General features: G+C 38.4%; 7 protein-coding genes across 8 annotated transcripts in view; 2 read left to right on the forward strand and 5 right to left on the reverse strand.

Moving 5' to 3' along the window:
• hsf4 (heat shock transcription factor 4) overlaps positions 1 to 12,086 on the forward strand; it is a 14,606-nt gene extending 2,520 nt beyond the window's left edge. The window contains exons 5-13 of the mRNA XM_077567758.1: positions 415 to 490; positions 2,231 to 2,298; positions 2,947 to 3,046; positions 3,698 to 3,816; positions 5,490 to 5,720; positions 5,789 to 5,909; positions 6,946 to 7,011; positions 7,143 to 7,240; positions 8,863 to 12,086. Coding sequence (XP_077423884.1) covers positions 415 to 490; positions 2,231 to 2,298; positions 2,947 to 3,046; positions 3,698 to 3,816; positions 5,490 to 5,720; positions 5,789 to 5,909; positions 6,946 to 7,011; positions 7,143 to 7,202 — 841 coding nt within the window. The 3' untranslated portion in view covers positions 7,203 to 7,240; positions 8,863 to 12,086. The remainder of the gene's footprint in view (positions 1 to 414; positions 491 to 2,230; positions 2,299 to 2,946; positions 3,047 to 3,697; positions 3,817 to 5,489; positions 5,721 to 5,788; positions 5,910 to 6,945; positions 7,012 to 7,142; positions 7,241 to 8,862) is intronic.
• Positions 12,087 to 14,925: 2,839 nt separating this feature from the next.
• Positions 14,926 to 114,427, forward strand: LOC144053391 (guanine nucleotide-binding protein G(o) subunit alpha). Of its 2 annotated transcripts, none has more exons than XM_077567793.1 (8): positions 14,926 to 15,583; positions 16,109 to 16,151; positions 33,768 to 33,909; positions 80,648 to 80,808; positions 95,593 to 95,721; positions 99,050 to 99,179; positions 105,012 to 105,165; positions 107,785 to 111,365. In XM_077567793.1, exons 1-8 carry the CDS (start codon positions 15,466 to 15,468, stop codon positions 107,970 to 107,972), a joined length of 1,065 nt encoding a protein of 354 aa, XP_077423919.1. In that variant the 5' UTR covers positions 14,926 to 15,465; the 3' UTR covers positions 107,973 to 111,365. The 2 variants fall into 2 exon arrangements, with proteins under 2 accessions (XP_077423919.1, XP_077423918.1); XM_077567792.1 differs by lacking the exons at positions 105,012 to 105,165; positions 107,785 to 111,365 and adding exons at positions 111,388 to 111,541; positions 113,602 to 114,427 and having other exon boundaries at positions 14,933 to 15,583.
• Positions 114,428 to 121,202: 6,775 nt separating this feature from the next.
• Positions 121,203 to 122,482, reverse strand: LOC144054203 (metalloproteinase inhibitor 2-like). The gene is made up of 5 exons (XM_077569403.1): positions 122,254 to 122,482; positions 121,997 to 122,079; positions 121,833 to 121,932; positions 121,547 to 121,671; positions 121,203 to 121,418 (listed from the first exon to the last, which is right to left on the reverse strand). Exons 1-5 carry the CDS (start codon positions 122,384 to 122,386, stop codon positions 121,254 to 121,256), a joined length of 606 nt encoding a protein of 201 aa, XP_077425529.1. The 5' UTR covers positions 122,387 to 122,482; the 3' UTR covers positions 121,203 to 121,253.
• A 1,802-nt stretch (positions 122,483 to 124,284) lies between these two features.
• LOC144054204 (metalloproteinase inhibitor 2-like) lies at positions 124,285 to 125,575 on the reverse strand. The gene is made up of 5 exons (XM_077569404.1): positions 125,344 to 125,575; positions 125,080 to 125,162; positions 124,916 to 125,015; positions 124,630 to 124,754; positions 124,285 to 124,501 (listed from the first exon to the last, which is right to left on the reverse strand). The coding sequence occupies exons 1-5, from the start codon at positions 125,474 to 125,476 to the stop codon at positions 124,337 to 124,339; spliced, it is 606 nt and encodes a 201-aa protein (XP_077425530.1). The 5' UTR covers positions 125,477 to 125,575; the 3' UTR covers positions 124,285 to 124,336.
• Positions 125,576 to 127,318: 1,743 nt separating this feature from the next.
• Positions 127,319 to 128,527, reverse strand: LOC144054202 (metalloproteinase inhibitor 2-like). The gene is made up of 5 exons (XM_077569402.1): positions 128,337 to 128,527; positions 128,069 to 128,151; positions 127,905 to 128,004; positions 127,631 to 127,755; positions 127,319 to 127,516 (listed from the first exon to the last, which is right to left on the reverse strand). The coding sequence occupies exons 1-5, from the start codon at positions 128,500 to 128,502 to the stop codon at positions 127,370 to 127,372; spliced, it is 621 nt and encodes a 206-aa protein (XP_077425528.1). The 5' UTR covers positions 128,503 to 128,527; the 3' UTR covers positions 127,319 to 127,369.
• Positions 128,528 to 130,755: 2,228 nt separating this feature from the next.
• On the reverse strand, positions 130,756 to 132,028 carry LOC144054299 (metalloproteinase inhibitor 2-like). Its single transcript, XM_077569581.1, has 5 exons — positions 131,785 to 132,028; positions 131,521 to 131,603; positions 131,357 to 131,456; positions 131,083 to 131,207; positions 130,756 to 130,954 (listed from the first exon to the last, which is right to left on the reverse strand). The coding sequence occupies exons 1-5, from the start codon at positions 131,915 to 131,917 to the stop codon at positions 130,790 to 130,792; spliced, it is 606 nt and encodes a 201-aa protein (XP_077425707.1). The 5' UTR covers positions 131,918 to 132,028; the 3' UTR covers positions 130,756 to 130,789.
• A 1,724-nt stretch (positions 132,029 to 133,752) lies between these two features.
• Positions 133,753 to 135,051, reverse strand: LOC144054298 (metalloproteinase inhibitor 2-like). The gene is made up of 5 exons (XM_077569580.1): positions 134,825 to 135,051; positions 134,565 to 134,647; positions 134,401 to 134,500; positions 134,133 to 134,257; positions 133,753 to 134,021 (listed from the first exon to the last, which is right to left on the reverse strand). The coding sequence occupies exons 1-5, from the start codon at positions 134,991 to 134,993 to the stop codon at positions 133,875 to 133,877; spliced, it is 624 nt and encodes a 207-aa protein (XP_077425706.1). The 5' UTR covers positions 134,994 to 135,051; the 3' UTR covers positions 133,753 to 133,874.
• Positions 135,052 to 144,179: the final 9,128 nt, after the last annotated feature.

Consider the following 144,179-nt stretch of genomic DNA (forward strand, 5'->3'; position numbering starts at 1 on the left):
CACCTGCTCACCTGACTGCCGCGCACACACGTGCATGCACGTGCATACAGTTGTATCTTCCCGTTGTCAGATCAAAATGTGTTGGAAGCCACAATGATTAACACGCTTGCTCTTCATATCAACCAATCATAAGCATGAATTATTGACAGCAACATTGCGGCCTGAATTCAAAATAACGCAACAGAATTACTGTAAATAGGCCCACAAAGTGATTCGTTCAAAATGCTGCGTTTGGATGAAGCTAAAAACAAATATGCTGTGTCAATTTGATGATTGGAGACATATGAAACAGATGGCACGGAAATATATCAAATCGTGATTGCAGAAAAACATTTTTGCTTGCATTAATTGAAAATAATACTAAATATATCTTCTTGTGCGTGTGATCACATCTTTTCTCTGTACTGTTTGTAGGCAGAATGAGGTTCTGTGGAGGGAGGTGGTCTCACTGAGACAGAACCACACACAGCAACAGAAGGTCATGAACAAGGTCAGTAAATGTTTATATGATGTGGAGAATTTTGCTCCTGCTCAAGGATACTTAAACATGGGTCACCAGCGGTGAGGATCGAACCCAAACTCTACCACTGAGCCATGCCGCTCTTGATTTTTTTTATTATCAATACGCATTTGACTAAATAATATATTTGATTGACTAGTGCGCCAGTGCTGTTTTGTTGTTTAACTTCTCCATAAGAATACAAAATTGCTTCATGATGTCTAAATCAACAATAATGACGCCCCAATGGTGATACTTGTTAAGTTTTTTCATTCTGCATCATTGAGATGTTATTTTATTTATTAGTCATGAACAGGAACATGCATTGAAAAATGTCAACACTAATACTAGTAATTGGTGAACTTTTACAGAAATATTACAAAGACGTATTGCAATTATTTGTAGCTCATTATTGTCACAATAAATACCTATGCAGAGGTGGGCAAGTACTGAGACCGGGTGTCTATGCTGATACCAGCTTTATTTTAAGGCATCTGTGCTTGCGATGGTAGTCAATATCAGCTATATTAGGGATGCACCAAAACAATATTTTTGGGACGGAACCGAAAATGAGAAATGCTTAGCCGAAAACTGAAACGGCGAAAAAAAAAATGCCATTTTTTAATTATCATTGCATTTATTATAATTAATTAAAATTATAATATTATTGTAAAATATTCAGGCCTATTTAGCACGGACATTTTACCAAAGCACAATATAAATCGAAATGCGTCCACACCACAGACATCAGAGACATGATGGCGAATGGTACATTAAACACCAAATGCGCGGTGAGCAACTGAGCATTTTTTGGTGGCGCAATTGCACTTTATAGTCAATGTACAGTACTTCGCACCGGCGGCCATGGATGGCATTTGTAGGCTATTTGGAGCGGGACACGGTGCGGCGCACTTAAAATCGCCACATTCACATATTCACCAACGTATACAAATTAATACATTTCTTCGCACCAGCCAATCGGCTTTGGGAAACGGACTACAAAGTCACACACGGCGTCCTGAACAGTTGATAGCAATAGTGCTAACATTAGCTAAAGTATTTAGCACGGCCACCAGAATGCAGGTGAAAAAGTGGAAGCGCTCGAGGGGCTCTCATCCCAAAAAAAGAAAGGCGCTGCAGGAGAAAGTGGCTCAACTTAAGTGCAATACTCGACATCGCTCTCTTTTTTGACAGTTTACCAAGCGACCCTCTCCTTCTCCGGTGTGCACAATGAAGCTGCCGGTAGCCCGGTACTCAGAAACGCCAGCGAGCAGCGAGGCAGACACTCACCCCGGTGCTTGGTGTTTAATTCAAACTTTTTTTCTTTTTTTTTGGATTGCGTCACCACAACATCCTCTTCCGGCCATATTCTTTCGGCTTTAATTGTATTTATTTATATTCGGAGGATCACTTATCACTATATATATATAGTACCTAGTACTAGTACTAGTACCTGGCGATTCGATTTGTATTACGATTCATATATATATAATGTAAATAATGAATATAATCTAATGTATTTTTTTCCACAGCTCCTTTCTCTCTGCCAATCCAACTATCATAGAGTAGTTAGTGTGATAACTAAATATGTATAGCCAGTACAGACCTTCTTAAGTAAATATATTTAACTTTAATACCCAATGGTTGTGTGTGTGTTTGTGTGTGAGAAAAAGATATTGAAAGCTTAGAGAGGGTTGCTGATTCATGCTGTGCCTTTTCTCTCTTTGCCAGCTAATTCAGTTTCTGTTCAGCCAGATGCAGTCCAACACACCCGGCACTGTAAGCTTGAAGAGAAAGCTGTGAGTATGCACACACACACACACACACACACACACACACACGTACCTATCAACAAAAGTCAGACAAACGGGGCCATAGCGGGGCATGAGGGAAGGGCTGGCTCAGCTGACAAACTGAACCATCAAGCTGTGTGAATGGCGACAAGTGCTGAATCAGTCTCTCTCACGCACGCACACACACGCACGCACACGCACTCACACAAATAGAAGGCAGAGCAGAGTGCATGACCCTATTACAGCCAATGTATGTAAAATGCTGGTTCAGCCTTGCAGTGGGAAAGGCCCGTTCCCACACAAAGGTGCCAAGAGAACAGACATTTCAGGGTCAGCATGCTACCTGGCAAAGTTGCAATGATGCCTCATGCTTTACAACTTAGTTGACAACATGATTCGGGGGATCATGGTTATATCCGATGAGTAAATACAATGTTTAACTAACCACAACTTCAGACTCAGTAGGGTTTAATTTATTAATTTATTTTTTATGTGCTTTATTTTTCACTTATTCTTAAGTCGCCTCTGACGTTATTGCAAATCTCATTACAGTCGATACAAGCAAATAAACAATTTCTTGTTTAAATTAAAGTTGACAACAAACTCAAACTGCTCTGAGTCAGATGTTTCATTAAATCCTTATCATCTCTTCAGGCCATTGATGTTGGATGACGGCTCGCTTAGCCCCTCTGCCTCCAAGTTCAGCCATAGTAACCCAATGGAGCCAATGCATGAGCCCTTCTACATCCAGTCGGTGAGAGAATATTCAAATCTTGCTCAATGCATTCCCTACAGTACATTCACTAATGTCTAATAGTCATGTACATAATTCAATTTGCTGCTATAAAGAGCAACCTTGATAGCAAGATGCTCTGCTACTTACACATACTAATGGTGATGCTAATAATAAAAAGGAATACACTTTTTATTAATATATGCTACATTTTTTTTTTTCGTATACAGTTATTAGTTTACAAAGTTCTTTAGCTATCCCTTAGAAGCTAACAAAGCCTGAACCTTCTGTCAAAGTTAAATCTTTAAAGCTTTAACTCTTGGATTAAAGCTTTTAAAGTGCATTTTTAAGGCTTGAACTCTAACTATGGCGTTAACTATGGCGTTAAAGCGAGTTAACGTTTTAAAGCTGTATTTTTTTTAAAGCTTTAACTCAGGAGCGTTTGCTGCTTCATGAACCACTTGTAATATTTTTTAAACCTCTAGATGGTGCTATTGGTTTAAAGATAAAGGCAACCTTATGTTGTGATTTGTGTTTTCTCTGAAATTTTCCTTACCTGGATGGGGGGTTTAGACCAGGTGATATCGGTGAACTGTGGGCTTGCAATGCAATGTGATTAATGAATGGTTCTATACTGTAAACAAACATGACCTGGTTGTTTTTCTGTCTCAGCCATCCAGTGATACTGCTTCGTGTTCTACCACTGGGCTGACAGGTGGGCCGATCATATCGGATGTAACAGACATGTCTCAAGCCAGCATGCCTCTGCAGATGCAACCTGATGAGACCAGGTGAGTGGAGTTGATATAAGTAGCATTACATTTGTTACACAGCATGACTCACACCTACTAGTCCATCTAGTAAAAGGTAATAAGGTGATGCACATTATTAGTAGACAAGGAGGCCGATAACCAATATTTAAAGCTGATATTTATTTGCAGTATAGTGGAAATATTTGTGTCGATTAAAAAAAAAAAATTGTTAAATGGCATTAAGCATGTTTGTTAAAACAACTTTTCAACATTTTGAAGGTTTTTCTTATCATTTTAAACATATAAGGAATAGACAGCTTTGTTTAAAAAATATAGAAAATTTTCAGGGAGCAAGTAAATAGCTCCTGCTTCACCAGCCATGAACCTTACTGCATGTCACTGGTATATTACATGGCCGCAAGTTTTACTTTGTCTCCCAGCACAGTGGAAGTCTGAGAGTGTGGGGAAAATACCAAATTATACGCCAGTATTCCAGGAAAAGTCGAGGGCGCAGCAAAAGTGCAATAACTAGCAGAAGTGCTCGAGTGTGTGCTCCATTATTCAAGGAGGAACAGGAGGCAAGAGACAAACTGGCACCTGCTGCCAGGCCACTGATGTGCATGTTTGTAGCCACAAAGCTACATAGAAACGGGCTCAATGAGGGCCTGGCATGCACATGCAGGGCCTGCGCTCATAGCTTGGCACTATACAGCATTTGCCAGAGAACACCAGAATTGGCAGATTGGCCATTGGAGCCCTGAAAGATCAACTTAATACTAAATTATGATTCATTACATTTGGAAGCGCCTTTCAAGACCCTCAAGGACGCTGTATTTAAAAGAAAATTTGACAGATTGAATAGTATTAGGACTAAAAAACTAATAACTAACTTCACACTGAGACAACATCCTTGAGAATGGAGACAGGTTTGCTGGTGGGTCAGTATATGATTCATCAAAATGTAGGAAGTATGACTTAAATACTAACTTTATTTATTTGTTGTCTGTTTATTGACTTACAGAATTTAAACATTAGTTTTTATTACCAGCACCTAAAGAAGGGATTTGCCAACCGGCGGCCCACCACACTCTTAATGGCTTCTTGATTAATTGGGGGGGTCAGAAAATGCTGACAAACATACCATATAGGATACCTGTAGGATATTGGGTAAATGTGAGGGGGGGGGGGGGGGGGATTCAGTAAAAACGGATTTAAAAAAATCTAAATATTTAAAAAAATATATGGAAAAATAATCGGCGCATTGATTGTAGTTTTAAGGTGTAATATTACCATTCACCACTTAATAGCAGACATTGCTTCGTTGCGCTTCCACCGGGTCTTACACTGCCACAGTGTGTGTTTATTTTGTTGTTTGCTTGAAATCCTTTATTGCTAGATTAGGAGGATAACATTTATATTTTATAAATGCATTGACAAACCTAATATGAAAAATCCAATATATTAAGAGTATGTATGTTGCACATATTTTGGCCTTAATCTAAAATGGTATTTTTTATCATACATCAGGTTAGGAAGTCTGTGGCCCCGAGTCACACTGATGAACAACTGTGGGCCCCTGACATAAAGGATCTGTTGTGATCATTTGTAATTGACTCTCATTCTCACAATCGTATAGCAAACATACAAAAGGCACGGACCTACACAGAGTTCTTTGTGAGTAATTTCCCCATATATATATTTTTTAATCATAGGGAAAAGTGCCTGATGCTGATCAAAGAAGAGCCTGTGAGTCCAGGAGTGAGAGCAGGAGTGAAAAGAGGCAGTGTTGGCGGAGGAGACGCCCTGGTATTGACCTCCTCCTGTGAGGTGTGCTCCTCAGAACCTCCCGTCCTTCCTGTTGCAATGGTGCAGTCTGTTTTGGAGGGGAGAGGCTCATCCGCCTCAGTGACAGAGAGGAGGATTAAGAGAGCTGCTATAGAGAGGTAAGAGCTCCCATCAAGTAGATGCTTATGCACGCACAACTTGTCACTGTGTGTATTTGTGTGTGCAGAGTGGAGTGTGCTTCTGATGCAGTGGAAAATATGGATATGAGCCTGGAGGAGTTGCAGCAGCTGATACTCAGGAGCCATCAACAGAGTAATATGGATCCAGGGACCAGTAATGTTATTGATGTAAGAACTCACACACACGAACCACAAACTTGTAGATGTCTACACAATTCTGAATTTCAAAAAATGAGGCAATGTTAAATTATTTCACAACTTTTTCTACTATTAACTCTTTGACTGCCAGACGTTTTCAGAAAAGGGATGCCGTGGGTGCCAGCCGATTTTAAGCATTTTGACTGATCTTTCAAGGTCCACAGAAAATTATGTGTTTGGACTATGGAAACACACATACTACCAAATGAAAGATTGGACTCTCATCTTTCATCAGAAAAAAAGTTTGTTTCTACCTTATTCCGTTTTTCAGTAATTAACAATAGAAAATGGTTAGTTTCACCTCTGTTTTTTAAAAAAAACGTATTTTAACGTCTTTGGCACTCCTCCATAGGATTTTACTAAACGTTATTTAACGTTTTTGGCAGTCAAAGAGTTAATATGACTTATAATTTGTAGAAGTCAATTATTTTTTCAAAACCATTTACAGAGAGGATGTAACAATAAACTACTGATGTACAAGTGCACACGCCAAACATATAACTGGGATGTGACTATGTTCATCACAAAACCAATTTTATTCAAATTTTAAATTGGAGTCTCAGTTACCTGCCATCATTTAAAGATCCTCAGATTCACGCCAAATACATTTCAGCTGTTATAGTAGGCTTTTATTTACATTTCATTTGCCTTATCACAGAAGTCCCAAGATTTTGTGTTAACGCTTACTGCTATTTGTGGTTGTTCATAATTTGCTGTATTTTGACTAAGGCACCTGAAAACGCTCCCGAAACATAATGCTGCCACCATGCTTGACAGTAGGCGTTTTACATCCCCGCTCCAAACGGTAACAAAAAAAAGTTATCAATTGACTTGGACAGGTTACAGGCCACAACAACGGCGGATTATTATTATTATTATTTTTTAATGATCTATTAGAACAACTGTAAAATAACTACTGTACTTACACTGTACAGTTTGGCCTCTCCCTATTCCTAATGCTGCAAACCAACTAGTTGCCATTGCTTTTGTCTCCATCATTTTGCAGCCCTTCAGTATAAACCTTCCTCTTACTGAATGGAGTTTCAATGAGATGGAGTCCAACCTCAAATCAGTAAGTCACTGAATGAAATATTGTGGTTCTTTATTTCTATAGAATAACTTTGGTCTATTTTAGTGTGTTCTCAAGTTAGCTTTTCAATGTCTGATTGAGCGTTAAAATTGCTTATTTATGTTACTTCACAGTATGTGTTCCAAAACCAAGAACCTGAGGCTTTTCCAGCATCGACTTGTGAGAAACAGTGATCAGTTTGTGCAGTAAGCGGCCCATTTTGAAATGGAAGGTAATAATTAGTGATGGACCAATGAACCTTCATGAAGCAATTGTTATATTTTTGACTCCTCTTGATGACACTCTTGGTTTAAAGATGCAGTGGAAACTTTTCCATTGCATTAGCCCAGGGGTGGCCAAGTTCGGTCCTCGAGAGCCACTATCCAGCCTGTTTTCCATTTTTCTCTTCACTAACACACCTGATTCATGACCAGGATCGTTATCAGGCTTCTGCAAAGCTTGCTGATGAGCTGATCATTAGATTCAACTGCGCTGAAGGAGGAAGACATGATAAACAGAATGGATAGTGGCTCTCGAGGACCAAACTTGGCCACCCCTGCACTAGCCCTTATCTTTAAATGAAGATCACCATCTAGAGGAGTAAAAACTTATTGCAAGTGCTTCATGAAGCTTCATTGTCCCGTTACTTGTAAATAATGCTGTTTACCGAGACATTTGTTCATATATATATATATATATATATATATATATATATATATATATATATATATATATATATATTAAATGTTAATATTATTTGGAATATAAAAAATAGTGAGGAAATTAAATCTGACACAAACAGATTAGATCGGGGTTGTCAAACTCATTTTAATCCAGGGGCCTTTATCGCCCAAATTTGATCTCAAGTGGGCCGGACCATTATGTCAGTGGCCTAAAAAGCTATACGTAACAACAGATCACTTTTATTTATTTATGTATTTATTTATTTATTTGCAAAATATTACATGTACATTCTGGACATATTCACATTTATTATTATTTTATTCCAATATGAAATTTCTTAACAGAAATGAGTGTATTCCATCAAATGAATAACAGCCAAATTTCAAAATGTAATTTAAATGGTCTTCAGTACATTCTCCTATGGACCAAATTAGCAACAAACGTTCATTTTAGTGAAAAACTGCAGTTTGTGTTCTGTCCTCACGGGCCATATCGTCCCCCCTGAAGAGCCGTTTCTGGCCCATAGGCCGCATGTTTGACACCCTTGGATTACATCCTTTTAAAATACTCTTAAAACAATTGTGTCTTCCCAATAAGTATTTATTTTTCACAGCATGCCATTATTATATCAGAATGCCCTTGAATATGGACATTCTGGACACATGCACTTAAATGTTTCAAAAACTGGCTATGAGTGCAGGCTCGATTTCGGTGCTAAATCTGTTGAACTTTTTCTTTTGGTTTGTTTTTATGAACTATTGACTTTAAAACAACAAATAAGCCAGAAATTGGACTTGAAAGTTTACAATTTATGAACGCAGCCATAAATGTACAAAAGCTAAATATCGCTTTGCTATGAATCATCACCAAAATTCACATGCACATCTCTACTCAACTTCAACCCCTGAAAATCAAAACAAATGCCACAGTGTTTTGGATTTGATGGGCACTATGCATTTTTCTCACCATACAGTCAGTGCTCTCATAAGTTTACATACCCCTTGGGTATGTATACTTTCAAGCACTACTTTATGTTAATCAGACAGCAACATTATGCTACAAAATCATCTTAATAACTCTAAGTATGTTTCCTCCTTTATGTGACAACTATTTCCAGTAAAATCTCTCACCTTGCTTTTCTGGCTCTAATAATTATATTTTTCTCTGTAGGCCACAGACACATCTCAGCCTGCATAAATTTGACCCTACGGGCTGGCCAGACTATTTCTTTTCTTTTCTTCATTTGCATAAGTATTCTTCTGAAATGCAGAAATGATCATATTTGTACCAATTATGTCTTTTTTCTTTCATGGATTGCTTCAAGTATATAAAGACTCTATTACCAGCTAGGTACACACAGTGTATGCTAGGCTTGAGCACTTTAGTCTTTCTGTGAGAGGGTTTTCCTACTTATGGAAGTGACATATTCCTCACAGAATCAACTTATTTACAAATGTACACAAGTAAACATTTTTATTTAAAACAAATAATATTGTGATGATCTGAGTGTGTGCAAAGAGGGTGTGAGAGCATCATTGTATTTTTTTCTGTATTTATTTTTTTCAAACAGGGTGTGAGGGTGTTATTGTATATTTTTCTGTTGGGTTTTTTGTCCGATTTTTTTTTAGACACAATCAAAAAAAAAAATTGTGTTAATCTTAATGAAAGGCAAGTTGTCATTGGTAAAAATTCTTCAGTGAACATATGGAATCAAGCCACTCTAAAATCCACTCAGAAACAATTTTAAGTATCAGTAGGACATACTGTAGGAAGTTTAATATCTAACCCATGTATACATGTGTAGGCTGACAGGTAGGTATTGTCTATTTACATGTTTGGTTTTGAGGACAATAACTTCTAAACTTTTCAATTTGACGACTGAACCAACAACACCACTGCATTTTTGCACAAACTACATACAGTTATGATGAAATATGTTTTGTTTGTGAATTACTGGCATTATACGCCTGCTTGTTTAAGGTAGACTTGGACCATCATGAGAACAAACAAACATACCAGACATTTCGACGTTGCCTTTCCCAGCTTCCAAATTTCCAACTGTGTTTTAATATAGGTTCAGTGAGGTGGTTTCTTGAGCATTTCATCTGTTAGGCTGTACATCTTGAGAAAAAAATCCCATTTACTCATATACTGGTAATGTCATTCAGTTTAAAACATCAACTCTCCATGGACTGGTATATCATAGTTTTACTTCTTGTGCTAGTATACTTTAGGCAGGGCTCCATCCAGATTAACTTTTATTATTAACACATTATTATTATTATTATAATATTTTTATTAGAGCTGTCAAACGATTCGATTTTTTATTCAGATTAATCACATCTTGGAATTTTGATTAATCGCGATTAATCGCTTAATAAAAAAGTATTTTTTAATCAACATTTTTATCTTGCCAAATTTGAAGAGCACCGTTTATGTGTTCATCCTTTTGACATTTAATGTTTCAACATTTTTTGTTCCACTGCACACGCTCATCCTCTTTTTCTAATCAGTTAATTACTTGCATAATTTAAAATGCAAAAAAAATGACCCCAATATTTTGACATGAACAAATATTATAAATGTGATACGTAAACATTTATGCTAACGTTGCTTTATTTAAATGCATGTATTTATGTTTATTGCTCAAACACAACCTGTGCTACCTTAAACGTAGCCATCCGCTGTCACGCTAAAGGATAATCTATGGTCAAAATTAATAGTGCGATTAATCTGCATTAATTCATGATTAATTCAACATTTTTTTGTGATTAATTAACCAGTTAACGCTTAAACTTTGACAGCACTAATTTTAATTTCCTTTTATTTATTTTTACTAGGAGCACAGTGTCCCCTAACTTGAAATATTATGCTTGCAAGTATAACGTTTAGCCCATATACTGTAAATCTGTGTGTTAATGCTCACATTTATCAGCATGAAACCTAAAATATTCATGAATAAAACAAAATAATAATTAAAAAAATAAATAAATAAAGATACAGGGGGGAAAAAAAGAAAACATTACTTGCACTGTTTAAAATTTTAGGGGCAAAATGTATGGAATCAGATTTGTGCCAAAAAGAATCAAGCAAAATTTGATTCCATAAAAATGCTGCTATTTAGAGGCAGACTATTTAGTCTGGAGCCCTGACTTGAGGGTGAGTTCTTAAAAATGATATGAATTGTGCAATACTGTACAGAATGCAATATGTGGATGACCATAGGAATGTAGGAAAGAGCAACTGTGAGTGGTGAAGTGGAACACACCAAAGTAAGATGCACAGCAGAAGGAAAATGACTTCCTGTACAAAACTCCTTAAGGCAGAAGCAACGTGACTGGGAGGAGGTTTTCAATTTGGCTTACTGTTATTGTGATTTTGGCTGATGCAACTTTTACTCTGATGTATTATATTATTATGCCTTTTATAATTGATCAGTGCATCATTTGTTTCCATCGGAACCTGATGGAAACACACTGAGGCTGCCAAATTATCAAAGAAAATAAGAAACTTACTTCTTCAGCTTTGAAAACTCATTTTTGAGGTAGACACTCCTTCCCTGTGCATGTTAGCTTTGGTGTATGACATGTGGAATTGCACTAAAAATACAGTTGTATATTTGAAAGTGTACAGTACATTTAAAACAGCATTTATTTTCCCGTTCCTCACAACAATATGAGTGTTTTTCAGGAGTGACTACACACATTCAGCTGCTGTTGTGTTCCTTATTTATCCTGTTTTCATTTTTAATCATTTGCACTGGAAATGAATGGATGTGTGTTTAGCTGCATGCTGCTAAATATTTGTAGCAAACCAAGTGAAAATATGACTGCTGTAAAAGAAAGAGCCTGGCATGCCCTAAAAGCATTGTTGCGCTACGAAAATTAACTCTTTGACTGCCAGACGTTTTCAGAAACGGGATGTCGCCAGTGCCAGCCAAGCATTTTGACTGATCTTTCAAGGTCCACAGAAAATTATGTGTTTGGACTATGGAAACACACATACTACCAAATGAAAGATTGGACTCTCATCTTTCATCAGAAAAAAAAAGTTTGTTTCTACCTTATTTCGTTTTTCAGTAATCAACAATAGAAAATGGTTAGTTTCACCTCTGTTTTGAAACAAACGTCTTTTAACGTCTTTGGCACTCCTCCCTAGGATTTTACTAAACGTTATTTAACGTTTTTGGCAGTCAACGAGTTAAATTGAATGTGTCATCTCTCATCATCGGCATTGTAGCATTTTTTAACTATTCACCAAAATATCTTATTACTACCATTAAACAGATATTAGTGTTTCAATGCTTTTAAAGTGTGCCACGATCAGCTGCAAATGTGAATCTGTAAATGGCTTTCATAAAAAGACTAAAGTGCAATGTTACACAGGGTCGAACAAACTGGATATGTATTTCACATGTAAACAAAATACAGTAATAATAAATGAAAGAAGAGGGATTTTTGAATGACGTTCATGGCATTGGTGTTTTTAATTCTAAATCTTCATTGCATGCGTACATAATTTATGATGCATGTATGATTGTATGAATTTGACCTTTGGAACAACCCTGTGTGGATTTTGTGTGTTCTTTCCTTGGAGCGTGAATAGGTTTTGGCCGGGTACTCCAGCCTGCTCCCACATTCCAAAAACATGCCAAAAAAATAGTGATAAACATACAAACTCTAGATTCCTCTTTGCTGTGAATGTGATTAATTCATGTGATTAATTTCCATATGCGTTCTGGGATTGGCTGGTATACATAGTGTATCTACAGCCAAGTACATCACACGGTGGGCGCTTTACACAAATTCACTTGCTTGGAAACAATCTTTTGAACTGTAAAGTACAGTGGTGGGATGCCACCAAAATCTTTACGCTGGTGGCTGCCTGCCACTGTTTTAGCGTCAAAAAGTTTCACGTTTTAGTTTAACATTGCTTGCTTAAGCCACAATAACATTGCACATTGTGGCCAAAAGTAGAATCCAAGTCAGTTGGTCAACAATTTTCCCTTTGGTCTGACATGTTTTGAATCCAACACGACTCAAGTCGTAACCAACACTTTAGGAGTGCCAGGTGTGAATTTAAAATGTGAAAATCCTCTGAATACATGAGACTAGGATCAAAAATTCCCAAATAGCCTATCAGTGGCAGTTACGCAAAGACTGTAAGGGAAGCTCAGCTTCTCCTCAAATGCCCCATGTATGTGCATTGTGAATACAGGCACCCCATGTAACACAAAACTGAAAGCGCTTCACAGGGAATTGTCGCACATTTTAAGCAGAACAACTCATTATTTTGCCGTGAAAACAGGGAACTTTTAATACCGTGACTTTGTGGCCCCCCCCTGGCTACCATATAGCCTCATCCCGACGAGCAGTACAAGCAATTTCTCTGCTACTACATGAAAAAAAGGAAGAAAAAACATGTTTTCATATTTTATTGCCCAAACTGCCAACTGTGGCACAAAAAAAAATAATAATTGTACACTCATGGAGAGTCATCAGCATAAACCACTTTGCCAGGAACATTTTGTTTGAAGTGGGCAGTCTATGATATTTTCTCAAAGCAACACAACAAGGGATAATTTCATTAAGGCAGAAATAGTTTTCTTTTTGTGGTAGTGCCAATAAGGATGTGACTGCTTCAGCAAAGCTGAAACTTCTGCATTTTTCATGAAAAATAAATATTTTTATAGACCTCCAAGGGATGTGAAGATACAAACCGGGTGGCCGTGAAATCAGTTATTGACGTCAACTAGTGTTAGGCTTTGATATTGTGACGTTTTTTTGTGTCTTGAAAGGGGTTTAATATAAATGCCATTGCTTGATTTGAGATATCTGAAGTTGTTAAACCTTTCACCCGCATACTATAGGTATGGCTTCAATAGCTATTTGAATGTTGTTTATTCAATTTGTTTGTATTTTTTAAAAGTCTCTATTAATTTGCATCTATTTCCCCAAATTCCTAGTTGCATCGGCATGTGATACACTAGGGGAGACCGGGGTAAATTGAACATAGGTGCAAGTACACTCAGCCCTTGCTCCCAAGAAACCACCAAAAATTGAGCATGTGATTCGAATGTTTTAGGGGAAGACTCTATTTTGTGGAACCTGTGAAGGTAACAGCCAAGTGGTAGACTTAAGACGTAGATGTCCCAAAAATGTTTTTCACTCATGAAATAATGTACCACAAAATAAAAAATAAAAATGCAATAAAATCTAATAATAATAATAATATCCAATTGACAACACAAAGTTAAAAATCACCTACAAAATATATATTTTTAAACAAATAACTACAATTATCATTACCAGGAAATGCACATGCTAATAATATAAATGTTACATAATCATACAATTATATATCTTATGTAAGCATTCACAAACAATTCCATTATAAGGTCGGCGGGGAAAAACAACAACAACTTTTTTTTAGAGCCACACAGTTCAGTCACACCATAAGAAAAGGTACTTTGTGTGGTTGGATGTAAGCAACAACATTATTACAAATATTTTTCAGTCTGCACCACACTTGCGTGAGTTTCTTAGTCTATACATCATATATATATATATCCTGTGTCACTCCTTTGGCACCAAATTCAAAATTAGAGAATATTTGCAAGAGAAACATTCAAGTATGATCATTAAATATTTAGTGTGTGTAGTGTATTCAATTGAATAGGTTATATATAGTGAAACGTTCTCATTTCTCATTAGGGAGAGCTTGCCTTTTCTTCTTGTCTGTCCATAGGACATTCTCCCAGGAACGTTAAGAGTAATATTTTCTGATAACGTGTAACAGGGTTGTGTTGGTTCGAGTGTGACACTCTCCAATGTGGCTGAAAACAAATTTAAAAATCTATGAAAAAAAAGTCTTCCTCTTGATAGCTAAACATGTTTTCAGAATAATGTTACGCGTATGTTCAATAGCACAACTTAAAAAAAACAGCTAGTTACAATATTATTATTATTATTATTATTATTATTCAGCTAGCCTAACACATTACTGAAGATTCGAACCCCAAACCCGTGAAGTGGATTTCACCATTCGTCCACAGCTGCTGCCCATCAATGTTACTCCATAAAGGCAAAATACCTGTACATTTTTTTTCTCCTCTTCCATCTCATTCCGCCTTCATTCATTACTCCGCCACTAAGCCGCGCCACTGAGAGAAGCCAAGAGAGCTTCCCCTTCCATACTTCTCGCACATCTCCTCACTCCTCCCTCCTCCCCCCACGCCCCCTTCTGACGTCAGCAACCTGCAAGTGAACGAATGAAGTAACGAAGCAGTGACTGACTGATCCCCTACGGGAGATACCGGGAGGCTGTCGCGTAAGTCTGTCACCAGAGGATCCGAACGGAGGAAGGTCGACGCGAACAATGCGAGCAACCCAGTAACGGAGACGAACAGAACAGAACTGGACGTGTTGTAGAAGTGAGAAAACAAACCCCCACCCTGAAAAAAAAAGGAAAAAAAAGGGGAAAAAAAGACAGACGGGCGGACAAACGGTTCCATTGCAGTCCACGTTTGAGAGTAGGTGCGGAGGCTACGAACTGTTCCGTGGACCAAAACGAGTGGAGCCGAGATTTAAATGTTCTAACAGTACCGCCGCCGCTTTCAGAGCGCCAAAGAGAGGGAGCTGCCAAGAGGAGAGAACGAAAGAGGGATCGCAAGAGAGGAAAACCGGGATTTGCAACCCTTTGCCAGCCTTTTGAATTACATTTGTTTCCGTGGGCGCCGTTACCGGTAACGCTATCAAGCTGTGTTCTTTAGCCATGGGATGTACTTTGAGCGCAGAGGAGAGGGCTGCTCTGGACCGGAGCAAAGCCATCGAGAAGAACCTCAAGGAAGATGGGGTCACCGCGGCCAAAGATGTCAAGCTGTTGCTGCTCGGTAAGAGAATCCCGGTTCGACCACCTGCCGGAGAACTACGACGTGGGTGTGTGGGTGGGCGTCATTTAAGGTTCAGGGAAGAGATCTTCCTTTTAATATACTGTAGCCCAGTTGCCAACTAAAAGAGAAATGATGGACTACATTTTTGAGTGCATCTGAACACACCCTAATTCGATATTACACCACACATCTATTAAACTTGGGCCTCCATCAGGTATGTGATGATGGGGGTACCAGCAGCGTCGGTTTAGATTGGAGATGGTTTCATTGATTAGCATCTTAATTATTCATGGCGGCCAGGTTCACGGTGATGAAAAGGATGTTTGGGAGGAATGGGTGCGTCCTTCTGCAATCTCCACCCAGCTAGTTCACTGAAGAGGATGATTCTCTCTCTTCTCTCTCGAGTTGGCTCTCACCACCCACACCCTCCCCCTTTTTCTCTCTCCATCTTGCGCTCTCACACATGCATGCACAAAGGTGGTCAAATCCACCCAGTTTACATTGTCTTTTCTTTCATCCCCGCAGGGGCTGGAGAGTCAGGGAAAAGCACCATCGTGAAACAGATGAAGTAAGTCTCAATTAAGCATGGTCTAATAAATCTACAGTGTACAAAATCACTGTGCCTTTCTTCTTCTGAAACATATCATGGACACCAACATGTATGGCAGACATTTAATTGTGATCGAACCTTATGAAATGTTGTTTAGCTTGCCTAGTTCTTGGCTCTACGTTACTGACGTTTAACATTAACCCCTAAATGTAAAGATAGACAGCAGGGCTGGGGAAAATGAAAATCATCGAACTCGACTACAAAAATTGGTCGACACAAAAATCTCTGCCTCAAAACTATAATTCATAATTTGAAAAACATATTTGCGACACCCGGAACCAGTGTTTGGCCACTTTCGTGTTTACCGCATGGACATTTGTTGCTGACGGATGGTTTGTTAGCAAGTTAGCAACACGTTAGCAATATACTCAAAATTGAAAACGAGGCCCAAGGTTTGGGTCGCTTTAAACTAAAAATGAACGACAAAGTTTTTTGTAATTATTGACAACTAGAGCTGGCGGAGTTTGGAGATAACAACTCGTGAACGCGTATGCGTGATGACAAGCCGGCTAGTCAGGCGACTCCTACTAGAAAAGGTAATAACAACTCAGCTTTGGTGCTTTTTAGATAAATAAATAAATAAATAATAATATAATATAGTAAAAAAAAAAAAAAAAACTTGCACTGAACAAGCTTTAAGCCTCATCACAGAACGTCTCATCAGTACTTTAAGGGAGTCAAGCGTCTCCCACTAAATTGTCGTAAATTATCAAGGTGTATGCTAAAGATTCTCCAGCTAACTTAGCTTAGCATAGCTTGCTCCAAAGCATTCGCTTATCAACACATTGCAAAGCGGCGATTGAGTGTGATTTGATTATTGTGGGAAATGTGAATAAAAAAATAAAAATAAATAACGAGTAGGTGAGTGGGACAGTTGAGGCTGGGATCTTTATTTATTCATTTATTTATTTTTTTACTTTAATAAGTCCTCACGTTCCTCCAATTGCCCACGTCACAAGCGCACCCGACTACATCAACCGCCACCCAGCCTATCGGATTGTGTTTACTAGCTAGTCACTCATCAATTTAGTGTTCTGAAAGGGATTTGCCTTGACTTGGTGAGCAGGGTGACCAATCAGGTGTTAGGACCTGCTCACCAAACTTTGATGGGTGAGTTTGACAGATAAAATAAATTCATGAAACGCCGCAACACAGTGACCATGAAATAATTAATTAAATAGAGAAATAATAATATATATATTAGGGGTGGGAATCTTTGAATGTCTCACGATTCGATTCGATTCCGATTTTTGGGTCTGTGATTCGATTTAGAATAGATTTTTGATTGAGAATGATTTTTGATTCAAAATGGATTTTATTGACAATGATTTTTGCTTCAATCTATAGATGTGCAAGGAATTGTAATGATCTACTCTAGTCTGACTCGCTAATGCTAATTAGCGCGCTTCTCGCGGCACTTTTATCACTCAAAAGAACGTCTCCACACTGCAAAAAAACTACTTTTATTGGAATAACTTGATCGTGACTTTTTCCTTCTACTCTCTAAAGTGGCTACAACTTAACAGTGTACTAGACCGCGTGGAACCACACTGCCCCTAAGTGGCCAAACTGGGTACAACAGGAACAGAGCTCAAAATAAAGGCACACACGGACAAAGGACAGTATAAATAATTTAAATAAAATAAATTTTGGGACATTTAAAATCGATTCTGAATCGTACTAAATGAGAATTTTTTTGGGCACACCCCTAATATATATATATATATATATATATATATATACTCACAAATAATCATAGGTAATAACACATTGATTTATTTAATTACATATTCAATTAATAAATATATTTTTTTATTAATTAATGACACATTTATTTAATTATTTAATGGAGTATTCATTTATTTAATTTTGGCACTTTTTGTCCTCCATACACGGCGGCAAGTCAATTTCTGCTTCTGGAATGTCAAGCACCGTCGCGTGTGCTTGCAGTACCGTGGTTTTAATAGGAATGAGGGGAGCCGCTTCGATTGGCTGGGAGTCGACTGCGCTCCATCCCACAATGGTGCAGAAGATTGCCTTATTTTATCTGCGTTAGTTAAGCAAAATACCAGAAGAAATAAAACCCACTCCATTTATGCACTTTGCGCTCGACTTGCGCTGGGCAAGAACATGGGTTGTAGGTGTAACGGTATTTCTTTGGAACATTATTTTCAATAATAGTATTGTGGTATTTACTATATATTTGCACTAATCCTCCAATATGTTGTGCCAACAGGATTTAACAGTTTTTTTCCCCCATGGTAAACTGCCCGCACTGCTTTATTATCAGTTTCCTCAGCCTGTAATGCAGTCGTGATGGCCCCCAAACCCCAGTGTCTTGTTTTGCATCACTTAACCGACAGTTCAGTGCACTTGAGCTGATAATAGGCTTTGGCTATGGCCATAGCCGCATACTGTATGACCACGTATCACATGAATACATGATTCAATGGCTCCAGATGAGCCTGTTCCTCAGCTGTCAATGGTCATTCTAGCAGTGCAGCACGTTCTGTACGCTGACTTCAACTCCCAGGAGGTTTATTGAACGCTTTGCAATACGGACTTTTCTTTTCAGCGCATTGATTCCAGTGGCCTCTAATAAATCACCGAAACAAACTGTCGTCTCAATTGATACGTTCCATTCATAGTGTCGTGTTGTCAATTTGCCGTCATTATGTATGCATGTTGGAATAGGATTTCTCAATTATTCTTGTGCAAGTGAAGGTGCCAGTTTTCTGTCAGCTGATTTGTTTTCATGTAAGGCCTGGGGGGGGGGACAGGATTCGGTCTTGCCCAGAGAAAATGTTTTAAAACTGAAATAATCGTGAATCTTGGAGCCACATTGTTCACGTTGGCTCAAAAAATGAGGCCTCATTCCTTACGATGGGCTTCTGACATAATGGCGAAGAATGTGGACAACACTATGATGCGTCAATCATATCACCCTTTCTCACATTTCCCTCTTCATAGAGTTTCAGTGATTTCTAGTATTGCCTTTGATTGAACATCTGGGGTGCATTTGAGTGGCCCTGCTATGTGGGTGTCTGCAAAAGTGTTTTTATTCAGAGGGTGATACAGGCCAGGAGATTATTTCATTGGATCTGGGTTGCGATTTTATGGTGTCTCTGTTGAGCGGCACCGTGTGTTGCAGCTGGGGAAAAGTGTGTGAGATCGCTGTGCAAAATCAACCCTCACTGATAGTTTTGATGTTGTTATTAGAATCATAGCAAATATTTTCAAGATTGAAACTTTTCTGCCAGCGCAGGTTGAATACATAGTGGCTCCTGGGCTAACACAATCAGTGTGTGAGTGGTGAATGACAAGCGCTTGTGACAAAGCAGTGATAACATCTCAGCGGAGGAGCACAGATGAAATAATATTGCTGATCATGTGATTCTGTTTAAAGAGGGAGACTTTACAAGTTAATGAACTAAAAGGCTATTGTGGCAACATGCTAATGACTGAATTATATGTTTGTGGATGCAACTGTTATCTGAATATGATATTTTGAAGATCTGGGCAAGCATCCTAAGAGACTTTGTGTTTGTGTGCGATGCTGGAGACACCATCTGTTTCAAGTCGCCTGCGTGTTCACATGAGTGTAAATGTCTCCTGACCACAACTGACCACTTCCATAGTGTTTACAATGTGTTAATGTAGTCAACTGGCACTAGCCAGACTGATAATTGTGGTTCACTCAAAGGAGGTCTCCACAATATCAATCTGGGACCGCTCCAATGTGATCTTCTCGGGAAAGGCGGTAAATTCAGTAGAATACTTCAAGTAGAGCTGTCAAAATTAATCGATTAATCAACAATTAATCAACTTAATCCTCAACTATTTTAATAACCGAGTAATCGTTTGGAGCCATTTTTAATTCAAAATGGTTCAAATCCTCTGATTTCAGCATATCAAGCAGTAATTGTTCACTGATTTCTGTAGTCCTTGATGAAAGAAGAATCTTCTGTGTTTAATCAAAATAAGACATTTGTAAACATCTGTTTCTAAAACAATGACCGAACCCACTAATCCACTTTTTTTTTTTTACCACTATATGAATACGGAGTACAAAATAAACACCAATCACTGTTTAATTAAACAGTAATCAGGGGGGAAATGCTTTTCTAATACACTTTAATGCAAAATTAAAATGAATCTTATTAATTGATTCAAAAAATATTTGATAGTGACAGCAGGCTGCTTGGGCAATGCCTAACTTGTGCACGTCTACCGAAACTTTTGTTTTGACCAATCACGGCAATGGTTGAAAATGTCGCCGTGGGTAGCGAAAAAAAAAAAGCACAAATATCTTTACCATTTAACGAAGCCCCTCTTGCTGTTCTTCATTCAACAAAAAAACTGACTAATCCTGCGAGAACAGAATTGCAGCGACCATGTTAGGTTTATTTGTTTACACCGGCTTTGGCGCTTGTTTTCGTCACAGCCGCATATCCCGCCCCAAAACACAATACCGCTTCGTGATTGGTCTGTACAAAAAGTCTACAGATTGGTGAAAATTCAGCTTGTAGCACAAGGTTAGTACAGTAGAGCAACTGTACGTCATAGTCTCTTAAAAGTGTACTTGATTGGATGAAAAAATATATGTGGTTGATCAACAAAAATTTCATCCAAACGCGTTTTGGTTGCACTGGTTGAATTTCTAATCGCTACTGCCACCTGTTGATGAAAAATTAAACTGCGCACACCCTTTTTCACGTACACAATGCGCAAATGACGTCAGACAGAGGGTGGGAAATTCAAACCAGAATCCAGTCTGAAAACTTTCATGATTACCCATTGTGAAAAACAAAGGTGTTAATCTACTAATAAGAAGATGTTTCAGTCATAAATTATCAAATAAAAAGGCTGTTGTAAAGATTTTTTTTTTTTGCCAAATTGGTTACAGAGAGCAGCTTTAAGCAAGCCCATAACAGCAGCAGCTGAAGAGTGTTTGTCCGATTAGATACCGGAAATCCTTGTGGTTAAAGTAAATAATTATCTGAGCACCTGAAGGGATAAGTCACTGAAGACATTCACTGGAAACTTTCATTACACCTTCAATTGAATTAAAATCACCTGTAGAAAGCTAAAACGTAAACGACCCTGAGTCCATTTTATTTGTGTCCTGTCCCTAACCATACCCCTTGGCCTGTTACTGTTGACGTTTTTTTGGCCAACTTCCCACTCACTCACCCAATCAGGATAAACAAGTACATGGTTCATGGATGTTCACATAACCATGCCTTCTTCAATCATTAACTGTACTATACTGCGATTATAGTAAAACAATTGAGTGCTTTGGAATGAGACGCGCAAGGGTAATTGAAGTTTAGAGTTGTTTTGCAGCTAACAGGTGGAATCAAATTCACAAATCATACACAAATAGGGGGGGGAGCCAGTGCTTTATCGCACTTACAGGACTCACTGTACCTGGAGATATTGTTTTGCTCTTCAAACTCAAGCACTACCAGACAACCATGTCAGCAAACCATCAAGACCATAAACATAAACAAAATCTTGATTGACTGGTTTGATCTGAATAATACGAAATAACCCGAGACAAACAGCTGAAAATCTCAAAGCAGTTTACTTCCCTATGTATCATTTTGACATTTTTTTTGTATAATTGTATTGTTTCATAGACATTTGGTCTGTTTTGATGTGTCATCCTTTTGCCAAAATTGTACAAAGGTTGTGGAAAGCTTCCGAACTGACTTTTGTCATAAACATTACCTCATTTACTGCCATTGACGGCTATAGACGTCAAAAATTCATTTGAACTATTGCTATTAGTTTCACATTTTTTTTCCACTTTTGTTAACAAGAGTATGAAAACCTAGGAAAAAAAATGGATTGTACTCTTAGAACAGATATAAAATTTGTGATTAATCGTGAGTTAACTATTGAAGTCATGCGATTAATTACAATTAAAAAAATGTAATCGTCTGACGCCCCTAATTCTTTTAATAACATTTTTTTCTTTTTTTTTTTAACTGGGGCATCAGGCGATTAAAATTTAATTGTAATTAATCACATGACTTCACTAATTAACTCAAGAGTAATCACAAATTTTATATCTGTTCTAAGAGTACAATCCATTTTTTTCCTAGGTTTTCATACTCTTGTTAACAAAAGTGGAAAAAAAATGTGAAACTAATAGAAATAGTTCAAATGAATTTTTTTTATGTCTATAGCTGTCAATGGCAGTGAATGAGTTAAAAAAAATTTTTTTAAATAACCCATTCATATATTATATTTGAAAAGGTTTGTGAATTGAAAATGAAATTTGACCAAAATGTTGAACAAAATCTTGGAACAAATTGTATTTTTATTGTTGTAGTTTTTGCTCATCACAAAGTTCTGTAGTTAAGTCGTCTTTATTTCAGTCTAGTTGTCTACGTCTCAGTCTAGTTGTCTAGTCGTCCTCCTCCCGGCAAAGTTTCTCCTTTAGTTCACAATTCCTGTCTCTCTGATGTGTCTCCTCGCCTTTGGGTCCACTGTCTCCTACGTGCACCATTTCATGACAGAACATTCTGTATTACCTTCATTAATATATTTTAATAATCAAAATTCGGACATTTGTGGCTCGATTCAGATTTGTTCAAGTCTGAATCGCGATGCATCTTAGTCGGACATTTTTCCCCACCCCGATTTCCAATCTACATGTGTATTTGTTCCTTACCGACAAGATTAGAGGTGATCGGCCAAAGGGAGAACAAACGGTCTCTTACGACTGCGATGCTTCCCACAGGATCCTCACAGTGTGAAGGCTGTGAAGTTGTGTGTGTGCGTGTGGTTTCTCTAAAACAGACGATAATTAGGTCTGGGCTTCAGAAGTGCCGAATAAAAGAGAGGTTGGGGGAAAGTTGGAGGAAAAAAATGGGGCTGTGTTTTGTGCTGAAAGGATGGAGGGGTGTAGAAGACAAGAGACTGAGAGGGGATAGATGAGGGAGGCTGGGAAAGAGTTTTAGTGCCCGCTGTAGGGTGAGAGGAGCAAGTTGGCGCAGAAAGGGTCCAGGTTCCAGGGACAAACAAACAGCTTGTATTTAGAGAGATGGAGTTGCAAGAGGGTTTGGAGAGATCACTTGGATCAGAAAAACAATGAAGAATTTTTCAGGCACCAAACTAAAGCAACTGGAGACAGAGATTTTTTTTCCCCTTTGGAAGAATTCAGAGTGTAAAACAAAAACAAAAGTATGACTAAAGTTGATGAAAAAAAAAAGAAAAAAAAATTAAAAGAAAGAACTAAATTATGGGTGAGCGTACCGGGGGGGGCTAGCAGCCTCTTAGGCAAGTACAATATCATGTATTCATTTATTAAGTCTGCATGGAGAAATAGCACATATAACCCTAAGTACATAGTTGTCAGCCCAGCTTGTAAGGCCGCGCCTTCTCTGGACTCTGCTCCCTCCTGATAATTTTTAGCCTCCTGGTCTGTGGAACAGCTCAACTCAAAGAAGACATGAGTGTGGTGGTGGTCGGAAATAGAGGAGAGGCAGGGGGTGGGTTTATGTTGGCACCAACTGTTGTGCATCTAACTGGTCATCTGAAGGAGTCTGTCAGCCAGATAGGCATCCTTCATTGGTTAAATATAGCCGTGGGCGTGCTCATCACCGGAATGATTTGATTGGCTGCCTGAGTGAGCTGTGAAATAGCAGCTTGTTATCTATGTGTGTGCGTGTTGTTTCATGTGTATATGTGTGTAAGACTTAATTGCTCATGTGTGTTTGCGTTTACATTTTTTGTTTTGTTTTAATCACGTCCTGTATTTACATTTTAATTTCATTCTATAGATGTTCTAATAATGAAATATGTGATCATTAGAAAATGGTTTGGGTTTTATTTTATGCATCTGTGGCTTCACTGGAGGATGAAGCGCTGATTTTTGTTTGTGGGCTCTTACTGTTCTCACTCTCTTTTCTTAAGTAATGGGACTCAAACCTAGCTCCGCCCCTAGTAGCCATGGTAATGAAAGCCGTACTCAACATTGGTCACAATTCACAGGTTGAGTAGTACCTCATTTACATCAGACAGAAGCCAAAAAATCACTTAAAAACTTTGCCTCATGCCCTTGTTATGTTCTTAAGTTTATGAATAAAATCTTATCTACAAGTTAAAAATATGATAAAGAAAAAAATTCCAACACTTCGGGGTACGCTCCAACCGCCTGTTTTAGCTAAAGATATTAACAATTTTTCTCCGACAACAACAAAAAAACTTTCAAAAATATATAAGTTACTTTCATATACTGATAAAATGTCTTTACCCATCTCGAAATGGGAGACAGACTTGTCTATAGCACCGGAATCTGACTTTTGGATTCAAGTTTGTGAAAACGCATTTAAAATGACAAAACACACAAATTTACAACTTATCCAATATAAAATTATTCACAGAACATACATTACTCAATATACGATGAAGAAAATGGGACTCTCAGACTCCGACATTTGTCTCCAATGTTTACAAAACACTACAGACACTTATGTTCATGTTTTATGGTTATGTACTCCGGTTATGTATTTCTGGACTAAAGTCTTAGAAAAACTTTCCGCTATTTTGGACTGTAGGATACCTTTATCTCCAAACTTGTGTTTGCTAGGTGACCTAACAACAACTGACTTACCACATAAACAATTTCAATCTACACTTGTAGCCCTTACTATCGCTAAAAAAAAAATTCTTGTTAACTGGAAAAATAAACAAACTCTGAATATCGACCAATGGTCTAATCTCCTCATAAATCACATTTTAATGGAAAAAATATCTGCCTCAAATAAAAACCAAATATCAAAATTTATAGAAACATGGTCTACGTATATAGAATTTTTTAACCTAATTCTGGTTACTTAATTCTGTCTGTTAGCGAGAGCCACTACATCGTGATAACTTACACTGATGTTTCTGCATTTGGCAATTTATTATTATATTATATTATTAGTATGGGATTTTTTTTAATGGGCTTTAGGTGAACTGATGAATACACACACGCACGCACGCACACGCACGCACGCACATGCTCACCCACATACAAAAAAAAAAAATATATATATATATATATATGTGTGTGTATATGTATATATATTTAAAAAAAAAAACTTTTTTTTTAATTTTTTTTTATTTTTATTTTTTTTTTAAAAAAGGAGAGCAATGAATATGTCAAATCGAATGAACAATACTGAAAAAAAAAAAGTTTATGAATAAAAGTAAAAAAAAAAGGGGTGGGGTGATCTAAACTGTCAAACCAAGTTAGGATGGTAGTTGTGTCTATTTGGGTTGTAGTTTATTTCTCTTGATACCCACATACATTTATTAAGGTGTTGCCATGCTGTCAAGATTTACAATGGTGAGCAGTGATACAATTTGTGTTATCAGTCAAAATTCCATCCAATTGAGTTCACATCTCTTTTTGATGAAAAACACATAATGAGATACATTTTCTTTACATTTTCTTTACATTTTCTTTACGGCTTTTCTGTCTGAAAGAGAACAGCGTAGCTTATCATTATTTTGTTTGTGTATTTTTTTTGCTGCCGCACCAGTTTTATATATTAAAAAAAAGAGAGAGATTGCATGTGTGTTTATGCCCCTGTTTGTATTTTTGTGCAACGGTTGATGTAGCCTTGTGATTGTGGTCTTTTTGAGCTACTGGCTTGGACACATTTGCCTGATGCAATATCAGTCACACTGTGAGACAATGCTGTCTTTTTATAGTGATGATGGTCAGCTGATAGAAGTGGCTGTGTGGTTTGTGCCTGGAAGAGAATTTGTCTGCATACTCGTTTCTGTGTTTGCATCTCTTGTTGCAGAGATAAAGTACGCTCACCAAACATATCTTATGTGACACTTTTGTTTTTGATAGTACCATATCTGAAATGAACAAAATATGTACAATTTAACCCCTTCAGACATGCATTTTTTTCTGCTGGGCATTTTAAAAAAATTATTTGGACTTTTTTCCCCACCCAAGAACAACATGGAATTTTTTTTTTGGGGGGGGGGGGGTTATAGTGGACGCCCAGGATAGTATGGCTGTAACGTGTTGTAAACACGGACATCATGCAAATCAACTAGCGATTGAGATTGGTTAGCTAGAAACCAAAAGTGTTGGCAACGGCTACGGTCACACTGAAGGCAAATGCAACCCAGATCGGATTATTTTTACCTACCTGCATCTGACTTTTTTTTTATGTTTTTAAACCTAATTCTGGTTACTTAATTCTGTTTGTTAGCGAGAGCCACTACATCGTGATAACTTACATTGATGTTTCTGCATTTGGCAATTTATTATTATATTATATTATTAGTATGGGATTTTTTTTAATGGGCTTTGCACGCACACACACACGCACATACACATACTCACCCACATACAAAAAAAAAAATATATATATATATATATATATGTGTGTATATGTATATATATGTATATATATTTAAAAAAATAATAATAATAAAAATAAAATTAAAAAAATTAAAAAAATTAAAAAAAGGACTGATGCCACAACAGTACTATTTGAATGCAACCAGTGTACTGCTGCAATCAAAATCCTGAATGTAAGAGTTTGATTTTGTGTGATAACCTAAAACAATCAAAATTAGCAGTGACGATCATTTAATGCTCAATCTTTCTTTTTTTCATTGTTTCAATGTTTAAATGCTATACTTGCTTTTATTACAACATTCATTATGCGTTTTGCTTTTTACACTATGATATACTGTATGACAGAGCTTTCTTCAGTTGCCATTATAAACTTTTATTATAAACCTTTAAAGTAAGTAACTCACTTTCACACAGGGGAGGACAAATGAATTGAATAATTACAGGTTGACCTTGCAATGGGACACCTGGGATAAAATATATGGCAGAATGTCTGCTTCCTTATAACTGCCTAACTGGATATTTCTTTTATAATTTTTTTTTTCTAATGACCCACTTTGCCTACAGTATAACATGTTTATATTAGTTTTTCTTTTCTTGTACAACATCATAGTACTCCCAAAACAAAATGCATTCACTACTTCAGCATATTTATGCTTGGCCAACATCAACCAACATCCCCCCAACACAAAATGGCTAACATTTGCGGGGGGTTGGGGGGACACACTTGGGTAGAGTATGTAGTACCTTATTAAGCATTCTAAAGTGTATTTTCACGTTTTTCACATTAGTATATGTTTATGGAGCTACAACTGGGGTCTGGCTTCCCTTGACAGTGAACAAGATAAGATGATAATATTGAAGACTTTTGGCAAATTGTTTTACTGTTATTACCTGCTACAATTCAACATTTCCCTAATTATGCAGTAAATACTGTAATGTGATATCAAAATTTAGGTACTTACGTGAGGTGGCAACATTTACTTGGCCTCAGCGCTATCCGGTGATTTATTCAAAACTCACCTCAATTTTATTTAAAGGAGGTACCTGTACAAGGGAATGATGAAAATTGCAATGCTTTGATTCAAGTAGACCATAATCACAGATGCAGATACATTTTTAGAATGTTTCACACAATTTTATCATGCAGAATTGGCACAAACATTTTAATTTGTAGGCAATACAATGTGTTTAACCCACAGTGCGGTTGTTTTCAACTGACAGTTAGTTAAACATTATGGCTGGCCATTCTCTGTAGCTGGTCCTGTAATATTTGCTAAGTTGTAAATCTATGCGTGCAAGTTAAAATATGTGCTTTTGTCATCGACAAGGAATTGGTGTAACTGTGCACAGAGGTGTCAAATCCAGGTCCACAGTTTTATTTTAGCCACGGGTGCTTCTACTGAACCGGTACCCTGGGAGTTTATTTACCTGCCGGTTGAGTAAAAGCACCTGTGCCAGAGTTTTTTCTTTCTGGACCTGACACCCCTTGCCCGTGCATTAAATTGAGGAAAATTCAGTAGTGTGGTGTGCAAGATTAGGAGTGAACAATTAAAGGGGACTTGAAAATCCTGACAGAAGCCCAGAATTCCCTCTCCTTAGCCACTTCTTCCAGCTCTTACAGTGGGATTGGGATAAATGGTTTCCCCTGGTGGAACATGCCGGAACACATCCCAATGGAGGCAACTGGGAGGCTTGCAAAATGCCCAAGCCACCGCATCTGGCAGCGGCTCAACCCTTCTTCTAATTGATAGCCCGAGCACTCTGTGTAGGAAGCTCATTTCAGTCGCTTGTTTCGCTATATTGTTCCTTCACTCACGACCCACAGCTCAAGGCTATAGGGTGAGGGTAGTAACCTAAATCAACCGCAAAATCAAGAATTTCACCTTTAGGATCAGCTCCTTCTTCAACATGACCAATTGGTACAGAGTCCGTAACACTGCAGACGTTGTGGCAATCCACCAGTCGATCTCATGTTCCATTCTTGAAAGAACGAGAACACCGTTTTTAATGGCTCAGTAAACATTTCAAGTGCGGGCCGGTTGCCCATCCCGGTTCTTGGGCTCGGTCATTAACATCAATCAAACAAAAAACTGAGCTTGCTATCTTGTGCCACGTGATGTTGCACTGTATTCTTGCACTGCTGCACAAACTTTAACCCCACAGTTTGGTAACTCAAAATGCCATTTGTCCAGGCCATGGTAAATAAAGGACCCCTGTATTGCTTTCTCAAAGACAGAATATTTTGTACAACTCTAGTACAGACGCTCCCCACCTTACGAACGAGTTACGTTCCGGACGATCGTTCGTAAGGTGAATTTGTTCGTAAGTTGCTTCAGTGCTATATTTTGTATTATAATTTATGTTTAAAGCCTATATAAGTATATTGAAGGTTTGTATAAGTATGTTTAAGGCTTGTACAAGTAACCTGCATTGGTTTGTACTGAAAAAAAATTAATAAAATGGAGAGAATACGTACAGTACAGTACTGTACTACGTATGTTAGAGAGAGAGAGCGAGAGACACACACAGTATGTACATGTACGTAATAAGATAAATAAAATGAAGTTTAACTTACTTTTGGAAGATGTACTCGATGCTTAAGGAGATGATGGAGGAGGAGGAAGAGGAGGATTTTATATCATGAGAGATTCTTCGTCGTCGCTGGAATCGGCTTCAAAAGTTATTTCCTGCTTCATGGGGACCGGCGTTTTCTTCCTCCTCCTCCTCGCCACGTTGCTCAGCCTCCAATGAGCTCTCACAGCGCCAATCGTCGGTATTAGCGGCGGAAAGAAGCACTACGCGCAATACAAAATCTAACTTACAGCATTTCTTTCCGAACATTTTTCGACATACTGTACGCGCAGAAATGTTCGTATGTACCGTTGTTCGCAACTCGAATGTTCGTAAGTAGGGGAGCGTCTGTACTGTGTGTCATTCTGTGGTCAAAATGCTGTGGCTGCTGAGTCTACGTGTCAATAGATGATTTGTGAATTTTACATCTTTAAGGTAACACCCTGCTTCAGATGCATAGAGTTGGCAATGCAAAGTTTTGTCCAACAGAGCTGGTACCCATCAACAAATTCTTTCACCAATTTGTGCCTCCTATACTGTGCTGTTCCAGAGAATCCATAACTCTTTGACTGCAAGACGTTTTCAGAAAAGGGATGCCGTGGGTGCCAGCCGATTTTAAGCATTTTGACTGATCTTTCAAGGTCCACAGAAAATTATGTGTTTGGACTATGGAAACACACATACTACCAAATGAAAGATTGGACTGTCATCTTTCATCAGAAAAAAAAGTTTGTTTCTACCTTATTCCGTTTTTGAGTAATCAACAATAGAAAATGGTTAGTTTCACCTCTGTTTTGAAAAAAACGTCTTTTAACGTCTTTGGCACTCTTCCATAGGATTTTACTAAACGTTATTTAACGTTTTTGGCAGTCAAAGAGTTAAGTACGGTACATCGACTTCTGTACAGACCATCAGCTATTGTCTCAACCACACTACTGCGGTCAGTGTCAAGCAAGTTAACATATCCATTCGATTAATATTCCGCGGGATACAATCAGTAGATGAACTATGGAATAAATACATATACAAATGCAAATTATTTGCCACACTTAGTGCACTATGTGAACCTAACCTGACTTATGCATTATGATGACTCATGACCTATGATGTATAGGCTTTTTCTACTATTGTCATTGTGAGGTCATGAAACATTCAGAGAATAGTCCTGCCTGCCTTTTTCTTATAAAAGCTGCACTTTTGTTAATCCTTACTGGGCATTTTCACAAACGGATGGAAAGTGCCACATTGCAAACCTACAACATTCTCAGCCCGCCCTCACTCAACATCCCTCGAAATATGCTGTTGGTGTTCAACGGAATTAAAATAGATACTGCACTTAGAGCACAGAGGTGTGTTTGTGAAAGTACAGTATGTGCCGTCAGGATGTTGCTGCTTGACCTTAATGTGCGATGCAAGTGAGTAATGCTAGATTACAAAGTGACTGAGGCATGCATTTCAAGTAACGCATTGTGTATTTGAGTCTATCAGGGCCGGGTGGCATATGAATGACACACTTATTTATAGCTTCTTTTGTAATAATTCTGTTCCACTCTGATCTATCTTATGCCCATGGACATTAATTCTCCATCATAGACACACAGACACATGCGAAATGTGTCAGTTAATACTGTCCAGAAGTGTTGACACGAGTTGGTCAGCATGCACTTTGTCACAAAGGGCTCTGTCGACAAAGACCGCAAATGGAGTGGATGTGCAACATAGTGATAAGGAGGCAACCTCAAAGAGTTGTGTGTAGTTGTATTAGGACAAACAGTGGTATCAAGTGACAATGCAGAGCAGAACCAAGATAAAGACCTAATTGCACAGTGCAGTGCCGTGCAGGCTTTGTGTGTGTGGTCTTGTTTTTGCTACATAGTGGGACCCACCCATCCATGTGGGGCCATTTTGCTGGGCCCCACAAGTTTAGACCTCTTTTTGAAGACGTGGTTTTAGAGTTTAGGTTTGAATTGGGTTATGGTTAAGGTTAGGGTAAGAAATAGGGGTAGGCAATCATTTTTGATGGTTGGGGTTAGGGGAAGCGGCAGGAAATTCATCATGTCAATGAGATGGCCCCACAAAGATAGTAAAACAAATGTGTGTGTGTGTGTGCGTGCGTACACCACAGGCACAAACGTGCGTGTTTGCACGTCTTCTTCATTGGTTTAGCAGCTTCATCTTCGGGTCAGCAGATGAGCATTCAGCAAACTCAGCTCACAAAATACACTTTTGTCTTCAAAATTCTTCTTATGTGCTTCAAATTGTGGCACAAAGAAGAAACGTCATACATTCCACAGTACGCCTTGCGGTTTGGGATCAGCGTTTTCTTACCAATTTTTTTTTTAAAGCAAACATTCTATCTGACATTTTGTAATCGATATTGATCATGTGTCTATCACGATATATATTGATATTAAATTACCGCCTAGCCCTTAAAACTATAATGTAGCAGGATTAAAAAAAAAGCCATTTAAAGTAGAAAGCAGCTGGTATACAAAATCAAAAAGTAAAGTTGGGGAATGGACTCACAACAACAGACAACAGGGCACATAACATTTTTCGATAATGATCAGAGACAGACTGAATGAAAAACAGGGAAGGGAATACAAACACACTGACCAGAAGAAAAGCTACGTTCACAATGCAGGGCATGATGCCCAATTCGGATTTTTTGTTAAATCCAATATTTGTATGGACTGGTCACATTACAAAAAAAAAAATGCGCTTTCAATATGAACGCAACGCGCCCGTAATGCGCAAAGAGCACACGTCGAGTGATGTGCACCCAAAACAAACGACGTCACGTTGCAGCGTTTACGGAAATAAATATGGCTCCGACTCGACGTTTTCCCTCCAAGCCAAGCCAAGCCAAGCCACCGAGGCAAGCGACCTTTATAAGTGCCATATGCTAATTTGGCTGTGCCAACGCGCGCTATTGATTGGTGGGCTGGTGGCCTCCTTTCGCGGACGTGTTAGGAGTTGGATTCATGTGTCTTGTCTTACAATCAGAGCAGAAACCCGTCTAACATTTAACTGAATTTCTACTGCCGCCACAAATGTCAGCTTTATGCTTCATGTTTCAAGTGTGATTAAAATAAAGACAAATAAAAAGTTAACACTGTTACTCAAAACAGCTTTGTATATTCACAAACGTGTCAGTCGTCTCCCTTCCAAGCTCTCTCTCTTGCCTTATTTTTGATTGTGCTTTTCCTGTATCAGTTGATTGACTAAATATGTACTGCCGTATTTCACAATAACAGCCATGCAAACAAAATTCAATACAAGAGCTTTATTACCGTAAAGAAAACATAATGTTGGAGGTGTGAAATGTAGTGTGATTGTATGAGAAATATGGATCGGTAATTTAAGTTGTCCTACTGAGCAAAATACTGCAAAAAGCAAATAATTGAGATCCACTATGAGGTCTCGATGCACCTGTTTACCCACAGCCCAAAGGATTACTTGCATAGTGTTGAGAGACACCCTGAGACTATCATCGTGTAATATCTTGGTTAAATTGCCCATATGTCAGCTTGTCTGTCCATCTGTCTGGCTCGGTGTGAAATTAAACTATGTTTCAGGTCACTGTGCAGATTATGCCAAGGCAAAGGGAAGATGTACGCACACACATTGACGCTCACACATGCAGCTCTTTGCTGACAGAAGGGCTTGGAGAGTGGGTAATGAGAAAAGGTCCTCATGCATGAAAACTCACATCAGCAGGCCAGATTCTCACGCACACACATTTGCACACGCGCGCACAGCATTTAGGCCATCCTAGAAATGGTGTGTGTTTTGCACTATGCCGGAGTCGAGGCAATGGATGCTAAAATTGCATTTAACTACTATATTATACTATTAAATTACTATACAACTGTCAGTCAATATCAATAAAATATTTTATGTTTAATTCTATCTTGTAACTGACTACTATTGACACCGCAAAATAGATTTAATAAATCGCCACTGCCGTACAGTGGTCGTATTGCTCAATACAATACAAAGTGGTTGTTGTTTTTTTTTTTTTTTCAGATTCACTTGACCCTGCCCAAAATAACTACTTTTGATAAAAGATGGCTGAATGTTTTGCAGTGTTGGCAATTGTGCCACACATAATGCGTGGCACCATTTTTGAAAGCCAATACAAAACATATTGTTTGGAAATGTGTCAATTGGTCCTCTCTGCCCAATTGTGAAAATGAAGGGAACACTGTGCACTGTATATAAATGTTTGCTGATTTGAAGTTGTCCAATTTGTCTCCTGCTCTCGCTCTCCGTGAAACTGTCAGCCTGGAAATCTGTTTTTTGACTTTGTCCTTGTCTTCCTGGAAGCAAAAGACTGCATGACATTTAAAACAACATACCAGACTGCTACTGCTGCTGCTGCCGCTGTGGTTAAATGTCATCTTCCTCCTAGCTGTTCTTTAATTAACACTCATGTTGCTTTAATTTATCCTTATTGATGATGATTATTGTATTCGTCTTCTTATGTGACCACCAGTGCACAACATTCATGTCTAAAATCCGATTGATACCGAATACATCTGTTTTCCTCCGATCAAATATGATGCATTAAGATTTACAGTATGTCCCCACTCACTAATTTGTTTGTTTGTGTTTAGGATCATCCACGAGGACGGTTTCTCTGGTGATGATGTAAAGCAGTACAAGCCTGTTGTTTACAGCAACACTATCCAGTCTTTGGCTGCCATTGTCCGTGCCATGGATACACTGGGCCTTGAGTATGGAGACAAAGAGAGGAAGGTGAGTCCTTGTGTGCTGTTTATAATTGCAAAATGCTTTTATCAGACATAAATGAGTGCAACATTTGACATCGAATGTTGTATGCATTGCCAAGCAACTGTTAGCTGAATGAAGGAAGCTAAATGGGGATTTTGATCAGCCTGGATCACCAAAGTCTACTGCAAGAGCTAAGGACATTGTTGGCAGAGTTACAGTTTTTAAAGTTGCCTAGAGCTTTTATTAGTTTAAACCATTAAGGCCGGGAGCGCATGAACGCGTTTCTGCTGTTAAAGCGCTCCAGGCTCTTCTGAGAGCGGATAAGTCATTTTGTTTTGATTTGACCAATTTTTGATCTCTTAGCCGATGAAATGCATCAGAATATACACGAGAGGGTGACGTGGGCTTCGTAGCATGTCCTGCAGTTTTATTTATGCATTTATGGCTTACGTGGATTCGCAAGAGTTATGAAATAAATGACGCGATAGACGACGGTGGCATTTGTTAAGAAATATGTTTGAAGACAATGAGGATGTTGAAAATTTAAACGGCTTTGTAACGGAATGGACGACGAATAATTACCACACTCATTATTACAACTATGCCCTCAAGTGTTGATGGTAATTGTTTGTTGTTGTTGTTTTTTTTATATTGAAGGTTTATAATAATAAACTTATGCCTCAAGTGTAAGCTCTGAAATGTTTTGGGAATTATGTTTCTATCTGCGTCAGAAGCTGAGATATTAATTATTTTTAATAGTGTTGAATTTCCAGGAAGACTTTAGGTTTTAGAGACATGTTTTGCCAGGCGCTTTAGGCCTTAATGGGTTAAGTTCATTAGTAGAAATAGAAAACAGCACAGTCAACACCACAGAGTGAAACTCGGAGATTGCTGACAAAAACATGGGCTGTTATGACCCAAGCTACCTGCTGTATCACAAATCACTAACTGCCATTAGCGTTTTTCTTGGAGAGACATGGATACAAATTTAGAATAATCAGACTCGTCCCTACCCACCCACTGTAATGCTTGTGTCCCCCACTTAAGGCACAGATCGCTAAAAACAAACTTAAATTTAAAAAAAAAAAAGTTTTTTATTTCATCATGGTAGCTATTTTCATGTCATAGAATACTAATGTTGTTGATCACGAAAACATTAGAATTATGGATGCATGGATGGATGGATGGGTGGATGGTGTGATTCCATGTGGCCATTCTTATCTGCAACAGCCTATCATGATTCATGACATTACTGAAAATAATGCGAGATGTGCAAGCCTATACGTGGCGAATATGTCAATGTTGACATGGCATTTTTCAAAGAGATGACATATCCATCAAATAGGCTACGTGCGTATTTGTAAATAACAAGAGCCAATGACACTGCAGTAGACTGTCACATGAGATTAATGTCATACAATACATGTAGACCTCTCTATTTATGACCAAGGCATCCTCTGAAAATATCAGAATAATCGCCCCAAAATTTTGGAGTGTTTTCCTAATTCAGTGACATAAGCTTCTGTAATGTGAGCACATCTATGAAGAGAAAAAATGCTTATTGTCCTTAAAATCGGAACTACTGGGGGCGATTCATTGTTCAGAGGTCGAAGTGAGCATAGGTAGAGATGGTACCATGAATTTGAGCGAGGCTAGATCACAGTTTTCATACAATCGATTCAAAAGCAATTTTTTTTTTCCCTTAGAGCTCAGTATTGTTCATTCGATTTGACATCATCATTGCTCTCCTTTTTTTTAAAAAAACAAATAAAATAAAAAAAATTAATAAATGTTTTTTTTTTAAATATATATACATATATATACATATACACATATATATATATATATATATATATATATATATATATATATATATATTTTTTTTTTATTTTTTTGTATGTGTGTGAGTATGTGTATGTGCGTGTGTGTGTGCGTGCGTGCGTGCGTGCGTGCAAACGTGTGTGTATTCATCAGTTCACCTAAAGCCCATTAAAAAAAATCCCATACTAATAATATAATATAATAAATTGCCAAATGCAGAAACATCAATGTAAGTTATCACGATGTAGTGGCTCTCGCTAACAGACAGAATTAAGTAACCAGAATTAGGTTAAAAAAATCTATATACGTAGACCATGTTTCTATAAATTTTGATATTTGGTTTTTATTTGAGGCAGATATTTTTTCCATTAAAATGTGATTTATGAGGAGGTTAGACCATTGGTCGCTATTCAGAGTTTGTTTATTTTTCCAGTTAGTTTAGACTTTAGTCCAGAAATACATAACCGGAGTACATAACCATAAAACATGAACATAAGTGTCTGTAGTGTTTTGTAAGCATTGGAGACAAATGTCGGAGTCTGAGAGTCCCATTTTCTTCATCATATATTGAGTAATGTATGTTCTGTGAATAACTTTATATTGGATAAGTTGTAAATTTGTGTGTTTTGTCATTTTAAATGCGTTTTCACAAACTTGAATCCAAAAGTCAGGTTCCGGTGCTATAGACAAGTCTGTCTCCCATTTCGAGATGGGTAAAGACATTTTATCAGTATATGAAAGTAACTTATATATTTGTGAAAGTTTTTTTGTTGTTGTCGGAGAAAGCTTGTTAATATCTTTAGCTAAAACTCAAAAGCAATTTTTAATCCAGTGGCTTGATGTTGCATCTCCAAGTGAATGAAGCATTGTCACAAATCGCTTCACTTTGTTACATGCTAATAGGCTGCGGCGTTGGCGTACTCTATGTATATATTGTACCATAAATGTCATCTGTGGTCATCCTTGGCAGTATTTGTCGCAAAGGGCACCATTCAAGACTTTTGATTGTGAGCGGCAGTGATGCGAGAATATAGTACAGTAGCGTCAAAAATATGGAGCAAAGTAAGTACAGTACTCTCTGTAGGGTATTAATAATAATAATAATAATAATAATAATAATAATAAAATCTGCTACTCGAAAAGCCTATAGATCATGAGAACATAATTTGTGGGCTGTTCCGTGCTGAATAACTGTACATCCTGTTATTTATGCATGAGAACATATTGTACCTTGAAATATGCCTATTTACAACAAGGAGCACAAATGTTCTACTAAGTGACTTTTTATTTGCTTTCTATTGAATTACATTCAATCACCTCCTCACATGCAGCAGCGTAGCAGACAGGAAGGGTACACTCCCACTGCAGTCACCACTCGCCACAGGCTCAAAGCTACCACATGATTCAAGGACTCTTGCAGATAGAGAGTCTTTATCTGTTACATGTTGATGCACTTGCGTTTTGCAATGTGACCGATAAACATGTGGCTTTACCATTTTGCCACCTAACCATTCATAATCTTTGTTTATCAGCAGGGGAAAGTGAAATATTTGTTGGATCATAATACCCTTTTATTGCCTGACACAGAAAAGGCAGATTCAATTATATGCCTCATAGATGAAAAGTGTACATGTGGTAAATGGAAAATGTCAGGGATAAACACACATTTGTTGCTAGACTATCTATTTAATGTACTAAAATGGACATGTTGCCCTTCAACATAGTTATGTAAACCTAAGTTTACACGAGCATTGCTCATATCTTAAAACTGATAAAAGCCACGCATCACATGATCAGAAATTGGGGCTGATCATGTAATTTTCAGATGATCGATATTGGGTGAAAATGACCAGATGTTTTTGTTTTGTTTTTCTTCTTAATCTTGTAAAGGTCGAAAGTGATGAGATTATCCAGATTATCAATGTTGTCAAAAGGAACAACAATATCTTAGATTTATATTACACAATGAAATGTTTCTTGTTTGTGTGGCGGAGTTATAAAGACAAAGTGCTTGTCGTTAGTTAAAGCTGCAACTTTTTAAGCCCGGTAGCACAGCACCTTTTTGTTGAAACAAAAAAGAAAACCGCACGTTACCATAGGATTATGTGCTGAGTCGAGTGGCCAAAAGGAAAAGGGAGCTAAGTGCTAACTGTATATCAGATGTGTTTATTAGCAATGTGTGCTAATCAAGCACACAGTAGAAGTATATTAGGGCCTTGACTCGCTCTGAAAATGCTGAATTGCTAATCGTGCCTAAATCAGCGAAAGAATTCCGGTTGATTTTGTAACTAATATGACGTAGTTCTGAGGAAAAAGTATGCATTTCCCAGAAAATACCGTAGATCAAATTTGACCTAAATAACAAAGTGTGAAGATTTACCGGCAACATAGCACTTTATCTACACCATATGGTTTCCAAAGTGTTTTACAAAGCCCGACATTCAATTATTTGAAAACGTATTCAGACGCATTGCTGCCGCTGCAAGAAAAGCCTGGCGGGCCACCGGGCTAATAAAGCGCTGAATTATGAAACAGTTACAATAAGATATCATTACTTTAAAGTAGCACTAAGGAACTTTTCAACCTTAATAAAATATTTTCATAACTCTTCTGATGAAACATGGACTTAAAACTAGTTGAATGGTACCTTTGCCATGGCCTGTGGGGGTCTGTATCATTTTTACTGGCACTAAGCAACTTTGAGGAGGATGGTAGGAACACTGCCACACAAAAAAATACAAATGTGCTGACTGCTTTATGGCATACGTTATTTCCCCCTTTACCCATTCGTTTCAAAGGCAGAAGTCAATTTGAAATTCAACACTCGCTAAAAAAACGACACAATGGACTTGTCCTCATGGGAAATGTGGTCTTCCTTCAGGCATAACATTATCATTTTTGTCCACATGGCGTCGCCATAATCAAAAGGGGTGGGAATCTTTGAATGTCTCATGATTTGATTCGATTCCGATTTGCGGGTGTGCGATTCAATTCAGAATCGATTTTCAATCAATAACGATTTTTGATTCAAAATGATTTGATTGACAATGATTTTTGCTTCAATTTATAGATGTTCAAGGAATCGTATTGATCTACTCCAGTTTGACTCGCTAATGCTAATTAGTGCGCTACTCGCGGCACTTTTATCAATCAAAAGAACGTCTCCACGCTGCAAAAAAACAACTTTTATTGGAGTAACTTGATCGTGACTTTTTCCATCTACTCCCTAATGTAGCTACAACTTAACAGTGTAACAGACCGCGTGGAAGCACACTGCCCCTAAGTGGCCAAATCGGGTACAACATGAACGGCACTCCCAATAAAAGCACACACAAATAAAAGGAAGACAGTATAAAATAATTGAAATAAAATCGATTTTGGGACATTTAAAATCGATTTTGAATCGTATTAAATGAGAATCACGATTCTAATGTGAATCATTTTTTTGGCACACCCCTAATACTCAACGTAAAGTGAAAGTTCTTTAGTGTTGCTTTAAATCCATGAAACCAAATTTTATATTTTTCAATCATCATAATTTTTATTTATTTTGGGGCCTTGGTTATTGAGTGACAGGTGTTCGTCTCTTTTAATCCTGAACCTGCCAATGCCAGCATGATTTATCTATTCTAGTGAATGCCAAAAACTAGTGTGAGGCCCCAGCCAAATGTCCATCATTCCAATTAAGTGAGTCCGGCCTCTAAAGCCGCTAAATCCTAGATCACACAATTTCAGTATATGATACACTACTTGAGGATTATGAGTGTAATCCACAGAAAAGCATCAGTTCCGTGGCCAAGGGAGCAATAGATGAAGGTTAATTGGAGTTGAAATGTCTACTAGCACTTAATGCTGGATAACAATCGCCTGATTTTAAGGTCACAACATTAAGTTCCTGAAAAAAATAGGACATTCAGTAGTTCATTCAGTAGTTTCATAATTCTGATTGTGGAAGTGTTTCAGTTACTGTGCAGAGTGAACTCTGAGAAACTTACAGTATGTGACCATATGCTGTTTCAATGTTGAGCAACACTTGTTGCGTATCAAGCACCTGACCATATCTGCCCATGTAGTGTCTGTTACAAAATGTGATTGGTTATTTTTTGCTTTCACACACATAATTTATCAGTCACTACACAGATCAATGGACGCAATAAGCTCTGTGACTCACACACACACACACACATGCACTCTGGTACGTCCCTGAGTCATTGTCCCTAACCTTTATGAAAGGCACTCTGTGCTTCTAATTGCAATCAGGTCATTGATACACAGCAATGGAGATTAAAATAACAGCTACTTATTGATTTTGACATAATACCTACCTGTGTGTGTTTGTGTGTGCATGCTTTTGTATAGTACAGTGTGTTGCATTTCCTGATAGAGGTGAAGGGTAGAACCTGGAGAAAGATAGGTCATCTTACCAATAGGTCGGTTTACTAAAAGTTTGCACCTTCAAAAGCTGGCACATGCAAACAAGTTCTATGCAAATAGATACATTTAGAATACATGATCTAATTGATCAAACCTGAGACAAATTGCAGTGGATGATGTTGTGTCTTTAAATAATGCATCTGAAAGGCAGGTGTGAACTGGCACAACCAGTAGTGCCAACGCAGTGAAAGCAAAATGAGAGGCTTCAGAGAGAATGTGAAAACTTTTTGAAATGCCAGAAACAACAATTATGGCGACGTGTGGCGTACGGCGACGCAGGGCCCATTTTAAGCTTCTGAATGATCTTATACCTGACATGGCACCAGTCACAAGAAGGAGTCATGCTACTGTGTATCACACATAACAAAATCCCTTTCAAGTCATTTCAGCGCTCTGTGAGCAACTGTTGATGGCCTCTCTCAATTTTTTTTTTTTACCGGTTGTGCTGTCCCAAGTTTTTTTTTTTTTTTTTTTTTCTGGAGCTGGTGCTGTCCCAAGTTTTAAAAGTTGTGTTACGCAAGATGGGCAGACACATTCAAATCCCACGCACTTTAGCAATAAATGGTCCTTTTGCACTGTGTAGCAAGCATCCTCTCACAATATGAAAGATTTGTCTATCACTTTTTTTTTTTAGAATTGATTAATCTATCGATTATTCAATCAATTAACCGACTAATCGATTTCACTTAATTTTTCATTAAAGTATATTACAAAAACATTTTTTCTCTGACTACTGTTTATTCACTAGTGATTGGTGTTTCGTGCTTTGTATTCGTATAGTGATTAAAAAAACTGATGTTTGCAAATGTCTTATTTTGATTAAACACACAAGATATTTTTTTTCATGAAGGACTACAGAAATCCATGATCAACTACTGTTGATTTGCTGAAATCAGAGGATTTGGACAATTTTAAATATAAAAAAAAAGAGGCTCAAAACGATTACTTGATTATTTTAATAGCTTCCATACACATACAACTTATCATCATTACCAGCTGTCTGGTACTGATCGGTGGCTAAAATGCAAATTAGACTTCAACATCAGATGACACTTTTCAAAATAAATACACTATTAGCCATGATTTCGAACAAGTCATTAGCTCAGTGGCTGGAGCAATTGCCAGCTCTACAACACAAATGACAATAACATCTGGGGATCGGGGACACAAGTTTCTCAAGTTTAGAAATAGGAATGCTGTCCCATTCTTCTCTAACACGCGTCTCTCGAACTGTTCAACTGTCTTGGGCTTTCTTTTGCTCCTTCCCCTTTATGATGCTGATCCTTTTCCTACGCAGCCACGATGTTGTAATTGGTGCTGCATGTGGTCTGGCATTATCGTGTTGAGAAATGTGAGATCTTCTCTGAAAGTGATGATGCCTGGATGGGAGCATATGTTGTTCTCCAATCTGAATATACCTTTCTGCATTGACGATGCCTTTCCAGATGTGGAAGCTGCCCATGCCACACGCACTCATGCAACCCTATACCATCACAGATGCAGGCTTATAAACTGAGCGCTGATAACAACTTGGGTTGTCCTTGTCTTCTTTAGTCAGTATGATATAGCGCCCCAGTTTTCCACAAAGAACTTCTGACCACAAAACAGGTTTTCACTTTTCTCCATTTTGAATAACCCCTGACCCAGAGAAAAACCTGCGCTTCTTGGTCTGCTTTAGAAATGGCTTCTTCTTTGTACTGTCGAGTTTCATCTGGCAACGGCGGCTGGCACGGTGGATTGTGTTCACCCACAATGTTTTCTGGAAGTATTGCTGAGCCCTTTCTGTGATTTCCCTTACAGTAAGCATTCCTGTTTGCGATGCAGTGCCGTTAAAGGGCCCGAAGATCATGGGCATCCACTATGATTTTTCACCCTTGACCCTTACACACAAAGATTGTTCCAGATTCTCTTAATCTTTGGATGATGTTATGCACTGTAGATGATGATTACTTCAACCTTTTTGCAATTTTTTCACTGGTATACACCTTTCTGATATTTTTCTATTTTTACTATTTTACTATCTTCGTTGGAGGAATTGGTGATTCTCTACCCATCTTTGCTTCTGAGAGACAATGCCACTCCGAGAAGCTCTTTTTATATTCCGATCAAGTTGCCAGCCTCTTATTGCTACCTGTCCCAACTTTTTTTTTTTAGATTTGTTGGCACCATGAAATTTACAATGAACATATTTTTTCCCTTAAAATGATACATTTTCTCAGTTTAAACTTTTGACCTGTTCTCTATGTTCTATTCTGAATAAAATATAAACATTTTGCACTTCCACATAATTGCATTAAGTTTTTATTCACAATTTGTATAATGTCCCAACTTTTTTAGAATTGGGTTTGTATATAAAATGTGTCTCTTTGCTGCGTCGTCGTGTTTGTTTACCACGTGTGTATTTCCAGTGTGTTGCATGCCAGACGCACAGACTTCTATACACACATATATGTGTGTATATAGACACACTGCGGCATTTTCGCTGTAGAGACAGAAAATATCGTGAAAATGCAGCAGAGAAACCAATGCATTCAAGTTATGCTCGTTTAGCGAGTGAGACAGCCGCACATAAAAATAGTTCTTGTACTCAAAAGACCAAAATTCCTTGTGAATAGAGTACAAACCTATTCCATGTTCAATAGACGTATTCCTATTTTTTTTTTCCCAGGAGAGCTCAGTATTGTTCATTCGATTTGACATCATCATTGCTCTCCTTTTTTAAAAAAAACAAATAAATTAAAAAAAATTAATAAAAGTTTTTTTTTATTATTATTATTTTTTTTAAATATATATACATATATATACATACACACACATATATATATATATATATATATTTTTTTTTTTTTTTTGTATGTGGGTGAGTATGTGTATGTGCGTGTGTGCGTGCGTGCATGCGTGCGAGTGTGTGTGTATTCATCAGTTCACCTAAAGCCCATTAAAAAAAATCCCATACTAATAATATAATATAATAATAAATTGCCAAATGCAGAAACATCAATGTAAGTTATCACGATGTAGTGGCTCTCGCTAACAGACAGAATTAAGTAACCAGAATTAGGTTAAAAAATTCTATATACGTAGACCATGTTTCTATAAATTTTGATATTTGGTTTTTATTTGAGGCAGATATTTTTTCCATTAAAATGTGATTTATGATTAGGTTAGACCATTGGTCGATATTCAGAGTTTGTTTATTTTTCCAGTTAACAAGAATTGTTTTTTTAGCGATAGTAAGGGCTACAAGTGTAGATTGAAATTGTTTATGTGGTAAGTCAGTTGTTGTTAGGTCACCTAGCAAACACAAGTTTGGAGATAAAGGTATCCTACAGTCCAAAATAGCGGAAAGTTTTTCTAAGACTTTAGTCCAGAAATACATAACCGGAGTACATAACCATAAAGCATGAACATAAGTGTCTGTAGTGTTTTGTAAGCATTGGAGACAAATGTCGGAGTCTGAGAGTCCCATTTTCTTCATCATATATTGAGTAATGTATGTTCTGTGAATAATTTTATATTGGATAAGTTGTAAATTTGTGTGTTTTGTCATTTTAAATGCGTTTTCACAAACTTGAATCCAAAAGTCAGGTTCCGGTGCTATAGACAAGTCTGTCTCCCATTTCGAGATGGGTAAAGACATTTTTATCAGTATATGAAAGTAACTTATATATTTTTGAAAGTTTTTTTGTTGTTGTCTGAGAAAGCTTGTTAATATCTTTAGCTAAAATCGATCAATAGATAGATCAATCAATAGACGTATTCCGACTGTGTTTGTTCGAACACGTAAAAAAGGGGAAAACCAGAGGTCTTATTCAGGTTTTTAAAATATGTTTACATGGCCTTATAAAACCCAATTATTGTTAATATTAGATTTTTGAAAAAATGTAATGTAAATGTAGTCATTGTAATCAATCATCGTCAAAAAGACTGTATTTGCTGCTGCTACAAACTCATAACCTTCCCGTAAAAACCTTTAAAGGGAAATGAGAAGATCACGAAAACCTAAACATCAAGGCTATAAGTCAAGCCACAGTGTTGGAGAAAATTAAAGAAGTGAAAGAACTTGACCCCTAACAACACTGCTTGACATTCAAGTTCTAGCAATGCAATATGAATATACTGCAGTACATGTATGTGAAGACTGTTCTAATTGTCTTGGTAAAACTAAAAATTAAGACACAAACTCCCTACTGATTAATTTATGCATTTAATGTAGATAATCCTCAATTATGGAGATACATTTTGAATTCAACGTGTTCTAACCTCTTCTGATTACACCCCAAATGTGGCCTTGGCTAGTTGCTGTGGCAACCCGATGTTTTGCCTTGCTCGCAACACATTCCGCAAGCCCGTGTCCAAGGGCAGTGTGACACACACACACACCTGACACCTCACACACGCAGACAATGATAGCACGCTTGAAATAGACTGTGTTGTCGCTGCAATGTAAAGTAATAATGCATAATTCTTGATTGCATCGCAACAGATTTATAATTCAATTCCAAATTTGACATGAGCAAATTATTAAAAAAAAAAAAACATTTCTATATATATATATATAGAATTTTTTAACCTAATTCTGGTTACTTAATTCTGTCTGTTAGCGAGAGAAAATTCCAACACTTCGGGGTACGCTCCAACCGCCTGTTTTAGCTAGAGATATTAACAAGCTTTCTCCGACAACAACAAAAAAAACTTTCAAAAATATATAAGTTACTTTCATATACTGATAAAATGTCTTTACCCATCTCGAAATGGGAGACAGACTTGTCTATAGCACTGGAACCTGACTTTTGGATTCAAGTTTGTGAAAACACATTTAAAATGACAAAACACACAAATTTACAACTTATCCAATATAAAATTATTCACAGAACATACATTACTCAATATATGATGAAGAAAATGGGACTCTCAGACTCCGACATTTGTCTCCAATGCTTACAAAACACTACAGACACTTATGTTCATGCTTTATGGTTATGTACTCCGGTTATGTATTTCTGCACTAAAGTCTTAGAAAAACTTTCCGCTATTTTGGACTGTAGGATACCTTTATCTCCAAACTTGTGTTTGCTAGGTGACCTAACAACAACTGACTTACCACATAAACAATTTCAATCTACACTTGTAGCCCTTACTATCGCTAAAAAAACAATTCTTGTTAACTGGAAAAATAAACAAACTCTGAATATCGACCAATGGTCTAACCTCCTCATAAATAACATTTTAATGGAAAAAATATCTGCCTCAAATAAAAACCAAATATCAAAATTTATAGAAACATGGTCTACGTATATAGAATTTTTTAACCTAATTCTGGTTACTTAATTCTGTCTGTTAGCGAGAGCCACTACATCGTGATAACTTACATTGATGTTTCTGCATTTGGCAATTTATTATTATATTATATTATTAGTATGGGATTTTTTTTAATGGGCTTTAGGTGAACTGATGAATACACACACGCTCGCACGCACGCACGCACGCACGCACACACACACGCACATACACATACTCACCCACATACAAAAAAAAAAAAAATATATATATATATATGTGTGTGTATATGTATATACATGTATATATATTTAAAAAAATATATTAATTTTTTTAAATTTATTTGTTTTTTTAAAAAAAGGAGAGCAATGATGATGTCAAATCGAATGAACAATACTGAGCTCTCCTGAAAAAAAAAAAAAAACATTTCAAGCACAACGCAAATACAATCTTAGCTCAACTGAATAAGCGAGGAAAAGGACGCAGCTGCACGTATATGCATGCATGCAGAAAATGACACCACAAAAACACTTTTGAGTCTCAATGGACTTGTGAAGGGAGGAATGGCAAGAAGAAGAAAGGGAGTTAGAATGGAAGCGCATGTAGAGATTGGAAAAAGAAAGGGAAAAAGAGGGAGAGCGCTGGTGAGCAGGTGGATTCTTACTTTCCTCATGGGGTAGTTTATGTGCGCCTTCATGTGTTACAGTTGCAAACTGAAAAACGCCCATGTGATCACCATTTTCCCTCTGCTCATTATAGAATGAAACAAACAGTGCATGGAAACACACCTGTCTTGTTTAAAATCTAGGTACCCAACACAGGTTTGCGTCACTGTTTTTGCATATAAAATTTGTAAAATAAAAAAAAACTATTGAACACTGAAAAAAGCAACCTATAGAATTGACCCAATAAATGTAGGGTAACAATTTGCAGCCACCTTAATTGGGTAAATATAAATTATACAGTGTGGTTAAATATCACATTAATTCTGTAATCATGAAATACTGGAATATTAGGTTTGTGCAAAAAAAAATCGATTCTCATAGGAATCCCGATTCTCATTTAGTACAATTCAGAATCGATTTTAAATGTCCCAAAATTGATTTTATTTAAATTATTTTATACTGTCTTGTGCGTGCCTTTATTGGGAGCGCTGTTCATGTTTTACCCGATTTGGCCACTTAGGGGCAGTGTGGTTCCACGCGGTCTGATACACTGTTAAGTTTAGAGAGTAGAAGGAAAAAGTCACAATCAAGTGTGGAGCCGTTTTTTTTTTTGAGTGATAAAAGTGCCGCGAGCAGCGCGCTAATTAGCATTAGCGAGTCAGACTGGAGTAGATCATTACAATTCCTTGCACATCTATAGAGTGAAGCAAAAATCATTGTCAATCAAATCATTTTGAATCAAAAATCGTTCTTTATTGAAAATAGATTCGGAAACAAATCGCAGACCCAAAAATCGGAATCGAATTGATTCGTGAGACATTCAAAGATTCCCACCCCTAGTATTTGATCATTCCTTTGCTGTCTAAAGTAAACAGGTAAATTTTAGATGAATTTTCTGGATTTCATGTTCTGGATATTTACCTCTATCCAAAATCGATTTCTTTCTTTTTTTAAGTGTGCAGTTGCACCATTTGGTGTGTTGCTTTGACATTGAAGAGTGGTTTGTTAAATTTTTACGTCATTCCATAGACTGGCCAATAGTTTCGAGATGAGGAGAATTTCCTTCACACAATAAAAGTGCATCCTCCTATCTCAATCTGTGAAATCTGCTCCATTTAGGGTTATGGGGTGGCGTGGCTTAGTGGTAGTGGTCGTCTCCCAACCCAGAGGTTGCGGGTTCGATCCCATGCCACTGTGACCACGTTGAAGTATCCTTGAGCAAGATACTGAACCCCCAGTTGCTCCTGATGCTGCGTCATCAGTAGGTGAATGAGTAGTCGTATGTAAAGCGCTTTGAGGGCCTTGTAAGGTGGAAAAGCGCTATGTAAATGAAGTACCATTTCTGCGTTGAACTACTTTCTGTGTGTTTATGGACTTGAGGTGAAGCAAAAAATAGGATATTGGTAGCAGAGATATACACGTTGATGCTTTATACACATATCGTGCAGACTGAATTTCAGACAGCAATTGCAGATCTCCAGTAATGACGGTAAGCGCAGAGAAATAGCAGGGTGGCGTCAGTTAGAAACATGATTCGTTGTGGTGAGCCCCTGATGGGAAGTTGAAGAAGATTTAGCATATACTGTAAATGGTAAATCATCATGGCTAGTGATGTGCTTAGTAATTTATTAAAAAGAAAAAATTGAATTACTTCTAGAAGCAGCCACTGATGTCATTTAATTTTTCGAAACAAATGGTTTTGTGTGCACAGTTAAAGGTGTGTTTTCCAATTGTGAGAAGTCATTTTTGTAATATTGTCACATAAACATCATTATTTATTATTGACAATAAAGGTAATTTGAGAAAATGTATTTCAGAAGCCTGGTAGCCCTTTGCATTAACCTGTAATCAACAAGTAGCTCTCAGTTTGAAAAAAGTTGGTGACCCCTGCTCTAAATATAAATGTAAGTTAGAAGGTGTTTTGTTTTGTTTTCGCTTGTAGAAGTTTATACACGCACGCTTACATTCGTATGTGGTCTGCAATTGGCTAGGGTTTGCCATGTCCAAACTCCGCTGGGTTAGGCTCCAGCTCGATATGACTCACTAAGTCATATCGAAAATGGACGGATGGATTTTTTAAATACGCCCAGCACATTCCAGCAGTACTGAGCTTTCTTTGATAGCCTCTGCCTCTCTCACCTCTTCTTATTTTCAGCTTCCTCCCTGTCACTTCCTCTTTCCTCCACACTGATCAAAGCATCAATCGCTTCATCACTTACTTCCTCTTCTCGTTGGTGCTTTATTCTTCATGCTTCTCATATTGTCTGACTTCACAGTCTGTACCTTCCTATTTATATACTGACTTTGATAAAAACAAAAAAATTCCGTAGACATTTTCAGCTATTTCTGCCTATGCTACAAATAGTTATTTTCATGATGATTTTCCATTACTGCCATTGACGGCTATAGACGTAAAAAAATTCATTTGAACTATTTCTACTCGTTTAACTTTATTTTCCACTTTTGCTAACAGGAGTATGAAAACCTGGAAAAAATACTGTACATTTAGAACAGATATTAAAAAAATATTAATCGTGAGTTAACTATTGAAGTCATACAATTACAATTAAAAATTTAAAAATTTTAATTTCTGACGCGATTTAAAAATAAAATAAAACTTGTTAACTGCAAAAATAAACAAACTCTGAATATTGACCAATGGTCTAACCTCCTCATCAATCACATTTTAATGGAAAAAATATCTGCCTCAAATGAAAACCAAATATCAAAATTTATAGAAACATGGTCTACGTATATAGAATTTTTTAACCTAATTCTGGTTACTTAATTCTGTCTGTTAGCGAGAGCCACTATATCGTGATAACTTACATTGATGTTTCTGCATTTGGCAATTTATTATTATATTATATTATTAGTATGGGATTTTTTTTAATGGGCTTTAAGTGAACTGATGAATACACACACGCACGCACGCACGCACACAATTTTTTTTTTATATATATATATATATATATATATATGTGTGTGTGTGTGTATACATATATATATATATATATATATATATATATATATATATATATATATATATATATATGTATATATATTTAAAAAATTAAAAATTAAAAATAAAAAGAAAAAAGAAAAAAAACTTATTTTTTAAAAAGGAGAGCAATGATGATGTCAAATCGAATGAACAATACTGAGCTCTAAGAAAAAAAAAATCTTATTTAAAAAAGAAAATAATAATAATAATAATAATAATAATAAATACAATAAAAGTTTATTAAAAATTAGGGGCGTCAGGCGATTAATTTTTTTTATCGTAATTAATTCCATGACTTCACTAGTTAACTCATGATTAATCGCAAATTTGATATCTGTTCTAAATGTACAATAAAAACAGTTCTAGGTTTTCATACTCTTGTTGACAAAAGTGGAAAAAAATGTTAAACTAATAGTAATAGTTAAAATGAATTTTTGACGCCTATAGCCGTCAATGGCAGTGAATGAGTTAATATGAAATATTTAAGCAGTTTTGGGTGTTGGGGGCATGCACAGCGAGACCAGGATAAATATAGTAAACCAAAGAAAGTCGGCTTCATGAATGTGAGTGAGAATGAGCTGTATCCTAGCAACAGAAAGAACTGTGATCCCACACCTGAGATTTTGCTTGCTGTGTTTGTTGGAGATAACATGGTTCAAGATTTAACAAAGATAACGTAATGTGTCTGAGTTGATGACAAATAATAATCGGAGAAGCGGTTTTCCATTCGAACTTAATACAGAATGCAGAAAACAAAAAATATACAGTGACACAATTCTACTGTAGGCTGCTTCTATGGTTGCATTCACAAATGTGCTCCTCTCTATGTGGAGCCGGATGTGTTTGTTCTTTTCTGCCTTTTGTTTGTGGATGTGGATATGAATACATTGGTGTGTTTCTGCCAAAGCGCCACCGCGGAGATAAACTGGCAGCAGAACACATTGGGACCGATTCCAGTATCCAGTGACCTGGTTAGGAGGATATACAGTTTAGAAAATGGGATGAATGCCTGACATTATGAATTCCCTTGAACACCTATACATGACATTTAGACACAGGTTAAGGGTTGTATGCCTACAGCATGGCCGCACAATGACTCATTGGTCTGCCTTGTTTCCTCACAGGAAGAAGGGAAAACCGTTTCAATCTCGGCTCAGGCCTAAGTTGCTTATTTTCTACCTGTGATAAGGTCATTAGTGAGTAGTGTTAGGATCAATTCTCACGTACTGTCCCATTTATAATTGCACTTTGATTGACTAGCGCCCTGGGTCTACTTTTTGCCCCAAGTCAGCTCCTGTGACCTTGTGCAAGATAAGCAGAATAGAAAACGATTTGAATTGATGACTGCAACCGAGACATGGCACTATCACATTGTTCTCTGGATTTCTTTAAGTCTTTTGTTCAGACTGGAATCCCGCAATAATTACTAGGCACATACAAAGCCCTGGAATTTGTAAAAGCCTTCTCAGCCATTGGAGGAAAATAGCGCCCAACGTCACACATCCCATGACTTTGCCCATAGCACTACCATGAACTTTTTGTAATCTGCTAAATCTTTTAGATTATGTTTGCAAACCTTTTCTAAATTCATGACACAATTGATTGATAATTTGTAATCAATGCCAATTAGTAACATGTACAATATTTGATGCTAAACGATCCCTCTCCCTTAAAAAAAAGAAAAGAAAAAGGGGAGACAGCTGTGTGTGGGTGTGTGTGCGTGAGTGAGCGTGTCAAAGTGCATAACATCAGAAAAGCTCTGAGCCTTTTGGGAACAAGCACACTGAAATCATGCATAACTTGCACTGCACAATTTAGCCTTAAACCTTTTGAAACTTCCCTCACAAACGCACACCCACACACACACACACAATCACAGTCTCGTTTACTTCCCTCACTGTGTTTACCAGACTGCCGCTGCCAGCGTCATATGACTGGCACATGGACCTGCAAAGCCACTGCGCTAAGAACAGGACCATGATGCCTTGCTCCTGTCGCCCCAAGGCCGGTGAACATGCTGGCGTGTCAAGCACCGCCTTCTAAGAAAAATACCATGCTTGCACATACAGTATTTGGTCAGGGATTCACAGGTTTGCTGGATAAAACTAAAACCCTTGTAAGCCTCATATCAACACAAGGCTTTAGTGTCAAGCAAAATCAACTAATAAAGAATAATAATAATAATAATAATAATCTAATTTGTTGAGGCAGAAAAATGTCTAATTTAGCAGTAAAGCTGGATGATAAATAAGACCTGCTGTGTACTATTGTATTAATCACGGGTATTATCCAACGCCATCTTTTTTTTTTTATATACCATATATTGTGTTCAGGGTCACAGGAAGCTGGACCCCATCCCAGCTAACTTTGGGTTCAAGGCTGACAACATACTGAACCCACGTTACCTACAGCATAGGCAGGCAAATGTACCACTGCACCAGAAGTGACCTCCAACTCTTGTAATTTCCATAATTAGTTTCAGTAAAATATTAATACCAGTAGATCCTACACATCTGTCATTTTAGTCTAACCTAAGTGTCATTATTTGTATAAGAGGAATGGAGGTTTATATGAATTTCCCGGATTAAAGGGGGGTTTCAAATTTAAAAAACAAAACAATTGTCATATTTGTTAAAGCAGTCATTTTAAGTAGTCTCCCCTTCTTGTGCCTTTTGTTTGATGTATAAGAAACCATCATGCTAAAGGAAAAACAACCGAGAGAGAGAGACAGAGAGAGAGAGATGCACCGAATATTCGGCCACTGAAAATTTTCGGCCGAAAATGGCAAAAATAGACATTTTCGGCATTCGGACGAAATAAAATTAAAGCCGAAAGAATATGGCCAAAATAGGTTTCGGTGACGCTAGCAAAAAAACGCTGCAAGCAAACGTCTGTTTGAATTAAACAGCGAATGTGGGGGTGAGTGTCCGTGACCACGTGAGTTTGCACCGGTCGGTCGCAGCAGCTCCCGGGGTCATTGCGCACACCGGAGGAGAGGGGCGTCGCTTGGTGTACAACATTTCAACATTTAAGTGGGTCGAATTGCTGTGTACTGCAGTACAGGTGAGCCACTCTTTCTCCTTCAGCCCCTTCCTTTTTTTTTTATAAGAGCCCCTCGTCCACTTCCACTTTTTCACCGACATCCCGGTGGCCGTGCTAAATACTTTAGCTAATGCTAGCATTATTGCTATCAACAGTTTTAAACACGGAAACCTGTACAGGACGCTGTGTGTGACGTTGCAGTCTGTTCCCGAAGCCGATTAACTGGTGCGAACAAGTTTATTTATTTTTAAACGTTGGTGAATGTGCGGATTCTAAGTGCACCGCACCTTGTCCCGCCGCACGCTCCCGTGCCCACCTGTGCAAACTACATTGGCTATAAAGTGCAATCGCACCGCCAGAAAATGCCCAGCCCTCGTTTTATGTTTAATGTAACATTAGCCAACATGTCTGCGGTGTGGGCACATTTCAATTTATATTGTGCTTGGTTAAAATGCCAGTGCTAAATAAATATTTTATAATAATATTATAGTTTTAAATAATTATAATAAATGCAATGACAGTAAAAATTGGCATACTTTTTTTTCGGCGTTTCGTTTTTGGGTTTTCGGCCAACCATTTTCATTTCGGTGCATCCCTAATATATATATATATATATATATATATATATATATATATATATATATATATCGCCCATGTTGTGACTGTCAGTGCGTGACAAGGTAATGAGGGGAGCCGCTTTAATTGGTCATGAAGTCAGCTGTGATCACTCCAACAACAGTGCATATTTCGTTCAGATCAACTGGTCTGTGCTTGTCTGCGAAATTACCAACATTGGGTCTAATTTGCCCTGCGCAGAGTTAGGCCGTGCATGATTTATGCTGGTCACGAAGACAGAGTCCTAAATAAAAAAAATTTGAGAGGCCCTGGTGTTAGCCCATGATGAGTGTGTGATAAATGATTGTCACCTTGTAAGTCATGCCTTTTGATTGGTTGTTTATCATTGGATGCGGTGGTTTCTTGTAAATCAAATCAGATGTAAAAGATGGGGCCAGAGACAGCTGATTTCTTTATAGCTCACATTTGAACAAATGTAGCAAAAAGTGTGCAAACTCCCTCTTAAAATGGCACCTAAAACACCAATGTGAATGCATGGATCAAGTAGTATTTTCTCCAGAGTTTGTGTGTAAGATACCTCGGGGATCAAGCACTCGGGTGCTGAGAGACTGAATGCAGGCTGTAATCTCTTGAGAAGAGACACATATGAAATCATTTCCCTCAGGTATAACTGATAAAATGATGGCGGCGGGAGACAGAGCTTAGGGACAAGCAGGGATACAATGGGTGATCGAGTCCTGAGGGTCCAGCATCTTGCTAATCCTCGCATACTTCTGTCTTGAGGAAGGGCTTCGACTTAATGTTTAATTCTTTTCTCCACTGTCGCAAGTAATTAACACAGGGTAAGAAAATAATATTTATATATATGTAGTGCATACTTCTATCGTAAGAGAAATACAGACGCTCCCCAACTTACGAACGAGTTACGTTCCGAGCGATCGTTCGTAAGGTGAATTTGTTCGTAAGTTGCTTCAGTGCTATATTTTGTATTATAATTTATGTTTAAAGAGAATACGTACAGTACTGTACTACGTATGTTAGAGAAAGAGAGCGAGAGACACACACAGTATGTACATGTACGTAATAAGATCAATAAAATGAAGTTTAACTTACTTTTGGAAGATGTACTCGATGCGTAAGGATTTGATAGAGGAGGAGGAAGAGGAGGATTTTATATCATGAGAGGTTCTTCGTCGTCGCTGGAATGGGCTTCAAAAGTTACTTCCTCCTCCGTAACTTCAATGTAGGAAGAAGTTGAGGGTCGCGGAGAAGAAGATGAGGGTTGATGAGTATCTTCCTTGGAGGATTTACTAGAAACTGGCCGAAAGAAGCGATCTAACTACGATTGCACAGTTTTCTTCTTTTTTTCATCATAAATGATGCGGTAGCACTGTATGGCATCATTCAATTGATTTGCAAGCTTTGTGCAACGTTCAATATTTGGGTCTTGCTGCTCGAAGAGTGCGATGGCTTTATCTATGAGCGACAGGCGTTTCTTCTTCTTTCTCCTCCTCGACACGTTGCTGAGCCTCCAATGCTGGGTGAGCTCTCACAGCGCCAAGCATCGGTATTAGCGGCAGAAAGAAGCACTACAGTACTCGGAAAAAGGTGCTCAATAAAAAATCGAACTTAGAGCATCTCTTTCCGAACATTTTTTGACATGCGCGCATGCGCGCAGACATGTTCGTATGTACCGTTGTTCGTAACTCGAATGTTCGTAAGTAGGGGAGCGTCTGTATGCCTTTTCTAGAACGGCACTCACTTGAGCACAGACCCTTGCCAACTTCCATCTATTCATCAATTTTCAAAAGCGCTTATGCTCACTTGGGTCATAGACTCGTGGGTGAGCTGGAGCTGATCCCAGCTGACTTTTGGTGAGAGGCGAGACACACCCCGGACCAGACACATCTGCTAAATTAACCATCCTAATCTGTATTCTCGATGTGGCTCGTACACAGAAGCAAATCAATTTGTCCTTCTGTCATAGCAACGCTTCACACCTGATTTCATTCACTTGTCATCTGGCAGCTCATGTATGCTAGTGTTGCAAATAATGTCATGCAAATCATAGATGTACTCATTCTGACCTTACCAGATTTGTGTTGTGTGTAGTTGCTGGTTCTAGCACAGGAAAATGTAGTCATTTAGTTAATTATACAGTTCTTAAAATAGGCACTAATGTAATTACAGCATAATTTGTGTGGCTGCTTGGCGGTTTCTGCTATGGCAGAAAATAATGCTTTGAACATTATTTATGGGCTGGCATGTGGATGTGACACACATAGAGTTGATGACAAAAGTCTTGGAACACACCTGTTAAGCCGTTAATTAATCAATTAGGGGTTGGGCTCAATGCCTTTGTTCCTAACGAATATTCATTCTGTAGCTAACCTATCATTTGTTGACTATTTTACAAAGTAACAGTTTGTGGGAGACCCTTTTCTGTTCCAGCATGTCTGTGTACCAGTACGCGCTGATTTAGTGTATAAGAACATGAAAGCCGTGACCTTCCAATGGTTTTCTTTCCTCCATATACTGAACAGTAAATACTGCTGAGGTTTATTCCCTCCTGTAAAAGTAAAAGTAGCGAGTGCTCAGCGTTAACCACATGCTCCGCAATGCTGTCATAGCTACCGACCTACCCGTCACAACTGGACACTAACTCAACTGTAAATATGAAGACGGAGAGTGGCTTTGTTGTTGCACTCACCAAGCATTAGCCCACTCCTGCTACCATTGCACGCACACCGTCTTTAAGCCTCAACCTCAATGCCAGTGCACAGTACATTGTTAACACACATAAATACAGTACAACAGACAACAGACTCAAAAGATCAAGTGAAAAGTGAGTCACCTGTACACAAAGGAAATTAAAGTGAGACTTTTGGATTACTACAGTAAAACAAGATGGTGGCACCTGGTCAGAAAAGTGCACAGATTTATTTTACATCTGTCTTGGTCTTTTCTGCTTCTGTTCCTTTTTCCATTTTTTTCTAGTGTTCTATTTTTCCTTCCTAGTGACGTACAAGTTTCCCTGTGCGCACAGTCACATGCTGTATTTAAAGAGCACAAAGGCAACGCATGGGTTTGCTCTGTGTATGTGTGTGCTGTGTTCCTGCCGTGGCCTGTAGATCTAAATTATGAAGGACACTTTAATCTATATTTGATGACGACCTCTTATTTAGACACCAGTCATTTGGCAGAGTACAGCGGTTGATGTGTATTTGCGTGTGTGTGTGTGTCTGTCCCTGTCTGTTTTGCTTGAATGTGTCTTTTAGCAAGTTTTAGGAACAGAAAGTTTGCATATATAACTTGAATTGAGACCTTGGATTTTTTTTTGGGGGTGAAGTCAGTATTGTGAAAAAATGTCTGTTTCAAATGAAGGTCTTCTTTGGGAGGACAAAAAAAATGCATTAATTAGATGAGATTAAAACTGACTGGTTAGCAGGACATAACTAGAAACCTGGCCGTCTCTTCTTTCATCAGGACAAAATCTTAAATCTTTTAATCAGTTTTCATTAAACAGCAATTAGCATTAAAATATAGCTAAGTTTCAGCAATATTCACATTCCTGGTAAAAACACTGACAAAAAGAGCTTTTTGCAACATGGCCCTGGCTGATCTCTTATACTCTCCTGCCACTTGCTGGCCGTTTTTTGTCTTCCATAACTACCATTACGTTAAGCCACCTCTTCATGTCAGAAGCTGCATCAAAGCCTTCCGGATTCTCTTACATAAAACAACAACAACATAAAAAACATGTTTACATGTTTTTGGGAGGGAAGGACAAAGTATTAAAAAAAACGTTTTTACACGTTTTTGAGTTTGAATGAGTTAAAAGGGAAGTCAACGTTAAACATTTCTTGACAATAATAACAACAATATGTGACATCACTAGTCTTAACATGAGATTCTGATTGATATCACATTTGTGGAATATGAGTTATGCAGCAAAGTCCAGCTGTATTTTGCCACTTGCTGTCGACTGAAGATGACATCACAGTTGCTCAGGGATCAGGCAACGACCAATCACAGCTCACCTGTTTTCTGAAGCTGAGCTGTGATTGGTTGGTACCTGAGACCTGAGCAACATTGATGTCATTTTCACTCAACAGCAATTGGCAAAATGGCTGCCTTCTGATATTGATAAAAACTGCTGGATTTTGCTGCTTAAAACTCATATACCACTAAGGCAATATCAACAAAAATAGCATATTTAAACTAGTGGGGCTGCATAAAACATTTTATTTGGAGGGTGGGGTGGGGGTTGTGGTTGACTTCCCCTTGAAAAGCACAGGTTTGTCTCTTAATTGATTCAGGATTGTACTGGCAGACGACAAACACAAATTTGACAACATTAGCGAAGACATTTTGACATTGTTTCCTGCATAACAAGAGAGGAGTGCAGTGCAAGGCAATCACAGACTGTATTGCAGTGCACATTGTCAGAGACCTGCCAGAGATATATAAATTTGTTGAAGACTTTTGACCTGAGGAGGTGCTGTGTGTGCTTCCAAGTCGCAAATATGAAATTGAGCCAAGAAATACCTCTCTATCCCTGCTATGGTACCGAAGAGGCTTTCCAGTGCAGGAGGTGTCATTATAACGTGTCACAGCCAAAATCCTGAAGCTTATTTTTCTAGCAAAAAATGTGTAAAACACAAGTAAACACCATACCTGTACAGTACTTGTGTGGTGTAGATAGGGGACACTAACGTGGTGGCCATGTGCATGTAATTTGAACGGATTCATTATTTCAGAAGTGTGTATCAAAACTGGTAGCCCTTTGCATGAATCATTATGCAAGAAATATCTCACTGTTTCCAAAAGGTTTGTGGTCAAGGATGTACCTGCAGTATAAGGCCATATCACTAAGCCTTGTTGTCAATATACAAAATGGCCACATTGCAAATAAACCTTTATATTATATGTTTGGCTTGTACACAGTGCAGTTTAAAGTGAAAGAAAAGCACAAGATGGCTGCAAACCAGAAATAATGCACAAAGTCTGATATCCATTTTTAACTGCAACTTCTCCAAAGGCAAAACATGTTCCAACAATTATAATTGTTAAAATCGAATTTGAATATTTGAAAACCTAACATTCTTATTAGTAAGAGCAGTGTATTGTCAGTAAAGGGGGGGCTTTAGGACCCAGATGCGGGAAGGCAGAGCAAGGAGGCAGAGGTGCAGTCCAAAAAGAGGTTTTAATTTCTAATCAAAAAAACTAACTTCAAAATACAAAATAAACTGAACTAACAAAACATGAAGCTAAACATGACAAAACAACTAAGGCGAGACTAACAACATGACATGGATCCTGATAAGGCAAAAAAAGGTCAGCGTGACGTGGCAAAAGACTTACAACAGTGGCAACAATGAACCGACACAGACAGGGGGGAGACAACCGACTAAATACACCAACACTAATGACATAACAAGACACACCTGGCTGAGGGCACTGATTGGATGACACATGAGGGTAATGGGGAAAGGTGGACACAATCAGGGATCAGGGTTGACACAGACACCACACAAGGAAGGGCAAGTGACCTGAAACGAGAGGAGTCAGACTTTTCACAATAAAACAGGAAATGACACGACAAGGGGAACACACAAGGAAAACAGAGGCTAAACATGACAGGGACTAAACAAGACTGAAAATAAACATGACATGTATATCGGACACAATTGATAATACTGGTGCCAGCCTTAGGTTGTACAAGTTTGGCTTTAGGAATGGAACTCATAAACTGAGGACCCCCCCCCCCCCCCCTTATCTGCAGTAAAATATTTCTTCCTAGATTGGCCTTGCCTTTTGTTTGTAAAATCACATTATTTTGACAGGCATACATCAGAACCGTTAATACTTATTATGTAACGATAATTATATTCATATTCCTACCATAGAGAGTCCCCACAAGGGCATATTAGGTAAGAGACAAAAAGAGCTTTGCGCTCTAGCTGCTCTATAAACAAACACAGCGCAGCTCAAGCTCTGAATACAGAAGGTCCTTGCTTGCATTATGCTTTTTATGCCAAGTCAAAGTCATTTGAGTAACAGTGCAGACTGAAAGAAAACTAGTGCAGTGCTATTGCAACTTTCAGCTGCATTTAAACAATCTTGACTTGATATTCGTCCAAGATCCAATTGACAATTGACAGTGACAGAATTTTCCAAGTTATTCATTCCATTGTTCTGAACTGATCCAGAGAGTTTACAGATCCCCGACTGCGACCCTATTTTTGTCAAAAACAACTAGTGTTGTGTTTGGTGATTTCTGTTACTTTGTGGTTTATTTCGGCAATTTCGGAGTTTCTCCCCTATCTCTTACACTCACGGACAATATCATTTACTTATAATCAATTTACATAATAATGAACATATAAATAAATAAACATATTTAAGAGGTAGGCTGGACAAAAATGGAATGACCATCAGCAGCTACTGCTACAGTACAATGTGTGTAGGACTAATAATGTTTTACACATTTGGAATGACATGCAGCAGCACAAACGTAGTACTGCAGTAATATTAAAATTTTGAGTGAGTTGATTTTTGTGCTGTCTATGAATGTTAATTTTTTCTTTGCACTGAAAAAACAAAGTTTATGTGGATATTGTGTCATTTACCGGTACTTCAAACCCTTTGTTGTTGGGTTAAAATATATATGATCAAAAATGAAATATATCAAGAGCACGTATTTTGCATGTATTTTGTCCATATCTAAAATAGCATTTTTGTCATACATCTGATTGAGAAGTGTGTGGTCCTATGAGGACCACCAGTAGCAATGAAATTGTGGCCCCCATCAGCATTTAAATTTCATCTCTGAACTAGAGTTTCTGAACACACAGTGACACACTGTGAAACGAAAGAAAAATAAGTCAACTCAGAAAACTTTTGTCATGAAAAACTAATGTCATCTTTAGAAACTTGTGACACCAACATGGTCCATGAACTAATCCTACAAAAGGATCATTTCGTAGTCTATACTGTATGTGTGTTTGTGTTTGTGGTGGTATTGTGGCATTTAAAAGCCAATCAATGCCCTGCTGACTACCGCTGCTAATTGAAGGTTAGCAGATAACCATCAGCATGACACTCTGTCTCTTTCATTCATTTTCCTGCCCTTCCCTCTTGCTGTCATTGATCTGTGTTGTATTTTAAGCAGCATCATATTACTACGCGCGTATTGTATAATATATATATATATTGCCCCCATAATTCCTGCAGAAATTCAATCAAATGCAAGATTTCATGCATACATCGATAATACATAACATTCATTGTGCAATATTTGCGTAATTTGTAAGTGATTGTGCAGCCAGCAGCGCAATACCTGCTGATAACGTGAGCGTGCGTGTGCTCGTGTGTGTGTGTGTGTTTGCGCGCGGCTTTATATCACATCATGGGGACCGTTTCCTTTGTTTTTACTATCATTGTGGAAGGACAAGGACACGTGGTCCCCCACAATGACATGAGTCCAAACCTCTTTTTGAGTGTAAAAACTTGGTTTTAGAAGTTTAGGTTTGAATTGGGTTATGGTTGAGGTTAGGGTAAGGAATGGGGGTAGGCAATCATTTTTGATGGTTGGGTTTAGTGGAAGGGACTAGGAAATGCATTATGTCAATAAGATGTCCCCACTAGACATGTAAACCCAACACGCACGCGTGTGTGTGTGTGCCAAGCGCAAATGTTTCAGTTACTGTCACGGCTTGAGAAGGGAGGACCCAGATGCAGAGAGGAAAGCGAGCCACGGCCGGGATGCGGATAACTTAGATTTGATGTAGTAATAAATGAAAACACAAAATCACACACACAGGCGGTCAAAAGTAAACACAAACTCACGCGCACAGGCGGATAGCAAACAAACTCAAAACCACGCACACAGGCGGACAAAAGCAAACACACGCGCACAGGCGGATCACAAACAAACTCAAAAGCACGCACAGTGGCGGCAAAAAGGTAAGTCATGGAGATCAGCAGCTGGTTCTCGGATAAGCGTTTACCAGTCGGGTCAAGTGAGTAGTGTCACGGAGGAATATCCCGACACTCCTTGCTGTTTCTCTCAGGCGTTTAACCTGGCCTGATGAGCTAACGGGCTGCAGGTGAGTGTGGCGGGCTCCGCCCACCAGCTGTCTCCCCAGCAACTGCAACGGAAACAGCACAGCTGATACTAATTATGACAGTTACATGGAATCAATGCATTGCAATGTCGGTCTTTCTCAGCATGGGCATGTGTGTGTTTCCTGATTTGTATCTTCTTCTTTTCCTTTCGGCTTTTCCCTCCATGGGTCGCCCACAGCCTCCATCTAACCCCGTCCTCTGCATCCTCTGCTCTCACACCAACTACCTTCATGTCCTCTTTAACTACATCCATAAACCTCCTCTCTGGTCTTGTCCTGATTTGTATGGAAAGGAAAACATGAAGCATGCTTGGTGCTTCAGCCTGCTGTTGCTACGGCAACAGGGACACCTGGAAAGAAGGATGCAAGGGGAGGGACATGTGCTGGAGGGGAAATGAAGGGCAGATATTGGAAATATAAAATAGGAGAGCAAAGGAATATCAATGACGAAGAAACACGATGAGCGGACTGGTGCTCACTTTGGATAAGGTTTGTGTGTCAAATTTTGGATATGAACATATGTTCCCCTCTTTCTACACTTGATTGTCCCTCTGCTTCATTTGTCTTCAATTATTAACTTGATAAAAAGCTGCATCTCTCTGTTCATAAATAATTTAGGCGCAAATGGGTTGTCCCCTGTGAGGGCTGTGGGTGGTTTAGGTAGAAGGCGTATATTCCCGCACGGAAAGAATGCATCCATCTTCCTGTCCAGTTCTGTGCTGCCTTTTACATTGATGAGCTCACTTGACCTATATCTGTCCATTTTATAGTAGTGCTATTCAGGTTCTTTTATTATATCAGCCTAAACCGTTTGATGTTATTTGTACTTTCTGTCCTTTTGTATGAATGAATGATCATATGAAGACACGTTGACATTCGTTCTGAATCAGTTTTATTCAGTGGTGTCTTTATATGAGACATTGTCATTTGGGGCGCTCACTGCTAAAGGCTACATTCGAAGAAAGTAGTACAATGTTCACTCTTGTTGTTGCTGTGTTTTTTTACGCTAAAGCAGTGCTTCGCAGTTATATTTCGTTACCCTTACCAGGAGGAAAATGTTTCACACACCCCAACTCTCGCCACAATTATAGATAGTACCACTTGTTTATAAAACTGCTGACCTCTGCAGAGGAGGTAATACTCCTTGCATATGAGATTGCCACTGCCACCTACTGTAGTGGATGTGCAATTACGCTTTGTTGTTTGCAAAAAAAAAAAAAAAAAACTTTTCCCATGGGATCACATGTGCTCCTCCCTGGCATTGCACCAATTTGAAACTTACTAGTTTATGTGAGAGAGAAAAAGACATGTAAAAATCAGATGACATATTGAGCAAATAGATCAGAATTGGCCTGCAGTATGTACATGGACTTCGACAAGTTTTGCAAAGTGAGGAAAATGATTTTTTTTTTTTTAAGTACAGTGTTATAATTTCTTTCACGTTTCAGTTCCTGGCATTGCTTTCCTCATTTTCGGTTTCCGGTTTCAGCCAAGAATTTTCATGTCGGTGCATCCCTACTTAATATGCAGGTGTTGTCCCAACCTCCTTGCGATTGTCTGGCAACCAGTCAAGGATGTACTCTGCTCCTGGCCCCAAGTCAGTTGGGATAAGCTCCAGCTCGCCTGCGACCCTAATGAGGATAAGTGCTATAGAAAATGGCTGGATGGAAAGTTTCAACCTTTCTAGTGACATGAGTGTAGCTTTAAAGCTCCCAATTTGCAGGATGATGTTGTTTGATTGGTGGTAATTCATCCTCAAATCTCTTTATCCAGGTGTGGCAAAGTGCTACTTCTATTGATCAGGTGGTGGAGAAAGGCTGTTGTGTGTGTGTGTGTGTGTGTGAGCCGGCAATGACATGATACGGGCCCCAACATGGCTGGACTTTTAATGGCGAACTTGTTTTTTTCCCTCCCCAAGCTCATCTTTTTCCTGCTTTCTGCCCTCTCATGCTTCTAACCTTTGGGTGCAATACCCCCTTTTGTTTTTGCATCGAAGGCTAGCTCAACAACCAGCAGTATTTTTGACGCAAGTCAGTGAAGCGCAGTTTATGTTTATAGTGCCATTCATGCAGAAGTCAAATCAAATGTGCTTTGCAGAGGCAAGGAAAGTATGATTAAAAATAAAATTCAAATTCAAAAGATGAAGCTCAAGATAAGCCCGAACATGAAAGCAGCATATATGTAAAGAGAAACTCCAAAATGGCAAAACACAAAAAAAGCACAAAAATAAGCAAGACAGTGAAACAATATTTTTCATTTATGAAGAAGTAGCAGTGAACAATAGTTGTTCAGGTCAGATTTAAATCATTGGAGCAGATCTCAGGTTTTCAGGAAGTTTGTTCCACAGTTGTAGAAAAACAGAATGCTGCTTCACTTTTTTTTTCCAGTTCTGGTTCTATAAGCGCTCAATAACTGCGCCTGATGATCCGAAGCCTAACAGGGAACTTAAAAGAACATATTTAGGTCCAAGACCATTCTGAGCTTTGCAAACTCACAGTAAGATTTTAAAATGTATTCTTTGACAAACAGGAAACCAGTGTAAATAATTTACGACCAGTGTGATGTGGCTCAATTCTCTGGTACGGTGATACCAGTAAGAAGTCTTTAGAATTCTTCAGTCCAGTTTTTTTTTCTGGACAGCAAATCTTTAAAACTAGAGATGATCTTCTGGTGGTAAGAAGCAAACTTACATCTCACTCACATCTTTTAGGGGGCCTTTAAAGTGCAGGTCAATAATCACACCAAGATTTGATTCTTGACAAAGGTCCAAGGCAATGACTTCTGTCTTTTCTGTATTTAGCTGGAAAAAATGTTGGCTCACTCACTCATTGATGTGACGAATACACTCGCTAGATCTGTGTTTAGATCTGCTTGTGCATAATAAATGTGATTTTTATTTGTTCTATGACTTAAGCTTTTAAACATGCTTACATTTGGATGGTGTACCTTACAGATATTATAAACAATAGCACAATACAATACGAACCAATAAAAATCTAAAATTGACCCATTTACAAGGATAATATCATTTAGTTTTGATTGAGTATTGATTTGACAATATGTGATTTAGTTTGCAGTGGTGTACAATAGGGCTGGGTTTAAAAAATCGATATATCCCAGTGTTTTTGTCAATTTATTTAAATAGTGCTGTGGTTGTAATCGATTTCAATTATTATTTATTGTTTTTATCAGGTCATGTTCAATAAAACATACATGATTAATGTAACTGCATTGGATTAAATTTTGTATGATATCATTATTCGTATTTTTCAATTTCAACTTCTTTATTATTTTATTATTTTAAATCATTTTCAAATTATTTTATTTGTTATATTTATATTTTGTTGATTATTATTTTCATATTTTTTCAATTTCGAATTTTTCAATTTGAAAATTTTTCAACTTTGATTTCAATTATTTGTTTTGATCAGGTCATGTTCAATAAAACATACATGATTAATGTAACTGCATTGGATTAAATTTTGTATGATATCATTATTCGTATTTTTCAATTTCAACTTCTTTATTATTTTATTATTTTATTATTTTAAATCATTTTCAAATTATTTTATTTGTTATATTTATATTTTGTTGATTATTATTTTCATATTTTTTCAATTTCGAATTTTTCAATTTGAATTTTTTTCAACTTTGATTTCAATTATTTGTTTTGATCAGGTCATGTTCAATAAAAAAATACATGATTCATGTAACTGCATTGGATTCAATTTTAAATGTAAATATTCATATTTTTTTCATACTAATGCAACAAGTAAGAGCAAGAAGTTTCTACTATTTACAGAATTGGTACTTCAGAGAATGTCTTCCATCTAAAATTAAAATCAGTACTGAATGAAATCCTTAACTAAATAAAAAATCAATGTGAATCATGAATCGAATGGAATCGGGGCCTTCTGAATCGAATGGAATTGATTATGGAAATCTGAATCGATACCCAGCCCTACAACTCTAATGCAAGATCGTTATTCTGATATTCTGTTGATCGGTGATGACAATATTAGAAGATTCTGAATGAGTTGTGGGCTTAAATATTAAATATATTAACACAATTCACCTCAAGTACATTGACTATTTTTTATTGGATTGTGTTTTTTTCCTTTGCAAAAAAATTATTGAACCGTATTTTAATGGTCCTAATCAAGCCATTTGTATGTGAAAGAATTAACTAATTATTTAATCAGTGGTAACTTAGGGGTCAAATAAAATTCCTGGCTGATTAAGTAATATACAATTGTGCACATTTACAGTTCAAGCAGGGTACAGACATACCGATAAACGGGTGTGGAGGGTCATTTTGTTTCCTCTCCGATCTTCTCTGACAGTTTAGGGCAGACAATAGTTGGTCTGATTTGTGGGCGGAGACTTCTTATTATTGAAGGACTGTGTGTGTGGTGGACTGTGCAGGCCATCTCAAGTACACCTCACTCTATAATAGCAGCAAGCACACACTTTGAATTTAACAATTCCAATCTGCGTAAGTTACGCCATATTTAGTGTTACAATTTCATATTTTTATATTTCAACGCCTGTCTCTCTCTCTCTCTCTCTCGCACAAGCAGTTCCCACTCACAATGTTTATTACATTCAATGTGCTAAAGTACAGTATAGGCAATAAACACTAAAGTACCAGGCATTTTTTCTCAAGAGGGTGACACACACTGCAGGAAACGCTGGAGGCTACAGAGCAAGATTTAATGACTGTATACTCTGTTGTGTTCTTTGTGAGCCCAGCGCTATACGGCGAATCTTGTATGAGTCCTGTCATGCATACGATAATATGCCTCAGTGCTCCCAGCCCCTTGTGGGTGTAGGTGTGTGCGCTCTTCTCCCTGCCCATAGCTGCTCCACTTTGCAAGCTGACAGTTCTCAGGGAGGGAAGAGCGCAGCAGTTTGAACAGACTGAGGCTGAGTGGCTCAGAGACAAAGGAAAGAGCGTGCGCGTGCGCTTGTGTGTGTTGCGAAAGCATCGAGTCAGCCAGGCTGTGAGAGTGTATCTGCTGCTTTCTAGGCTCACTGTAAAGACCCTGCCCAAGGCTACGCAAAAAACAGAAACATTCTCACACACATGGAGACACACACACACACACAATACGTTTTTGTCATGGTGGAGTGAATTTTGGAGCCAGAACCAGCACTTTTGACACATACACCCGCATCTCCACACCATCTATTACTTCCATTGGCTTTTGAAAAATTTCAGAATGAGGCTGTCCAAGTTTACCTATTTACCTAAAAATACACGTTTTATTATATTACTCTATGCCAATAATTCCCAACCTGGGTGTTGTGGAACACTGGTATGCCATCAGACATCATCAGAAATGATCAAATTTCAATTAATTTGCCAGATTTTTTTTTAACAATCTATGCTAGTGCATTACACAGTCAGGCAGAACAAACAAATGCTCTCCAGTTTGTTGGCAGAAGGTCCAATGAAACTTCATATTGATAGATATTATAACATTTTTAATTCTTCATTTCATATATTAACCATTGTTACACATTACTAACATTTTAATTCTTTATATTAACCTTGTCGAAATGTTTTGTGTCCTGTGCAGAGCAGATGGTGTTGATTTCGGTATAATCTGACCTTAAGCTGGGACATACTATTTAGTCAAAAAAGTTCCTTCTCAGCGCTTTGTGCGAAAACACATTTGGTCCTTGAGAACAGAATCTGTTTCTAACACGCACTCCTGACTCTGTTTTCGCCATCGCTCATGGAAAAGTACCCAGAGAGTATGTTTTGTCTACAAATGAAAGCGAGGCGGTCGGTTTTAACTATAAGAAGCCATTTTACACGCGGAAGAGACACATTCCGACGCTCTGAATCCCACCTGTTTAAGTGATGAATTAGAGGCTGTTAAATGTCCAGAGATCTCTGTTGAATTAAAAAATCATTTTTGCAAAGGTGTTTTTTCTTACATTAACTCTGTCTTCAAATTTTGGAACACGCAAAGAGGACAAATAATTTTATTCCTCTTTCAATATCCACATGTTCCCATTCATACAACAGAATAAGTCATGTTAGTATATCAGTTTTGTGTTCAATTAAACAGCACCAGATTTCACACTGAAATTGAGACCAACTCGTCATTATGTCATTATTTACATTCACACATTTGTGATATTATTGTTATGTAAATTTTAAAAAATGAGTGCCATGACTCAATAAAGGTTAGGAAAACACAGCTAAATCATATATATATTTCCCATTTTTAATAAATGTACTTGTAAAATGATGATGTATTTTTTCCTGTCTGTAACAGAGCGGTTGTTTGCTCTGAGTTAACAAAAAATGCTACGTAAAAACTGAAAACAATAAATTCAAAGTGCCTGTTACGATACTATGTTCACTTCGTGAAAATGGATGAAACAGAGATTTCAGTATGAGACCCAGCGTAAACAACCTGCTAGTACGTCAAGCTACCCAGCTAACATCAATAACAATGATCAAGATTAACCGTGTATTTTTACGAGGAGTTGCGTCATAAAGAACTCAGTGATGAATGGCCGATTATTATGTTATCCTGATAATATACAATATTAAACAATCATAAGTATAACTTTGATGTCCATTTTTGTGGATGATCTTGCCTCTAGCGCTAAAGTGAAATTGACAGTAGAGCTAAAAGCTAGCTTTATCGTACGGTAGCTCGTTAGCTTTAGCCGAGCCCCCATTTTAGTATTTACCTTGGAGCAAATGTGTAGGAATGCTCGTTTATTTTGGAGCTCCACTTTGTGGATTCCTCAGGTCCGATGTACACAATCTATGGGCACATCGCTTCACTATTTTGCTTGTTGGAGTTCCATAGCTTGTTGGAACTTTGTTTGGTCTTGTTTTATTGAAGCTGACAAAAGTTTGGTGGATTGATTTTACAATGGGTTTCAATAGAGCGGAGAGGAGTTTGACGGACCTTGGGGCGTTTGGGGGCGTGGTTTGCGAATGAGTAAATTCTGTAAGGAAGATGAGCTAATGTAAGATTTTTTTAAGCAAATTATGCAAATAAGCAGTCCAATGTTTCCTCATCATGAAAGTATGCTGAAATCTGCTATCAGCTCAGCAGCCATATGAACTACATGGTTACGTAATGCTTTATTTGAGGAATAAAAGATCAGGACTTACTTTAGTTTTTACTGGTGGTGTATTTGTGACACTGTGAAAATGAGGATTTTCTAAGGAGAGAGTGATTTGTAAGTTTATGTATCCTTAGATTCACTTTTCCATAAAAATCTTTCACCGGTCTCCATGTTGCCATAGCAACCAAGCTCAACAGCCGCTTTCATGGAAGACTTATGTCATTTCTTTGGCCATGATTATTTGTATAATTAATTAATCAGAACCCTTAACTAATTCCCTGTCTTGACTTTCATAATGTCATTCTTGATTCCCCCTCTCTCCTCTTTTTTTTTTTTTTTAAATGCTGCTACCTATCTCTCCATCACCTCCCCCAGTCTTTCTGTATGGATCAGCAAACTCAGGGTTTGTATTACATCAGCATAATGCTACAGCTGTTGCATGAATGCATGACCCGAACCATGTGTGAGTAAGTTACTAGAAACTGCTTTTTGTAAAACTGTGATTTATTACCTGTCAAAGGCTAAAAATACAATATTACCATTCAGACATAAAATAGAAGGACACAACCCTTAGCTGTGTATTTGATTGGGGTTTGAGCCAGGCCTGCAAAATATCCAGAATTAATGTGTATAACATTATTTTCAACTCAACAGCTCTTTAAAAAAAAAAAGTGTGCAACTGATCAGACAGTGGGGTATTCCAATTATTCACCATCCTTTAAAATTATCTCTCTTGTGTTTAGGTTCCAAGCTTTAGCCCATAAAGTGTATATTTTGGTAAAAGCAAATTAGGATATGGTTCACCCTACAGTGATATCCACAGAAGAAGAGGCAGTGCTACCTGGTTTCACGCTTCTGAGCCGCCCCAACCACCCCTTTGATCCCAATGTGGCCACAGATGTAATCCATGCCATCTGTTAAGGATTTTTCCTCAAGACATCACCCAAATCGATCCTACCTTGAGTTTCCCTGAGGATGATGCTAGTTTTCAAGCCACATTATATAACCAATGGACTTTAGCAATCGCTTCAGTCAAGAATTAGGCCTGTTTCATTTCTACTCTTTAATACCTGTTCTTGCTCCTTGTTTAACTAGGGTTACAATTTCCTGTTTAAAGTTTGACTTCAAATGGAAAAACTTTGTGTCAAAGTGTTAGCCTTAACATTCAACAATGATTTCAATTGAATGTTGCAGAATGACAGTCAATTCAGCCATACAGAGAGTCTTTATATACAAATAATACAAAGTAACAACAGAGAGCAGGGCTGGATTCATATGGCCTTCGAAGAAAACACTTAATGGAGAAATCTTGACTGAGAAATCTCAATTGAGAGAGCTGTGCCGGATGCATGCGAGGAATCACGAGCACATGGAAGAACAGATTGCATGGAAGAGCGGGTATAGGAAACCTCGCCCTGCTGAGAGGAACCTTGACGTATTGACAAAAGTGTCAGTCATTAACTACCGCTAGAGCAAGGGCACAATTCTGTGTCGTTACATAATAAAGGCCCATATGAGAAAAGAGTCAAATACCAAAAGCAAAAACAAATACCAGACCATAGCAACTGCATAGCAACTGACAACATCATCATCATCATCACAAGGGAACAAATACAAGACCATAAAACACATATGACCCAACCAAAAACAGTCATAACAAATTCAAGGCATAATGTAGACACAACATTTGTTTGTGTGGTCCTTCAAACAGAACTCACAGCTGCTGCGGCTTCACACATTCAGATAATTATTACAAAGTTGTGTCGGGAGAACTTTAGATTGATGACCTCGACCCAATCGACCAGTTTTGGAATGAACCATCAAACCTCACAAATGTTCTTCTGTTGTAATTGCTGATCATTTTTACATCCTCAAGATGTCATGTCCAGGTTTAGAGTACTGCTAGGTTTTCTTTTTTCAATACCATGTTGGTGGCAGTGAGTGGACGTGTCTCTTATGTATTATACTGTATAATTATCTTGCTAAATTTTGAACACAGCAGTCAATGTTGAGAACTGCCTGTTTACAGAATTACAGGATTGTCTTTATGCTTGACCAAATCAAGATTTGGAAGTCCATGCAGCCATGTTGGCTGAGCTGTGCTATGTTTGGTTTGAACTTAACAACCTCTGCGCTTTTCCAAATTCAACAAAGCAACATCCTTCCGATGTTTCATGTGGGTTTACATATTTTTAGCCGCGTGTGTGTGTTAGTGTGTGTGTAGATTGTGCTAAGAAAGGCAGGGTGATAGCTCACTGCTGCTAAGTTTAGATAGCATATGAGAAGGAAGAGGTTTAGAGACTGCAAGAAAACGAGGAAGCTGTGTGCACAAAGAAAAACTGCTAAGAAAGAAATGAAGGAGAAAACTTAATTATGACAAAATATTACTCTAAAAGATTCTTTTTTTCTATGCTGCTCATTTCTATGTGAGACATCTTAAGCCTCATCTAGCTGGCGTGGTGATAGGCTAAGTTCACCCTGGACTGGGAGCCATTCAACCACAGGACAGACATATAGAGACAGACAACCATTCTCACACACACCTTCATAATTAGATCCTTCTATGACCCTAAGACTGGACTGTGCGAGAAAGCTGGGGTACCAAGAGAGGACCCACACACAGACAGAGAACAAGACAATTCTCATGATTCCACAATCTACAGTGTGCATCTGAGGTTTTTCTATAGAGACTGTTGATATGAGGAGGCTCAAGACACACCTTTTTAATTTGGCTTTTAGTGATCTCTTTTATTACAATGTATTCATCGTACTGTCGTTTAGTTTTCAGCTCCTTTTATCGTATTAGCTTTGCTCTAAGCCTATTTTTTTTTTTGTTGTCTTTTTACTTTTATCTCTTTTTACTCTTTTGTCTTAGTTCTTAGCTCCAGTGATTCCTCACGGAGGAGCATCCGCACTGGGAGCGGTGTCTGGCCTTCCCAATTATGGGAGAGGGCTGTCCTGGATCCTCCTTCCTTCCAATAAGTTTTGATTGACCAAAAGTCAAAGTCCTAAGATACATTTGGTGGTTGGTCTTTACAAAGGTCTCTAATGAGAAGTTATGCCTCTAAATGATGCAAATGTTTTCATTTTGACTTCCATCAGCAAAAGCACCTCTGTGGCAAATGTCTTTAAATAGAAAGGAGGGGCATTTTATCTCTTCATCACAATTAACAATGAATTTGATTTATTAACACAAGGGCTAATACTTCTTGCATATCATTGTTTACAATTGACAATTTGAAAGAAAAGTGTTTTTTTAATAAAATGAGTATAACAAGAATGTCTTTGTTGGTTGTATGTAAACTTGCGACCACAACTATAAGCTAAAGGCATCCTGGTAGACCCCCAATATCCCCTTTTTACAGAGTTTCGGTAATTGCAATCAGGAAGGAGGTTGGCCTTTTCTAAGAAGGCAAAGTCCAATAGATACTTGAGATTATTTGTACCATCGGCTGTTAAATTGTTAAATAAATGATGAGTTTCATTCCTCCTTGCATCATGATGACAACTATGACTTGTTTTATTGTTTCTTTTCTGTGTTTGATTGTGAGGCACCGTTGCACACCAAATTGCTCTTTGGGGACAATAAAGATCTATCCATCCATCCATCCATCCATCTATCTATCTAGCTATCCATCCATCCATCCATCTATCTATCTATCTATCTATCTATCTATCTATCTATCTAGCTATCCATCCATCTATCTATCCATCCATCTAAATAAATAGTTAGTGTTGTCTTTTTATGTAGTCTTTGTTCTTTTCTAAACTTGGTTCCCAGAAATGTCAGCATCTTGATTTAATCTACTTAAGTTTGCATCAACTGTGCCCTGTCTTACATCCCAATGTAATGTTTTTTTTTCTAGTTAGAGATCAGAAATTTCTGACTCTGCATATTTCTGCAACGTGGCATTAATTAATTTTTCCATACTAAAACACAATCGCACTCTCCCAGTCTGCAAGTAGGCCAGAGGTTTGTGAATCTGAAGACACATCCACATAACATTATTTTCAGCATCCACCCACTCTTTTCCCTGTCCACGGAATGATGAGAGACTATGTACTTTTCGACTTCCTACCAAAATTATAATTAGAGTGGTGTAATGACGATCGCTACCCAGCGCTTATCTATTGTTGCTACAGTTTAGAAGATGACTAGCAGGTGTGTAATGAGTACATCTGCAGTAAGGCTTTATTTAGATAATGTAACTTTGAACTATGGATGTTTAATAGTAGATACTATGGGTGTGCCAAAAAAAATCAATTCTCATAAGAATCGCGATTCTCATTTAGTATGATTCAGAATTTATTTTAAATGTCCCTAAATCGATTTTATTTCAATTATTTTATACTGTCTTGCCCTTGTTTGTGTGTGCCTTTATTGGGAGCACTGTTCATGTTGTACACGATTTGGCCACTTAGGGGCAGTGTGGTTCCGCTCGTTCTGAGACACGGTTAAGTTGTAGCCACATAGAAAGAAAAAGTCATGATCAAGTTATTCCAATAAAAGTTTTTTCTTTTTTTTGTGTAGTATAGTATGTTAAGATGCTTCTCTTTATACATTCCTGAAGCGTTTTGTATGAATAGTCGTTCTTTTGAGTGATAAAAGTGCCACGAGTAGCGCGCTAATTAGCATTAGCGAGTCAGACTGGAGTAAATCATGACAATTCTTTGCATATCTATAAATTGAAACAGAAATCATTGTCAATCAAATAATTTTTAATCTAAAATTGTTCGCAATTAATCGCAGACTCAGAAATTGGAATCGAATCGAGAGACAGTCAAAGATTCCCAGCCCTAGTAGATACCACTTTTTCCTAGACCGATACAAGTACCAGTTGAGATACCAGTACGAGTGCTCAACTCTTGATAGTCGCCATAATGATACCAAGTATATACGTGTACTTTTGATACAAAGCCCCCCGCCCCCCCCAAAAAAGACAGATCATTTTAAAGAAAGACATATGTCTTAAAATAGCATTTTTTCCTGAAAATAGCATAACAATTAATGGCAGTTTTCTATTCTTGTAATTTCTCTTTTCTAGCTTCTAATCGTAAAATGGCCACAAATGTGTGGCCACTATTGGCCACTGTCGCGAGTACCTACACCTTGAAATAAAGCCTGGTATCGGCCCAATACCTGGTATTGATACTTGCCCATCAATACTATATGAAGTGCTGAAAATTGATTCGGTATTACATGGACCATATACATCAGTTTAGTTTAGTTATATCGTTTAATATGTTGTTTTTTGTTATTATTTTTTTCATTATCTACACTTTAGATGAGGGCAATGAAATAGATTTTTTTTCGGCATACTCTTGAAGTTAATATATTTTAACAATCCACTAATATAATACCACAGACTGAGTATGCTTCACATCCACTGGTTCATTCCTCCGTGAAAGGGTGTGGTTGCAGGACACCCTGCGAGTGTGCTAACGGAAGCCCCAATGGCGCAAAGCCTAGACCACACACACATGTTGGTTTGACACATATGTGTCAATGCATCTGCTGGGCAGACCATAGGAGGTCTGAGCAACAATTAAATATTTAACAATATCCAGCATTCAGCAGTTTGTTCCATAGAAGGGCAGGTGTGTGTTTGTGCGTCTGTATTGGTACACAAATACAAATAATTCAGAACCCTGCAGAAATCAGCATGCCTTTTGAAACATTGTTTCTATATCATGTGATTAGGATGGACATCTAGGTGAAAGGATGGGAAAGATCATCATGGTGAAGGAGAAGAAGAGTGCGGCAGAATAGATGGAAAGGGCACAAGAGAGAGCTAAACACACACAAGATTGCATTCTTGGGAGATGAGCATGTCACCATGGCAACTGCATCTGAGAGTCACATGATGTGGAGGAGTGAGAGAGTGAGGGATAAGGATAGTTGAGAGAGTGAAAAAGAGAGGTGGAGTGAGAGGGTGGGGCGTGCCAGCAGACAGCAGAGGAACAGGAGGCTAATTAGAAAGAACAAATTCATGTGTGTGGATTTGCCTGTTTTGCTGCCTATATGATAACATATATGGCATGGAAGGAACAAGTAAAGGTGAGATGACAAAAAGACAGAAAGTTCAATTGTAAAGAGAGATGAAAGATGATTGAAAGAGAAAACGCTGGTCCAAAAATAGAAAAAAGGGAGGGGAGAACCAGACTGTTTTTTTTTATTTGTTTTTTTATGGCAAGCTCAGTATTGTTCATTCGATTTGACATGTCATCATTGCTCTCCTTTTTTATTAAAAAAAAAATTATATATATATATATATTTTTTTTTTATTTTTTTTTTTTTGTATGTGGGTGAGTATGTGTATGTGCGTGTGTGTGTGCGTGCGTGCGTGCGAGCGTGTGTGTGTGTATTCATCAGTTCACCTAAATAAAAAACCTAATAATATAATATAATAATAAATTGCCAAATGCAGAAACATCAAAGTAAGTTATCACGATGTAGTGGCTCTCGCTAACAGACAGAATTAAGTAACCAGAATTAGGTTAAAAAAATTCTATATACGTAGACCATGTTTCTATAAATTTTGATATTTGTTTTTTATTTGAGGCAGATATTTTTTCCATTAAAATGTGATTTATGAGGAGTTTAGACCATTGGTCGATATTCAGAGTTTGTTTATTTTTCCAGTTAACAAGAATTGTTTTTTTTGCGATAGTAAGGGCTACAAGTGTAGATTGAAATTGTTTATGTGGTAAGTCAGTTGTTGTTAGGTCGCCTAGCAAACACAAGTTTGGAGATAAAGGTATCCTACAGTCCAAAATAGCGGAAAGTTTTTCTAAGACTTTAGTCCAGAAATACATAACCGGCGTACATAACCATAAAGCATGAACATAAGTGTCTGTAGTGTTTTGTAAACATTGGAGACAAATGTCGGAGTCTGAGAGTCCCATTTTCTTCATCATATATTGAGTAACGTATGTTCTGTGAATAATTTTATATTGGATAAGGAGAACCAGACTGTTGATGGAGGTCACCTGTCAGATTTGTTTCTCATAGGTATCTGCTTGCTTTTACTGTTACATTGCATACACGTGCTCCATGGAGAAGTGCTCATGATGCAAACAAAATCAACTGCAATCACAAAAAATAAAGTCGATTAGAGTATTGTGATCTGAGCGGGAGGTTTGTCTGCAATACTTAAATGTGTATGTCATGAGACATTTTATAAAAACGAAGCGCTGCAATTATCCTGTGAAATTTCTTCTAAGTTCACTGACCCGCTATTGTTTTCTCAGTGTCCCATCCCCTGAGGGAGCGGTGAGCAGCAATGATTGCGCTTGGGAATCACATGGTGATCTAACCCCCCAATTCCAACCCTTTATACTGAGTGTCAAGCAGGGAGGCAATGGGTCCCATTTTTATAGTCTTTGTTATGACCCGGGTTCAACCCCGGGAACCCACAACCTCCCAGTCTCAGGGCGGACACTCTACCACAAGGCCACTGAGCTGGTTATGTGATACTGTATGTTGGTGGAACATAAGCCTGTGAACTGTTTAACCATGACAAACTTTACTCTCAGTCTGTTTGGACTGAAATGAACCCAAACAGTAAAATACAGTGTACCATGAAATTCCATTGTGATTCAAGCAGGATAACATTTGCCAGACAGGGACTGCTTTGCGATGGAAGAACTACTCAAGACTGAGGATCATGCTTAAGTTTTACTTTCTTGTGTTTTTCAATGAAAGGAATGATTCGATTATTTTTGGCTCAATACATAACACAGAAATGGAAACACTAACATCCTTACGAACAAATCCATTAATAACCAAAAAAGGAAAAGATTTTTTATTTTTTTATTTTTTTATTTTTTTTTACAGGAGAGCTCAGTATTGTTCATTCGATCTGACATCATCATTGCTCTCCTTTTTTATTTTTTATTTTTTTTAAAAATCCAACAAATCAATTAAAAAAAAAATTAATAAATGTTTTGTTTGTTTTTTTTTAAAAAGGAAAAGATTTAAGCACCAGGATTATTTTTTGCCTACTATATAATACATAGTCCCATGAATCACATAGAATTACTACGGAGCAAAAATAAATGTTTTTCATTTTATCAATGGCACCATGAGCATTAAGTATTTTACATTTTAAATGTTTCTTAAACCCCAATAGAGAAATAAACAGCTTCAACGCATCATGAAATTCATTTCAAATTTTCCATCCAAAACTGAAAAACAAATCTTTATTTTATGTTGGTCCTCACTTTTACTTGTTTCAAACTTTACTTTACTTGTTTACTTCTTTCCTTCTCTTAATTGAAAGAAATCCTGAAAACAAACAGGTAGTTCACTACAAGAAAAAAGCATTTCCAGTGTCTTGATTGCAATACACAATATCCGCACATTTTTAAATTCAAGATCCTATAAATAGTTAATTACTGGATCCTCTGCGACCAACCTTATTAGTTATCCTAATCACTTTTTTTCTGTAATTTAATTGGGTCTATACAAGCCAACGCATGTGTTACATTATCCTCCTAAACTCTTTTTCAAAGTCATGAGTGATACAATATATACATAGGGTACATATCGTTGGCCTCGGTGGAATCTTCATAGCTTCAAAATCATCACTTTTCACGAGAACCCAAAAATTGGATTTTTCTTCATACATTAACGTTAGCTTGGTTATTAACATGTAAAAAATAGCACCCGCGCGTGTGGACTGACCAATCGGATAGATATGAAAAAATGTGACATTTATCAAATTGTGACATAGCGATTTTGGCCCCGACGCCAGCGATTATAGCTCACTAAAACTGTGTGTATTAGATGCAAATGGCTCTGCTCATGATTACGCACCACAGCTTTCTTTCACAGAATGAGAAATAAGCAGTTTCAAGAGCGTTTATAGATTTGTGCTCAAGATTTTATACACTTTAAATTGGTAAATTTTGCATTTAAAAAAAAAAAAAACTGACACACGTACTACTATGGGAAAAAATGGGCTCATCTTCCACCTCTGACGTAAGCAGGCTCCCATACTAAATGTGGGCGTTCCCAAATCTGCCTAAAATAATCAGAAAACAAGCCTAGAAATAATGCTGAGTCTGTTTTGGAGAGATTGTACATTTTATTTTTTCCCCCGGCATCATTTTTAAGTCCAGAACTATACACAGGGATGTGATTTTTCCGCTAATTCGCGGAATTCCGCTTTTTTTTTTATCTCCCCCCAAAAAAAAAAAAAATCGATTTTTTTTTTTTTTTTTTTTTTTTTTTTAGTAGTAGTAGTAGTTCATTGTGTATGCACATGACTCCGACAGATAACATCTTCTGTTATAACAAAGACATTTGTGGTATGCTCTAATATGAGTTACTTTTCATTTGGTCATGATACAATTATTTGTTCATGAAATTTGAACTCTTCAACATTATTTATGTGTTAACTTAGTAATCACATTAGTTAGATATGATGATATTCTCAGTGATAGTTTTTAAAAGCAAAGGCAGTCCAATGTTTTTGAATGTGACTGATTTTGAGTTGACTAAAACTGCCATTTTATATGGGATAGTTCAATATACATTGAAAATTTATGCTGTTGTTTTGTCTATTTCTTTGTCATGTGAGTGCATTGAAAGTACTTAAAAACACGGAAAACCCATGAGCTAACTGGACCTAGCTGGGTGCCAGCGGCCCCCAGACCCCCGGCTAAATTTTCAGATAATTTCACTTTGGTCAAATCACATCCCTGTATACAATAAGTATCAATGTCCTGACCTTTAGAGAGGACCTTTAATGATGGTGTTTGTGCTATGTCATATACATGTATAAGTGTGAGATGATAAAGGAAATGAATACAAAACACAGCACAAAGCCCATCACCACCGCATGCACACAATGCACTCACATTCACACTACTGACCCTGTTCAATATGATTTGTTTATACAGCGCCCTTTGTCTGCTCAGTGCTTCTAAGTGTGTCTGTGGCCTTCTGCCCAGCACTTTAAAGTGTACAAATAGAAAACAGACTGTTTGTTCACATTGCACTGAACCTCATTCGCACACATCCAGATGCACACACACACTTCCCATATCAGGAGCTGTGTGGCTGTGAAAAGAGTGTTGGGAGCATCAATCACCAGGAGGAAGCTGAAGCTCAGCTTTAACCCACACAGTAGAAAAGAAAAAAAAAACGTTTATATCAAATCAAATCCATTCCAGTGGGATGGATTCAGTTGCCGAGTAGAAGCAGCCAGGAGCTTTACAGTAAATTGAAGGAGTTGTTCACGGTGCCTCAGCAGCTGAAAGAGGAGACTGTAAATTTGGTTAAAGCCTGGGAAATTGACATTACAAGTGCTCCTTTTTGTGCTTTCATTCAGTCACATTAGTAACACTTGAAGAATAAACTGCCTTCCAAAAGAATGGGATTGTGAATTTGGTCTGAAAATTATTCTGGTCTGTGAGTCTTTCCTTAATTCTCTCAAGTACTTTGTACAGTATTTCACATTCATATTCACCTAAACTAAGTAAAATGATATAATTATTTAAGTATGCATGGTTTTGGTGACATTGTGTATTTTGTTCTGCCATGAGATTTTTGTAATTTGACTTAATAAAGGTTGGAAAAAACTACATTGAACAATGCAAATTTGCCACTAGCAAGAATTGGAAGGGCAGGTTGGAATTTGCCCCGCCAAAAAGTACATTCTACAAATTTGCTGAAAAACTATGGACTGACGCACTCACCTTTAGTAAGGTGATGGGAAGAATCAAGTTTTGGTGACATTGTGTATTTTGTTCTGCCATGAGATTTTTGTAATTTGACTTAATAAAGGTTGGGAAAAACTACACTGAACAATGCAAATTTGCCACTAGCAAGAATTGGAAGGGCAGGTTGGAATTTGCCCCGCCAAAAAGTACATTCTACAAATTTGCTGAAAAACTATGGACTGACGCACTCACCTTTAGTAAGGTGATGGGAAGAATCAAGTTTTGGTGACATTGTGTATTTTGTTCTGCCATGAGATTTTTGTAATTTGACTTAATAAAGGTTGGGAAAAACTACATTGAACAATGCAAATTTGCCACTAGCAAGAATTGGAAGGGCAGGTTGGAATGTGCCCCGCCAAAAAGTACATTCTACAAATTTGCTGAAAAACTACTCACCTTTAGTAAGGTGATGGGAAGAATCAAGTTTGTGCAAAAAAAATAAATAAATAAACAAAACAAAATAGAAGCCCATCTGTGAAACTTAGTTGAGCGAATATTATGACTTGAGCTTGCGTGGCTTCTTCTGGAAGTGGCTCATAACACACGGCAGCAAAATGAATTCAAAACTCTACAGAAATATTTTGTCTGCCAGTATAAAGAAGATGCCACAAAACGGATCATAGAGCCTTTATCATGCAGAAACATAATGAACGGAAAATACTATCCAAACAACAAAGGAGTTCTTAGTGCCAACAGCATATCAGTCCCCCAACAAGCTACAACATGTTTTCAATATCCACTTATAATGATGAGTACTGTGCAGTGTTTGTCCTGAAAGCAGATCTCCTAATTTTATTATTAGTGGACCAGAATGGGCACATCCCATAATGTGTTGCCACAAGCTTGGATACTTTTTACTGAGTTGTGCATGTAGAGTGCTTAACCAAGACATCCTAAACTGACCAAAAAAGGATGCTTATTATGCAAATGAGTCTTGTTTTGCATCGACATTCATTGGCTTGGCTTCTTCATCACAGTGGTGTACTGGATGCAGTTTGCTGTAGCAGCGATAGCAGAGATATGTTCATGAGGGAGTGAAGATTAATGAATAAGGGATGACTATGTGACAAGGGGTTGTGACTTAGACACTGGGATTTTTCTTTTTAGGAAATATGAGACTGAGGTAAAAAAAAAAATGTATATAGGGATAATTGGAACATAACAGGCTCTTCAGCAGTAATGGCAAGGCTCATCCAATATGTATCTTTTCAGTATTTTAGTAACCTTTGTCTCAAATCAAGGGCATATTTCAACTTTAGGAATTAAAGAGGACACAAAGGGAAAGGAATAATGAGCTGGCTTGTCCATTTTTTACCGTGACCACGTCAAAGGTTGGCAGCAATTTGAAAAAGTCTTTGGTAAACCTGCTGTAATTATGTAGACACAATTGATGGAATTCCATTGTGGCCTGTACATTATGAAACCAGAAAAGCGTTGGTGGTATACATAGCATAGTCTATGGCACACAACACAACACAACACTGAATATTGTATTAAAAAAAAAAAAAAACAGGAATAACTTTAAGTTTTATTACACTTTAACAAGCCAATGTTTTTGTTTTTTTGTTTGAAACCTTGTACAAAACGAATTAGCATAAAAGCATTAAAATCTTTGTCTTGGCTCATTGTTGGTGTTTATATTAAATCCTCCATCTTCTCATTGGCATTAGATGAGACTTATACTGGAGAAGCAGATACCAAATCCTGTACAGCGACACAGCAGCAGCAACCTTTGGCAATTTACACCACAGTGGAGGCCGCATACTCGTGGTTTAGCAGCTGCAGATTCAGATATTTGCTGATTTTTTTTCTCAATTGATTATTATTATTTTTAGTCTTTTCATGCGAAATGATTATTAGCAGTTTAGTTTTAGACTGATTATGACGTTTTGACAAAATTGATGTTAATTAATGTTGGGCTACTTTGATGTTTGTGATACTTTTACATGACTTAATTTCCCCCTCCTTTGTCTCCGATTTAGGCGGATGCCAAGATGGTGTGTGACGTAGTTAGTCGTATGGAGGACACAGAGCCGTACTCCAGTGAGCTGCTTTCCTCCATGATGCGTCTCTGGTCCGACTCGGGGATACAGGAATGTTTCAGCCGTGCTCGGGAGTACCAACTCAACGATTCAGCGCAGTAGTACGTACACGTGTGTGTGTGTTTTCCCTCATTTATACTCTTTTTCATAACTACCATCTATCAGTATTTGTCATTATCAAATGTCAGCATCGCTTCATTCTCCCTGCCACATAATGAGTTTGTTGGGTTTGTGGTCTGTACATCAAACAAAGGATGGGCATTCAACTAAACGTCCTTGAGCAATTTTGGGCAAAAAAACTAAAATTAAAAAATAACCCCTTTTTTTTTCACAAAAAAAGTACTTCTTTTTCTGTTTTCCCCGTCCCTACTTTTAATAGAAAGCATTAAGTACAAATGACTGTAAAATCCCAAAACAAGTTTTAGTTTTAGTTTTTTTATTTTTATTTTCTGGAGAGCTCAGTATTGATCATTCGGTAATTTTACCGATTTGACTGGTCATCATCATTGCTGTCCTTTTTTTTATATATATATTTTTTTTTTGTATTTTTTTTTTTTTTTGTATGTGGGTGAATATGTGTATGTGCGTGCGTGCGTGCGTGCATTCATTAGTTCACCTAAAACCTATAAAAAAAAATAAAAAATCCCATACCGTTTCCCTAAACCGAACACTTCAGCCAGTCGTGAGGCCGTCAGGAAACCCGAGAAAGGACCAAAGAAAAAAAAGGAAAGTGAAATCCAGCACCGACCAGACACCACCCACCAGGCCACCAACCAGAGTCCTTCACCAACCCCAGAGACATCTAAATTTCAATAAATCAGGGAGACCTCAAAAGACCAAAGGAGAGACTGAGGAAAGGAAGGAAGGACAGACGAAGTTTTAGTTTTATCAAAAACATAATAAAATTAGCCCTATTGTCCTCGTGTAAAACTTAAAACTGTTGTTCAACTTTCTTTTAAAAGATAAACAGTTTGGCGTGTTTCCCTGAATACAGACGCTCCCCACCTTACGAACGAGTTACGTTCCGGACGATCGTTCGTAAGGTGAATTTGTTCGTAAGTTGCTTCAGTGCTATATTTTGTATTATAATTTATGTTTAAAGCCTATATAAGTATATTGAAGGTTTATATAAGTATGTTTAAGGCTTGTACAAACAAGTAACCTGCATTGGTTTGTACTGAAAAAAACTTTTAATAAAATGGAGAGAATACGTACAGTACTGTACTGTACTACGTATGTTAGAGAGAGAGAGCGAGAGACACACATACAGTATGTACATGTACGTAATAAGATAAATAAAATGAAGTTTAACTTACTTTTGGAAGATGTACTCGATGCTTAACTCTTTGACTGCCAGACGTTTTCAGAAAAGGGATGCCGTGGGTGCCAGCCGATTTTAAGCATTTTGACTGATCTTTCAAGGTCCATAGAAAATTATGTGTTTGGACTATGGAAACACACATACTACCAAATGAAAGATTGGACTCTCATCTTTCATCAGAAAAAAAAAAGTTTGTTTCTACCTTATTCCGTTTTTCAGTAATCAACAATAGAAAATGGTTAGTTTCACCTCTGTTTTGGAACAAACGTCTTTTAACGTCTTTGGCACTCCTCCATAGGATTTTACTAAACGTTATTTAACGTTTTTGGCAGTCAAAGAGTTAAGGAGATGATGGAGGAGGAGGAAGAGGAGGATTTTATATCATGAGAGATTCTTCGTCGTCGCTGGAATCGGCTTCAAAAGTTATTTCCTGCTTCATGGGGACCTGCGTTTCTTCCTCCTCCTCCTCGCCACGTTGCTCAGCCTCCAATGAGCTCTCACAGCGCCAATCGTCGGTATTAGCGGCGGAAAGAAGCACTACGCGCAATACAAAATCTAACTTACAGCATTTCTTTCCGAACATTTTTTCGAGATACTGTACGCGCAGACATGTTCGTATGTACCGTTGTTCGTAACTCGAATGTTCGTAAGTAGGGGAGCGTCTGTATATGGCAAGAACAAACATTTTGGCAGTGGTGCCGTATCATAAGTCTGTGTTTTTTCTGTGTATGCATTTTTGGGCAGGGAAGAGACATACCCTGCTGCATTTAACAACTTTTCCTTCCACAGTGAAAAACTGTCTCAGATGGAGCGCTTATCTTCAGGATAGAGAGGTATTTCTTGGCCAGGTTAGGGATCCTTGAAAAGCTGAATTCATGGCTCTTCCGCCACTGGAGTGGAACAGTGTCAGGGTCCGCCTCTGGCAGTAGCAGATAAGTTGCTAGTCCAGTTTGTCTCTGACTGGCCATGACTCTTCTTGAAGAAGAAGAAAGGTTTTTCTTCCTCTTGGGATCTGGCTGAGACTCTGTCTCTTCGCTGTGGTAAGATTTTGTCAGTGGGGAAAGACAGTAATTCACTGAGTCTTCTTTTGACCTTGTCTGGGTCAATGTAGGTTGTTTGGAACCTTGTGTCCATCAGAGAGCTCATTTCCAAGATTTCATCATTTACTGGGTCACTGTATTTTCTATCAAGGCTTCCCAGTATTTAATTTTGTCATTTCATTTTCTGAACTGCTTTTCCTGAGTAGTATTTTCATTTTTATTGCTTTATTAAGTCCAATTCTATGGCAAAAACCACAAGGAACATAAAGGCTTGTCTTGGTTTTGCCAACCACATCTGAATGATTTTCAAGACTTTTGGGAGATTATTCTGTGGACTGATCAGACAGAAGTTGAACTATTTGGAATGTCTGAGTCTGTTACAACTGCAGTTAATGTAAAAACTGCATGTCAGGAAAAAAACAACAACAGTCAAACATGGGGGTGGTAGTGTGATGGTCTAGGGCTGGTTTGCTACTACAGGAGCTGGATGACATGTTTTTTGTGATTGATGGAACCCTGATTTCTGCTCTTATACCAGAAAAGACTGAGAAAGAATGTTTGACCACAAGCTGAAGCTCATCTGCGTCACAACAATGATCGAAAACACAGCAGCAAACACATCTGATTCTGAGCAAGCCAATTTTCACTTTTTCATACTGGGCCATGTAGGTTTTGTTTTTCTCTCTTAATACTAAAATCCTTCTTTTAAAAAAACTTCATTTTGTGTTTACTTGGGTTGTCTTTGACTAATATTTAAAATTGTTTAATGATAGGAAATGCTTAAGTGTGTCAGTAAGGTGGGGGCTTTAGGACCCAGATGCGGGAAGGCAGGGCAAGGAGGCAGAGGTGCAGTCCAAAAAGACGTTTTAATATCTAATCAAAAAAAACCTAACTTCAAAATACAAAATAAACTGAACTAACAAAACATGAAGCTAAACATGACAAAACAACTAAGGCGAGACTAACAACATGACATGGATCCTGATCAGGCGAAGTGGTCAGCGTGACGTGGCGAAAGACTTACGACAGTTGCAACAGCAAAAATGAACCGACACAGACAGGGGGGAGACAACCGACTAAATACACCAACATTAATGACATGACAAGACACACCTGGCTGAGGGCACTGATTGGATGACACATGAGGGTAATGGGGAAAGGTGGACACAATCAGGGTTGACACAGACACCACACAAGGAAGGGCAAGTGACCTGAAACGAGAGGAGTCAGACTTTTCACAATAAAACAGGAAATGACATGACAAGGGGAACACACAAGGAAAACAGAGGCTAAACATGACATGGACTAAACAAGACTGAAAATAAACATGACAAAGTGCGAGAAATGTTGAGGAGTAAAGAAGATCCACATGTGGGAAGCAAGGCAGGAGTGCTGTCCAAAATAATTTTCCAGTAATATTTTTAATTATTTTTTTAAATGCCCCAAAAGGGGGGGGGGGGGGGGGGGGGAATAGAAAAAACAAAACTGATTCAAAGTAGCTAACAAAAAAACACACTAAACACCATGATATGGGGATGTGGCACCTGACAGGAACAACAAACAATGAACTGACAAGGACTAAATGAAAACAAGGAACTAAATACTGTACAACCAAACTGACGAGACAACGAGGAACACCTGGACAATAGTGACAGGCAGGTGAAGTCTTTTGAACCCTTGAAGCGTTCCATCCAACTGGTTCACAAAAAGGTTCAGGCTGGTGAGGTTTATGTGCACAACCCCTCAAAGACTTTGTCATTAGAACTGTGCAATAGCTTGTTTTTCAATCTAACTTTGTCCACATGAAAATAACTGGAATCCAACAAAACACAAAAACGTAACCAACAAGACGGAACACAAACCACTAGAAAACAAGACATAAAAACAAACAAAAACGAAATGTATTCGTAACAGTACAAATATCCAAAGTACAGATCATGACAGTAAACATAACAAAATGCAAATATTTTTTTCACCACTGTGACGACTGACTCCTTTCGTGGGAGCAAACTTTTCGTTCTCTGTAGCAGCAGCCATGTTGTGCTTGTCTATGATATGTGGATCTGTGACGGAAACACGTGGGAGGGCGGAAGCTACAGAAGCTCCGGGAGGTGAAACATGTACCACAGCAACATGAAAAAAAAACTCACATTAATGGTTAAAAAGTCAATAAAAGGCCTAGATAAAACATTTTTCATCTGCACTATTGATTTTTGAATACAATTTCTAGTACAAATCAAAAGTGCAGTACACACTCAAACACACACCACTAATTATTTCTAATTTTCTGAATGTGATCATACACAGGCTATTACCGCACACAGTCAATTACCATTACCAGTAGCGGGGCTGATTTATGCTGAGTGGCTGTGCGTGGGTGGAGATGGAGACAGCAGGAGAAAAGGCAGCAAACCAAGCGGGGGAGGGGGAACCTTTTACGTTAAGTGCCATGTTTGCGCATGTTGTCCTTGTTCAACTGTACGCCATAGATCCTGTGAAATGACATGCAGTGACGTGGGGGAAAAAAATGGATTGAGCATGAGGGAGGCACTATTTCTTCGACCGTGCCATGAGCACAGCACAGTAAATGGAAGATTCCAATCATAATGTGACTGATGAAGCATAATGAGAACTTGTTGTTTAAATTGGATTACTGACAGTTTTGACTGTCTCAATTAGATGTTGACTCATAAGAATAATGTCGTTTGATAACTTTGGCTAATTCTGATTGTAGTCTAACCAAAGAACCATCCATCCACACCCTGAACTGGTTGCCAGCCAATCGCAGCCAAAGAACCATAAGTAATAAAATAAACTTGTTTTGTTATTCTGGTATTTCTTACTGGGGGCAACATGGCAGACTAGTGTCCGTCCGTCCGTCCGTCTTCTTCCGCTTATCCGGGGTCGGGTCGCGGGGGCAGCAGCTTTAGCAGGGAAGCCCAGACTTCCCTCTCCCCAGCCACTTCAGCCAGCTCATCCGACGGGACCCCAAGGCGTTCCCAGGACAGCCGAGAGACATAGTCTCTCCAGCGTGTCCTGGGTCGTCCCCGGGGCCTCCTGCCGGTAGGACATGCCCGGAACACCTCCCCAGGGAGGCGTCCAGGAGGCATCCGAACCAGATGCCTGAGCCACCTCAACTGGTTCCTCTCAACGTGGACAGACTAGTGGTTAACAGGTAAAATATTTTTGGGCAACACACATTTTTCACCAGACAAAAACTTGACTAGTCTTGACTAAAACACTCATAAATAACCAATAACTGGGACTAAATCCGTATGCATTTCCGTCGACTAATGAAGACGAGACGAAAATGTATTCCACTTAATAAAAACGGGGCTAAACTCTATGGACAGACAGGATGTGGATTCTTGGTGAAAGGTTAAAAAATTATAGTTATAACGTAACATTAATCCAACAGCTATAACGTTCCAACAATAATGTTAATCCGGCCGCTAACTAATGCTGGATAACCACTGATCTGGCTATCTTGCTCCTCCCATCTCGCGAGTATAAACTGTACGGTATACGTACAAATTAGACATATACAGCTTGTAGGCAGTTTGTATGGGGGCGGGGTGGAATTTTTGTGGCGGGGTAACAAGTAAAATAATAATAAGAATAAAATAACAAGTGGCCAGTATGTGCTGCTTTGAAGACACCTTTTTTCTTTTATCACTCTTTTCCTTAGACCCCAATATTATGAAAATACGTTTATTTACATTCAACAGTGTAACAATTTGACAAAACAATTTGGCAAACTATTTACAAATGTGTGCAACCGTGGTACTATTTACAATTGTGTGGATGTTTCAAATACAGTTTTTCTTTTTGTAACACTCCCCTGCGTGTAAGTCGACGCAGCAGGATTTGCACAACAGATTAGTTTCACTGCGATGGCTCCTTCTCGTCCAGACGATACACTTTCTTGCCGGTCTTTTTTTCCGGGGAATAGCAAGTATATACTGCAGTGTGTGTTTGGCCATGTTGCCATCAAGTCTACTCTCAGGATCATGATACGGTGACGTTGCGGTGACGTTACGTCTGGCTTCCTCATTGTCCTTCAGTTCCTATACCGGGTGGTTGATCCATCTTATCCGCTCCATTCATGGTGGCATCGTAGTCCATAACCAGTGTCTTCTCCGTGATCAGACTGTACCCACTCCTCCAATGAATATGCATTGGACTCGGGGCACTCTTAGTCGTCTGATTGAACGTCCGCCTGAGCGTGCTCGGTTGTGCTCCGCGTTTTCCGGCGTTAGCATCGCTAGCCGGTGAGGCTTTATGACGTGATCAAAGCCGCCGCGTCAACGCTTCCAACTTCGGCGTCAACCTCGGAGTCACCATCATCATCATCGTCGTCATCAATGTGCTCTTTAGCATTGGTCGATGCTTTTCGTCTTTGAAAAAAATGCTCAAGCGTGAGCTGCTTGCAACCGGTCGCCATTATGGCTTCCTCAGCCATTGTCCCCTCAACACTCTAGCTCCGCCTCACGTCTTCTACTGACGCCTACCCAATCTTGTCCAAAGAGAGTCATCGCTGCCATCTAGGGGCCAAAAATAGGCATTATACTAACTAGATCTGCTTGATACTTTCAGCACAGATGGCCAAGGCCCACCCCCACCCCAAAATAAACTTGGTGAACGTCTTTTAACGTCTTTGGCGCTCCTCCGTAGGTTTTTACTAAACGTCATTTAACGTTTTTGGCAGTAAAAGAGTTAAAGAAAATAGTGGTTTTTTAATGTTTGTATTTTATTTTTCAATACAATCTTTTACAATGCCAATACTTGTTTCAATGTCAATACAGCTTTTCCACAATTACATTTTTTTTTTGTGGCTCCATACAATATTAGATTTGCCAGAGGCATCTTTTGTTGAATTACAGTTATAATTATTTAATTTAAAAAAAAAAAGTTTTCCTCCTGTAAACTGAAATCCTCTTGTTTATGTTTAACAAATTAAAACATCATAAATCATGCTGTTTCTTCTAAGTACTGTCTCAAATGTTCTCCAATTTCGATACTGTAAATCTATAGAATCGTATGCCAAGAAAGGTTTCTTGGGAGGAGCAATATGGCGGCCTTGCGGCTTCAATTGTCTTGGCTTATCGGCTATCCAGTCATACATTCAGATAGGTGTGGCTAACTTACTGGAGCCATAGCCACTTATTGATATACTGTAATTGTGTGTGTGAAGTTGTTTTTCATCAAAAAGATGAGAGAACATTTTATGTGAAATAGTTTTAGATCCGAAATGCTGCTGACCAAAAAAAATGTAGAGGGGAAATAATTGTCCTGACTAAAACTAGATTAAAATGGCAGTTTTCTGTTGACTAAAACTGGACAAAAAAAATTCTGTTTCACATATGCTTAAAGTTATGAAGCTGTGGTTAAATACATGAATGGATGAGTGGTTGTGTGTTGTTATACAAAACTTTGAAACATTATTCTAATTGTTATGATTTATTTATATTCATTTATTTATAAGTGCTTGAGCTTAACCACAAAGTTAATGCCTCATGTCCCAGTGACCCCTTCATTTAACGTTAGCTCATGTGGAAAATGACAAGTCGACAACGATGTAAAAATTGACTAAACAGTTTTAACTGGAGTCAGTGACGGTGTAGTGGTTTACTTGTCTGGGTTCAATTCCCACTCGTTCGCGGTGTGAGGGGGAATGTGCCCTGTAATTGACTAGGGACCAATCCAAGCCAGGGTGTAGTTTCCTTTGCCCAAAGTCAGGGAAATAGCCTCCAACCCCCCGTGAACATAAACAGGAGGAGCAGTATGGAAAATGATGTATGGACACTTTCAAGGTGCTGAGAAATGCCAACAAGAGTTCTGGTGAGCTCCACTTCCTGCCGCGGGAAGCTTTCACCCTGCAGCAGATTCTCTCCATTCGAGATGTAGTGCAATCAATCCTCAAACTGCATCCTTCCCACTTTGACGTTTGTCCCATCCTTAGACGCTCATGGCGGCCCTCTAGTGGCCACAGGGGGTTTAGCAGCCGCTTGTGTGCCAAATCATTGACATTTGAAGCTGACGTGAAGCCTCACAGCAACATCATGTGCAGTATATTCTACTTGCACAGACAGGCTACTTTGCGTACGGGCCACCTCAATAAAGGATCAGACCAAACTCATCTCCGGAAAGAGTCACTGGTTAAAATCAATGAATAAGAATCGGGAAATAAAACAAAGCAAGTGTGAGGGCCACATAAAATAGAATAAATGACATGGATAGGGCAGATCCCATAAGAAGAGACGCAAGAGATTTGAAGAAGTGAAAACAAATTCTAAAAATAGACTAAAAAAATCCTGTGCCTGATGAAGTCAAGACGAATAATGCTTACATGTGAACGCCACTTAGTTCCATATGGCCAGTGATCAATTGAAGCAACATTTGCACTCGTGTGAGCGTGTCTGCGACACACACACATGCACAACATCCGTGTGTGCTAAATGTCACATTAAAGATTGATGGCAGCTTCCTGTTGTGTTCTGGCCTGTGGAGTCTCTGTTTGTGTGTGACTCATATCTAACCCCAGATAGGTTAACTTTTGCCGTCATATGCTGAATCCTTGATGCTTGAAACAATGCAGTAACAGTAATTAAAGATTTCGAGGAATATTAAGGTTCTGTTTTAAAGAGGAAGCCAACTCCCCAAAAATATTGTTGACAATAATATGTTCAATGCAACCCCACTAGTCTAAATATGGTATTCTGGTTAACATTGCGTTAGTAGAATATGAATTAAGCAGCAAAATCCACACTTTTTATCAATTGACAATTCCAAAATGATGTCACAAGTCAAAATGGCGGTTTTGTGCTGCGTTTGAAGGCAGATTTCCCAGTTCTAAATCGTTTGAGGCAAATGTAAACAATAAAGATAGCTGATTCCAATAAATTGTTTGTTGTTCTGGTTAATGCAGTCATTTCAAATCACGTTGTGTCACGTGAACATATAACGTGTCCAAATGGGAAAAATCCGATTTCCCAGTTTCCTCGAATGCAGCATGTTCCCTGCTCATTGAAAAGCATTGGACTTTGGATCGTTGTCATTTGATTTGTGAGGATTATTTTGATTTGAAATTGTGATAAAGTGTTGTTTGACTACTGTAAAAACATGCCTGGTTTGGATGATAGTCACAGGCAAAAGCAATACAATCCGCCGTCGAAAATGAAACGTTGCATTGTGGAAATAGCAGAAATGCCCGCATGTTCGGAATTGTCAACATCAGAAGGCGGACATTTTTCCACTTACTGTCGACTGAAGATGACATCAGTGTTGCTCAGGTCTCAAGTAACAACCAATCACAGCTCAGCTTCAGAAAACAGTTGTGATTGGTCGCCTTAGCCCTGAGCAACTCTGATGTCATCTTCAATCGACAGCAAGTGGCAAAATGGCCGCCACCTGAGATGGATAAAAATGGCTGTATTTTGATGCATAACTCATATTATACAAATGTAATATTAATCAGAATGTCATGTTTAGACTAGTGAGGTTACATATAACATATTATTGTCAATAAATGTTTAAGGTTGACTTCCTATCTAGGGGCATGCATATTGCATATCGTCGCTGCTATGTGAAAAACACTTTTTTTTTCCCCTTTTTTAACATTTTAACATTTTTGGGACGTCTGCATTCAGTTTCATCCCCAAAACATGAAAATGTAAAAAATGACAAAAATGGACGTAAGTGCTTTTCACATAGCAGTGACAGTATGTGTAATGTATGTTATGTACGAAAGCAGAAAGTTCTATTTTATGAGTACTGCCTGAAGCCTCCTCAACCCCTTTATCTAAATGGTTGCATGTTGACCTATTTACCACAATGCACATATGCTTATGTGTGAGTATGTCATTATTTCCCTTTATAGTGTTGATGGATTCAGATAGGGATGTACATTGTACAGCATCGACCATAGGATCGCTTGTTCGTGAAGTATCTTATTTAACTCACAGTCACTCTTTTACGTTTGAATGAAACTAATTTAATTGATTATACTCATTATTTATGCCGTCAAAACATTTTGATAACAGTCTCCGTCCTGCGTATCTCCTCATCCACCCAGTGTTCAGTTATCACATTCATTGTTGTTACATTGGGTCACAACCTTGTGCATATAATCTGCCACATCCAGAAGATTCTCGGCGCGGTTAAGGTTTCGATCAATGTGTGTAAATAATTTCTCATTCTTCCTGAACCACTCTTCCACAAAACAAACCCAATGAAACCTCCCAGCTGTCTCAATCTTCGGAGAAGAGAATGTGATGTATGGAAATGTTCTTGCTGCATTTGTAGATTGAATGATGATACAGTACAATATATACTACAAAACGGCTATAGTTGTTGATCATAGTTCTGAACACAATTTTAGCTGATTCAGCAGTTTGTTTTGTTGTTTTCTTTGATTAATGCAAATCAATAAGTTGCCAGTTCTAATGATTTTTATTTTTATTCCACTACGATGGAATACCACTGCTGAAATGATTTTTTGATAAATGAGAAGCTGCTCACTGCTTTTGTTAGGTTCAATTACTGGCCCATACACATCTTATTAAAACACATTAACACTTATTTCACCGCAACAATCTGCATTAAATAAAGCATTTTCGAGTAAAGCATTGTTGGTAAGCCTCACTTTTCATCAACAAGATTATACAGTAAGAAGTTATTTTAAAATCAAGCGTGAAGTATTGTGCTGCTCATTACCTTTAAAAGCCATCAGTTCCTCACTGCTGCTCTTGCGGGCTATGTATGGAGCCACAACACTGACAGTGAGATTTGGTATTGGAAAAAAATTGTCATTGTGGAAAAAGCTGCATTGACATTGAAACAAGTATTGGCGTTGTAAAAGGTTATATTAACTCATTCACTGCCATTGACGGCTATAGACGTCATAAATTCATTTTAACTATTTCTATTAGCTTAACATTTTTTTCCCACTTTTGCTAACAAGAGTATGAAAAACAATATTTTTTTGGGGTAATTTTTTTTAGAGCAGATTTTTAAAAATTGTGATTAATTGTGAGTTAACTAGTGAAGTCATGCGATTAATTATGATTAAAATAATTTAATTGCCTGACGCCCCTAATTTAAAAAAAAAAAAATCTTTTTAAAGAAATTCAATAAAATAATTAAAAAAAAAATTACATTTTTAATCTTTTTTTTTTTTTAAAGAAAAGATTATCAAAAATTAGGGGGGTCAGGCGATTACAATTTTTAATCGTAATTAATCGCATGACTTCACTAGTTACCTCATGATTAATCACAAATTTGATATCTGTTCTAATACAATAAAAACATTCTAGGTTTTCATACTCTTGTTAACAAAAGTGGGAAAAATGTTAAACTAATAGAAATAGTAATTTTTGACCTCTATAGCCGTCAATGGCAGTGAATGAGTTAAAAAGTAAAATACAGACATAAAAAATCCACTATTTTCTTTAAGCATATTTTATATATTTTGATATATTATGATGTCTTTTTCAATGCCAATCTACAGATTATTATTATTTTTATACTTTTTTTTGAGTGTCACAGGTTTTCAGCTTCAACTCTCTGGTCTTCAGTTTCAGTTCTCTTTTGTTCAATTTCAACTAATTAGCAGTATTTTAACGTGGAGGGGGAAGGGGCGGGGTTGGGGGCGGGGCTTTGAGCACGAGAACGCACTTTCAGCTTTTCAGGAGAGGAGAGAGGAGAGCACGTCGGCTAAAGGCAATACCGAATTCACTGCGGCAAATAGTCTGAGGCTCATGGATACAAGTTCACCAGGAACTAAACTGCCTGTAAGTCTGTGTTTTCTACATATAACCTTGTGGCGTTTAAACCACCATGTTTGAAATTACTTTATGCATCATGTCATGCTAATTTAGCAAATGTGCTAAGTGGTTACTACAGAAACATTAACACTTGGGAATTCCTGGTGAACTTGTATCCAAAACACTGCCAATAAGTTAAAACTGAAAAAAAAAACAGAAGTGAAACTGAAAACCAGAGTTGAAACTGAAAACCTGTGGCACTCGAAAAAAAAGAGTGTAAAAAAAAAATCTGCAGATTGGCATTGAAAGTGACGTCATAATACAAAAAAATATGCTTAAAGAAAAGTGTTGTTTTTTATGTCTGTATTTTATTTTTCAATACAACCTTTTACAATGCCAATACTTGTTTCAATGTCAATGCAGCTTTTTCCACAATGACATTGTTTGTTTCAATACCAAATCTTACTGTCAGTGTTGTGGCTCCATAACTATGTAATTCATTTTTGCTGATAATGACTCATCATGTTTATTAGATATGTGCATGTCAATTCTACAAGGGGATCGATCTACAAGATTGCCCATGACTGACATTTAGTGGAAAAAAACAACCACAAGGTGTTCTAATTAATTTGTTAATTTGGATTTCATCTAAAACATCTGGATCGTTATCTATGTATTGTATTTTCATACACAAAAAAAAATCCACTCATGCAAATAAATGTGTTGCATGGTGTACAGCATCTGGTGAATTAAATGTAGAAGGCTCTGATTCAAGTGCTGATGTGTCGCTGATCAAACTGACAGTGTTGATAAGAGAAAGGCGTGACTGCCATATCAAAATTAATGATCTGATGAGATTAAAATGGATTCAGGTTTATTTAATCTTTTTCTTTCCTAATGAGGTTCTTTTTGCTGCAAATTTTGGAATCACTTAGAAAGGGATTATTTCATCACTAGCACCTCATTAAAGATCATAAATACATTAATCTAGGTATTTTTCTATGTATTTTGGTAATAATGTGAAATACTATTTCATTGCACATTGTTATTATAATTTGTGGAATCACACCTGTCACCAGAGGCCCGAGCACATTGACACCAAAGAACGTAGCCGTCATTGTAATGTGGAATGGTAGAGATTAGAGTGCTGAAAGTGTATACCAAACTATACACCTTAAAACTTGCAGGCATTATTTAAAAAGTGTTAAGCCTACACACACGTACTGTATGCATCATTCCCACTTCACAGAAAACCCTTTCATCTGGCTGGCTGTTGATTGAAATTACACTGCCATAAGTGACACATTCAGAGGACATGTCACACTACCCTCCCACGCCGAAGGTCATACATCCAAGCCTGCTTGAGGACTGCAGCAACTTGCTACACAAATAATGTTGGCTAACATGCAAACGCAACTAAGTAAGTGTTGAATGAGCTGTTCTGGCCAGCATAACAAAATGGTGCAGAGCAGGATGGAGATATAGAATTGATGTCTGAAAAAAGCCATGGCTTTGTGTTTGTAATTATTTTTATCTTCAAACACGACAAACAAGCAGCAAAGTTGAAAAGTGCCAGGTAGTATTTTTACTGTTACACCAGATAGTTGTTTTTATGTGATGTTACCAAACATTGTATTGTCCTTCATCTGTTCAGCTATTTATTCTTTTTAGGAGAAAACTAAAACAGTGCACTGTTAATTAGTAGTATGAGTCGGAGTGGATTCAAAATAAGCATCCCATCTCAAAGGAATATTTTATTTATGGCTTTCTCCCATATTATCTTGTATTGTTATGCTTCAATGTGCGTGTCTGTGTACAGTCGCACGGATCACCATTTGTATCTTTTATATTTTACCTTGATCTTGTTCTTCCATTCATAGGGAGTTAAGTCTGCATCCATCTCAAAAGGTGCTGAAGCCAAACCACCGTTTATAAATAAATTGACAGACTTATTACACACGATGGATGCAGATGGCAAAATTTCCTTGTCGTCGCCGCAGCTCTTCCATCTTCCCGCTTAACTATCTGTCAACTCAGACCAATGAAAATGTAAATGTTTCTGAATCGTAAACAGCAGAGACGACGACTTCACCGGTCTGCAATGACAAAAGAATGGAATGGATTTTATGACTACCGACAGTATTATATCATATTGTATATCTAAATTTGTGTACAGAAGGTGTGGCTGAATCACTTTATCATCTGCTCTCACTTCAACCTTGAGTCATCAAACCACCAAGTAGTTTATTTTTCATTGTTTGTATGGCAGAGGTTTGTGCTCTACCGCTTTAGATGAGTTACTAACTACTTTACAGCAGTTGAATAATTGTTGCCGACTAAAACATTAACTACTGCAGTAGTTATCCAATGATTATTCAGTGGATTGGTCTTACACATTGGCTTGATTATTTCTTGTTTTTGTTTTGCACATGGGAGAATTCTTATATCTTAAATATTCTTTAGTATAAAATTACATTGAGGGTCACTTAAAGATACTGTAATTTAAGGGTACCATTAACAGTAGCAGTCATTCAGTAGTCTGATTTCATTCATTTCTTGTCATGTAATATTTTTTATATTTTTTGGTCCCTGAATTTTAGAATTCTTATTCAAGAAATATTGCTTTGCTGAATATTTCAGTTCGTTTTGTCAAACCAATTTCCATACTTGTGTGATAAAGTTTATAAATAATGAGTTGCTTGTTTGACATTCTTATTTTAAAACACCCTAAAGCAGATAAATGTCTTCTTTAATGCGCAGCTACCTAGACAGCCTTGATCGGATCGGTGCCACCGACTACCAGCCGACAGAGCAGGACATTCTGAGGACCCGGGTGAAGACTACGGGCATTGTGGAGACACATTTCACCTTCAAAAACCTGCACTTCAGGTACGAGTACATTCAATTGAAAAGTGACTCAGTGCGCACACAAAAACAGTGACGATATGGCTTATTCCCTACGACCCTGCTAGTTACTTTATTGAAACGCCTTTATTGCAGTTGTAGTCTGTAAAAAATGAGCATATTATCCGATGTTGTGATTGCTCATCGTTTGAAAGAGATGTGAGGGAATTACAGCACGGAGCTGTGCGAATGAAGACAGATTGGGTTTGCTTATTATTTGCATGTGTGCATATTCTCTAGGTGTATACAGACATACACTCACATTGCACAGTCTAATAAGATCCACACAAAGTCCTTGTGTGTCTAACCTAATTGGGTAATAATTCTGGTTCCGTCTGGAGCTCTAAAATGGTGGTAAAAGTGCCAAACTTCTTACATGAGAGAGATTTGATCTTTTACAAACACAAATGCACAATTAGAACACAAAAATTGAATATTTAGGCAATAAAATCAACCCTGAGCGCGTTCTTTTGAGATACAGACGCTCCCCAACTTACGAACGAGTTACGTTCCGAGCGATCTGTTCGTAAGGTGAATTTGTTCGTAAGTTGCTTCAGTGCTATATTTTGTATTATAATTTATGTTTAAAGAGAATACGTACAGTACTGTACTACGTATGTTAGAGAGAGAGAGCGAGAGACACACACAGTATGTACATGTACGTAATAAGATAAATAAAATGAAGTTTAACTTACTTTTGGAAGATGTACTCGATGCTTAAGGATTTGATGGAGGAGGAGGAGGATTTTATATCATGAGAGGTTCTTCGTCGTCGCTGGAATGGGCTTCAAAAGTTACTTCCTCCTCCGTAACTTCAATGTAGGAAGAAGATGAGGGTTGATGAGTATCTTCCTTGGAGGATTTACTAGAAACTGGCCGAAAGAAGCGATCTAACGACGATTGCACAGTTTTCTTCTTTTTTCATCATAAATGATGCGGTAGCACTGTATGGCATCATTCAATTAATTTGCAACCTTTGTGCAACGTTCAATATTTGGGTCTTGCTGCTCGAAGAGTGCGATGGCTTTATCTATGAGCGACAGGCGTTTCTTCTTCTTCCTCCTCCTCGACACGTTGCTGAGCCTCCAATGCCGGGTGAACTCTCACAGCGCCAAGCGTCAGTATTAGCGGCGGAAAGAAGCACTACAGTACTCGGAAAAAGGTGCGCAATAAAAAATCTAACTTACAGAATCTCTTTCCGAACATTTTTTGACATGCGCGCAGACATGTTCGTATGTACCGTTGTTCGTAACTCGAATGTTCGTAAGTAGGGGAGCGTCTGTACTTGTTTCAGCTCAGTTGCTCCTACTGGCTACTGTGGCTCTGTAACCCAACAGCCTTCCTATCATTCTATCCGTGTAATACACAACCTGGTTGAATTCACCAGGGATTCATTCCCTCTCTTGGAGTACACTTGCAAATGTGCATAAAGCACAAAAATAGATGGGAGTAATCCTTCCCAAATTAGACTTCGGGTAACGTACTACCATTACCGTCTCAAGATTCGCAAGTGAGGACAGGAATGTGAAATATCTTAAGTGGAACTTGAGTGTTACAATCGATGCTAAATGGTTCAAGAAGAGGTGTTGGAGTGGTCTGAGGGAGAGAATAGCCTCAACTCTCAATCAGGCATTCACTATACATGATCAGACTTACTTCCCTCGTTATACTGCACATTAAAGTGGGCAGTATATTGCTTGCCTTTGTGAACACGGAATACAATATTAACAATACCAGCCTAAAGATTGCTGTTATAGGGTTTTTTCAAATAGAAAACATGTCTCAGTTAATTGGATGTGTTGTAAACGCCTTGCTGAAAATAGATGTCTCCTTTTTTCCCCTCGCAGGAAAAAAAATTACCAATACGTACCAAGTAGCACACACACAGTTAGGGCAATTGCTTCAAAATGTGACTTTTATTCTTCAGCAGCAAATGCCTGCTACTTTTTTGGGAAGCAAAATTTTGGTCAATTGCAACATCTTGCTTAATGTATGTGCTTCTATCATATATGAAAGCCATGACACTTGGAGAGAAAATCAATGGTTCAGCTTCCAATTGCACTGCATTATTGATAGGAACCAAGTATAAAGGGGCACAAATAAAAACTGTCAATCTGAAGTATTCATACATTCCATTCTCTTTGTGAAATGGAAGTGACAAAACAATCGACAGGATCCAGGAGCATGTTGTGTAGTCAATTTCAGGGCACAAACGAGCATTCACTCTCAAATTCACAATTTAGAGACTTCAATCAACCTAACACAGAAACTGGAGTACATGGAGAGAGAAAAATGCAAGCAAGGTCAGATCATGCAAACTCCAGGCAGTAAAGACAGAACTGAGATTCAAAACCAGGCAATCAGAAGGGCAGACTTACTAAGAAGTAAATGATGGGAAAATTAAGCTTTATGAAGCACTTGATATATATATTTTACTCCTCTAGATGGTACTCTTGGTTTAAAGATACAGGCAAGTGCAATGGGAATTGATTACATTTCCACTGCATCTTTAAACCAAGAAGAAAATAAATAAATATCGCAAGTGGTTCATGACGCTTCATTTTCCCCCAGTAATGGACAAATGAAGCTTCATGAAGCACCTGTGATGGGCATCTAGTGGAGTTAAAAAATATCACAAGTGGTTCATGACAATTCTGTTTCCTGGGAAAATGAAGTGTCATGAATCACTTCATGGTGCTTCATTTCCCCCCAGTGATGGATAAATGAAGCTTCATGAAATGCTTGTGATATTTTTTTGAGGAACATCTAGAGTTAAAAAATATCACAAGTGGTTCATGATGCTTCCATTCCCCCCAGTAATGGACAAATGAAGCTTCATGAAACACCTGTGATGTTTTCTGAGGAACTTCAAATGGAGTAAAAAAATATCACAAGTGGTTCATGACACTTCGGTTTCCCGGGAAAATGAAGTGTCATGAATCACTTCATGGTGCTTCATTTTCCCCCAGTGATGGATAAATGAAGCTTCATGAAGCGCTTGTGATATTTTCTGAAAAACATATATAGGAGTAAAAAATATCGCACGTGGTTCTTGAAGCATCATTTTCCCACTACTAAGAACTATTACACCATGCTGCCTCAATTAAATATAATAACATATAATAAACTTATCTTAGATTGAACAAGCTTGGTACTCTCTGCGGTTAATGAAATAAACACCCATTTTCAATGTTTGATTGAATACGGTATATTTAGTAGAGCTGTCAGTACAATGCAAAGTGACAATTAACTGAACCCGATGATGTTTTTAAGGCTTGTCTGTAAATGTGGAAATTTGCTTTCTATGCATCAGGCTGTTTGATGTCGGAGGCCAGAGGTCAGAAAGGAAGAAGTGGATCCATTGTTTTGAGGACGTCACTGCCATCATTTTCTGCGTCGCGCTCAGTGGATACGACCAGGTTTTGCACGAGGACGAGACCACGGTAAAGACACGTTTGTTTCTCTCACTGTTTGCTGTGAATTAGGCAACGTGGTCCAGGTGACGACCCAGTTACATTATTTCCTCACGTTGCTCACTACAGATACACGGTGTGTGCCATGACATTGTAAGCTCAAAAACACATTGACACCTATAACATACTGTATGTTTAGAAATGAGTCAGACCACAAATATGTGGCGGGGGGGGGGGGGGGGGGGGGGTGGGGCAGATATGAATCCAACAGATGAGATCCATCCTATCAATGAGTGCACTCATTGAAATGTGTCTATCAATGGCATATACGCAGCACCTACCCAAACAAAACACAAATTGCAGTACAAGCTCAGTGGTTACACAGACCATTAACCAGGGAAAACAATGGCCGACAGTGACCAATAGACTGATGCCTTTTATCTGCCATTATTGTTATGTGTCTTATAGCCCCATAGGGGAAGACCATATAGGTCAAATTAACTGGGATGCAATATTATGTTTGATACCACTTCTTTTTTTCCTGACCAAAAATATTCGCTCTTGAATCGAAAATAAAGGGTCCTATTTTCGTTCCCAGCTCAAGTCTAGCACAAAGTGCAGTCCAACGGTATACATGAGTGGAGTTTTCTTTCTTTTGTTATTTTGCTAGACTTTGCACTGGTAGTAAAATCGGGCGTAAGAGGTGGTTGTGCCATCGTGTGCTGTTGTGGGATGGAACGTAGCATTTTCGCTGCCAATCGAAGTAGCATCCCCCATTTGCATCAAAAATAACGGGCGGTTGGGATGCAGTACGACATGCTTGACATCGCGGGAACAGAAATAGACCCGTTGGGATCCGTGCATGTGACATTGGCATGTAAACCGCAAGATCTCCCCTTGAGGATGTTGTAGTCTGCCACGCATGCAACATAGGAAAGTGGAATGTCCTGTGATTGACAGGTGACCAGTCCAGGGTGCACTCAGTTTATCGCCCAAAGTCGGATGCAAGAATCTGGCCTTAAGACTTGCATTATAAATCCTTCATTAATCACGAAACGGGAACTCAGGTTGCCCGAGTTTATATAAAACAAGCAAACAAGGTACATGTTTAATGTCAATGGTGAATTTGTTTGACGTTTTTAGTAACAAAATCACAAGGACGTTTTATACTGTCCTATTTCTTATGTTGTGTATTTGTCATTATGTAGATCTTGCTCCTAAAACATGCCATGCATTTTAATGAAATGGATGTTTTCAGACAACACTGACTGCGGTGACATTCAAATTACCTTGAATAGTTTGTTGTACCAAACACTGACTTGAAAACTGTGCTCAAACTCTGAGGCCCAAAAAGATTTAGATCACATTGTCAGCATACTGATATTGTTTTGTTAATGTTCATCTACATGAGGAGAATATGCAGCTAAAATATCTTACAACGGGGTTTCACTCACCGTTGGAACATCTGTCTGAAGTGTTTCCGTGTTTGTGTGGCTTTTCTGCAGCAAATTGTGTAGGCTACTATACAGTATATACACTAGTCACAAAAACGTTGCGATAGTCGGCTTACAGGTGAACTCAGCTCCTTGTTAGAGAACAGCAAGTTGTGCAAAAAGTACCCAGGACAAGCGGTCTAAATAATTGATTCATTGACATAAAACTGTAACTGTATTTTAATACAGGGATGTGATTTTTCCGCTAATTCGCGGAATTCCGCTTTTTTTTATCTCCCCCCCAAAAAAAAAAAATCCGATTTTTTTTTTTTTTTTTTTTTAGTAGTTCATTGTGTATGCACATGACTCCGACAGATAACATCTTCTGCTATAACAAAGACATTTGTGGTATGCTCTAATATGAGTTACTTTTCATTTGGTCATGATACAATTATTTGTTCATGAAATTTGAACTCTTCAACATTATTTATGTGTTAACTTAGTAATCACATTAGTTAGATATGATGATATTCTCAGTGATAGTTTTTAAAAGCAAAGGCAGTCCAATGTTTTTGAATGTGACTGATTTTGAGTTGACTAAACCTGCCATTTTATATGGGATAGTTCAATATACATTGAAAATTTATGCTGTTGTTTTGTCTATTTCTTTGTCATGTGAGTGCATTGAAAGTACTTAAAAACACGGAAAACCCATGAGCTCCGGGGGGCTCCGCCCCCCTTGTCCCCCCACCAGGGCACTGCCCTGGACCTAGCGGCCCCCAGACCCCCGGCTAAATTTTCAGATAATTTCACTTTGGGCAAATCACATCCCTGTTAATATCGCCATTGGAAAACATTCCTTTCTGTTTTCAAGACATGACATTATGCTGTAGTATGTAACTATTCACTTACTGCTTGGTACAAAAGAAGGTAGAGTTGTACACTATATAGTGTGCTGAGGAAGCTGATGTCATGTGACCTAAAACAAAGAAGCTTATTTGAATATGATGCATACTGGTTGATATTTATAGGCCTATCCTCTGAGAATTAGTGCTCAGTATCTGCTCTATTTACGCAGATGTCTCCATGCCTCTTTGTGAGTTGGGAGCGCCGCATAGTCTCAGCTTGTATGACGTCGCGTCACGCTATTTTTAACACAACTGTGATCATGTTCGATAGAAGACAACGTGTCAGTGATCTGCCACAGTCTCCCCAAATGTCACTAGCCTCCTCCAACATAGGAGTAGGCGCTTACTTCTCGTTTCCAATTGTCCAGTCAAGAAAAACAACCACACGGGGACCCGTTTGTTTAAATTCCCAGCAAAGTCACTTCAGCGGCTCCGTCTGCAGTGCAGCAGCTACAACACTTTAATTAAGCCCGTGGTTACCCGTGAGACTGACATATGGCACGGCTTGCTTTAATGAGACAGTGTGCTGATCAAAGAACGTAATTATTAAAGAACAAACATTAGTGTGAACTTATAATTACAGCATGAGGAAAAGAACTGGGATGTTCTGCTTCACTCACTCGATTTACCAGACACATCCATTACATGCATTGTATTTTAGGAGTTAAAAAAAAAAAAAGAAGGAATAAAGCTATTCCACAGGGGGATAAGCAAAACATCTCCCCACTAGTGGGGGAGTCAAAAAGATATCTCAGGTGTAGAGAACAGCATATTTTACTTTTACTTTGTTTCTTTAAGTGCATACACAATAAGATTTCGGATGGTCCCAGAAACATGTTTCTCTTCTCCTTTGAATGAAACATAACATATGAAAGGGAAGATGACTGTTTCACTTCCCCATAGTGCAAAAGTTGTGCTGCTTTATTTATACCTCTCCTCTTAAAATGGGGTCATTGTGCCTATTGGGTTTTTGTTTAGGCTCCCCCCCCCTTTTTTGGTGGGGGGGGGGGGGTAAATGGGTGCACCTATCTACACTCGAGGCTAATACAATAGAATGGCAGTTTAGGGAATGCAATCTTTCTATCCAGCAGTTTATCACATGACTTCATTAGTTAACTCATGTTTAATCGCAAATTTTATATCTGTTCTAAATGAACAATAAAATATTGTTTTCTAAGTTTTCATACACTTGTTACCATAAAAGTGGAAAAAAAATGTTAAACTAATCCAAATATGGCTGCATCTTTTAGTCATTGATACAGTAATTTCATAATAATTCATAAAATTGAGTTAAAATTAAAAAGATGTACTGTACTGTAAAAATTTGTGTGACATTGATTTGTGTTGAGTTCATTTTTCTGCCACTAGATGGCATGATTGCATTTGTTAGACGTTGGTAGCAGCTCAGTGCATTTTTCTTTTCATATTAAGAGCTAGCTAATCTTTAACATGAAGTAACTTGTGAAATTCTGCACATCACTGCAAAATTTTGACATGGACGCGCCAGTACAAGCTACAGTACAAGGGGCGGTCATTAATCACAAAAAAAATTTAAAAAATTAGTGGCATTAAAGGAACTTTAACTTTCGCTGATTTTTTACAGCGTGCTTTTTTTATCGCGTGCTTTTTGGTTTGTTTGCACGTGCCGTCCGTCGCCGCCGTCAGACGGCTCAGCGCCGTGTTGTTCATATTACACCGGCTGTGGATCGACTGCCGACCAACTTTCCGTACTGAGACCGCCAAACCCGGCAATGCGCTCCCGAGCGCCGGTCAAAAAGTGGTGTATAAAGTGTGTGGTCAGGTGTAGAACATATATAATAAATGAAAAAATATATAGAATGAACGAAAAAACATTTAGAATAAACAAAATATATATATATACTGTATTGTATATTAAGTAAAAAATCTATATATACTTTTAATGGAAAAAATGACTAATTGAAAAAAGATCATATGAAAAAGCATTCATAATAAACTAAAAATCATACCAAAATGGAAAAAAAATAAAAACGAAAAATCTATTTAATTAACGGAAAATAAAAAATATTTAATTTAACGCGAATTTCCATTACCACGGGTAGTTTTTGGAACGTAACACCCACGAGAAACGAGGGAACACTGTATGGCTCTCACCCCTGTGAGAGCCAAGAGCCGAATGGACGCAGTCTTGTCACTTGGAGTGAGTGACCCCAAACCACTTGATCTTTAGATGTGAAGCATTTTTTTACCCAGCAACTCCACAAAATAGCTCGTATGGGTTACAGTGAAAGTGTCGATGTGTTCGCTTGCGGTAGAGAGGCGTCACAGCGCATCCGAGAAGTTAACAAAATAAAAGCATTCAACGTTGTGAAAAGGAGTCACTAAAACACGATTTAGCAGTAATAAATACAATTTTATTGCATATATTTGTGGGGACTGGCGTCAAGTTGTATTTTAGAGCTTTGAAAATGTGCATAATTTATGTGTATATATATATATATATATATATATATATATATATACACAATTCTGCGATTGGCTGGCAACCAGTTCAGGGTGTAACCCGCCGAAGGCTCCAATCCCCGACAACCCCCCCCCCCCCCCCCCCCCCCGACCCTTGTGAGGAAAAGCAGTTAAGAAAATGGATGGATGGATATATACAATTACCATTTATATAATTTTGTCACATATAAATTTTGTTCATGCAAAAAGTCATATACGCGCCCACAAACGGACACATTCACATTTTCTTCTCTCTATTCCCTTTTTACCGTTGAAGACAACTTCCTCACCTTGACAAGCTGCCACACACGTTCACAGGCACTCTCGCGGTCCTGCAATGTGCCAGCCGCTTTGAGGCAAATTGGTTTCCTGCCTCTTTTCAGTATTAGAAATATATGCGATGTATGTGTGTGAGTGTGTATAAGGGTGTGCTCCGGGGAAGTGTGTCCCTTGCGTTTTCGCTTCCTGCTTTAAGCTCCACCTCGCAGCATCTTCGGTATCTTCCACTTCACCTGTCACTCTCACCCTGGGCTGTCCTGTCTAAGCACTCAGCAGTCAGATGTTCCACAGATGCTCCACCCACCAACAGGTAGGAGAGCTTTGGAAAAGCGGATAAGCTTAGCATGACTTCTTTGTGTTTGTGTGTGTGTGTGTGTTGGTCTCTAATTCACAACTGTGCAATGTCATTATTATGGCATTTATTGAACTACTTAATCAAACATTGGTTGTTGTCGTTAAACTCTTTTTCAATGTTTTCATGTGCTGTCATAACAGAAAATAGTGCAGTGCACTGTGCCATAAGTGGTAATCTATAAAATAAAAAAGATGAATCAAATAATTTAAAAAAGAAAGAAAATACTAACAATGCATGGCTTTATATAATGACATCATTTGCTTTGCATTAATTTCCTGTTAGTTTATTTTTTCAATCTGCATGCACTTAATGTCATTTGCTGGATGACTGTTTGATGTTTTAAGTCTGACTACATGAGTTTGCATAAAAAAAGACATTTACAAAGTGTTAAACGTCTCCTCTGCAGAATCGCATGCACGAGTCTCTGAAGATGTTTGATTCCATCAGTAACAGCAAGTGGTTTGAAGAGACCTCCATCATCCTCTTCCTCAACAAAAAGGACATTTTTGAGCACAAGATCGGCAAGTCGCCACTGTCCATCTGCTTCCCTGAATACAGCGGTACGTCCACATATCACAGCCAAACGATCATGTTTTAACGTGTCCTTCATATTGTTAGATTGATTAGATAGGTGACTTGAGCTGTGACCTGTCTCAGCTTGGCGTCTTCCTGTCTATCTGCACTCAGGCGCACTTATTCAGCTGAAACCAGTTCAGACCATCAGGTCACACATTTTCACATGAGCTCGGCTGAGCCGTCCCCCCTGTGGGTTGGCGGCCAAGACAGTATAAGAGTAGGGACCATTTTGAATAGATTAGCCCTTCTTCCGCATATTAAAATAAAAATGCTCCACACAGATGTGTACTCAATCTTTCCGGCATCCAGTAAATAGTTCAACTAAGAATATGCAGTCTTCTGATCGTATTGCAAGCATTAATGATAAAACAACCAGGTAGGGGTTCATTCGGATCCTTACAACATTTTAAACTTGTAGTCTGTCCCCACTTTAAATGAGGGGCTTGAATTACAATTGTTAATAAGTGTTATTAGTTCTTAAATCTATTCAATTAAAATTACGAGCGTGTCATTAAGACAGTTCATTTGAGTTTTATTTTGACTATAATTACATAAACATAAAACACCACAATAACAGAACCATCAAAACAGGAAGCAGTTTACTTCCCATCCCAACTATTTTGCCCTGCTTAAAGGTCACTGTCCAGACCCATTACAATTACACAGTATTTAAACATCCTTTTCTCAAAAGCATTTATTACCATTAAATAATAAATAAAAGATTGAAAGGTGGACATATACAAGGACAAAGAAAACAATAACAGAATAAACTACAATTGTATTCTCAATGCCTTACACCAAAAACTGACCATTACTGTAACCGCATTAATTAACCCCAACACTGGCTGTGACTGCAGAATGTTAATAGATGACTGTGATGAATAGACAGCAGCTGACTGGCTCATATTGAAGCGATGCAACGGGAGAGCCGACAAAGGGAAAACAAGAGAATGTGAGAAAGATAGCGAGCATGTGTTTAATTGGGAAAACGTCAGAAACAATTAGAGAAAGCAAGATTGTGGGAACGCAGTGACGAGAGCGAGCCGAACAGCATGACTGTGCGAAAAAGAAAATTAAAATTCCAATCATTCCCCCCTCTTCCTTTCTTCCACTTTTGGCATGGAAGGACCCCGTGCATGCTCTGGTGGTGTTGCAACTGAAGCAGACAGACCAGCACGCCACGGTGTTGCCAATGACTGAGACAGATTTGTTAGTGACACTTGGCCCACATATGACTCGACTCGCCACCATCCGACTCACTCAATTTAAGTGCCAAACCAGTCAGTGTTTTTGCACTGGTTTGGCTCTTACATTTTCGTTGTGCATGTTACAATCACAATAAAGATAATTTCTTTCTTACAATCACAATAAAGATAATTTCTTTCTTTCTTTGTATCTATCTATCTATCTATCTATCTATCTATCTATCTATCTATCTATCTATCTATCTATCAGCATTTGAACAAGTGAAAAGCTGCAAATCCATTTCTTGCATTAGTGAGGGTGTCACAATTGATTATATGGGGAACCAAAAATGCCCAAATAAAAATAAATAAATAAATGGAAATAAAAACGGATGTAAAAAATATAATTCAAAATTTAAATACAAAAAAATAAATATAAATGGAAATAAAAAACAATAAAAAAAATAAAAAACGAGATTCAAAAAATAGAAATAAATACATAAATATCTATATAAATGTCAATCAATAAATAAAAACGCTCTACTGTCATATTTACTTATTTTATGCTGCAGCTACAAATCCGTCATGAAATGTTATTCAAATGACGGGGCGATCGCCTATTGGTTGATCGATATGTCAGACTCTGCCCATTCCACAGCAAGGGAGAATTCACACACACACAAAAGAAACAATGGACCTTGTTGTTTACAGGAACTTATGTGAAGTTGTCGAACAACTCAAGTCGCCAAGTTGTGGTGACAGGGAACAAGATAGTCGTCCATTGCTGGAACTCTCCATGCAAGCCGGCGAGACTTCCTTGTACGCCGACCCGCTCACTCTAGAGAGTTTGCAAAGGCGCAGTCCAACCCAAGACACGCTTAGGACCGCCCCCTCATTTGAATAACATATCATGACAGATTTCATGCTGACAGCATGTGCAACATGAAATAAATAAATATGAGAGCAGAGCCTTTTTATTTATTGATTATTTAAAACTATTTATATATTGATTTTTGTATTTATTTACACATTTATTTTTATTTTATTTTTTTAATGTCGTTTTTTATTTTTCTATTCATTTTTAACATTTATTTATTTATTTATGTACATCTATATTTTTTTGTTTTTATTTCCATTTATATTTATTTTTTGTATTTCATTTTTGAATCCAATTTTTATATCCGTTTTTATGTTCACATTTAGTTATTTTAAATTTTGGTCCTCCATACGATTAAGGATGTGAACCACGGACCATGCAGTCGATTTGTGAAATTGATCAATACCTCTGAGATCTCGGTCACAGTCAGCCAAGACCGTGGTGCCAAAAATAACACCTTTTATTTGGTGCTGGAATCATAGAAGCATATTAGTCGAATGTAATGTCATGATGTCATGTCTATGTCGTCTCTGTGTTCATAGGGCCAAACACCTACGAGGAAGGAATTTCCTTTATTACATCTCAGTTCAACAGCAAGAACAAGTCACCAACTAAGGAGGTTTACTCCCATGCGACCTGCGCGACAGACACCAACAACATGCAGTTTGTCTTTAACGCTGCCACCGATGTCATCATCACCGATAGCCTCCGACGCTCTGGCCTAGCCTGACGATGTCGTGGCCTCGAGGTCACCTCATGTCAAGGTGGCCCTAAGGTCAAACCAAATATTTAAGGTTGCCTGTGACGTCATCATCAAAGAGCCTCATGATGTTGTCAAACGGCTCGATATAGTTCCAAATTGAGTCCTAATCGATTAGAGGAACTTGTTAGCTGCATGATTCAGTGATTTATTGAGTGTTTGACTTAATCTTGTAGTCTTTTTCATGCCAATGCTATGAATGGATAATCAACAGTACATTGCAATAATAACCCAGGCTGAGGCCTACATAATTCAGCATTTATTTCGCAGCAATTAATTTTTTGGTAGCATCACTATTTCATATGTATTTTGTTTGCACTGGATAAAAAGTATCCTTATCGTTGCTCATTTTACTTATGGGAGCCATCATCTTCTTGCATGGGCCTTCATCAAACCAGTTAGCACAAAAGCCTGAGACGTAGCGTGCTGACTCAACTCAAAAAAATGTATTGCTTACGTTGTTAACTGGGACTCCATTTTCCAACCTGCTACTGCTGCTTTGTTCTCAACGTAATGAAAAACGTACATGACATTCAATTCAAGAGATCTGTGTACATGTATTCTAGACTTCGACTATAGTTTATTATTTTTAATCCCCCTTTCTCTTTAGTATGAAAATGGGATGTTTACAAAATGGCCCATCTGCTTAGATCCAAATTCCTATTTTAAGAACCAGGTAGATGACGTCTCACGCTTCCGTATATGGCGTGTCCTAATTAGAGACACTGAGCTGCCCCAGGCTGTTGATCAACCTGCTTTGTGCATGTGTTTGTGGTCTGAGTTTTGTGTGTGTGTGTTTTTGCATGGGTGTGTGTGTGTGTGTGTGTGTGTGTGTATGTGCTTGTGATTGCAAAGGACTTGAAATGGATGCGTGAGAGACACTATGAGATGGTGCAGCGGTGGAGCCAATATGAGTGGATTCAATAGCCAGGAGGCGCTCGTCCACCCTTGCCACACACACACACACACACACACACACTGGCTGTCAAAGCCATAAACACAATTATGTGGTTTCCAAATGTTACAACAATGTTCCTGATATTAAAACAAAATTAAAACAAAATTTAAAAAAATCAAGATATGAAATACTTAATTTCATGCACAATGCAAAAGTCAGATTATTGCTGTGTTGCATTTAAAATGTGAGCAGGAATTGCAATTGTGTGCATGCGTCTCCTCATTTTGAATGTGCAGCTGTTGTTATTGTGCAGTCAGGTGTTGGTTCTGTGATTCATTTTTTTTTATGAGCTGCTCATCTCCTATTTTTCCCTTTTAGGTTTTAAATGCCTTTTTATCGCTATAGATGAGTCAGTAAAATTTTTATTTTTCCATTGGAGTAAAGCCACTGCTTTTACTTTGTTTTGCAATTTACCATATGTTTGTCTGAAGCGTGAGCAACACAATCGTGTTTTTTTCCGGACGTATCCTTCTGTGACATAATAAACACATGATACAATTATAATAATTCAATTAGAGACATTTTAAGGGTAATTGCCGCACATCTTTGCTTTAAAGTCACAGTGCAGTTTATATTTTCTAAAGACCGTTATTGTGTTATGTATCGACATGTTTGAACAGAATGTGAGACAAATTCACAAGAAGTTACGAGTGGGGTTTTATTGGCATATTCAAATGTTAATCACAGTCCGTTTTGCAAATTCCCCCATAGAAAACAATCATTAGAATGTATCCGTTCCAAGGTTAAGCTATCCGAAACCTCATTAAGTATAGAGGCAATGTTTTAAGTAATACTTTTAAATCATAACTGTCATTTAACACCATTCAAGATGAAGCGCACCTGAAAATGGGCAATTGAAAATGATAGGTAAATGAAGCTATAATTAACCACTAGATGGAGCTGTTGAAAAAAGGCTAGCACAATGGAAAGTGATACAAATTTCCACTGCATCGTTAAAGGTGCGTTGTGCCGTTTAAAAAGGTCATATTTAAGCTTTTTCTACATCATGCATGCTCCACCAAATGCCCAGATGAGTACGAAGAGCCCTGACTGTTTCACTCCGACTGCACCTATCAGCTTTTATCTTCCCTTTATAGTTATACACTCTACAATTTATTTGGGGAGGGGAGAGGCGGAGTTTTTCTCACCACATTTGAAGTCATGTCTTCATTTGTCAACTGTGGCTGTCGCTTTAAGATTGTGCACGTACTCGTACGCGCACCATGAACGAGCCTGACACAGATGTCGCAGTTACGCTTTGGACCACAGGTGGCAGTTGCGAGTAAAAAAGTGACACACTGCAAACTGCCAAGATCCTTTAAACTAAGAGCGCCATCTAGTGGAGTAGTGGTTCATGAAGCTTCATTTTCCCATCACTAATAGAGCAATTTCCAGAGATCTTTTAATCATATGATAAAACCCACTTCAAACAATGTCCCCATTACAAATAATTCAAAAAGCTATTGTAAAAAAAATTGTAATATCATAAATTACATATATAATAACATATAATATATATAATATAATAACAAAAAGTGTGTTAAAAGTTTTTTTGTTAGATTTACGTATGTCACTGCTGCCTTACAGTAAAAGTATTTTTGATGTGTGGATCTTTGCAGTGTTGAGTTTGCATGTTTGCCCAGTGCTTGTTTTTGATAATAAAGTTTCTTCACAAAGTCCAAAATGCAGGTACAGTATGTAAGTTTTCATCCATTTGAATGTTGTCATTGTCACTTTGTTCCAAGTGTCAGTCCTAAAAATTGGCTGGTGATCAGTTCAGGGTCTCTTGACTAACAACAGGACAAGTGGTATAAAGAAGATGGATGGATGGATGGAGGACTACGTTTGTTTTTTTGTTTTGATTCTTTGCTTTTTGCATGGGTTCGTGCTTCTTTGTCTTCTTTGCTTCACAATTGTTCAAATTAGCCCTTCAGGACGAAGTGCACTTCAGCGGGGTGAGTATTTACTAGTAGTCATCGTTGCTCTCATAAAACTGTTCTGCTCTCTCCTATCTCCTTGTAGCAAAATTGGATATATGAGAGCTTTGCTTTATGAAGAAGTGTAATTAAAACAGAAAGAAGTACTGTAGTCAAGATACGTAGATACTTGACGACTACTGCTAACACTGCATCCCCATCACTTGTGATGTAATTGTTGATATTGTATTGGAAATATCTTGAAATGATAATAAAGCACAACTTGAGTAACTTGATCTGCGTGAATATAATTTTTGGCTCAAAAACCTGACAAATGTAGGAAGAATGACTTCAGTGCACCCTCGTGTAAAACTAACAATGCAGCTCTTTTGTTTTTTCCAACCAAAAGGACGACCAATACTTGTCTTACATTTTCCAACCATTTTTGTATGCATATCGTTTTAATGTGGAAAGCACAAAATTCTCATCCGTTCCCCGTCTCCTTCCACAGAATCGCATGCACGAGTCTCTGATGCTGTTTGACTCAATCTGCAACAACAAATTCTTCATCGACACCTCCATCATCCTCTTCCTCAACAAGAAAGATTTGTTTGCAGAGAAGATCAAAAAGTCAGCGCTCAGCATTTGTTTCCCCGAGTACACAGGTAAGGCTCATTTACGCCGAATGCATGGAGGATTGATAACAGCAAAACAGTTTGGTATCAACCAACCTTAACGTCCACAAAATCTAATTAAGATAACATAATTATCCATCTGATCATACGAAAAGCACAGGTAATTTGCATTTGTGTTAGTCGGTTCACAGCGTTAGAACATTTTGGGGAATACGTTCTGAGCAAACAAACCTTGGTTCAATTAAGAAAAATAATTTGAAACGAAAAACAGAAAAAAAATGTTTCAAAAGAGGAATTGTACGTAACAGACAGTAAAAAAAAGTGAGTCACTCTCACGGGTTCGAAGAAGGTCAAGAAACGCACTCGACTCATATGGTTGGTGATGATCATTAGCTGCAAGTAATCGCGTTCATCTGTACTGCAGGGAATTTGGTGTGCTCGGTAGTCGACTTGTGACTGTTGTGATGGTACGTCGTGTGATTTCCTTATTATTGTAATCCCTTCATACTAGCTACTGTATGTCGAGCGAAAAAAGGGTGATCGGACAAATATGTGCAATAAAAAGTCACATATGGTGTTCCACAGGGTTCAATTCTGGGGCCTCTGCTGTTTTCATTGTATCTGCTGCCCCTGGGTTCCACGTTAAGACAGCAGCGGTGGTTGTTAGTTTTGAAGTGTTCTATTAAGATAGAGTTGAGTTGTGATAGGACTGAATAAACTACAGTAAAGGACAACATAGGTTGAATGAAAGCAATAATTACTTTTAAAAAAAAAATAAAGAAGTCCTGCAAAACATATTGATGTGTTCCTCACCTGGCCACTGTACAGTAAGAAAGAAAGAAAAAAAGCTTAAGGATCAACAAGCACTCGTCATCCCCAGCCCGTCTTTTGGGTTGGGGTACAGATTCTCATCTACAAATTCTGCAAATTCTGTAGTGCTAAATTGAGTTAAAAATCTAGTGTTAATTATTTTTGGAGTTATTGGGTGTTGATTTGGGTGTTATTTGAACACTCACAGTGAAGAAAAAGCTCTATCAGTGGTATCATTTCAGCGAGTCAAACTAATTGACTCCAGGCTGACTTACCTTTTGCACCAGGGCTCTTTTCTCTTGCAAGGCAGCTACGTTTTTTCCCCTGGATTTTAAGGACAACTCTAGATCTGGATTGTTCGATTTTATAAATTAAGGATGAAATTATACACTTCTTGAATTATTTTGTTCATGAGTTCATGTAGAAAAAGCGTGTGAGACGTAAAACAAAAAGTGTCCGGATTTTCATGAGTAGTGTAATTCATGTTCATTATTTTTCTGTAAAACTAAAAACGAAGTGGATATTTTTCCGTACCGGCAATTCGTATTTACTATGAATCGTGCGGGAATTAGGCCTACAAGAAAGAATTTTGCAGAACCAAACATGAATTACTATCTCGTGGCGTACTTGATAGTGTTGTTGCCCCCCCCCCAAGTACTAGGTTCAAGTCCCACTTTCTACATTTGGGTTGAAAAATAAAAACTCGTCAAGAAGCTAAAAACACACTAAAACTGTGAGAAACGAACACAAAAAGGAATGAAAATAACACTTTGTGGTTGAAAGTGACAACAAAACTGTGGGAAATGACCGCCAAAAAATGAAAGGAAATAATAACTGATAATGTGAAAAAGTAACACTGATAGGTGAAAGTAGATAACACCTTAAAGTGTAAAAAGTGCACTTTAATGTGTCAAATAATAACACCATAGGAGTTAAATGTTTACACTTTTGGAAGTGTAAATTTAACTCGGAACTGGTGAGAACTATATTAACTCAGGGAAAGTGTTCAATTTAACACTATAGGAGTTAAATTCACACTTCCGATTTTACTGTGTCACACCTTCTGTCTCTGATCGGTTGATTTTTCTTGGGTGCGATAGGGATTTTTTTTTTTTTTGTACAGATCATTCTACTAATGTAATTTCGAGTTTATACTGACAGTTTTCCAAATATAAGTGATTTTGGGGGGAAATTGTAAACTCCCTCTTTCATGTGACAACCAAAACGAGACGGATTTTTATGCTCACCACGTCTTACCTTCCCCCGCCTTTCCTATCCAGGACCAAACACCTACGAGGATGCAGCAGCTTACATCCAAGCACAGTTTGAGAGCAAGAACCGCTCCCCAAATAAGGAAATCTACTGTCACATGACCTGCGCCACAGATACAGGGAACATCCAGGTGGTGTTTGATGCCGTGACCGATATCATCATCGCCAATAACCTCCGAGGGTGTGGCTTGTACTAGGCCAGCCCCCGTGTAACAGCCCCCCCCCCCCCCGCTCCTTCCTTTCCCCTACCTGTCCTCAACCAACGCGTCCTCCTCCTCAAGCCTCTAACTCTGACACTGCTGTGGAAGTGATGATGGTAACGATGCTGATTATTTCAAATTAAAAAAAAGAAGAAGAAAAATGCAAGGTACATATTAATGAAGATAATTGAAAAAAATAATAGGCATACATATATGAATATATATATATATATATATTATATATAATGTTTTTAGTTCTGTCCCTTGCTCTGGCTTTTTCCCCCGATGTTCTCTGGCCTGCTGCCAAACAAACAAATGTGTTTTTGAAGGAAACACAAAACTCTGCAGCCTTGAAACCTTCTCGAACAAAGTTGATGAAAGTCTCTGTTCTAATCGAATTTTCTTTTCCCGCGGTGTCTTTTGTTGCTAACAAAATATCTTCTTCTTTTTTTTTTTACCTTGGATATGGATTGTCTTTTATTTTTGTCGATTATGTCTATATTTATTACATCAGCCTGTACACAGATTTGTATTCACATTTTGTCTCACCTGACACATTTGTTGTATATTATTTTATTTCTTGCAACAGTAGTGTTTATGTAGGAACGATTTTGGAATAAATATGTGAAAATGTCTATCACTTAAATAATATTAAACAGGTCAGCCAATCAAAACCTTTTGAAAAACACTCAAGACCTGCTGAAACTGTCAAACACACATTCATTTGCCTTTTGTTTACATTAGCAGAGACACTTTGGAGACATTTAGTTGTACATTTTCTTTCCAAATTGTATGACTTTACTGTTCCACATGGACTCCTGGCATGGGCAGGAAGTGTTTCCCACGCTGACTTTAGCCTGGCAGCCAATGGGAAGCAGTGGCAGGTGACACATGCAGGTACTGTACTGTAGATAGCGATGCCTTTAGAAGCGAATACACGTTAGAACTACCTTTCTCACTATTATAACCTCTACTAATATTCTCGGTGTAAAGGAAGTTCAGTCCTGGTTTGAAAATGATGGTTGCTTCATTTATTAATTTATTTATTGATGATCACATCCTATCCCAGACATGCTGTACTCTAGCTCTTTTTCTCTACATTTACAGTATACACCGTCATGCCTTTACGTCTTTCACTTCAATCCATGCATGGCACCCCTGGCATACGGCTATTATTGGAGGTGGGCCTCGGGGGGGGGGTGAGGTTGTTATAAGGGGACAAAAGCACTCTCTCCCTCCTTGCTCCTGTTAATGCCCCCGACATGTATAGCATGATGTAACTCCAGCCTTTGTATAAAGTGACCAGTTACTCTTAAAACTGGAAGAAAAAGATCCACATAGATATTGTTCATATTTTTAAAAAAAAAAAGTCATTAAAAATGGAAAAACAAATAAAAGTAGTTTGGAGAAAAAAAATGATTTAAAAAGGAAACAAATGGCGTGATGAGTGCAGTAATTTATAGAGGGATAGCTGTGAGTATTCTCATTTCATTGTCAAGGCAACTGGGCTGTTGTGGTTGACTTAGAAGCCACCTTGCAGGGGGACAGATAAGTAGTGTCGTTGTTTTTTACACACCAACACTCAGGCTAATAATTGTCACGTCTGAAACCAATCATTTCGATGCATCTTCTGTGAACACGAGGTCGCGCACATTATGACGTCACAAATATACGACATTACCATAGGAGAGGGGAGGGGTTGAGGAGTTGGGCACAACTTGAGCCACAAACACAACAGATGGACCAACGCGGCCATTATTATCGGCGGATTTCTTTATTATCTGATTTATCTGTTTGTAGTGATGGCAAAATAAAGCTTCATGAAGCACTTGTGATTTTTTTTAAGTCCCCTAGATGGTGCTCTTGGTTTAAATATAAAGCCTTGTGCAATGGAAATGTATTAAATTTCCACTGCATCTTCCAACCAAGAGCACCATCTAGGGGACTTAAAAAAAAATCACAAGTGCTTCATGAAGCTTCATTTTGCCATCACTATCTGTTTGACGTCAAATTGGCCGATAATTGCCGATAATTATCGGCTACCGATATTATCGTTCATCCCTAGTATGAACCAATGACGAAACTTGTTGAGAGACAAAATGGCTTTTAAGACAACCAGAACAGTCCAATTGCGAGTGATGGGGAAAATAAAGCACTTGCTTTTTTTTTCTTGCTTTTTTTTTTGTAATTAGATGGTGCTCTTGGTTTAAAGAGACAGGCGAGTGCAATGGAAATTGATTACACTTCACAGGCATGTTTAAACCCAAGAGTTTCAACTAGAGGAGTCAAAAAATATCACAGGTGTTTCATGAAGCTTCATTTGTCCATCACTACCAGTTGCGATCGATTCAATGCCTTGCGCTCTTGGATGCAACCAACTACTGTTTAATCAAGGTTTTGAAAGTTGAACGGTTATGAAGAAAGCTCCTGGAAAGACACAATCGTAGTTTTTGGAACTATTGCATTAACATTAATGTCAAACTATTTAAAAAATAAAATAAAAAAAAAGAAGTAGGATTTTTAAAAATCACCCTGTGTCAAGAATAGAACCGCAGAAATGAACATGGGTATTACATAATGGTCATGATGATCCTGTAATATTCTACAATATTTCCTGTGCTTTGTAGCTACAAAACTTTTTTTCTCTATATATATATCCCTTTTGTAAACTAAAAGATGTTTTGCATTTGGTTCCAGCTAGACAGCAAAGCTGATTTGGAGCCGCAGTGTTCTCAAAAAGACAAATGTGTTGTAACGCTTTGAACTGTGCCCCATCTCCCCGCTCTCTTGTTACTGTTTTGCCTGTTGCCCTGCGTTAGAACGCGTGTCCTCACTTTAGCCTGACTCAGAACGATTCAATTATATTACAACCATATCTATTTTTTATTATTTCAGAAAAAGGATCCGTTTTTTTTTTTGTGGGGGGGGGGGAGCACATTTCTTGCTGCGACCGCTTGCATGCTCTGTAAAAACATCGGGTTTTCCCTCCTCTGTTAACAATTCGTTTGACACACACCTTTCAGGTCTACAATGAAAAGCACAGTTCTCTCTCTCACACACACGCACACACTTACACACACACACAATGCGTAAATATCAAAATTTCTTACTTAGCCATGTCTTTGTTAGCCTTCATCAATCTATCTATGTTGCCCTCTCTTTCTTGTCCCATTGATTTACAGTTTGGAAAAGAGAGAGCAAATGTGTATAATGACATAATACACCTGTTTTTTTGGCATTCTTTTCTTGATGCTTTCATTTGTCTTTTTATACTATCTGTTCTCAAATCAGTGAATGCTTTTTTTTTCTGTGCAGCTTTTTTCTCTATCTCCCTCCTCTTTAGTGAATGGTTGTTATTTCATGTGGGATGTCTGTGATGGAAAAACCAATCGAATGTAGTGTTTACATTAAAAGCCACTGTTTTCATGACTACAAAAAATACTCAATGATTGGTCTTTTATGTACAAAACACCCTAAAACGCTTTCCTATTGTCATCTCACAGTACACTTTGCGCAAACGTTTTGGGACAGCTGGCCATGAAGAAGCTAAAATTGGAAAAAAAAATATTGATTTCCAAGATGAACTTTTTTTTCTTTTCTTTTTTTGCAAATTCAAACATCTTAAACATACCCCAAAGATCAAGAATTATACTACACATTTATATTATTTATATACATCCTACTTCCTGACTTAATTAGGCTGTTGATGAAGGCAGCCATGTCTCATGCAGGTGAACAGTTGGACACCCCTACCTCATGTACAGAGATGGGAAGTAACAAAGTACAAATACTTTGTTGCTCTACTTGAGTAGTTATTTTTCAGTACTTGTACTACAAGTAACTTGTATCCGTTACTCAAGTTTTAGTGTAAGGATTTTTTTACTTTTTTTTTTTTGTATTTATAATTTAGGCTACTTTTTACTTGTATCCGTTACTCAAGTTTTCGTATGACAATTTTTTAAAGTAATTAAATGGGAAACAAAACATGATTTTGAAAATTAACTTAATCAAAGGTATGTGGGGGAAAAAATCTAAGTTTTTAAACTGTATTTAAAAGCATTTACACTCAGGGCTGACTTCACTTCTGTTGGCATCTTATTCCATTTGTGTGCAGCATAACAGCTAAAAGCAGCTTCACCATGTTTATTTCAAACTCTGGGTTCCAGGAGTTGGACACATTTTAATTAAGTAGAGAATGTCAGTACTTTTCCCATCTCTGTCCATGTACTGTTGGGCCAAAGGCATGAATGGATTTCATCACCATGAAGACCAGGCAAGCAAGTAGCTTCTTCTCGTGGAAATAGAAATGGACTGCTTTGAATTAAGCCTTAATTATAGTATATGTCCATATTTGTGTGGACATGGACATTAGGGGCTGTATTTTCGTAGGAGTGGGCGTGACAATGCAGCAGAGGGTGTGTCATTGGAGATACGCCAGCTCAGACCATGTCTAAGTGTTTGCGCAGGGTACACAGCTGGTCTAATGCGTTTTTGGTCAATATGATCTGTGCGCGTGACCAGTGCACCAAATTTAAAGGGAAATCAGAGGAACCATTGGATGCAATTGGCCATGATTGAGGTCAGCATGATTGAGATCAGCTGTGACCACTCCCACAGTGGCGTGGGCCTCCTCTCAGGTCCGCCAGCCTGCGTTCATCTGTGAAATTACCAACACTGGGTCCACCCCGCCTCGTGGCAGACTTTCGCTATGCGCGTCGCAGGATTTGTGCCAGTCACAAAAATAGAACTGCACATCAGGCTTAGGACCATATTCACACTTTTTCCTATGTTTTTGAATGAGAAGGTGTGAACTTTGACAGGTACTCCTTGTATAGCTGTAATATGTATTGTAATGTTGTAAACCAGTAGCACCACCATTTGTGAACCGAAACCTTTGATAATAGCAATTAACATTGGCTTCATGTCTGAAACAAGATTGAGGATCCTGTCACATCATATTAATGAAAAACTGCTGCTCATTAATTGCATTTTAATGAATGCTTGCTGTTTTCCAGAGGGCGTCCTACAGCAGGCAGCCGAAGCCTGCTGCAATGACAGTGGGAGGATCATTTATCTTTCCTGTGATTTTTGGCCTGACATGATGTCTGAACCAAAAGCTTGTTTTCTCCAGTGTGCTGCAGATCGTATAGCTCACAGAGGAGAAAGAAGCCTGAGCCTGACAAACAGAATAGTCGATGATGTGAAGCAATAGGAGGCAGAGTCGTGTCGGACGTGTCTGGCAGAATTCCCTCATATGTGAAGACAGTGCTGGTGTAACACTTGCAAGGGAAAAAGCCAGTTCACTGGGTTCACAATGCTTACAGAGAGAATGTGAGTGATAGAGAAAAAAATAAGAGGCAGGCGGTGGGAAGAACAAGAGTTCTCAGTGGCATGCAGTATTCTTCCTAATTACTTGGGAAATGTGATCCTGTTGTCAGTGTTCATTTTTAACCACAGTATTTTTGCTGAAAATCACCACACGTACATACTACACTATTATCTATAATAGCGTGATTCATAACACAATTAAATAACATTGACAGCCCAGCACTGTCATTCAAAATAATTTCCACCACATTTGGGTAGGCCAGTTATAGTTTGTTTTTGAGCAAGCCAAAATAAAACATCTTATTTATCCAAGAAGCCAAACGCATTATAACAAAAAGTGATGGCAGGAAGAAAAAAACTCAAACAAATAGGCTTTACATTTTCTGCTCAAAAAAGGAGTGAAAAGAAGTAAATTTATTTATATTTATTTATTATTTACATACATGCCAAACTACTGTCACTTCCAAACTCAAAGGTAACATTACACCTATACAAGCCATATGTAGATCGCAATTTCTCATAGGAGTAAGAAAACCAATTTATATTACGGTACCACATAAATGAACAAAACTGTTTAATGCCCTCTTTTTTTTTTATCTTAATGTGTGGGGTCTGCCAAATATTTAAAAAAAAAATCCTCTTTTACCAAGCTTAAGATTGCTGGTATGACTGTCTCACAGCAAGATAGTAAAACGAATCTTATGATACAAGATTGTCAGGGGTTTGACGTCCTTGATCGGGAAGGGGAAACTAGTGACAAAAACAGCCCGAGTGTCTTTGTGTGTACTAGCACTTAAATTACACTATTAGAAATAAATATATTACCAACAACTGTAATGGAATTAGTGATGGGTCAAATGACACGGAAGCGCCGGCGTGTATATCGCGCACGCAGAGGGGAAACCCCGTGTCGGCGCGCGTATCCCTTTAAGAAAAATCACGTGACCGATGCAGTTCCTGTATCGCTTGGCTGCAAAGCGCCAAATTGTGTTTATAAACAAGCAAATGTGTGAAGTCGTTTGTGGGTTTTGTTGTATGGAGAGAATACTTTGGTTTGAGCTTTGCGTTGTGGTTTGTGTTTCGTTGGTTTTTGATATGGCATCATCTACTGAGAACATGGATCAACCGAGAAAGTGTTATACATTATTAACATGATTGAAATCTTTTATAGATGTGTAGAGTAGGTGAAATAGTGTTGAACTCAGGATAATTTGACCTTAACCTTGTTTTTGTCTAAAAATTCCTTCTCAGTGTTTTGCGCACACACATTCTGTTCGTGAGAACACACACATACCCTGAGAGCACCATCACTCACGGCCACTCTAAATCCAGTTCAATTTGTTTGTGAGATATTGTTTTGGGAAAAAAGTACCCTGAGAGTATATTTTGTCTAAAAAGATGAACACAGCTGCGGACTGTGTACGAAAATATTATGTAACATATTGTGTGAGAACCAATCTGTTTTACTTATTCATGATGGGAGGAGAAATAGGTGTTCTCTTACTGATTTGGATTCTTTAAAAGCTATATTCCGCAAAAGAGGGACACACGCGCACCCTGGAATTCCACCTTTTACATGATGTTCAGTGTTGTGTGACCGGAGACTTTCTGTAATAAATCATCCTTGCAAGGAGTTTTTCCTCATAGGATCCGTTGCAGTACTGGCAAACTCAAAGACTGAATTACCCAAATCTTTACAAACTTGCGATGAAATGTTTATGTACTCTGTCATCGTCGGTACCGTGAGAAAGGGTTTTCTCCAAAGCCGGAGAAATTGTCTCAAAGAGACGAAATCACCTCGGGCCAAACATGCTAAAGAAGCTGATGTTTCTTAATAAAAAATGTGTAAATTAACCACGTCTGTATTGAAGTTGCCTGCAATGCTTTTTTAAATCCAGCAGATGTCGCTATTAAGTGATACACTAACACTGTGTCAACACAGTTTAGGGATAGTGCCACACACCCCATGAGGCCTCACTTTTTTTTAAGTTAATTGCAATTTACCATTTTGATAATGTAGACACATTAAATAGCTCACAACAGCACTGTAGATGATTGTGCAAAAAATAACCCAACAACGCATTATTTTAATCAACATTTATTTTCAGATAGCCTTTATACCCAGATAGATCATCACTCCCAGAGCCAGGCAGCCCCCTTGTTCCAGGTACAACATCCCGTGTCAGTCTTGATGCAAGTGAAGCGTCGGGCTTGGTACCTATTGCCCAACATGTGGTCTGTCCACAAGCACTCCGTCGGGCTGGTCATGCAGCACGGGTAGGAAAAGCAGGATTTGATCTGTGGGTGAATAAGGACAGGAATTTCAGCATCATGTTCAATCACAACATTAGAAGATTGGGATGCCGTTAAAGCGTGGACACGTGATTGAGAAGGCATCGAGAATAAAAATATTTAAAGTCACTTGCCGTGCAATCGCAGCCCTTTTTGTAGAACCAGTGTAAAAGGTTCTTTTGCGTGGCGCCCAACGCATCCCACGGCTGATAGAAGTCACACGCGGAGATATGAAGCATGCCATCGGACTGCAGTCGGCCTGTAATGACAGGACATAAAAATAGAGGCTTTGTTAAATGTTTTGTCAATAATGGATCATAATACCGTAAAGCCCCAAAACTACCATAGAATGTGTCTAGTAATCACTAAAAGGCTTACATTTACATTAATATGGGAGAAAATAGTTGCAGCTTTTTATACCCATGAGTAGATATTCCGTGCCCTTGGTCAAACTAGCGCCACATGCTACATAGCTGGTTCGTGTGTAGATGGCCGTAAATAACTTGGAACCCTTGAAGTTCTGAAGGAAGAGCACTTGGTGAGAAGTTGTCCAATCGACATATCAAATTTAATTACCATTTTACCTTTGTCTGTTCGATGTCATACTTGGTGAGTCCTTTGTCTACATGTGTGCCAGGCATCACGCCAATAACCTTCGCCTTGATGACTAGAAAGACAAATTTTAAAAAAGATACATTAAACATTATGCATTTGAGGGGACCCTGGAACCAAATAAGTCGCCAGACTGTGAAACTTTCATAAACATACAAAATAAACACCAACCCAAATAACCTGCATATCAGTCAAACCATTTAAAAATATATGGCAAAAAGTGGCTTACCAACAACATCTTTTTGGCAAAACGCCTGTTGCGGATGCACGGGTAAACAGGTGCAGCCGGCTTGTGCTACTTGCTCCTGGAGCCCCCACAAGCACAGCAACACAAGGGGTAGAACAAGGTTCTTCCAGCTCATCGTTGATAGTTCAAGGAAACCAAGTCCAAAACAAAACAGCAAATTTGGCCAGTGTAAAAGAAGAGCTCAGTTCCAGCTGGTTCACTCTGCTTGAGTCAAAGTTCACGAGTGCCTTTTAATGGCTGCCGATCTGCCCTCAAGTGACATCACCTGCATACCCTAATGATTGTTTTCACCTGTTTTTCACCATTAAGCACAATTAAGCACACCTGAGTGCTTCTGCATGAGTGTGTGTGGTGGTTGGCCAATAGAGGGCGATAGGGAGCCACATCACCACTCACCAAGACATGAGAACAATTCACGAGTTTATAAAAAAGAAAAATCACGGCAAAGTCTTCTTTTTTTTTTACATTTCTTTCTAAATACGAAAAATGTGTCAAGGTGCATATTGAAAACATGTTCAAAGACTAAGAAACACTTTAGTCCTGAATTGTTTAGATAGGTCACTATCTACCGCAGTTTTGGGAGATTTTTTTTTTTACAGCCACCATCTTAGGTGCCTCTCACATGCTTCGTGCACATGCAGCTGTGAACATCGATCATCAACTTGTAATATGGCATTTTTGAAGAATTTTGCGACACGCGATAGTGGCAGTGATGGGTCAAATGACACGGAAGCGCCGGTGCGTGTATCGCGCACACAGAGGGGAAACGCCGTGTCGGCGCGCATATCCCTTTAAGAAAAATCACGTGACCGATGCAGTTCCTGTATCGCTTGGCTGCAAAGCGCCAAATTGTGTTTATAAACAAGCAAATGTGTGAAGTCGTTTGTGGGGTTTGTTGTATGGAGAGAATACTTTGGTTTGAGCTTTGCGTTGTGGTTTGTGTTTCGTTGGTTTTTGATATGGCATCATCTACTGAGAACATGGATCAACCGAGAAAGTGTTATACATTATTAACATTTTTAATTCTTTATTTCATATATTAACCATGTTGAAATGTTTTATAGATGTGTAGAGTAGGTGAAATAGTGTTGAACTCAGGATAATTTGACCTTAACCTTGTTTTTGTCTAAAAATTCCTTCATAGTGTTTTGCGCACACACATTCTGTTCGTGAGAACACACACATACCCGGAGAGCACCATCACTCACGGCCACTCTAAATCCAGTTCAATTTGTTTGTGAGATATTGTTTTGGGAAAAAAGTACCCTGAGAGTATATTTTGTCTAAAAAGATGAACACAGCTGCGGACTGTGTACGAAAATATTATGTAACATTGTGTGAGAACCAATCGGTTTTACTTATTCATGATGGGAGGAGAAATAGGTGTTCTCTTACTGATTTGGATTCTTTAAAAGCTATATTCCGCAAAAGAGGGACACACGCGCACCCTGGAATTCCACCTTTTACATGATGTTCAGTGTTGTGTGACCGGAGACTTTCTGTAATAAATCATCCTTGCAAGGAGTTTTTCCTCATAGGATCCGTTGCAGTACTGGCAAACTCAAAGACTGAATTACCCAAATCTTTACAAACTTGCGATGAAATGTTTATGTACTCTGTCATCGTCGGTACCGTGAGAAAGGGTTTTCTCCAAAGCAGGAGAAATTGTCTCAGACGAAATCGCCTCGGGCCAAACATGCTAAAGAAGCTGATGTTTCTTAATAAAAAATGTGTAAATTAACCACGTCTGTATTGAAGTTGCCTGCAATGCTTTTTTAAATCCAGCAGATGTCACTATTAAGTGATACACTAACACTGTGTCAACACAGTTTAGGGATAGTGCCACACACCCCATGAGGCCTCATCTGCCCATCACTTAAAAAAAAAAAGGATGGAAATTGTATTAAGTTAATTGCAATTTCAAACCATTTTGATAATGTAGGCACATTAAATAGCTCACAAAAGCACTGTAGTTGATTGTGCAAAATTGTCAGAAAATAACCCAACAACGCATTATTTTAATCAACATTTATTTTCAGATAGCCTTTTATACCCAGATAGATCATCACTCCCAGAGCCAGGCAGCCCCCTTGTTCCAGGTACAACTTCCCTTGTCAGTCTTGATGCAAGTGAAGCGTCGGGCTTGGTACCTATTGCCCAACATGTGGTCTGTCCACAAGCACTCCGTCGGGCTGGTCATGCAGCACGGGTAGGAAAAGCAGGATTTGATCTGTGGGTGAATAAGGACAGGAATTTCAGCATCATGTTCAATCACAACATTAGAAGATTGGGATGCCGTTAAAGCGTGGACACGTGATTGAGAAGGCGTCGAGAATAAAAATATTTAAAGTCACTTGCCGTGCAATCGCAGCCCTTTTTGTAGAACCAGTGTAAAAGGTTCTTTTGCGTGGCGCCCAACGCATCCCACGGCTGATAGAAGTCACACGCGGAGATATGAAGCATGCCATCGGACTGCAGTCGGCCTGTAATGACAGGACATAAAAATAGAGGCTTTGTTAAATGTTTTGTCAATAATGGATCATAATACCGTAAAGCCCCAAAACTACCATAGAATGTGTCTAGTAATCACTAAAAGGCTTACATTTACATTAATATGGGAGAAAATAGTTGCAGCTTTTTATACCCATGAGTAGATATTCCGTGCCCTTGGTCAAACTAGCGCCACACGCTACATAGCTGGTTCGTGTGTAGATGGCCGCAAATAACTTGGAACCCTTGAAGTTCTGAAGGAAGAGCACTTGGTGAGAAGTTGTCCAATCGACTTACCAAATTTAATAACCATTTTACCTTGGTCTGTTCGATGTCATACTTGGTGAGTCCTTTGCCTACATGTGTGCCAGGCATCACGCCAATAACCTTCGCCTTGATGACTAGAAAGACAAATTTTAAAAAAAGATACATTAAACATCATGCATTTGAGGGGACCCTGGAACCAAATAAGTCGCCAGACTGTGAAACTGTCAAACATACAAAATGAACACCCAACCAAATAACCTGCATCTCATTCAAACCATTTTAAAATATATGGCAAAAAGCATTCAAGTGGCTTACCAACAACATCTTTTTGGCAAAACGCCTGTTGCGGATGCACGGGTAAACAGGTGCAGCCGGCTTGTGCTACTTGCTCCTGGAGCCCCCACAAGCACAGCAACACAAGGGGTAGAACAAGGTTCTTCCAGCTCATCGTTGATCGTTCAAGGAAACCAAGTCCAAAACAAAACAGCAAATTTGGCCAGTGTAAAAGAAGAGCTCAGTTCCAGCTGGTTCACGATGCTTGAGTCAAAGTTCATGAGTGCCTTTTAATGGCTGCCGATCTGCCCTCAAGTGACATCACCTGCATACCCTAATGATTGTTTTCACCTGTTTTTCACCATTAAGCACAATTAAGCACACCTGAGTGCTTCTGCATGAGTGTGTGGTGGTTGGCCAATAGAGGGCGATAGGGAGCCACATCACCACTCACCAAGACATGAGAACAATTCACGAGTTTATTTAAAAAAAAAAAAAAAAAACACGGTTAAGTCATTTGTTTACATTTCTTTCTAAATACGAAAAATGTTTGAAGGTGCATATTGAAAACATGTCCAAAGACTAAGAAACACTTTAGTCCTGAATTGTTTAGATAGGTCACATGCCACCACAGTTTTGGGAGATTTTTTTTTTACAGCCACCATCTTAGGTGCCTCTCAAATGCTACGTGAACATCGATCAACTTGTATTATGGCATTTTTGAAGAATTTTGACAACACGCGATAGTGGCAGTCAGGCCTGTGTGCGTGTGTGTGTGTGTGTGTGCGTGTGTGTGTGTGTGTGTGTGTGTGTATAAATATATATACATACATACACACACACACTGGTAATATACATTTCATATGAACAATTATAACTAGAATTTCCATCCATTAAAATTTTGAGTTTTGTATTTACTCTACTCATGAGCTCATAATTGTAACCTTATAATAAATACATTTGCCATTTTCATTTTTTATAATGTAGGTTTTATCTAATTTCTGTTAAAAAAAAAAGCTAGGGACCCAACACTGACCCCTGAGGGACACCACAAGCAACACCAAGTTTATCGGATAAACGCTCACACATTTTCACATAGTGTTTATTCTGTTTAAGCAGTTCCCACTAGTGGTTGGCAAATAAAGCACTTTGATATTTTTTGACACCCCTACATGGCACACTCAGTAAAGATGCAGTGGAAGTGTAATACATTTCCATTGCACTAGCCTTTACGTTTAAACCAAGAGCACCGCCTAGGAGTTAAAAGGGGGGGGGGGGTGATCACAAGTGGCCCCAAAAATTTTTTTAAAGGTGGTACTACAGACATCAATTTGCTGAATGCATAAAACTGAATTTTGAATCGCTACTGCAACCTGTGGCCGAAAATGTTAACTGCACACATCCTTCACGCACACCCGCCAACAGGGCGGGAAAATCAAACCCTAATCCTTTCTGAAAACTATTGGCCAGAGGCTTTCAGGATTACCCATTGCGAACAGGTAAAGGTGTAATCAAATTTTATTTTAGTCGTTAATGGTCAAATAAGGCTATTGAGATTTTGACCAACTTTTTTTTTTCTGAGCCAAAACATGATTTAATCTTTGACCGATCTGATCAGAACTGACTCTTATGATCCTTTGCAGTCACTATTATGGGGTACTAATCCCCTAAATGGTGGCAAGGTAGGCAGAAGCAGTGGCAAAGAACTTGTGTCTAGCCGCTATTGGCAACTTTCCACTGTCACTCACATTGAGAAAAAAAAAACAATTCTTACAATATAGCAAATATTGTTACTGTGGGGTCACGTATCGGAACGTGAGTCCCCTGTGTCGTCTTACCCCAAAAATGTCGAATTGTCATTGAAAATATATTTTGGGGGCAAATTGTTACAAAGACAACTGCCAAGTTTCAGTTTGCAAAACTTCTTAAAGATGCTCAAGCTAGCATAAGTGAGCAAATTACTGCTACTTTATTCAAACCATGCTCAATTGTCAGAAAAGAACCTCAAAACACTGCATTGATTAAGCAACATTTATTTTCCCGTAGCCTTTCAAACCCCGGTAGGTCATCACTCCCGGTGCCAGGTACAACAGCCCTTGGCAGTCTTGATGCAAGCGGAGCTTCGGGCCTGGTCACTTTTGCCCGACATGTGGTCTGTCCACAAGCACTCCGTCGGGCTGGTCATGCAGCACGGGTAGGAAAAGCAGGATTTGATCTGTGGGTGAACAAGGACAGGAATTTCAGCATCATGTAAAGCAGTTAGCACAACACTGCATTTAGGAACAAAAAATGTTTAAAAAAAAAAAAAAGTCAGCCTTTGTGTTTCTACCGTGCAATCGCAGCCCTTTTTGTAGAACCAGTACAGAAGCTTCTTTTGCGTGGCACCCAACGCATCCCACGGCTGATAGATGTCACACGCGGAGATATGCAGCATGCCATCGGACTGCAGTCGGCCTGTAATGACAGGACATAAAAATAAAAGCTTTGTCAATAATGGATCATAATACCGCAAAGCCCCAAAACTACCATAGGCAATGTCTAGTAGTCACTAAAAGGATTACATTTACATTCATATGGGAGAAAATAGTTTCAGCTTTTTATACCCATGAGTAGATATTCCGTGCCCTTGGTCAAAGTGACGCCACATGCTGCAGAGCTGGCTGGGGTGTAGATGGCCGCAAATAACTTCGAACCCTTGAGGTTCTGAAGGAAGAGCACTTGGTGAGAAGTTGTCCAATCGACATACCAAATTTAATTACAATTTTACCTTGGTCTGTTCGATGTCATACTTGGTGAGCCTCTCTTCTACATGTGTGCCAGGCATCACTCCAATAACCTTCGCCTTGATGACTAGAAAGACAAGTTTTAAAAAGATACATTAAACATCATGCATTTGAGGGGACCCTGGAACCAAATAAGTCATCAGACTGTGAAACTGTCATGAACATACAAAATGAACACCCACCCAAACAACCTGCAAATCATTCAAACCATTTTCAAATATATGGCAAAAACTTAGCATTCAAGTGGCTTACCAACAACATCTTTTTGGCAAAACACCTGCTGCGGATGCACGGGTAAACAGGTGCAGGCTTGTGCTCCTTCCTCCTGGAGCCCCCAGCACAGCAACACAAGGGGTAGAACAAGGTTCTTCCAGCTCATCGTTGATTGTTCAAGGAAACCAAGTCCAAAACAGCGCATTTGGCCGGTGTAAAAGAAGAGCTCAGTTCCAGCTGGTTCACTCTGCTTGAGTCAAAGTTCACGAGTGCCTTTTAATGGCTGCCGATCTGCCCTCAAGTGACATCACCTGCATATCCTAATGATTGTTTTCACCTGTTTTTCACCATTAAGCATACTTAAGCACGCCTGAGTGCACCTGCATGCGTGTGTGGTGGTTGGCCAATAGAGGGCGATAGGGAGCCACATCACCACTCACCAAGACATGAGAACAATTCACGAGTTTATAAAGAAAAAAAACACGGCAAAGTCATTTTTTTTACATTTCTTTCTAAATACGAAAAATGTTTGAAGGTGCATATTGAAAACATGTCCAAAGACTAAGAAACACTTTAGTCCTGAATTGTTTAGATAGGTCACTATCTACCGCAGTTTTGGGAGATTTTTTTTTTTACAGCCACCATCTTAGGTGCCTCTCACATGCTTCGTGCACATGCAGCTGTGAACATCGATCATCAACTTGTATTATGGCATTTTTGAAGAATTTTGCGACACGCGATAGTGGCAGTTAGTTAGTGATGGCAAAATGAAGCTTCATGAAGCACTTGTGATTTTTTTTAAGTCCCCTAGATGGTGCGCTTGGTTTAAATATAAAGGCTAGTGCAATGGAAATGTATTAAATTTCCACTGCATCTTCCAACCAAGAGCACCATCTAGGGGACTTAAAAAAATCACAAGTGCTTCATGAAGCTTCATTTGACCCATCACTACAGTTAGTAGTGATGGGTCAAATGACACGGAAGCGCCGGCGCGTGTATCGCGCACACAGAGGGGAAACCCCGTGTCGGCGCGCGCATCCCTTTAAGAAAAATCACGTGACCGATGCAGTTCCTGTATCGCTTGGCTGCAAAGCGCCAAATTGTGTTTATAAACAAGCAAATGTGTGAAGTCATTTGTGGGGTTTGTTGTATGGAGAGAATACTTTGGTTTGAGCTTTGCGTTGAGCTTTGCGTTTCGTTGGTTTTTGATATGGCATCATCTACTGAGAACATGGATCAACCGAGAAAGTGTTATACATTATTAACATTTTTAATTCTTTATTTCATATATTAACCATGTTGAAATGTTTTATAGATGTGTAGAGTAGGTGAAATAGTGTTGAACTCAGTATAATTTGACCTTAACCTTGTTTTTGTCTAAAAATTCCTTCTGTTTTGCGCACACACATTCTCTTCGTGAGAACACACACATACCCTGAGAGCATCATCACTCACGGCCACTCTAAATCCAGTTCAATTTGTTTGTGAGATATTGTATTGGGAAAAAAGTACGAAAAGTACCCTGATTGTATATTTTGTCTAAAAAGATGAACACAGCTGCAGACTGTGTACGAAAATATTATGTAACATATTATGTGAGAACCAATCTGTTTTACTTATTCATGATGGGAGGAGAAATAGGTGTTCTCTTACTGATTTGGATTCTTTAAAAGCTGTATTCCGCAAAAGAGGGACACGCGCACCCTGGAATTCCACCTCTTACGTGATGTTCAGTGTTGTGTAGACTCTCTGTAATAAATCATCCTTGCAAGGAGTTTTTCTCACAAGAAGTCTATCTTCAATTTTTTTGGAACACGCAAAAGATGTTAAATAATTAACCTCTATCAAAAGCGAAAGTTTTCTCCCGTATGGGATCATTTTGATCTTATTACAGAGGTGAGTGACTGATGCCATCATAAAAGTGCAGCGTTATCTTTCAGAGAACACACAACGAACACAGGATCCGTTGCAGTACTGGCAAACTCAAAGACTCAATTACCCAAATCTTTACAAACTTGCAATGAAATGTTTACGTACTGTCATCGTCGGTACCGTGTCAAAGGGTTTTCTCCAAAGCAGGACAAATTGTCTCAAAGAGACGAAATCGCCTCGGGCCAAACATGCTAAAGAAGCTGATGTTTCTTAATAAAAAGTGTGTAAATTAACCACGTCTGTCTCCACAGTCTTTATTGAAGTTGCCTGCAATGCTTTTTTAAATCCAGCAGATGTCGCTATTAAGTGATACACGAACACTGTGTCAACACAGTTTAGGGATAGTGCCACACACCCCATGAGGCCTCATCTGCCTATCACTTAATACAATTTCCATCCTTTTTTTTTTTAAGTTCATTGCAATTTACCAATTGCAAACCATTTTGATAATGTAGGCACATTAAATAGCTCACAACAGCACTGTAGTTGATTGTGCAAAATTGTCAGAAAATAACCCAACAATGCATTATTTTAATCAACATTTATTTTCAGATAGATTATCACTCCCAGAGCCAGGCAGCCCCCTTGTTCCAGGTACAACTTCCCTTGTCAGTCTTGATGCAAGTGAAGCGTCGGGCTTGGTACCTATTGCCCAACATGTGGTCTGTCCACAAGCACTCCGTCGGGCTGGTCATGCAGCACGGGTAGGAAAAGCAGGATTTGATCTGTGGGTGAACAAGGACAGGAATTTCAGCATCATGTTCAATCACAACATTAGAAGATTGGGATGCCGTTAAAGCGTGGACACATGATTGAGAAGGCATCGAGAATAAAAATATTTAAAGTCACTTGCCGTGCAATCGCAGCCCTTTTTGTAGAACCAGTGTAAAAGGTTCTTTTGCGTGGCGCCCAACGCATCCCACGGCTGATAGAAGTCACACGCGGAGATATGAAGCATGCCATCGGACTGCAGTCGGCCTGTAATGACAGGACATAAAAATAGAGGCTTTGTCAATAATGGATCATAATACCGTAAAGCCCCAAAACTACCATAGAATGTGTCTAGTAATCACTAAAAGGCTTACATTTACATTAATATGGGAGAAAATAGTTGCAGCTTTTTATACCCATGAGTAGATATTCCGTGCCCTTGGTCAAACTAGCGCCACATGCTACATAGCTGGTTCGTGTGTAGATGGCCGCAAATAACTTGGAACCCTTGAAGTTCTGAAGGAAGAGCACTTTGTTAGAAGTTGTCCAATCGACATACCAAATTTAATAACCATTTTACCTTGGTCTGTTCGATGTCATACTTGGTGAGTCCTTTGCCTACATGTGTGCCAGGCATCACGCCAATAACCTTCGCCTTGATGACTAGAAAGACAAATTTTAAAAAAAGATACATTAAACATCATGCATTTGAGGGGACCCTGGAACCAAATAAGTCGCCAGACTGTGAAACTGTCAAACATACAAAATGAACACCCAACCAAATAACCTGCATCTCATTCAAACCATTTTAAAATATATGGCAAAAAGCATTCAAGTGGCTTACCAACAACATCTTTTTGGCAAAACGCCTGTTGCGGATGCACGGGTAAACAGGTGCAGCCGGCTTGTGCTACTTGCTCCTGGAGCCCCCACAAGCACAGCAACACAAGGGGTAGAACAAGGTTCTTCCAGCTCATCGTTGATAGTTCAAGGAAACCAAGTCCAAAACAAAACAGCAAATTTGGCCGGTGTAAAAGAAGAGCTCAGTTCCAGCTGGTTCACGATGCTTGAGTCAAAGTTCATGAGTGCCTTTTAATGGCTGCCGATCTGCCCTCAAGTGACATCACCTGCATACCCTAATGATTGTTTTCACCTGTTTTTCACCATTAAGCACAATTAAGCACACCTGAGCTTTTCTGCATGAGTGTGTGGTGGTTGGCCAATAGAGGGCGATAGGGAGCCACATCACCACTCACCAAGACATGAGAACAATTCACGAGTTTATTTAAAAAAAAAAAAAAAAAACACGGTTAAGTCATTTGTTTACATTTCTTTCTAAATACGAAAAATGTTTGAAGGTGCATATTGAAAACATGTCCAAAGACTAAGAAACACTTTAGTCCTGAATTGTTTAGATAGGTCACATGCCACCACAGTTTTGGGAGATTTTTTTTTTACAGCCACCATCTTAGGTGCCTCTCAAATGCTACGTGAACATCGATCAACTTGTATTATGGCATTTTTGAAGAATTTTGACAACACGCGATAGTGGCAGTCAGGCCTGTGTGCGTGTGTGTGTGTGTGTGTGTGTGTGTGTGTGTGCGTGTGTGTGTGTGTGTGTGTATAAATATATATACATACATACACACACACACTGGTAATATACATTTCATATGAACAATTATAACTAGAATTTCCATCCATTAAAATTTTGAGTTTTGTATTTACTCTACTCATGAGCTCATAATTGTAACGTTATAACAAATACATTTGCCATTTTCATTTTTTATAATGTAGGTTTTATCTAATTTCTGTTAAAAAAAAGCTAGGGACCCAACACTGACCCCTGAGGGACACCACAAGCAACACCAAGTTTATCGGATAAACGCTCACACATTTTCACATAGTGTTTATTCTGTTTAACCAGTTCCCACTAGTGGTGGGCAAATAAAGCACTTTGATATTTTTTGACACCCCTACATGGCGCACTCAGTAAAGATGCAGTGGAAGTGTAATACATTTCCATTGCACTAGCCTTTATCTTTAAACCAAGAGCACCGCCTAGGAGTTAAAAAAAAAGGGGGGGGGGGGCTCACAAGTGGCCCCAAAAAAAAATTTAAATGGTGATACTACAGACGTCAATCTGCTGAATGCATAAAATTGAATTTTGAATCGCTACTGCAACCTGTGGCCGAAAAATTTAACTGCACACACACCCTTCTTCACGCACACCCGCCAACAGGGCGGGAAAATCAAACCCTAATCCGGTCTGAAGCTATTGGCCAGAGGCTTTCAGGATTACCCATTGCGAACAGCTAAAGGTGTAATCTAATTTTTTTTTTAGTCATTAATGGTCAAATAAGGTTATTGAAATATTTTTGACCAAATTGTGACCAACTTTTTTTTTCTGAGCCAAAACATGATTTTATCTTTGACCGATCTGAACTGACTTTTATGATCATTTGCAGTCACTATTATGGGGTACTAAGCCCCTAAATGGTGGCAAGGTAGGCAGAAGCAGTGGCAAAGAACTTGTGTCTAGCCGCTATTGGTAAAGAACAGTCGGCGACTTTCCACTGTCACTCACATACGTTGAGAAAAAAAAAAAAAAAAAAAAAAAAAAACTTACAATATAGCAAATATTGTTACTGTGGGGTCACATATGAAAACGCGAGTTCCCTGTGTCGTCTTACCCCTTAGTTTTAGTCCAAAAATGTCAAATTGGCATTGAAAATATATTTTGGGGGCAAATTGTTATAAAGACAACTGCCAAGTTTGTTTGCAAAGCTTCTTAAAGATGCTCAAGCCAGCATAAGTGAGCAAAGCACTGCTACTTTATTCAAACCATGCTCAATTGTCAGAAAAGAACCTCAAAACACTGCATTGATTAAGCAACATTTATTTTCCCGTAGCCTTTCAAACCCCGGTAGGTCATCACTCCCGGTGCCAGGTACAACAGCCCTTGGCAGTCTTGATACAAGCGGAGCTTCGGGCCTGGTCACTTTTGCCCGACATGTGGTCTGTCCACAAGCACTCCGTCAGGCTGGTCATGCAGCACGGGTAGGAAAAGCAGGATTTGATCTGTGGATGAACAAGGACAGGAATTTCAGCATCATGTAAAGCAGTTAGCACAACACTGCATTTAGGAATAAAAAATGTTTAAAAAAAAAAAGTCAGCCTTTGTGTTTCTACCGTGCAATCGCAGCCCTTTTTGTAGAACCAGTACAGAAGCTTCTTTTGCGTGGCACCCAACGCATCCCACGGCTGATAGATGTCACACGCGGAGATATGCAGCATGCCATCGGACTGCAGTCGGCCTGTAATGACAGGACATAAAAATAGAAGCTTTGTCAATAATGGATCATAATACCGCAAAGCCCCAAAACTACCATAGGCAATGTCTAGTAGTCACTAAAAGGATTACATTCATATGGGAGAAGATAGTTGCAGCTTTTTATACCCATGAGTAGATATTCCGTGCCCTTGGTCAAAGTGACGCCACATGCTGCAGAGCTGGCTGGGGTGTAGATGGCCGCAAATAACTTCGAACCCTTGAGGTTCTGAAGGAAGAGCACTTTGTGAGAAGTTGTCCAATCGACATACCAAATTTAATTACAATTTTACCTTGGTCTGTTCGATGTCATACTTGGTGAGCCTCTCTTCTACATGTGTGCCAGGCATCACTCCAATAACCTTCGCCTTGATGACTAGAAAGACAAGTTTTAAAAAGATACATTAAACATCATGCATTTGAGGGGACCATGGAACCAAATAAGTCGCCAGACTGTGAAACTGTCATAAACACCAACCCAAATAACCTGCATATCAGTCAAACCATTTTCAAATATACTGTATGGCAAAAACTTAGCATTGAAGTGGCTTACCAACAACATCTTTTTGGCAAAACACCTGCTGCGGATGCACAGGTAAACAGGTGCAGGCTTGTGCTCCTTCCTCCTGGAGCCCCCACAAGCACAGCAACACAAGGGGTAGAACAAGGTTCTTCCAGCTCATCGTTGATAGTTCAAGGAAACCAAGTCCAAAACAGCGCATTTGGCCGGTGTAAAAGAAGAGCTCAGTTCCAGCTGGTTCACTCTGCTTGAGTCAAAGTTCACGAGTGCCTTTTAATGGCTGCCGATCTGCCCTCAAGTGACGTCACCTGCATACCCTAATGATTGTTTTCACCTGTTTTTCACCATTAAGCACAATTAAGCACGCCTGAGTGCACCTGCATGAGTGTGTGGTGGTTGGCCAATAGAGGGCGATAGGGAGCCACATCACCAAGAAGACATGAAAAAAATGTCATAAACCCTGAAAAAGCCATTTTCATGATTCGTTCTAAGTACAATAAATGTTTGAAGATACGTACTGAATGTTGCCGTCAGAGCCATATAGATCTTCTCCTGTTACACTGAGCAAAAAAAAAAAAAATTGCTAGGAAGGGTTTTGTTGTAAATGTATTTCAATACTGAACAGTGTAAAATTTTGTCACACAAGAGCTTGATGTCACAGAACGAAAGATCCACATTAACATCAGGTTTGATGAAGGATGAGAGCAGTTCTCCATATGAGTCACATACTCTTCCTTAGCGATTTGTTCGGGATGTTTGATACCACCTCTTTCAGAGCGATACAAGTACAGTATAGTCACTGATATCAAATGCCAATACCACTAGTACATAACATTCTCCAAATAACAATGACAGGTGATTTTTTTTTTTAAACTACCTATTTATCACAATATACAATTGCATTTTTTTTTAAATTGAAATAAATGAATAGCAATTTACCATTCTTCTAATTTATACTTCCTGCTCGTAAATGGCTCATAACGCCACAGTAGCGAAGTTGAAAGAGGTAGAAATATTTTGGGGAAATGAGGGGAGACTCCTCGATATAAGACATAAGGTGACGTTGCGTCATTGACGTGTGTGATGAACCGTCTGCAGGGCTGATTTTCTACTGCCGCCACAAATGAAATGACAACATTATGCTTCATGTTTCAAGTGTGATTAAATTAAAGACAAATAAAAAGTTAGCACTGTTACTCAAAACAGCTTCTTATATTCACCGACGTGCCAGTAGTCTCCTTTCCAAGCTCTCTCTCTCTCTCTCGCCCACGCAGAGAGCTTTTGATGACGTATGAATCGGATGCGTGCGGATGAGCGTCGCACACGTATCCGATTTATATCCACATACGAAAGAGGCCCTGGTCTGGTGTGAAAAAAACGGAATTGTACCGTTCACACTGCAAAAACAAAAAAAACAGATTCTTGTGACAAAATCGGAATTGAGCTGCAGTGTGAACGCAGCCTTTAATCATGAGAGTCGTCCTCTTGGTTGTGAGACTTGCTGTTAAGACAGGGGTGGGCAAACTCGGTCCTCAAGGGCAGTCCTGCCGGTTTTGGAGGTTTCCCTCATCCAACACAAGCTGATTCCAATCAACAGGATCATTATTTAAGTTTATGCTGAGCTTGCTGATGAGCTGGTCATATATCAGCTGTGTTGGAGAAGGGAAACTTCGAGGACCCATTTTGCCCATCCCTGTTTTAAGACTTATGCTAGACATGGTAATGCTACCGTGCTGCCATTATCATTAGCAATATAGACTAGACTGGACTGTTTTTTTAAAATATATATAGCGCTTTAAGTACACCATATGGTGCCTAAAGCACTTTACAATGTCTCACATTCACACACTAATGGCCGACTGCTGCCACGCATGGCGCTGCCAGGTCCATTGGGAGCGAATTGGGGTTCAGTGTCTTGCTCAAGGACACCCTCGACATGGTCACCGGGATGAGGATCGAACCCACAACCTTACGGATGAGAGACGACCACTCAACCACTGAGCCATGTCGCCCAAAATACTGTAGTAGAAAGTGGTTCAGAAAATGGATGGATGGATGGATGGATGGGTGGATGGATGGATGGATGGATTCTGCCCTTCCTGTCCTCGTCTCAGTCTTTTCCTACAGGTGAGGTGCTCCATCTAGTGGTAAAATGTGGACACAGCACGACCACGCCCATTTATTTTGTCTGCATGTTTATGATGGTCTACTTTATTGCAAGACTAGAAAAAGCAATGTAAACAAAATGTTATAACTGCGTGTGTGAATGGGGTGACCTCGCCATGCCATATCTGAAGTCTTAAAACAGAAACAAAACCTACTCAAGCAGAGTAGATACATGGATAATCCTAACAACGAACACACACATTCCTGTCATTTTTGACAGCACCCTGTCCATCTCATTCTCACTCATCATATCGATCGCTCACTCCCCTCTTATTGGTCCCCACACTGGACGAATTGAGATGCTGGTGGCACTTTATTAACCAGACTAAATCAATGCTGTCTGTGCAGCTACTAACTCTCGTTCTCTCACACACACACACACACACACGCACACACGCCAAATGGATATTTATAGCACTTCAGCTCCCACCCTTGTGTTGCTAGGATACCAACCAGCTCAGAATTCTCAGACACTGCACTTTAGTTTTGTTTATAAAAATGAACACGCATTTTCGGATGCACTGGAGTCATGTCACTGGCACACACGCGCGCGCGCACACTGAACATAATGGTGTGTGAGTGGGCATACAATATTATCTCTGGATCATAGACTAATCAAAATGTTGACTTTTTTTTTTTTTCTACTGCTCTGTGGTTGTCACAGCAACAGCCATTGGCTTCAAAAAGAGCTTCCCCTTCAAACAGAAGAGAGGGTGGCATTGTGTAAACATGTTTTGTTTGGGGAACAACTTTGCTCTCTCGTCATAAACTGATCATAGCAATAACATCTTAAAGCTTTAATTAGTACATTTTAGTGGAATAATTCTCCAGATGAAGATTGCTAGAGTACATAATAGTACATCAGAGCATATTTACCATGGCTGTTTCAGTTTTATTTAAAAAATGTTAATCGTTTGGTTGGGTTAATAAACTGTGAATGAAATGACCAGGGAAACACAAACATCGTTTAGCACTTAGTACAGGGGACATTTGGCACATTTAATTAATAATTAATTAATTTAATTTAATTAATTTAATATTTTATTAGAGAAAGTAAAAAATAAAAACACAAATAATAAAAGTTTGCAAAGCATTTGTTTTGTCAATCTGACCACAGTGCATTAAAGTCAGGCATTACTACAAGTGTCAGTCATGTCACATGATATTAGACCCTTCTATATTCTAATCTACGCATTTGCACAGCCAATAATTTTTACTCTAATATTTCATCTTTAAATTCAGATCTGAATTCCACAGAATTTACACTGTGTGTGTATTTCACAAGAACCGACAAACTTTTATCGAGAGTCTATCTATGATGTTCTGTATGCCCAAACAGAAAGTGTGTCGTCGTTTGAGACACCACCAGAGATAGGGGACACCTGGGCTAGTTGTATCACGGGTAAGTTGTCACGTTGCAATTTTCTTGTCCACCAGAGGGCGCAACGAAAAAGTGGAATACTAGTTTTCCTCGTCTAAATGGTCAGGGGTTGTGTACTGTCTGAGAAGACAAATAGCACATTGTGAGCTGACATTGCCAGTTATTTGTGTTGCACAACCCAAAGTAAAAATGTTCAACTTCATATATTTTGAAACAGGCGTCATACATAGACAAATTCTAGCAGCAAATCATGTGTACTCGTTAGAGGAGAGATTCGGGCATCTTGTCATGCCTCAGTCACTGCTCTGTTTTAAGCTAACTTTAAACTAGAGAAAGTATTGGCCAACATGGTAGTTTGGGGCAACTTGTCTCAGTCATTTTGTGGTTTGTTGTCACATATGCAAAGACTAGGCCAACGAAAATTGCACCTCTGGCAACTTTGCTTTTGTATACCAGAATTGTTCTTCAGGTGATAGTCTGAAGAGTGAGGAAATTAGTTTGCCAGATTTTGTTTCGTTGTTTTCCGTTGTTGGAACTACAATATGCCCACAAGTCAGGAATGGTTTAAGTTTCATGATGAACCATCCATCCATAAACCAAGGTGCTTTAAAAAAAAAAAAAAAGCTAATTTAATCTCAAATTTCCAATTTAAGGGAAGCAAAACAGGCATTTGAGGCTGAGCGCTATGACCTTCATGCCAGCAGTTCATAAGGACTTGAATCTATTTCATAATATTTTATGTTATTTTATTCTCAATGATTATGGTAAATTTTCAAGCTCAATGATAAACAATTTCTCTAGCTGTTATTTTTTTATTTTTTTTTTAAAGTAGAAAAGGAATAATTTTGTCCTTGTTTTATTAGTTGCAAAATCCAGTGTGACATCTTACCCCATATAGTGTGACAATTTACCCATTGGTGGGGCAACATGTCACATGTTCCTCTATTTGATGGCTTATGTAACTCTGCACTGGCACAAAGTATGAAAATGCCATGAATACAAAATATACCTAAGACTTTGGTCTTTCATCTGGTATACATTTTGTTTATATATGATGTATTGATTCCAAGAAATATATAAAAGTATAAAAAGTGATACAACTAGCCCCGGTCTCCTCTAAACAAATTAGTTGTACTTGTCAATCCTTTTCATCTGGTCAACTAAAAACAGATGTACATATATTTGGAAGTGTTTGGATTTTCATTATTTATTTATTTTCCATTTAAATGTGACTCAGCTGAGCGGAAAAGTGTTTACCGCTTTTGACAAGCCTCCACTGCAACAGCAGTCCAGGCAATTTTGCTTATTTCTTGATAATCGTACTATTATATTTGTGGTTCATTTAAATAAAAATAAAAAAATGCAGCTCAGTGTACGTAGCGCCTCAGAACATTATTCCCCGATTAAAACACCAGAGGGCGCGATTTTTCCTTTGCAGTATCTTGGTGTGCCGTTATGGGACAACCTGTCATACAGGCTAAATTAAGCATTTGGCTTCAAATCTTGTTTCAGACCTTTTAGTGGGGAGTTTGTATGTCCTCCCCATACCTGCATAGGTTTTTTCCAAGTACACTGGCTTACTCCAATTGTTATATGCACATTACAAAAACATGCATGTTAGGTTAATTGAGTACTCTAAATTCCCCATAGGTGTTAATGTGAGTATGAATTATTGTCTGTGCATATGTGTCCTGTGGTTGGCTGGTGATCAGGCCAGCAGTGTTACCTGAAATGGGCTCCAGACCAGCTCACTCTTGTTATTAGTAAAAAAAAAAATGGACTGCTCGATTTTTTTTCATACTGCTTAAATATTTGAAAATTATAGTCAAATATTTTGGCACATGTCGTGTTGGCTTATTTTTGTGTGCAGAACGTGAGAATGTTTTAAATTCGTGCCTGAAAAACGTTGGTATGTAATATAGGGTGTCTTTTTTTAAACTGCCGCACGAGGGCGATAAAGTTTACCTTTAGTGCAAGATGCGGCTGTCAAACTGAGACTGCAACTTTTGCTTTTATTTTCGAAGTGGGGTGTGATTGCTCATCGTTCGAAAGAGATGTGAGTGAATTTACAGCATGAAGCTCCGGGAGTGAAGACAGACGGCTCTAGTTTTCAATTTGCACATTTATTGCATGTTTGCTGTTTGCATATACTCAGCGTGTATACATGTTGTTCATGAATGCGTGTGAAAGTGTTTTAGTAGTGTAGCTATGTACGGCTTGTCCCATTGCCATAACAGACTAGTGCATACATTAGGAGCATAGGGTCTCCTGAGGAGAGCTACAGGCGACTGTGTGCGACCGCTGCTGTGTGAAACATGGCATGTGATACGACTATGCAGATTCTTGATTCCAGACATGAATACAAAATGGACAGCCAGCCAGATTTACAGACAGACAGACTGGCTGACCAAACATTGTAACTGATACATTAAATTACTAGACCATGCGCCATTCCAAATTTGTCATTCAGCCACGGGATCCCACCGTCTGACACCAAGAATAAACATTCACACATCCAGACGCCCCCCCCCCCCCCCCCTGCTCTCTACACTGACGTGCGTGTGTTTGTGTGTGTGTGGATGATGTCAACAGCAAGTGATGGATGTCGAAGAAAGCGATCCAGTCTCTAAATGACAACTCATTTAGCCTTTTTCTTAATAAAAGATAACATTGTAAAAAAAAATTTTTTTTTAAAGTTTTGGAGGAAATGAGAAAAGTTGTCCTCTGTGGCCTTCCTCAGTGAGAGACGAGCAGCTGCGATATGGTGAAAGTATAGTGCATTGTCAATATCTTTGAAATATTTTGGGCTTATTAATTATTTACTTGCCACTTTAGTGTGAAATAGTTGTACAGACAACTCGGGCGGCAGTTTTCAGTCCCGCTTCAGCTGACAGAGTTACAGACAGCAAAGAGTCTTGCAAACATGGAATATCGGAGCGGATGACACCAAGGTAGAGGAGCAAAACAAAAACCTCACGCTTCTACCTCAAAGAACTGATTTAAGAATGGCATCCCCTTGTCTGTTCACACATATTATCCCGAGTCAGCGCCATGCCACTGTGGCATCATTAGCTTTTCGGAGTTATTGATGCATTTTAAATATTTATTAGGCCATTTTCAGGGCCGCAGCATAATCCTCACCAGAAAACAAAGGCCAAATATTGCTGTGTGCGTCCTTGAATAACAATGAGGAGAACAACAAGCGCAAACAAGGCACAGATTTTGTGTTTAATGTTCAATGGCCAAAGGTAACAATGGAACTTGTGAAATAAATTATGTACAGTATGGCGACCTCAAAGTCTGAATGTGTCCATGTGTTGCAAAGCCAAAACATTTACAAGGACTGACCACAGCATTATGACCACTTAGCACAATGTAGTGATATCAATTATATAATCTTAATATAATAATAATTAATCATTAAAAAAAATACACTTGAATTGGAATATTGAAGAAAGAGCTATGAATCCCCATACAGCATTTTTCCTTCAACGACATTAAAGGGATACTTGACTCATTGCGCCATTTATAGCAGTAAAAAGCTAATATTTTGTCCAAAATAAATTTGATAACTTCATCATTTTTCATGTAGAATTAATACCTTTAAAAACTAAATTTTCCCCTTGCTGTTGACTGAAGATGACATCACCTGTGCTGAGGTAGTAGGTAACGACTAATCATGGCTCAGTTTGCTGCCCTAACCCAGAAAACAGGTGAATCATGATTGATCGTTACCTACTTCCTCAGCACAGGTGATGTCATCTTCAGTTGACAGCAAGTGGAAGAATTTGTTTTTAATGGTATTAATTGTGTACAAAAAATGATGTAGTTATTAATATGAATTAATTCTGGCTCAATAAATCAAGTATCCCTTTAACTTCATTATGATAGTTTAGACAAATAACTTTTGGGACTTTTATGCTGTTTTGGAGCACCAAATCCAAACAAAGCCTTTATGGCATTTCAAAGGATTTTAAAAGAAAATCAACACAACGAACGCAATTTTTTTCCAGACAAACAGTATGTAAAGTGAACCGAAATGCTTATTAGTTGTACTTGTATTTGGAAATAATTGGTTAATCCCCCCCTAGCCCCCTCCATGAGTCATCACCTTATTGTGGTGGAGGTGTTTGCGTGTCCCAATGAGACTAGGAACTATGTTGTCTGGGGCTTCATGCCCCTGGTAGGGTCACCCATAGCAAACAGGTCCTAGGTGAGGGACCAGACAAAGCATGGCTCAAAAGACCCTAATGATGAACACAAACTTTGGATCTTTGTTTCCCTTGCCCGGACGCGGGTCACCGGGGCCCCCCTCTGGAGCCAGGCCTGGAGGTGGGGCTCGAAGGCGAGCGTCTGGTGGCCGGGCCTATAGAGGGAAGTCTGGGCTTCCCTGCTAAAGCTGCTGCCCCCGCGACCTGACCCCAGATAAGCGGTAGATGATGGATGGATGGATGGTTAATCCCCCCAATCTATTACTTGTGTTGTTAAAAAAAAAAAAGAAAAGAAAAGATCAAAACACTCAAGATTCAAATAATGATCATGTTAAATATTTGAAAATAAATATCTTTTTTTAAGCCACATGTCACAATTATTGAACCATCCTCCGGGTCAAGATTCCGACATCTGACATCCTATTTTCGACATGCAGTCATAATTTCAACAGCTGTCCAAATCTATATTTGCCAAGAACAATTGTGTTCAGGGACCCAAAGCAGAGCTGCTCCTCCTCTACCTTGAGGGTGACCAGCTGAGGTGACATCTCCCGGGTGAGGTGTTCCACACTCTAAAAACAGTTGGGTCAAAAGTAACACGAAATGGACCGATCCCATTTATGTGTCAATTTGACCCAACTTTTTGGGTTGTTTTATACAACATGACCTGATTTTTTTGACCCAAGTAAAAGAGCTAACCAATATTTATGAGTTTCACACTAAAAGACACATTTCTTGACTCAAAAATGGGTCAAATTGACCCAAGTAGAGGATCGGTCCATTTTTGACCCATAGTTGGATTATTCTGTTTTTAGAGTGCGGGCATGTGTAACCCTTGGAGACCTTGGGGCAAACCTCGGACAATCTGGTGGAACAAAATCTCACAGCTGGCAGGATAACGCTGTCCTTCCAGTTGCTCTCTAGAGAGTTAGTCAGACTATAAAGTCTGGGCTCCGAGTCCTCCCCCTAACCCTAACCCGCACCCTACACCCCCGCAACCTGGCGCCAGAGAAGCAGATGAAAATTTTGATATATTGTACAATATAGAAGGAGATGAATGGTTATTTTTTCACTTATTACTCATGGATGTGAACATGCCAATCCACCCAGAATCAAAATACATACGTAACATCTGACATCATCTTTCAAGATCACACACATAGATTGCTAACTAAACACAGACTGATATAGCAGTCCAGCTATTTATTTTTAAACTTTTGTAAACAGTTGGACACGACAGAGGACTGTACTGTACCGTTCCAGTCATTCGGCACCCGACTCCTTGATGCAGCTATCTTAAAATCTAGAGATTTTTGGGTTTTTTTAACTCATTCACTGCCATAAAATCTTTTTTTCTTATTTTTTTTTAAAGATTATTAAAAAATTAGGGGCAAGAGGTGATTAATTTTTTTATTGTAATTGATCACATGACTTCACTAGTTAACTCACGATTAATCACAAATTCTATATATTTTAAATGTACAATAAAAAAATTCTAGGTTTTCATACTCTTGTTAACTAAAGTGTAAAAAAAAAATGTTAACTATTTTTTTACTAATTGACTAATTGACGTTTATAGCCTTCAACGGAAGTGAATGAATTAAAAAAAAAATATATATATATATATATA

Source organism: Vanacampus margaritifer, chromosome 6 (genome assembly GCF_051991255.1).
Source record: "Vanacampus margaritifer isolate UIUO_Vmar chromosome 6, RoL_Vmar_1.0, whole genome shotgun sequence".
Taxonomy (NCBI): Eukaryota; Metazoa; Chordata; class Actinopteri; order Syngnathiformes; family Syngnathidae; genus Vanacampus; species Vanacampus margaritifer.

Coding starts and splice junctions, on each gene's coding strand:
- LOC144053391 (XM_077567793.1), top strand. CDS start 15,466: ATGGGATGTACTTTGAGCGCAGAGGAGAGGGCTGCTCTGGACCGGAGC. Junction 80,809..95,592: donor CTCAACGATTCAGCGCAGTA/GTACGTACACGT, acceptor TTTAATGCGCAG/CTACCTAGACAGCCTTGATC. Junction 95,722..99,049: donor TTCAAAAACCTGCACTTCAG/GTACGAGTACAT, acceptor TCTATGCATCAG/GCTGTTTGATGTCGGAGGCC.
- LOC144054203 (XM_077569403.1), bottom strand. CDS start 122,386: ATGAGCTGGAAGAACCTTGTTCTACCCCTTGTGTTGCTGTGCTTGTGG. Junction 121,933..121,996: donor ATGACATCGAACAGACAAAG/GTAAAATGGTAA, acceptor CTCTTCCTTCAG/AACTTCAAGGGTTCCAAGTT. Junction 121,419..121,546: donor AAAAGGGCTGCGATTGCACG/GCAAGTGACTTT, acceptor ATTCACCCACAG/ATCAAATCCTGCTTTTCCTA.
- LOC144054204 (XM_077569404.1), bottom strand. CDS start 125,476: ATGAGCTGGAAGAACCTTGTTCTACCCCTTGTGTTGCTGTGCTTGTGG. Junction 125,016..125,079: donor ATGACATCGAACAGACCAAG/GTAAAATGGTTA, acceptor CTCTTCCTTCAG/AACTTCAAGGGTTCCAAGTT. Junction 124,502..124,629: donor AAAAGGGCTGCGATTGCACG/GCAAGTGACTTT, acceptor ATTCACCCACAG/ATCAAATCCTGCTTTTCCTA.
- LOC144054202 (XM_077569402.1), bottom strand. CDS start 128,502: ATGCGCTGTTTTGGACTTGGTTTCCTTGAACAATCAACGATGAGCTGG. Junction 128,152..128,336: donor TTGCCAAAAAGATGTTGTTG/GTAAGCCACTTG, acceptor TTGTCTTTCTAG/TCATCAAGGCGAAGGTTATT. Junction 127,756..127,904: donor CACGGAATATCTACTCATGG/GTATAAAAAGCT, acceptor CTGTCATTACAG/GCCGACTGCAGTCCGATGGC.
- LOC144054299 (XM_077569581.1), bottom strand. CDS start 131,917: ATGAGCTGGAAGAACCTTGTTCTACCCCTTGTGTTGCTGTGCTTGTGG. Junction 131,604..131,784: donor TTGCCAAAAAGATGTTGTTG/GTAAGCCACTTG, acceptor TTGTCTTTCTAG/TCATCAAGGCGAAGGTTATT. Junction 130,955..131,082: donor AAAAGGGCTGCGATTGCACG/GCAAGTGACTTT, acceptor GTTCACCCACAG/ATCAAATCCTGCTTTTCCTA.
- LOC144054298 (XM_077569580.1), bottom strand. CDS start 134,993: ATGCGCTGTTTTGGACTTGGTTTCCTTGAACTATCAACGATGAGCTGG. Junction 134,501..134,564: donor ATGACATCGAACAGACCAAG/GTAAAATTGTAA, acceptor CTCTTCCTTCAG/AACCTCAAGGGTTCGAAGTT. Junction 134,022..134,132: donor AAAAGGGCTGCGATTGCACG/GTAGAAACACAA, acceptor GTTCATCCACAG/ATCAAATCCTGCTTTTCCTA.